Source organism: Corvus cornix, chromosome 10 (assembly GCF_000738735.6).
Source record: "Corvus cornix cornix isolate S_Up_H32 chromosome 10, ASM73873v5, whole genome shotgun sequence".
Classification (NCBI taxonomy): Eukaryota; Metazoa; Chordata; class Aves; order Passeriformes; family Corvidae; genus Corvus; species Corvus cornix.
In genome coordinates, this window is record NC_046340.1 from 20,023,300 (window position 1) to 20,161,883 (window position 138,584).

At 54.1% G+C, this 138,584-nt stretch overlaps 4 protein-coding genes across 6 annotated transcripts; 2 read left to right on the forward strand and 2 right to left on the reverse strand.

Annotated features, from left to right (window-relative positions):
- Nucleotides 1-1,678: 1,678 nt before the first annotated feature.
- PCLAF (PCNA clamp associated factor) lies at nucleotides 1,679-4,030 on the reverse strand. The gene is made up of 4 exons (XM_039557981.1): nucleotides 3,940-4,030; nucleotides 3,636-3,713; nucleotides 3,184-3,325; nucleotides 1,679-2,097 (listed from the first exon to the last, which is right to left on the reverse strand). The coding sequence occupies exons 1-4, from the start codon at nucleotides 3,983-3,985 to the stop codon at nucleotides 2,040-2,042; spliced, it is 324 nt and encodes a 107-aa protein (XP_039413915.1). The 5' UTR covers nucleotides 3,986-4,030; the 3' UTR covers nucleotides 1,679-2,039.
- Nucleotides 4,031-4,135: 105 nt separating this feature from the next.
- Nucleotides 4,136-31,971, forward strand: TRIP4 (thyroid hormone receptor interactor 4). Of its 3 annotated transcripts, none has more exons than XM_039557978.1 (13): nucleotides 4,136-4,519; nucleotides 4,924-5,090; nucleotides 5,293-5,420; nucleotides 7,444-7,677; nucleotides 8,474-8,552; nucleotides 10,533-10,662; nucleotides 10,963-11,178; nucleotides 11,532-11,658; nucleotides 12,350-12,537; nucleotides 13,511-13,635; nucleotides 13,939-14,030; nucleotides 27,863-27,965; nucleotides 28,150-31,692. In XM_039557978.1, the coding sequence occupies exons 1-13, from the start codon at nucleotides 4,434-4,436 to the stop codon at nucleotides 28,338-28,340; spliced, it is 1,866 nt and encodes a 621-aa protein (XP_039413912.1). In that variant the 5' UTR covers nucleotides 4,136-4,433; the 3' UTR covers nucleotides 28,341-31,692. The 3 variants fall into 3 exon arrangements, with proteins under 3 accessions (XP_039413912.1, XP_039413913.1, XP_039413914.1); XM_039557979.1 differs by lacking the exon at nucleotides 28,150-31,692 and adding an exon at nucleotides 31,730-31,971 and having other exon boundaries at nucleotides 4,138-4,519; XM_039557980.1 differs by lacking the exons at nucleotides 4,136-4,519; nucleotides 4,924-5,090; nucleotides 5,293-5,420; nucleotides 28,150-31,692 and adding exons at nucleotides 6,844-6,943; nucleotides 31,730-31,971.
- Nucleotides 31,972-35,329: 3,358 nt separating this feature from the next.
- On the forward strand, nucleotides 35,330-98,148 carry ZNF609 (zinc finger protein 609). The gene is given in 11 exon segments (XM_039557976.1): nucleotides 35,330-35,417; nucleotides 49,065-49,931; nucleotides 85,171-85,396; nucleotides 93,039-93,126; nucleotides 93,486-95,841; nucleotides 96,292-96,658; nucleotides 96,818-96,993; nucleotides 97,490-97,658; nucleotides 97,661-97,705; nucleotides 97,828-97,906; nucleotides 98,057-98,148. Coding segments are annotated over 9 exon segments (4,248 nt in total). The 5' UTR covers nucleotides 35,330-35,417; nucleotides 49,065-49,184; the 3' UTR covers nucleotides 97,902-97,906; nucleotides 98,057-98,148.
- A 3,629-nt stretch (nucleotides 98,149-101,777) lies between these two features.
- On the reverse strand, nucleotides 101,778-114,576 carry OAZ2 (ornithine decarboxylase antizyme 2). The gene is given in 6 exon segments (XM_039557825.1): nucleotides 101,778-102,528; nucleotides 104,318-104,403; nucleotides 106,231-106,406; nucleotides 111,081-111,161; nucleotides 111,163-111,238; nucleotides 114,437-114,576. Coding segments are annotated over 6 exon segments (573 nt in total). The 5' UTR covers nucleotides 114,457-114,576; the 3' UTR covers nucleotides 101,778-102,394.
- Between the last annotated feature and the right edge of the window lie 24,008 nt (nucleotides 114,577-138,584).

Sequence of the window (138,584 nt, forward strand, 5' to 3'; positions counted from 1 at the left end):
TGCAGTTCCTGATGTAAACATTTGGATTTAATCTGTGCAGAGGGAGCACATTTATTTGTTTATTAGAGGCAAAAGCAGTTTAGTTGCTCCTGAATACCAAGTGCTGCTCTTTCCTGAGGCTGCCGGCAGGGTGGGCGTGTACCACAGAGGCACATATTTGATCCCAAGCTCCTTCGGTGCACCTCACATCCCTCCGCAGCCTCCTGTGTTCCTGCTCCATCCGATTTTATCTGTTTAACGATGTGTGAGAGCAATCCAGCACAGGAAGGACAGGGAGCTGTTGGAGCGAGTCCAGAGGATGCACCAAGATGTTCAGAGGATGGAGCAGCTCTGCTGGCAGGAAAGGCTGGGAAAATTGGGATTGTTCAACCTGGAGAAGAGAAGCTTCAGGGTGACCTGATTGTGGCCTTCCAGTGCCTGAAGGAGCCGGCAAGAAACATGGAGAGAGACTATTTACAAGGGCCTGGAGTGCCAGGACAAGGGGGAATGGCTTCCCACTGCCAGAGGGCAGGGATAGATGAGTTACTGGGAAGAAGTTCCTCCCTGTGAGGGTGGGGAGGCCCTGGCACAGGGTGCCCAGAGCAGCTGTGGCTGCCCCTGGATCCCTGGCAGTGCCCAAGGCCAGGTTAGATGGGGCTTGAAGCACTCTGGGATAGTGGAAGGTGTCCCTGCCCATGGCAGGGGGTGGAATGGGATGAGCTTTGAGGTCCCTTCCAACCCAAACCCTTCTGGGATCTGTGCTCCAGGTCTCCACGAGCCATTGCTCTTTGATGAGCAGCCTGGATTTCACTGTCACGAGCAGCTCCTCATCCTCCCCCCTTCCCACCTGGCAGCTGCACAGCCCTCATGGAGCAGCTGAGCATGGATAACAGCTGAGGGGATGCAGGTGATGAGCAGATCTGATCAGAGCCCAGAGGTTTTTGCTGTCTCCCAGGCATTTTTAGAGGAGAAATGGAACTGAGGATACGCTGGTTTGGCAGGTCAAAGGGAGAGGAAAGAGCTGCCAGTAGTGCCACTGTGGGAGCTGTCACTGTGATGTTGTGTGGTGTCAGGGCAAGGAAGTTGGTGGCTTGTTCAGATTTTCCCCCTTAATTGATTTCTCCTTAACAGAATTTTTTTAAAGATTATGTAAATTGCTACTTCTCCTTCAAACTTGAACTGCTTTTCTGTAACAACTCTCCTTTTTAGCTATAGACTTTTTGGGAGGAGGTTTTTACAGCACTCACCGCTTTCCCCACCAGGCTGCCTACAAGAGCTGGAGAGCTAAACTCTCCTCATGTGCTAAATTTAAATTTTAATCTCCTCCTAAATTCCCCTTTTCATCTGCTCAACAGCACCCTGATCTTTCAGGGAGCTCCTGAGCAGAAGCAGAATCTCTGATATTAAGACCCATCACAAGGCCCCACTTGCTTTTTTACTTATGAATTACCCCAAAAGTTATGTGATAACATTGTAACAGCCACTATAACGAGTTTTATTTCATTTTAACCGTTTATTGCTCCCCCAGCTTTCAGGGTTCTGATTCTTCAGAAGAACCAGTTTGTTTTAATCAAGCTTCACCTCTAATCAGAGGAAGTTGCCCACCCACCTCTCCAGTGTCTTTCCAAATCCAGTTTCCCATCTTTGGACAAAGAAATCTTCATTTACAGCTTTTACTACCATAAAGACACAACACAGGTTTGTGGTCAGAAGGCCTCAGTTTATTAAAAAAAAAGAGGATCTGCTTCTGAGAAACAGAACAACTGCGATCATGCAAATCTTGGATGAGCACAAGGCAGTCAGAAGATGAAAGACAAAAGCTGCCCAACATGCAGAAAGAACTCAAGCAAACATTAAACCAGTGCTTTACACTGAACATTAAGTGCCAAATAGTAAAAGGTAATTAATTTCTCCAGTGTTCATGCTGTCTCTCAGACTTTTAGTCTTGTACAAAAGCTGAAAGAAAGCCATAAAAAAATTGTAAAAAAACTATAGAAATGTACAAAACCCAGGTCCAGCAGGAAAAGCATTTTAACATGAAAATTGAAGTCAGATCACATCTACTCTTCCTCCAAGCACTCTCCATCTTCAGCAGGATCCAGTGGCAGGGGCCGAGCTCTGTAAGGAGAATTATTTCAGAAGCATTAGCAGAACCCAGCTCTGGTTTGAAAGGCTAACCAAGACCTCTTCCCAAAGCCCATGTGACCCAAATGACTTTAATTAGCCTCATCCAGCACCTTGAGGCATCAGGACTGACAGGGGCTACTTTATCCCACGTGCTCGGAGCCCAGATGCAGCTGCAGAGACACTTCCTCCAAACAATCCCACAGCAAGACATCCCTGGATGGTCCCTGCATGTCCTGGACCCCAAGGGCCACACACAGGTTCCACACCTTTCTTTGGAAGCTGTGTAACTCCATCTCACCCCCGAGTTTCCACCCGACTAACTTATGGAACAAAAAGCTTGTGCAGTTCCTGCTGCTTCCAGAACACACTGGGAAGCTGCAAATTGTTTTGGATGGGGACACCCTGCATCCTCTTCTCACTACCTGGTTCTTACTCAGCCCAACAAACTCCAAATTAAAGGGATGAAGGTTTTTCTGTGCTACAGCAAACGCTTTCTGTTTCACCAACAGGTGGGATGCACTCAAAAGCCTTTGTCTGCTTGTCCTGCAGGACAGTTTGGGGCTGATTCTTATGGGCTCCCTCTGGCAGTTTAGGAATATCTGTATTTGGTGGAGAAATGGAGGTTCAACCCAGAATTCTCTATGGAAAACAGAGTGTCTGTAAGACAGTATTTTACACTGCTGCCTTTTTAGTCAGTAGTGCAGCCCACAGGTTAATCTCTGAGGTTTCAGCTTGGAAAAGCCGTCCAATTTCTGGCACGTGGAAGTTGTTAGTGGTCTCCTAAGCTTTTCCAAAACTTTGCTCTGCTGGCAAAGTTATGTCTGAGTACTGAGAACTTGCCTCAACTACTAGTTACTCCACCCATTTTCAGGAACCTCCACGAGATCCCTGGAAACTTTGCCAGACTTTGCTGAGAAACATCATTTCCATGAGGATACACAGGTCAGGAGACACACTGCCAACTTTTCAGCAGTCGCTTGCTCCTTCAAAGACAAACTGGAGTTTCACAGAGCCACGGAGGAGAAATAATCACAACTTGCTTCCCCAACTTGTGCCTCCCCTTGCCCCAGTACCCACTCCAGGCCACTGGTGCCGGGTGTGTCTCCGTCGGGTGCCCCGTTGTCCTTGGGTGGGAGCTTCAGGAAGTCGCTGATGCCCCTTTGCCAGGTGGGCACCGGCCTCACACAGACCCGGTTCAGCCCCACAGGGCGCCTGTCACCTGCGGGGGTGAGATGTCAGTGCTGGGGAGGGAGGGGGGAAGGAAGGAGGTGAAGAAGAAAGGAGGGAGGAAAAGAGGGGGAAAGAGAGGGGTGTAATGAGGGAGGGGGGAAGGAAGGAAGGAGGGAAGGAAGGAAGGAAGGAAGGAGAGAGGGGGAAGTAAAGAAAGGAAGGATATAGTGAGGGAGGGAAGGAGGGAGGGAAAGAAGGGAGGAGGAAGGAAAGAGAGAGAGGGAAGTAAAGAAGAAAGGAAGGATATAGCGAGGGAGGGAAGGAAGGGAGGAGGAAGGGCCGAGCCCCGCCGCACTCACCTCTCCTGCTGGGCAGCGGCGGCCCCGCGCTGATGCTGCTGGAGCCCAGCGCCTTCCGGGGAGCGCGGGCGACCAACACTGCGGACACAGGGGCACAGCGCGGGGTCAGCGCGGCACTCGGACCCGGCTCGGCCCTGCCCGCCGCCCATCCCATCCCATCCCCATTCCCATTCCCATTCCCATTCCCATCCCATCCCATCCCCTTTCCCTTTCCCCTTCCCATTCCCATTCCCATTCCCATTCCCATTCCCATTCCATCCCATCCCATCCCATCCCACTCCATCCCACCCCCGCGGCCCCGCACCCTTGCGAAAGACGCGGCCGCCCTGCGCCGCCTTGGTCCGCGCCATCCCGGCCTGGCCCGGCCCGGCCCCGCCCCGGCAGTGCCATTGGCCTCAGCCCGCCAATGCAGCGCGGGCCCGCCCCCGTCCCGCTCCCGTTCCCGCTCCCGTTCCCGCTCCCTTGTGCCCAGGCGGGATATTGGGAAGGAATTCCCTGTGAGGGTGGGGAGGCCCTGGCACAGGGTGCCCAGAGCAGCTGTGGCTGCCCCTGGATGATCCCTGGAAGTGTTCCAGGCCAGGCTGAACGGGGCTTGGGTAACCTGGGCTGGCGGGAGGTGTCCCTGCCTGTGCCGGGGGTTGGAGTGGATGGGATTTACGGCCCCTTCCTTCCCAAACTATTCCCGGACTCTGTGAGCCGCTTACGGAACGGTCGCTCCGCGGCCGCGTTCCCGGGGGGAAGGGAAGGGAAGCGGAGGGTGTCGGGCGGTGCGGCGCCGTTTCCCGTCCCCCGCGGAAGATGGCGGCGCCCAGCGCGCTGCTGGCCTGGTGCGTCCAACACCTGCGCGGCGACTTCGGGCTGGACGTGGGCGAGGAGGTGGTGAGGTGAGCGGCGTCGGGGCCGGGCGGGGCCCTTCTGCCCTCTGGCAGGGGCTCGTCGGTCCAGCACGGAGGAAACGGGGTGTGTCAGAGCAGCTGTCGGGAGTCTGTGCCCGGGGTTGTCGCTCGGGTGAAGATTTGGGGAGGGGAAGTGGCGGGGCGGGGATGTGGGGTCACAGAATCACAGATTGCTCTTAGTTGGGAGGGACCTTAAAGCTGACACCGTTCCACCCCCTGCCACGGTCTTACCACGGTCTCCACAGAAACCTGATCCGAAAACGAGAGATAAATGACATACTGTGGATAAATGACACACTGTGGATAAATGACACACCTGTGCGATGAGACCACTGGACTAGACCTCGGGACATCCGCCCCTCACCCCTTTTTATCCACCCGGCCCCCCGTAGGTACATCTTGTCGATCACAAACGAGGATGAGATCCGGGAGTACGTTGTTGACCTCGTTCAGGGCACTGAAGGGAAGAAGAGCTGGTTTGTGGAAGAGCTGCTGGCCAGGTGGAGGAAATCTGCCCAGCTGCCCTCCGAGCCTTTCCCCGTGTATCGGAAAAAGGACGGTGAGTGGTGCAGGGTGGAAAGCTCTCCGATCAACCTGGTTATTGTGGTTAAAACCATGCCGTGCATCCCTCTTTGGACACTGCTCCCATTCCTGATTGTCGGGACAGTTTAAAGCCCCTTTTCAGTCACCAAGTGGAGTCCAGGGACATCTTTCTCTTGCTGGCACTGAGCCATCCTCTCTGTGCTTGCTCACACTTCCAGAAGTGCTGCGGGCTGGGGACCAAGGGAAGAAGGGGAAGCGCAAAGGGAGGAACAAGCAGGAGACGCCGGCGTACACCGAGCCCAGTGTTCACGGGGAGGAGGTGAAAACCCCTCTGGACCTGGCCAAAGTGAGTGTGGGGGTGTACCAGGGAGGCTGGGGGTCACTGGAAAGGCTTGGAACCTGGGGCCTGGGTAAAGGGGATGTCAGAGACTGGTAAAGATGTGACTGGAAAGTGGGAATGAGTGTCCAGGACATGTCAGACTGGGATGTGCTGGTGGGCACTGGTGAGGCCACACCTCAAATCCTGGGGTCAGTTTTGGGCCCCTCACAAGAAAGACAGCGATGTGCTGGGGCAGGTCCAGAGAAGGGAACGGGGCTGGGGAAGGGTCTGGAGCCCCAGGAGCAGCTGAGGGAGCTGGGAAAGGGGCTCAGCCTGGAGAACAGGAGGCACAGGGGGGACCTTGTGGCTCTGCACAACTCCCTGACAGGAGGGGACAGCTGGGGGGGTCAGGCTCTGCTCCCAGGAAACAAGGGACAGGATGAGAGGAAATGGCCTCAAGTTGTGCCAGGGGATGTTTAGGTTGGATATTGGGGAAAAAAATTTTCCTGGAAATGGTGGTCAAATACTGTAATGGGCTGTCTAGGACAGTGGTGGAGTCACCATCCCTGGAAGTGTTCAAAAAACCTGTGGATGGGGCACTTGGGGAGGGAGGAAGGGAGGAGGAAGGAAAGAAGGGAAGGAGGAAGAGGGAAAAGGAGGAAGGGAGAGAGAGAGGAAAGGAGAGAGAGTTAATGATGGGTCTCTGTGACCTTGGTGGGCCTTTCCAACCTAACCATTTCCATGTTTCTATGATATCCAGGCTGGGGTGAAAGGTTGTGTTTGTTTGTGTCTATAACTGGGAGTAAAATAATCATCAGGTAGCAAATATGCCAGCATAGATTTTTCTTCTCCCAGAAAGCCTGAAGGGAGAGAGCAGGTGAAGAAGTCGAGGCTGTACTTAGGAATAAAAGGTATTTCTTTAAGTCAGATATGAGGGTGGGGAATTGAAGCCACCAAGTGGTTAGAGCATCCTTTCCTGCTGTATTTAAACATTCCCAGTCATGCTGATTAAAGCATCACTTGGCAAGTGAAATACTTCAGAAAGAAACTGTGGAATGAGAGCATAGAAACACTGAACCCCGAGAAATGCTGCTATTCCTGAGTAAGGAGTGGAACTTGAATCCGTGTTTTTGAATGGAACTTTTTGGAGCAGGGAGGCTGCAGAGGCTGAAAGTGTTTGTAAAAGTGTTTATAGGATAAAATGCCACATTTTTGAACTGGAGGGTTAAAAACGGACAGTGATGTTCCATTTCCTTGTAGTTACCTTCTAACTTAATTAAAATTTAAAAAAACAAGTGAGAAGGATCTGCCAAAGTCCCTTTATCTCGTTTTGGGTTTCTTTCATAGTGGCAGTGTTTGGATCTGGCAGTGGCACTAAGACTGGGGGGACTGGAAATGCTGCATCTGCTTGTCACTAAACCAGACTGAAACTCAGAGGTGGATCATGAAATCACTGAGGCCAGATCATAGAAGGAGGAGCAGAATTTATTTTACAGCTCAGTACTTGAACCTTCCTGCGTGGGAAACCTCTGCTGAGGTGGCTGTGCCAGGTGGGGAAGCTGCTGGGAGGTGACATGGCTGTGAATGCAGCAGCCCTGGTGCCACCACCAGCTGTGTCTGGGGACAGGCACATACAGGGTGCACAGCTACAAACAAGGAGTCTAAATAATCCTTGGAAATGAGCCTTGGGAGTGGCTGAGCTGCTGTTTGGAGCTGTTAAGGAGGTGTGTGAGGCTCTCCTGCAGGTGTGGAGCGTGGACAGCAGCGCTGGCTGCCCAAATCCCAGCAGCTCCAGCTGGCACGGGTGGCAAACTTTGAGTGCATCCTGGTGTCCTTGCTTTGTTTGGATTCCTTGGGGCTTTTCTGGCAGGCCTGAGCTTGTCTTTCCGCTCGGTCTGGGGTCTGGTCCAAGTTTCATTCCAGTGAGGCAGCAGAACACTTGTCTGAGCCTCCCGGCCTGCCCAGGGGTCAGCACTCGCTCTCTGCTGCCAGTGCTGCACTGGGAGCACAGTTTGTTTGTTTGTTTGTTTGTTTGTTTTTCCCTCCCCAGGCCCAGGAGAGCAGCAGTGGAGTCGGCAGCAGTAGCATTTCCTCCAAGAAGAAGCCCAAGTTCGTCAGCCTGTACACGAGGGAGGGGCAGGACAGGCTGGCCGTGCTCATCCCGGGCCGCCACGCCTGCGAGTGCCTGGGCCAGAAGCACAGGCTCATCAACAACTGCCTGGAGTGCGGGCGCATCGTCTGCGAGCAGGAGGGCTCGGGGCCCTGCCTGTTCTGCGGGGCCCTGGTGAGTAACCAGGCACTCACTGCCCCGCTTGGACCTGCAGAAGGTGGCTGAAGCAGCCCTTGAGGTGGAAGTTCCTCTTGCAGAGCTCTGAAGTAGGGGAGGAAAGAACCTCTTGGGAGGTTTCCCTCGTAATTTACATGGCTTTGGAGCTTGTCTGGTTTCTGGCAGTCTGCTGTGGGTCACACCAGTGTCCAAAATCTCTGCAAGGCTTCAGCCCCATCCCGGGCACAGCCCTGCTCGCCCTGTCAGGAGCAGTGTCCTGCCTTTCCTTCAACTCTTGTGCAGTGTGGATCCTTTGGGATACCTGTTAACACCCAGATTCAGTTCAAAGGGCACCTTCTGAAGAAAGAGGGCAAGTTACTGATGGCAGGTGAGAGGAAATTCCTCTTCATGAGAGAGGAAAATACTGGTTGGGTAGAACAAAATGTTTTAGAGCAGGTTGGTTGCTATTTTGAACGATCAGTTTAACTGCCAGTGGCCAAGAAGGAGAGAAAACCTCCAAGTTAAGGATTGTGGTTCTGCCTGGGATGGTTCTGAGCTCATCTCTTGTCCTTTGAGCTCAGTCAGCAACGTGTCCACCCACAGAACAGGGAGAAACCAAACTCTGCACTTCTCTTTTAGTAAACAACGAGTTTCCAGGGTTCTCCCCGTGTCAGTGGGGAAGAAAAGGAGGTGTGGATTGTCACTGCCACTTTAAACAGCCTGAACTGTTGTCCAGGGCTCTGAAACTGGTCAAGCTGTGACATCCTTCCCATGTGATGTCCTTCCCAAGCCTTCATTTCCTTCTTTTCCTCAGGTGTGCACTAAAGAAGAGCAGGACATTCTTCAGCGGGACTCCAGCAAGAGCCAGAAGCTGCTGAAGAAGCTCATGGCAGGTCAGTAGCAATTCCATACCTGGAACAGAATGAATCTGAATGGTTTGTGTGCATTATTTCCTTCAGGCTTCACTGAGCCTCTTGCCTCATTGCTGCCCTGTGTCTGTGGTAGGCGTTGAAGGGATGGATTGAAGCTGCCTCCTTGGATTCTCCTGCAAGCCCTCGGCAGCATTCCCGGGCTTCAGCAGAGGTGGCAGTGGCGAGTGTCAAATGGCAGCGTGTGCTGTCCTTTCCCTGAGGCCCCAAGGCTGCTCCTTCAGCATTCCAGAATCAATCACATGAACCGGATCGTTGTAGCAGTCCTTGAAAATTAGGATAAGTCTCCTCTGGAATGTGTGCTGTGGAAGATGAAGTGCTGCTGTCTGATTTGCTGGGCTTAGAGAGGTGGTGGTTAATATTTCCTAATGGCTCTTCTTGTCTCACGCTTATCTTGGGAGCTAAAAATAGGAACAGAGCCAAGGAAAGCAAGAGGAAATACTACCCGGTGTCCCAGCGAAGACCTGTGCATTGTGGGGATGTTTGTCTGAGTTTAGCTGAACTACAGCCAAGGTCATGGTGTTCCTGGTTGGAAAATACACTTTGCTGAAGAACTGGGAGGTAGTTACTCCAGGTGTGGGGGGGAAATATTTACTCCAGGTCTGGGCTTTTCCTTAGAGCTGTGGAGATAGCATGAGGATGGAAGTCCTTGAGAGCACCAGCCAGGCTGTTCTGTCCTTCCCATACACATGCTGGTGTACTTCAGGATGCCTTTTCTTACTTGTTTTATCTCTCTTCCCTCCTGCCCCTGCCAGCTCTTGCTTTGTTATCTGTGTAAAAATGCTGGAATGTGGTTTGCTGTTTGTCTTGGGAATAACAATTACGGATCAGCGACCAAAGGGAAATACAGGCAATTGTTTCCCTGAAACAAAGGCATTTCCCAGTATGGTGAAATACACTGGTTTGTTCCATCATGGCTCTGGTTCAAACCTTTTGTGGGTTTTTCTGGTTGTTCCCTGTTGTTTGTTTGGTTGGGTTTGGGCCCCTTGCCAGGAGGGGTAAGAAGGAAGAGCGTATGCTGGGAATAGATTTCTCCATCTCTGGAAACAGCTGGTTTGGGGAACCTGGTGTGGTGTGTCAGGATAGAATATTGTTTGTGGGGACCACAAACAGCAGCAGAAGGCTCTGGGTCTCTCTGGAATCTGTCCTGGGCAAGAGGCTCTTTCTGGGGGTAACAACATGTGGGGAGGGTTTGGCTTTTAGGAGGGGACTCCTAAAAAAGCAGGGGTTGTTGCTGAAGAAGAAAAGCCTCCAGACCTTAGAGCCCCTCCCAGTGCCTAGAGGGGCTTATGAAAAGGAGGGAGAGGGACTATTTAAATGGGCAGATAGTGATAGGACAAGAAGGAATGTTTTTAAACTAAAAGATGAGAAATTTAATTAGATATTGGGAAGAAATCCCTCTTTGTGAGGGTGGTGAGGCCCGGGCACAGGGTGCCCAGAGCAGCTGTGGCTGCCCCGTCCCTGGAAGTGTTCCAGGCCAGGTTGGACAGGGCTTGGAGCACTCTGGACACCTGGGCTAGTGGCAGGTGTCCCTGCCCATGGCAAGGGGTGGAACTGGATGAGCTTTAAGGTGCCTTTCAACCCAAACCATTCCATGATTCTGTGACCCGAGGCCTGTGGTTGGCGATGGGAGGAATTTTGACCGCCCGAATTGTTAGGGAAGGGTGAAAGAGAACCAAAGAGCAAGAGCTTCTCCCTAAACTCTACCCAGACTTTGTCACTGTGTTATTCAAGTGATTCCTCCTCTTTGGAGGAAGGAGTCTGTGAAATGGGCTTGAGGGAAAATTGTGGCTTCAACCTCCCTGGAAAGATGCTGATCTTGCTACGAAGCTGTACTTTTAGCTCCTGGGATGGCATTTGGTTTAGGGGGCATTTCTGCAGCCTGGCCCACCCAAATGGCTTTAACCCACTGGCTGCTTAGCTGTGGTTTGTTTTGTGTCTCAGGTGCTGAAAATTCAGGGAATTTGGATGCCATAAGCAAAGGCTTGCTGCCTCGCCAGGAAGCGAGACTCAAATCAGGCCTGGAGATGGCTGTGAAGCACAAAGACAAGTTATTGGAATTTGACAGAACAAGGTAGGATACCAGGTGGGAGAGTGTCATGAATAGCATAAGTGACCTGGCAGGTGAGGTGCCTTTAGCCAAAATATTGGGAATTCCTTCTAAAGCCCAGACTGCAGCCACAGACACCTGAACTATGGCATTTGGTGGGACAAGAGCGAGTCTCTGGAATGGATCCTGTTTGGGTGTCCTTGCTTTTTGTCCCGACAGTCCCGCTCTCCAGAGAGATGGGAAAGGAGCAGATTGGAGGGTGGGTTTGGGGCTCTGCCATGCTCCCACTGTGCTCATCTTCTCCTGTGGGGGTTGTTCTCCCAGCGTGCGTCGCACCCAGGTCATTGATGACGAGTCGGATTACTTTGCCACGGACTCCAACCAGTGGCTCTCCAAGCAGGAAAGGGAAGCGCTCCAGAAGAGGGAGCAGGAGCTGCGGGAGCTGCGCCACGCCTCTCGGCTTGCCAAGAAAATCACCATCGACTTCGCTGGCAGGCAGATCCTGGAGGAGGACAACAACATGGCTGAGTACCACAGCAAGTGCGTGAGGGCTGGCAGCGTGCCCGAGAGCAAGGAGGTGCAAATCCTTCTGGAGAGGGGTCTGATATGCCTGTTAAAGCTGCCTGGGAAACAGGTGTTGCAGTAGGCCTGTCTCAACAGAACCAATTCAGCTCAAATGCACACCAAGCTGAGTTTCTGCAGTAGAGAGCTCAAATGACTTGAGCTCAAATGACTCGAGCAGTTGACTTCTCAAACTGGAAATCAGACCGAGCAAGGAAATCATTTAGCTGGGGGGAATGGGGCAAAAAATGCTTTGGGTCAGAGTGTGTGGGGAGAAGGGAGATGTTCCAGGGGAAGCAGGGAATGTTCACTCCTCTCATTTGTGCTTGCAGACTGGATGAGACCATCGAGGCCATGAGCTGTGGTGCACTGAGCGAGCCAGCCGGGAGCCCCAGGGCAGAGATGACACCAAACTCTGGGGTTTTGGTGAATCCCCGTCTCCTCCAGCCTGCTCCTTTGGTCAGTGGGGCTTCAGGGGTTTATTCCAGAGTAGTGACTAATTTTGGGAGAGTTGAGCTGAAGAATTGTCACTTCCAGCACGTCTGTAGTGCCCCAAAGGATCACAGGATGGTTTGAGCTGGAAGGGGCTTTAAAGACCATCTCATTCCATCCCGTATCATGGGCAGGGACCCCTTCAACTAGACCAGGTTTCTCCAAGCCCTGTCCAGCCTGGCCAAGAACACTTTCAGAGATGGGGTGATTTCCCTAGACAACCTGTTTCAGCATCTCACAACTCCCACAGTAAAGAATTTCTTCCTAATATCCAATCTAACCCTGCCCTCTGCCAGTGGGAAGCCATTCCCCCTGCTTCCCCTTGTTTTTCACTCCCTCTTTCCTCCCCTGTGTCCCTCACTGACCATCCCACTTTGGGATAGAGAAGGTTTGCCAATGCCCTGCTCCTGGTGGGTTGGTTTATTGGAGTTTTAGCCTCCCACCTGCTTTTCAGGAAAGCAGAAGAGTTTCTGAGAGTCAGCCTAAGGCTGTGTCACCCTTTCGGCTCTATTTTATGAGGCCTTTTCTGCCAGATTCCCGTTTTCGAAAGGGCATAAAGGTCATAAATGAAGGAAAACTTCAAATAGGATTTGCACTTGATACACATTATTCCTGGAGAGGTGCTAACCTTTTCCCTGTTTTCTTTTGAACACTCAAGTGGGTGGACCAAACTGGTTTGCTCCCACAAAGGAAAACCATTCATTCCATGGAGGCTGGAAGTGAGTCTGGCTTGGAGCGGAGCAGGCTGCGGATTCAGGACCGAGAGCTGCAGGAGATCTCGGATGATGGTTGGTGCCTCAGCCTGCACCAGCCTTGGGCTTCCTTGCTTGTGAGAGGAATCAAAAGGTGAAGGTATCCCAGGCAGCTCCTGCTCCACAGGGAAGGTGGGAAGTTGTGTTCCTCAGAGGGTCTCTCTGGACCCACTGGTTCTGTGCAACAGCTGATACCTGTGATAGCTCCAGGTGTGCAAGCTGTGCTTCCTCTTCCAGTGCAATGATGGCTTGAGGAGCTGGAGAACCTCTTTTTTTTTTTGGGATAGTACCTAACCTGTAAGGGACAAGTTTCTTCACAGTGGGTGAATGTAGAGAGAGGCTGAGATTTCACTGCTATAGTTGGGGCATTCCTGTGTGGAATTTGAAAAGCAAATAAGGTAATCACTTGAAATATGTTCTGGCTTTTTGTTCAGGATAAAGAAAGCAACAGTGGCACCAGGCTTTGTTTAAAAGAAAGCCAGCCCTTGCCACTACCTTCCCCCTCTGGGCTGGGAATTGGGTTACAAAAAGAAGCTCCTACTGTTAATAGTGAACAAAAAATCTTCTTCAGCCTTTTTTTCCCTTCACCACATTTCTTATTTTGGAGAGTGGAGCTTTTTCACTTCCCAAGCTAAAGATGCTGTAAATCTTAGTGTGCCCCGATCCTGCATCCAGGTGTTCTGGGGATGCTCCAGCCACTCTGGTACAGCTGCAGAATCCCAGGATCTCTGCTCCATGCAGAGACCTAGTGCCTTATTGCTCCTTTGATTGTTCTGTGTGACTTTGGGAGCTTGTAAGGGACTTTTGTGAGACATTGTCCTGCATATGTGTTCTGCTGGCCCTGCTGGGGATTGATGTCCTCTAAAGCCCTGAGGACACGCTCTGCTTTATTTGTGACATTATTTTTTGCCTATCTCGGCTTTTCTTTGTGGTCCTGACACGTTGCTTGAGTTGGGATAATCAGGGCAAAGCTTAGCAGCAGGAATTGACTATGTTTGAGTGAAAAATCTGTCCATGTGGGCGATTTCTGCTGGAATTTTAGTCCTAAATTTTCCTCTGTTCTTTAGGGTGGAGGGCAGGACCTGGTACACCTCTCATCGAGGGAGGTTATGGATTGCAGCTACTGCTAAAAGACCTTCCCCTCAGGAAATCTGTGAACTGGAGGCCACCTACAGAATGCTGCTCCGGAAAGGTGAACTCCTCTCCCTGGTTCTTGGAATGCTTTGGTACACTGAGCTACGTAATGAGAGTGTCAGAAATCCCTCTCTGCTGAGCAGGGAAAGCTAGATATAAAATTAAATTTCCCAGCCTTAGTCCTTCATGGGGAAGATCCTGACCCGGAAAAGGCACACAAAAGTGTTGAAATTGCTGTATGTGTTCTTGTGCCTCAGAAAGTAGAGGTGCCTGGAGGAGAGGGAAGGGCACCTGGGGATTGGAAGATCCCAGCTGTGTGTGGGAATATGGGCTCCCTGAAGAGATGTTTCTTTTGCTGCAGATGTGGAATTTCCAAGTGATTATCCCTCAGGATGCCTCCTGGGCTGTGTGGACGTGACTGATTGTTTATCACAAGAGCAATTTCAGGAGCAGGTGAGTGCAGAAATGAACCTTTCCAGGCTTGCATTACCAGCGGGTTTTTAAAGTGGTGGAACTCACCTCTGGAGAAGACACTGAGTGGAAATTTTAGATGGTGTTGAGAAGACACAAGTTGTTGCAGGGATTTGTGTGGCAGAGGACATGAAGGGACCTGGCAACTCAGGACAGCATGGAAAACTGCAGCAGTGGTGGTGCTGTGCCATGGGACCTTGTCCCTGCCCTGTGGTGCCGGCAGCACTGACTGCCCTGCTATAGGAGAGGGGGCTTGGCCCCTGCAGAGGGATCGTGGTCTGTAGCTGCTGGATCTGCCTGGTGCTTCTTCCAGGAGCTGGAGGTCACAGTGGCCTCGCTGGTGGTGTCACACTGGCCTAGCTGGTGAGTGTTGTGCCCTGGTTGGGGCACTGAGTGACCTGGAGGAGGAGCTGTGGGAGGAGGTAAACTCTTTCCCAGCAGGGAGGATGGACAGGAGAGCCACAGGACTAGCTGTAGAGAAGCAAGGCTAGAAGCAGGAGTCTTTTGAGAAATCTCAACCCATGCAAGTCCATGGGTGATGATGGTGTGTGTCCAGATGTGCTGAGAGCATTGGCAAGTGGCCTTGTGAGGCCACTCTTGCCTTGGGAAGGTTATGGAAACCAGGAGAGGACCCTTGGTAACTGTTGCACCTGTGGTTAGAAAGAGAAGGAAGGATGATCTGGACACTTCAGGCCAGTCAGCTTCACCTTGGTCTCTGGGAACCTCGTAGAGAGATTACTCTGGGAAGCCAGTTTTGGGCACGTGGAGGAGGAGGACATTAGGAATAGCCAGTGTGGATTTTCCTAAGGATAAACTTATGCTTGACTAACCTGATGACCTTGGATCCAAAAGTTAGAGTGGAGAGTATCTGTTAACCTGCTGTCCTGGAGCAGGCACGAATCCCAGAGGAGTCGTAGCCAGTAGAAGTGATTATTCCTCTTTGCATTGGTTAAACCACATCTGCAATACTTGGGTCACCACAAAATTGTTGCTAAACTGGAGCGAATCCCATGGAGACTCCAAGGGTGGTTAGGGGCTGGAGCCCTGTGGGGAGAGGCAGGAGACAGAGAGATCTTCACTTCCTGCAAGGAGATTATTGGGAGACAGAGCCGGGCTGCGTGCTGACATACACGGTGGGAGGGTCATAAATTGATAGGGGAGGGTTCAGTGTGGCTTAAGAACACAAATTACCATGAGGATGGCCCAGCAGTGGGGCAGGCATTGCCCAAGGGGTTGGACAGTCTTCACCTGGGAAGATTTTCAAGACCCAAGAAGACAAAGTCGTGGGCAGCCTCACCTGAATTCAGTGTTGGCCCTGCTTTGGTTGGGAGACCTCCTGAGGCCTGAGTCTGATGCTGTGACTGACTCCATGCCCAAAATCTGGAGCAGGAGCTTTCCTCAGGGTGTGGTTCATGGACTTAAAAACCTGCACTTAGCACCAAGCACAGCACAGCTGCTCCTGATCCCATTTCATCCTTGTTCACTCCACTGCCCCTTGTGTATGTCAGGTTTGGTCTGGTGGGAATCACCAAACCATGTAGGGCTTGATAGTGGACCATGACCATCTTGTGAGGTGGAATAGACGGATTCTTTGGGAAGGAATCCACCAGGATGATCTTGCTGTGATGAGCTGGAGAGGCAGCAGGAGTGCTCCTCTGGCTTTCCCAGACCCTGTGAGGTTTTTAGCAGGGAGAGATGCCTGGAAAGACAGAGACTGTATTTCTGGTGAGGTTGTGTCTGTTAGTCACAGGAGGAAGGCAGAGAGGTTGGAGTATGAGCAGCAGAGGGAGCTTTGGGACTGGAATACCATGAAACCTACAGGAGTATTTGGCATTGTATGGGAACAAGCCGTGGGAGAGAGAGAGGAAGGGACACTGAGGCCACTGTAGGGATTTTCTTTTGTAGCATCCACTGATTTGCAGTTTGGGCTTCAGTGGAGATTCCTGTCCGTCTTCTGCTGTCTGCAACAGTGGTGGAAAAATAGATCCTGGTCTCTTACAAGCACTGTTCTGTCTGTCACAATCCCTCCTCTTCCTTTGTGGATGTGTTCTTCAGGCACTGGTAGAATGGCTGTGACAGCATCTCTGATCTGGGAATTGTGCTGTAGGTAGCTAGCTTTAATCTTCCCATGGAGGACCCTCACAATTAGCCACGTTCTCTGGAAATCCCTCCCAGTTTGCTGGCACTGCTTGGCTGCAGAGGCACTGGAGACAGAGCAGTGTATTCCAGGAGCACCATTATCCAACCTGTTAATCACAGATTTCCCTTTCTCCTCAATGCTCTGGCACTTCCTGGGTTGCATTTCTCTGGCTTTTTGCTGTTTCTGTATTGCAAACTACTTGTAATTCCTAATTTCCTGCCTTTTTACGGTGGTTTTGTCCGTTTTTCCCAGGATTCCTTTAAGCAGCGTTAATTTCCCTCGCTTGTGAGCTTAAATCCAGAGATCTGAGCCTTTCTGAGGAAATGTCTGGTTTTGTGGGTTCTCAGGAGCAGCAAGTGCATCTGAAGGAAGCTGAGCTGAGTTTAATTGCAAATGTCAGCAAGATGACAAAGTGTGCAGCACCAGCTCAGAAATCCAAGTTGGGTCTCGCTGGGAATAAGAAATTCCTGTTGCTCACGTGGGTGTTTCAGCCCGGGTTCATCAGCAGCGTCAGCACTGTGATCCAGCCATTTCCCAGTGTGCAAAGACTCCCTGTAGCTCAGGGACAGAGGCAAGGAAACATGATGCTTTTTCACCACTTAGGGCGTGCAGAAACATTGGATATTTTCAAGGAATGTGTGAGCAGGCGAGGGGAGGTGATGCAGAGCAGAGACCTCTCGGGGACTGAGCCACTGTGGAGCTTTTCCAGGCGCTGTGCTTTGACTCACACCTCTCCTCCTCACCACCTCCTGTTTGAGGCTCCTGCATGTTCCAGAAGAAATCATTTCACAAGTGCAGGGCGAGCCTTGCTTGCAGGTTATACCAACCTCCCGAGGATGAAATAGTTCCTGGCTTGCTCATGGTGTTTTGGTGGTGATCCAGTGTTTTTTGGCAGCCACAGGAGCTTGGTTTGACTCTTGTGACTATTTGTTCCCATAGGCAAGGGAGACTCTTCCTGGTCTTGGACCTGTTTTTCTTCGTCCTGGGGGTGCTCACCTGGAGAAGAGAAGGCTCTGAGGAGGCCTCAGAGCCCCTTGCAGGGCCTAAAGAGGCTCCAGGAGAGCTGGAGAGGGACTGGGGACAAGGAGTGCCAGGACATGGGGGAATGGCTTCCCACTGCCAGAGGGCAGGGTTAGATGGGATATTGGGAAGGAATTCTTCTCTGTAAGGGTGGTGAGGCCCTGGCACAGGGTGCCCAGAGCAGCTGTGGCTGCCCCTGGATCCCTGGCAGTGCCCAAGGCTGGGCTGGAGCAGCCTGGGACAGTGGAAGGTGTCCCTGCCCATGGCAGGGGGTGGAATGGGATGAGCTTTAAGGTTGTTGCAACCCAATCCAATCTGTGATTCCATGGTTTTGTGGTCTGTCCCCACTGTGACTCTTCCATTATCTCTCAGCCCTTTCACTGCTGTCACCCACTCCCTGTTTAGCACTGTCTGCAGATTTAATTTCCCTGCTGTTTGCATCCTCTCTCGGGTTGCTAATGAAGATGTTGCAGCACCCTGCTGGTATTTTTCTATCATTACCCTCATTTAATTTAATTTTTTTTTACACTTGTGCTCAAAAAACCAAAATTAAGCAATGCTGCCCCAGCAGAGTCAGGCCCATTCCCTGCCAGAGCTCTTGCATTATGACCAGGGAGGGGTTTTTTATCCACATTTTTACTGCGCATGTAAGCCTGGCCTTTCATCATCGCTCAGAGGGGGCAGCCCTACCTTCCTCTGACCTACCTGCGGCATTTGAGGCCCAAATGACGTTGTTGAGATGGTTTGCAGATCCTGAGGACGTGTGGGAAGTGATGATGGAACAGGATCTGGAGTGCTGGAGGTGGCAGGGAGCAGAGGAAGAGTAGAGATGTCCTTGGGGTTAGGATCAGTGGCACGTCAGGTACCCTAATCTCAGCTGTGCTGCCTATTGCATGAACTAGTTAAATCTGCTCCTCTGGGCCTCTTTCCCACATGGAAAATAAAGCAGTTCTTCCAGTCAGAGGTTATTTACACCACATTTTACTGCTCAGAGCTGTGATCTTTGGCTTGAAGCTGCTCTGGCAGCAGAAGTTGTGTTCAGGTAGGAGGGTCCAGCCCAGGTGTCCAGTGTCACCTGCTTTGTTTGCAGAGAAGCGAAGCAGGAGCTGCTTCCTGAACTCGGCCCTGCTTGCCGGGTGCCTGGAGATCCCTCTGAAATCTCAGGATTTCCAGTTGAGCTTTGCACATCTTGCCTCTCCTCAGAGTACATTCTGGGCTCATTTCCTTCTCTCCCTGGCAGCAGCCCAAAAAGCCCTGCTCAAGACCAGAATGATCCCTTTGTTACACTTTTCAGCTAGAGGTGACCTGGAAACTTTTTTTCCCCCTTGGAGATCCAAGCGTTCGCTACGGCTTTTCCCTGCTCCGGGGCTGACGTCACCGACACCTTGGGCAGAGCAAGGAGCTGCCCTTGTTTTCCTGCACGAGGTGTCAGTGACTTCAGCAGCGCCCACTTGGGATCTGTGGGATGGGGCAGGCAGGGCTTGGCACAGGACTAAAGCCAGCAGGGAAGTGTTTACACTGATGCCATTTCCATGTGCTCTGAAGTCCATGTTCATTTTGCTAATGACTTTGATCTGAGAGACTATTTAACTGAAAAAAGAGCGTTTCCTGCTGCTGTTTTGGTGGTTGATAGGTGTGTTTGGCTTATTTTGAGTGCAGACACACACTCATGCCAATATCTGGATGGAGCTATTATGCTGGGCTGAAATATTGGCTAATTATGTTTGATGGGAGTTAAGTGTTTATTTTTCATTTCTAGGTGATCACTTAGTGTCCTAAATCTGCACAGGGAAACACGTAGAAGTTATTTTTGTGCCATGAGATTGCAACTATTATTTAAATAGGCTCCAGCTTTCTCACTCAGGAAATTTGGGTTTAAACTCTTGGCCTCCTCTTCCCTCCCTGGTGAAAAGAGCAACAAAAAAAATGAGACTCAGGTGCCCAGTGTACAGGACTCACTTTAGATTCTCAAACAGGAGTGAAGAAGGGTAGAGGCTTTCTATATTTAGACTCCAGAAGGTGCTTGTTTAGATTATCTCCAAATAAAGGAACAATAGCCCTCTGGGAATATTCTCCTAAGGAGTTAATGAGAGGGCGAAACACAAACACAGACATTGATGTGTACTTCTAAGAACAGTATAAATGCATAGAGACTTTTTATGAGGACCCAGTCCCTGAAGGAAAGGTTTCCTAGCGCAGGCTCCGAGTGAGACAAATGCCTGTTTGTGTGGTGCTGTGGCTGTCCTGGCACCTTCCTCGCCTCCACCACCGGGATGTTTGCCTTCTCATTCCTGAGGCACCTCTCCCAGTGAAGGATTTTTAGCTAGGTCAGATATCCTTCCTTCTGCAGCAGTCTACGTGGCCGTTAATGATTGCAATCCATGAAAGGCCTTTGAACTTCACAGGTCCCTGCGTTCTCCTGAGCTGAATTTGTCTTTTCTGTGTAGCCAGATGCCAGATCCAGTGGTGTCAGGCATTAAGCTGGCTCACAGGGTGATGCATCTCTTTAATTCAGGTTCTCACCCCACAAAATCCCCTGATTCGTGGTTCTGGGAGCAGAGCAGGAATGCAGCTGGTTTGGATTAGAGACGGTAAGAGATGGGGGAGTTTTTCCATATGGGAAGTGCTTTGGTTTTCATCAGAGGCTCTTCTGAGGCTCCAGCTGCCTTGCATAAGCCAGCAGGTTTGCTCAGGCCACTGCTCAGGCTGTTAAGATGAAGGAGAGATTGTCACTTGATGATGATTAATTTAGGAATGCATTAGCATGCCAAAGAAATCGAATGATAGAGGCCTGCTTGCCCTCTCCTCTGGTTTCCTAGACCCAAGGGAGAAAGCGAAGCCAAGGCTGAAGCATATGACTTAATTAATGATGACTGTGGACTTCGCCTCTGCTACCATTTCAGCAAACTACTCACGAGCTGGCAGGGCCTTTTCCCTCTCTCAGATGTGGTCACTGATAGTTGCTGTCTTCTCAGTGTTTGGGTTTTATTTAGTCCTGAAACTGAGGGTTAGATTAAACTGACCTGGAGCCCCAGGTCAGGTGCCCCACTGCCTCCCAGTCCAGGTTGAGCCGTGACCACCCTTTCCATGGTGACCCCAAATGATGTGTCAGCTGCAAAATACAACCTCCACAGTACATGTAGAGTGCCCAAGGACTCTGCTTGCTTAAGCTTTTGTTGGTGTGTCATTGATTTCCTAACCCTGAACAGACCGGTTGCTCCGATGCGTTTCCTGGTCCTGTGAGAAATCCCATCCCGTTTGAGGGGTTGAATCAATCCTGGGAGCAGCTGCTGGCATCGCACCTCCTTTGGGAGCAGCAGCAAGGGTCAGCACGAGGAGAGGCAGCTGCCCTCGGGAACCAGGGCAGGGACACAGGTGTGCAGGGCCTGTTCCCAAAGTTTGGGTTCTCCAGCTTGGTTGCGTGTCCTACCCCTGTGCTTCCCAGCTCTGGTTATGAAAGGACTTTGTGAAGCTGCTTGAAGTCTGACTGTCTCTCGCCAGGCGCAGATCCACGAGGTGCCCTGGTTCCCCTTGTCTCCTCCTCCCCATCGCTTTTCCCTTCTCTTTGCCGGCTCTGTCCGATGGTGCGGGCGGCGGGGCCGCGTTGGAGCTGAGCTTAGCCCTGCCCCTGCTGTCCCTTGGCACGGGGGGATGAAAACAGCTCTTTCAGCTAGTACCTTCCCAAATATTTTTCCAAGTCCACCCAGTTTCTCCTGAACCGGTCGTCAGGCGCTCTATAAACATGTCCAGCCCTTCCAGGGTTTACCATGGGCGGGTGTTGTCCTGGGCTGGGATTTAGGAGGGTGTTGGTGGCTGTAGGTCCTGCGACGCCGGTTCAGGGAGAGCTGGGGGATGCAGCGGCTGTTGCTGGCACCGCTGGGCCCTCTGGGTCTCCTGGAGCCCTGGCAGACTGCTCCGAGTGCACCAGCGCAAGTTTGAATTTTAAATCTACATTTCAAAGTCCTGTTATTAGTTAGTGTGTTTTAATTGCTTCCCCTGCCCTTCAAATCAAAGTACAGCCTGTGGTGTAGGAACACCACGATGAGAGCCGGGCTCTGGGCTGGGGGTGGAGAACACCCACCGGATGGATCCGCCCGGCCGGGGAAGGATCCCGCGGCGATCCCAGCCTGCTGTGCCTGGATCTGGTTGCGTACCAGCCAGGCGTGCGAGGGGCAGAGCAGCCGAGGGCTGCCAGGCATTGTGGTGGGAAGAAGGGGAAAGGAAGGCAGGCTCGCAAAATTCCTTGTGCATCCTGGTGCAGGGAGCATGTGCCAGCACACGAGCTGCCAGCAGCAGCTGTAAGCGCTCAGGAACAGCAGGGAGGATGTTGACTGCAACAATGCATCAAGGCTGCGGTTTGTAACCTCAATAGTCAGGCAGTTAACTTTTTTTCTCTTTTTTTTAACAAAGACATTTTGATTGCCAAATCCATAACCATTAGCAGCTGTGGTTTCGAGCTGTTCCTTCCTCACACGTTGCAGTCTAGACCTGACAGGCTTTCAAACAAAAGTTTGGCTGACGGCTTTTGTTTGGATTTCTTTGTGATCCTGCTTTTTTTCCTTCTTTTCGCGTTCCGTTGATCTGGATTGTGTATCCCTTTGCTAACGCAGCCTCTGTGTGGAGCAGCTCTGCTGCATCCCCGAGCTCTTCCATGGCCAAGGACAGCTTGTAGTGTTCCTTGGGTGCGTGTTCTGGATGTTTCTGCCTCAAGCTAGAAAATTTGGCATTTCTAGAAACTTGGATCTGCTTTCGGGTTTCTGTTTAGGAAAATGTTACATTTCTCATGGGCCAAAGGCTGGTTGGCCTATGACCTTAGAAGATGGTACTTGAGAACGTGCTTAGAGTTGGAAGTGTGATGCAAGACTGTGTCATGAGGGGGATCAAAGCTCGGAGCGAAGCTTTGAGGTGCTCTGCAAGTGCTTTCCAGGACTGGAGGGCTGAGTCAGGAGGTGACACAGTAGTGGTAAGCCTGGATCTGCTGTTCGCAGTTGGGCGTCACCTTTGGGTGAATGTGCCCTGGAGCACTCGGGGTGAAGGCTGTGTTGGGAAAATTGGCTGGATAATTCCCCAAAGGGAATGTCCTTGTAAAGAGATGATGGAGACTGCTGCTGTCAGAACAACCGACAGGGAACTGATGCTCCTAAACGCCTCTCCTTGGAAAAGTGACAAGCCAGACGTGGCTTGGGCACAGTGGCACCCACATCCAGTTAAGCATCGTCTCTCATTTTTGATGGCTTCTTTTCTCCTGGATCCATGTGTTCATGGTGCAGGAATTGCTGCAAGTGCCCCTGTTTGGCCGCAGCACCCCCGTCACTCCCAAAAAGCTGCCCGTTTTCTTTTTGCTCTTGCAAACCACTGAAGAAATATTTTCTAGCTGGATGGTGAGCAATTTCCCTCCGGAGAGAACGAGAAAATGGCTGTTTAGTAGTTAATTACCTGTTACGTTGCTCTGACAGCAGTGGAGCTTATGAGGCATGAAAGAAGAGCGGATCCGCCTGTCCCACAAATCACCAAGAAAACGGGGTGAAGGAAGTTGGGCTCCCAGGGGATCCCTTGCATCCCACTCCTCTTTTTGCATGTGGCCAAGGGGTGTCTCCAACACCCAGGAAGAGCCCAGTGTGTGTTTCTGCCTGCTGGGAGGAGCCGATTTATTGCCACTGCTGGCTCCAGCAGCCCCGCTCTTTTGGAGGGGATGCTGCCTCCACCAGGATGATTTTTTCCCCTTTGAATGCATTTTATGGTGAACTCTGTTGCCAACACATGGGCTCTGCTTGCTTTTATTCTTTCCAGACAGCATTGCTTTCCAGTGCTGCCTCTTTTATTCTGAAGCTCTTGGAAAGCAGCAGGGAAATGAAGGCTGGAGCGGGTGTCCTGGCCCGGCGCTGCCTGGCAGAGCGAGCCGTGTTTTCCCTGTTGTTCACTGAGGAGCCACGCCAGGAAAATGATTCACCCCTTTCCATTATGAACCTTGCAAGCATCTCCTCGCTGCTGGTGCCCCCGGCAGCTGTAAGATGGAGAGGGTGGCAGTGACCAGGGGAAGGACCACAGGTTCCAGCGTGCAATTCTCCGCCACACTCCAGCTAACCGGGATGTGCGCTCCGAGGCAATGAAAGCAGAGAGCTCAGGCTGCATTTCGGGGCTCCGTAGGCTGCTGTGTGTGAAACTGGGGCTATTCCCACCCCTTTGTGTCCCGAGGCCTTAATGAGAGCAAGAATGCTCCTGGAGGGTCGCTAAAGAAGCTGCCGGGAGCGCTCGGGCTTTGTGCTGCGCAGAGCTGCTGCTCCGTGCACGCGGTGCCTTTGTTCCTGCCTCGGATGCACCAGAGCAGAGCTCATCTCGTTAGTGACGGTTTGGCTTCCCCCCAGGACGTTTTCCTTCTGCTCTTTCCATTCCTCTGCCTTTGGGTCACGGCAGTTGGGTTCAAGCCAGCGCAGCTTATTGGGGAGGGGTGCAGCAGTGGAGGGGTTTGGGATGGTCCTTCTCCATGTTTTTTTCTCCTGTGGAGATGGAATCAGGATGAGCAAAGGGTCCCAAATGCTGCGTTGGTACCAGTGATGCTGGGTGAGCCTGCATGGCCCTGGCATCCTGCTGCAGGCTTTACCTAAATTGGGGAAAAAAAAAAATTAACAGATTGGTGTGTGGGGGGGGGAATATAGCAGGAATTTTTTTTCTCAGATGTCAGAGAAGGTGGGTTCGTGTCTCTGCTGGCTCTGAGCTGGCTCGTCCCCTCCTTTGCTCTTTTGCTGTGGGCTGTGGAGCGGGAGGCTGGCAGCCCTGCTGCTATTCCTGGTGGTGACAAGCTGGTGATGGGAGACGAGGGATGGCGAAAACAAAGTGTAGGGAACATTCATTAGCAATTATCCCTGCTTGCAGATTGAGCTGGGTGGCTATTGGGGACATCTGATAGCCACTTAATACACGTTCAAAGCGCTGGCTCTGGTGTGAGGGTGAGTCTGGTGGCCGGTTTTCGGAGGAGCCCTGTGCTCAGCTCCCTTTTCCAGCTTCATTTAACCTCGAGCTCTTCCTGCGGGTGTTAAGCTGCCTTGAGCTCTGCTTTTCTCTTCCCTCCCACCTAATCTCCTCACAGCCGGGATCTTCCAAACCTGTTAGCAGCAAGCTGAAGCCCAGCTGGAGAGGTGGGACGAGCAGGGGGGGCAGTGGTTGCGTGGAGGCCGTGTGTGGAGCGCGTCTGTGGGGTATTGGTGCGAAGCAGTGGGAGGAGCAGCTCTTGGTGAGCCATGTCGGCTGCTTGCAGCCCACAGAGCCCACTGGCCTCCCACCTGCCTTGTCACCAGCCGGCTACAAGATGGCAGAAGGTCTGAAAGGAGGCTGAATCATTTTTTTCACACTGTAGTTGCATTGCATAACCCCTCTCTTTCGAGCTTCCCTGCTCATCTGCAGGATTGGAGGAGGGTGGGTTTGCTCCTTCTTGAGGGATAATCTGGCCTCTGCACTGTGTCTGTTGTATCCACCTTCCCCTAAATGCCAAGTTGCTTCCAGGTAGAGGCAGTGTAAAGCCTGGAGTACCAGCACCTGTCTTAGGAACACTCCAAGATGAGAACGATGCGTGCTGTTGAATTCAAGAAGGGACATCCCCCATCAGACTCCTGGCTGGGTTTGATTCTTGGTCTCTGGAAGAGAGGGAGCATGGTTTCCCTCTGAATTCACCTCTTAATTGAAAAACTGCTCTTGAAGATCGTCTTTACTGGGGATCACAGAATCCCAGACTGGTTTGGGTTGGGAGCGACCTTTAAGTTCATCTCATTTCACCCCCTGCCATAGGGTGAAACACACCTGCCACTAGACCAGGTTGCTCCAAGCCCCGTCCAACCTGACCAGTATGACAGGATATGCTCTGTCTTCTCACTCTGCCTCACCAGCTGTGGGGTTTGGGCTTTTATTCCAAGCTCAGATTTGCTGAAGTGATGATGGGCTGCCTGTGGGGTGGAGTAGTTGGGAATAAATTTGTTCTCCGTCTCCTACACTTCCTGCGTTGCAGACACAGTAGAGTGACTTGACTGACCTTTCGCAGCAGAAACAGTGAGAAATGAAGTTTTGGTACATAAACTTGGGCAGCTTTGGAAAATGTGACGGAGGCAGACCTGTTTGGTGTCTTGGTGGCATCGTCTCCGCTGAGAGTGGAGCTTCCTAAATTCTGTGGGATGAATGAATGGAATGTCCTCATGGAAGGGACTGGGGGAAGAAGGGAGCCTTAAATGTAGTGGCTGGACGAGGGGCTCCTCCCCTACCTCCTGGGAGTGAGATGCCAGAGGGAAGGACCAAAGCTTTTTAAAATGTGGGACATGAAGGGGTTTGGCTCACAGACAGAAAGGCACCCTGGGAGCAAAGATGAAAGGCTGTGGTGTGGCAGCGGGAATCCAAGTCACAGCTGTGGCATCCACCTTGGCCTTGGGATCAGACTGAGCTGGAACAGTTGGAGCTGGAGGCTTGATCCTGGTTTTGGATGAAAGCTGTCTGTGGAGAAACCGACCTGGCTATTGCTTTCACTGCTGATGCCTGTCTGGGAGATGTTCCCTGGATGAGGGTGTGAGGGGGACATGGTGGTGTCCAGGTCCACCTGGGAGGTGGTGGCTGAGGGGATTTGGGAAGCAGCTGTATTCCAGCAGCAGGACCTCTGCAACACACCCGTCCTGGCTGCCCCACCTGGCTGAAGAAGCCATGGGCTGAACCAGGTGCAGGGGAGCAGGGATGGATCACCTCTGCAGCCAGGTTTGGGTGGCCTTTGGAGGCCGTGCTTGTCCTCAGGTCCTCCAGCCATGGAGGTGCCACCAGTCACCCGTGTGATGCCGAGAGCGACAAAGCGGTGCCAGCATTTCACACTCTGCAGGTGTTGGCCGGGGATATTCACATTGGCTCTTCCTAACCTTCCAAGATCCTCCTTCCCTGCAGATGGGAAATGAAAATCCTTGGCATGGGCATGCAGCAGTGGAAGCAAGTCAAGTGAGGTGACTCAGCCAAAAAAAAAACGGAGAGGAAGAAGCCTGTCCAAGCCCGGGTCGGTGCAGTGGGGCATCGGCGCGCGATGCGGATCGGCGCGGCTCCTCCTCCCCGGCACGGAGCTGCGTGGAGCAGCTGAGTGCTTGTACATCTCTGTTACTCAGTGCACAGCTCTTACATGCTGTTGTGAAATGAGAGGGCTTGGAAATGCTGATTGATCCAATCCCATCGTTGGGCTTCTGTAAGTCTCCCTGAACTGCTGGCAGTGCTGCCAAACCCTGCTGCAGTGTGGGGAGAGCGGGTTGCTCCCTGCTTCCCTCGCTGTGCCCAGCTGTTCCAGGGCAAATCCAAACTCATCTTGGCAGGTTGGTGAGAGCTTTTCAAACACTCGGCCTAGGAGTCATTTGTTAGTAACAAATGGGGGATTTGCCAGGACACGCAGCTCCATCTGGTCTGGCATCCTGTCCCCTCCAGCAGCCTTGATGGATCTGCTCGAGGAAGGCAGGGGAGCAGGAAAAAAAAGAAGGCAGTTTTCCCATGGAAGGAAAACCACTTCCGCAGTCTGTTTGAGCAGGGTTTCCTGGGCTGGAGCACTCTCGTGGCATGTGCTGGCCTCAGCGCCTGTCAGCACCAGCTCTGCAGCTCATGGACAATCTGAGGTGAGAGCTGAGATATACATTTTTTATGACTGTTTTGCATTTCACCTCTGAATGCCAGAGAGGCTGAGCTGCAGCCAGCCAGGATCTTGGTGTGCTTCCCACATGGAGTGGGTTTTTTCTCCTTTTTCCCCACATGGTTAATGAGAGAAAAAATTTTAGAGGTCTTTTTCCAACCTAAATGCTTCTGTGATTCTGTAATCTGTTTATTCTCTTTCTATAAAATTCCCCCATGTCTTCAATGTGGTAAAATCCCTCCATTGACCGGCCCTGAGCTGGCCTCTCTGAGCCATCGCCTGGGTGTGTAGCAGGTGTGTTGCTCACCCTTTAGATGCGAGTGAATGTCAAAGGATGTGTGTCCCACAGCAGGACAGAGGACACGCTCTCCAAATCTCAAATCCTTGTGTTCGGGATTGAGCTTTGTGGGGAACATTTGGGGAAGTGTCCGTAGCTGGGACAGCTGATGGTGGCCACCCTTCTGGTGGTCATTTCAGGCTGGGTTTGGCAGGTTGTTCTGGTTGAGGTGCTGGTGTGCTGTCCATGACTAGTTAGGGATTGGTGGGAAGACCCACATTTCTGGTCAGCTGAGTCTTGGATGCATCAGGCTGAAAATCTGTCCCTTGCTTGTCCCAGTGAACAGGTGGGCTGGTGATGGCAGGGCCCCGACCGCCTCCCTGTCAACACCCCAGGGTTCTGATCATCCTAAATCAAGTGTGAAACCACAGGGGTAACACAGGTCGGTGCTAAAGGGGGCTGAGGGGGTTTTGGGAACACCCAGGGTGAGCGGATCCAAAGAGGCAGCAAGCACCAGCAGAGGTGCGGTGGGAAGAGGCTGAGCAAGGGGCTTGCAGAGTAAGACCCAAACCTGAAGTTGTTTGGGTTTTTTCATTGAAAGTTCTTGAAGTGGTTTAGTCTGAGCTGGTACAGCCTCCATATAACCCATGTTTTGGCTAAGATCCCTCTGTTCTTGCCCACTGAGCTCTTTCTGTACCCACACAGCTGCTCTGACTCTGCTCTCTGTGTCTCTCCGTGTTTCACAGTATCCGGACCTGAGCCAGGAGTCTGGGTCTCCATTTGTCTTTATCTGCACTAATCCCCAGGAGATGGTTCTGAAGTTTCCCATCAAAGGAAAACACAAAATCTGTAAGTAGTAAAGTTTCCCCAGATGCCCCCCTGGCCCTCAGAGCCGGCTCCCCTCGCCACCCCAGCTTGCCGTTGCCAGATGAGTTCCCAACCTTTGCCCTCTGCTCTTTGATCTGGAGGTGTTTGTTTAATGGCTCGAATACATCTGTAATATTTTTTTTGTCTTCGGTTCCCCTTTCCCCAGATGTTGCTTCCTTCCAAATGCGTGCCTCTTCCTGCCTCTGCAGACACTGGGGGAGTCAAAGAGCATTCGTGTCGGTGGCCGATCCGCTGCCGGCATCGGCCTGGATCAGGATAGGAGTCGGTGCAGCGATGCCCAGGCAGATCCTGGCAACCTCCGTGTCCTGTAGTTCCAAATCACCCTCTTGCTCCTGAGGACAGTGAGGGTTTGAACAGCAAGAGCTGCAGGGCCAGATGGATGTTCCCCATCCGCAGGCCGGTGGGATGGGATGCCCTGGCAGAGCGCACGGGGAAGCGCCGCAGCATCTGTCCGCGCTCCACTTGCCAGCGTCGTTAGTCCCTTTTACGAGCCACCAGCCCCTCCGCAGGCTGCCAGTTATTCCTGCCCGCTGCTATAAAAAGGATGGAGGAGGGATGCGGCAGCTGGGGAGCCCGCAGTCAGCTCCGTCCTTATTAGCAGCCTCCCCACCACACAGCCCGGGGAAGGCACCGCACGCGCTTGCAGGGGATGTGAAAAATTAATTTGACGGGCTAAAAGCAGCAGAAGCAGGAAGAGTCTTGGCTGTTTATTCAGCAGAACTGACAACTGGGCGATCTCCCTCCTTTGCACATGGATCCTTGGGACTAGTACCTGGGGCTCAGGAGTGTTGGGATTTCTCAGGACTGGTTAATAAGGGCTTTGTGAAGCACAGCAGAGGGCTATTTTTGTTGGCTTTGAGGCTGCTCAAGAAGCACCTTTCTCCCACAGTTGGGTGTTAGGGTGTTTCCTGCAAAACCATTTGGTTTCTTCCTTGCCTTTTTGAGCAGCACCTGGGAGGTGCATTCAGCCAGTGGAGACCAGCGCTTGGAGAGCTGCAAGTGCTCAGATCCTGCTTGTGGCACAGTCCTCCCCATGGATGGGTTATTCCCAGTGCCAGTGAGCAGGCAGGAGTTATTGAGAATGCAAACGTCTTGGCTGTGGGAGAACAGCCTTGTGGCCGTTGCGTGCTGGTGCAGCCACTGCATCCTTTTTTTCCCTTGTTTTAACCTCTCCTTTGCTCTCGCCAGGCTCACTCGTGCCCCTTCACTCCCGCCTCTGCCTCTGTCCAGCCGTGGGTGGGAGAGGGCGAAGCTGCCATGCGGCTCCTGCGCGTCTGCCTCGCCGGGTGCAGGTGCTGCCGGTCCCCTCCCCATCTGTCACTTCATCTCCTTTGTGTTGTGACACTTTCCTGCTTGGAGAAGGATCAGTCTAACAGCCTGGAAGGAAGCTGGCTGTGCTGGCGGCTGCCTGTGCTCCCACTCCCACTGCTGGCCCTGCCTTCCCTGCCCTCCATCCCGATAGGAGCTGTCACAGGAGCAGCGCGGGGGGGCTGTGGAGCTGCACGTTCACCTCCCGGAAGGGACATGGTCCGTCTGGGTGATATTTGTGACAGCCTAGGGAAGGAGCAGGGAAGCCTTTGACCTTTCATCGGCGCAAGGCGCTGTGTTAATAGAAGCTGGCATTGCATCTCAGGCAGTGAGAAGCTTAATTCTCCCAGCTGGAAGCAGAGCAGAGGGAAGGTGCCGGCTCACATCCCCACCTGGCCTTGCTGGCTGCCCTGGTCTCCTTGAAACCTGGCTCAAACCATGACAAAATGCCAGTTTGTCCTGTTGGGAAACCAAGCCAGAGCAGTTTTCCTTGCCAGATAACAGCATGGACCTCGCCACAATGACATCCGGATGCTTCTCTGTTGCAAATTAGTTGTTTCTAGCAGCCTGGGGATGGGAAAAAAACCCTAACGTGGCTCGATTTTTGCTGCCAGGGTCATTGTTTGTGTGGAAGGGATGGGCACAGTGTTGCATCTGGGAGCACAGCTCTCCCCAAACACGTCCCCACGTAGTTTTAGTGAGGACAAAGCTCCGTGGCCTTTCTCCTGGGAGATTTCCTTGAATCCAGGCAAAGCTTCCCTGAAGCATCACTTAAAACCCGGCCTCCAACAGCCAGCGGCTGGAAGAGTGCAGAGGAGCAGAGGACATGGTGTGAGATGAGAGGCCTTGAATCATTGATCAGAAGAGCAAGGGACCCTGGGGCTTTGCCCTATTTTTAGCCTTTTCTTAAAGGTTACCTGTGTGCTGTGTGCTGTTTGCCAGCTGGAAGAGCAGAGGAGCCTCGCAGTGTTTTTGGGGTCCAGGAGAAGCAGGCAGGCACTTGAAATGTAACAGCCCTGGTGACAGTAGCAGTGGTGGGGGACCAGAGCATGGAGAGAGCGTGAACTTGCTCCCTTTCTCCTGCCAAAACCACCCCTGGCATGGGGACAGGGTAGTCTCACATACTGCTGCTGGGTGGGCTGGCTCAGCCTCCTTGGGTGCCAATGACTGGAAATAGCCATTACAAGGAGGGGGCTTCTTCCCCATCCTTAGGCGGTGGGGGGAGTCTTCTCTGAGGTGGCCGAGGGGATGGAGGATTTCCCAGACTGTCTTCCAAGCCGTGTTTCAGTTTGTGGATCTGTGGCATGGTGACCTGCAAACCCTCTTTGTTGAGCTAGCAGAGAAGTTTTGGTTTCAGAAGGTGATGGTCACTGGCTGGTTAGGAGCCTTTTCTCTGGAGAAGCACCTGCTTCTTATAGCACACGGGCATTTACCAGCAGATTCCAGCGCAGTGGCCAAAGTAGAACTTTGGAACCTGGTGTATCTTGCCCTGTCTCTGTTCCCAGCTCTGGAGACAGAACGATGCTGGCATTTAGAGGATGGGAAGATGCAGGGGAGCAGCAGGAAGGCAAGTCCTGGAGAGATGTGGCATACAGGAGCTGGCTGCTGGCAGAGTCTCTCTGGGAGCTGGGAGAGCTGGAGCATCCTTGCGTTTTTACGGGCAGGAAGAAGAGGACAGGGACGCTCCTCTGAGGCAGCACATCACCATGCCTGGCTTCTGTCTTCTTCAGCAGGAGTTTCCCAAAATCCCATGTTCTGGTGTCCTGCTCCTGTCCCAGGTGGGAAAGCGGAGCTGGCAGTGAAGCCACCAAGGGCTGTGAAGGACAAGGGGAGGCAGTGTTTTCTCCAGGTCCCACTGGAGCTGCTGGCTGAGGTTTTCCCTGGTGGCAAAGGCAGCAGGTGGCCTTGGAGACCACCAACCTGGCACTTGGCCACGTGGAGCAGGTGTCCCCATCACACTGGGTGCCCATTGCACCATCATCCCAAGCTGAGGGTTTGTTGTCCCCAGTCCTGGCTTCTCCTCGCACCCTGGAGAAACGTGTCCCCGACACGTTGTTCCCTCGGAACGTGTCGACGTGCATCCCGCGGGCAGGCGCAGGGATCGGTTTCCCCCCTGGTAGTGGCAGGCGAGTGCTGGATGTTAATTTACTCTCCTCCTCGCTGAGTTTCCCCCTCTCCAGTGTCTCTTGGCCGCATCGGACACGCTTGCCCCTGGCTCCCCGGTGTCGCGCCTGCGGAGGGGAGGCCGTGGCGGCTGGAAACGCCTGGCTCCTCAAGCAGGATAATTGGATGTGACAGGAACACACTAACTAGGAGACCTTGCTGCCTCCAGCTCATTTGCATTGCAAATAGCATTTAAAAATAAAGAGTGATGAGGGTTTGTTGTGGGTTTTTTTTCTTTAATCCCCTCTTTACAGGGAAGCTGGATGCGAAGATCCATCAGGGAGCAAAGAAGGGGTTAATGAAGCAGAAAGCTGTGGGGTGAGCGCCGGGGAGCAGCACTGGTTCCCATGAAGCACCCAACTGCCTCTGAAGGGTGCCAGGATGGTCCTCAGCTCTGGAAAGCTGGTGCAAGATGGATCCCTGATCTCAGATTGTTTTTAGGTATTGCTTTATCTCTTGTATTCCAAAAGTATTAAAAGAGACATGTTTCCACCAAGACTGGCCCCACAGCCCTGTGCTTCCGGGGAGGTCCCGCACTGCAGACAAGGGTGGGTGGGAGATGGAGCTTGACAGGATGGGGTTCAACAATCACTGGTCCCCCCAGGAGCAGCGGGTCCCAGAACGAGCATGGGGAGCTCACCGGCAGTGGCCAGCCCAGCTCCGTCCTGGCTTTGGCAGGATCTCCCTTTCCAAAGAGTGCCTTGAGGCATTTTTGGCTGGATGGGGTCAGGCACACGGTGAAGAAGGGCAAGAAGCTGAGAGGATGAGGGGAATGGCTCCCAACAGCCAGAGATCCTGAGCCCTGCCATGTGGGGATGGGAGGTTTGGGGTTAGAGGTGGGCTCTGTGCCTGCTCACAGGTGCTCTTCCAGCCCTTTGGGATCACTGCTGAGTGCCCAACCCTACATCCTTCTACTGATGTGTACCAAGGCAGCAGCCACCCCCCAAGACCTGGCCCCCAGCAGCTGTGTAGAACACCTTTGGAATAAGCTGAATTTTGCCTTTTTCTCTACTCCCTCACACTGAGCCTTTCCACATGTTGCCATGTCCGTGCTCATCATGCACTGGGCTGTGATCCCTTTGTGCCGCGGGGCTCCAGGCCTTGCCATGGTCTAAGAGTTCCTCCTCATTACCCTGAGCCCACCCTGCTCTGGGGGGGGATGGAGTGACCCCCCAGCACTCCCAGCATCCCTTCTCCTCCTCTTTCCCAGGAATGTGGTGGGAGCTGCCAGCTCGACTGCTTGCCACAGTCCCTGGGTGTCGGTTGTCCCAGCCCTCTGCCCCATGGGAGAGGAGGAGGAGGGTGCGAAGCCTTCGTGCTGCAGCACTGGAAATCATCCCATGCCATTTGCCCTGGGAGTTGTCTTCTGGCTCCATTTGCTGCCTGTGGGATCTCTGAGGTGCTGAAAAGGGTGGGGCTGGATCCAAGCCCACCCACATTATTCCTCGGTGGGAAAATTCTCGCGGGTGTTTCAGCCCTGAGCTGCCCGCGATCAGCACAGAGTTTATGGTGGGGGAGCTGCTGTTCAGTGTGGCCAAGGGCAATGGGATTCTCCTGCTTCCTTCCTCCTCTGGCTCCATCCCCCCATCCGCTCTGTCCCTTGTGTCCCACCACTATGGTCCAGTCAGCTGTGCTGGGATTCCTGGAGACTTCCCTGCACTCTTGTTACATGGAGATCCTACTGTCTTGGTGGATGTCCCTTGAGAGTGATGGGGAATATCTAGAGTGCCAATAGGAGCAGAGCTGGAAAGGGATGGGGGGCTTGGGGAGTCATCCTGGGGTCCTGGTGCCTTGGGGAGAAGGAGGCAGGAGAGGCCTTCCTTGTGGGCTGTGTGGGAGAGGCAGGACACAGAGGGTTGCAAGTCTGAGCACCCAGGGAGGAGGTGCCAGGCTGGTTCCAGGTGGTGCAGCTGCAGCTCCTGCTTCTGTCCCAGGAATGCAGCACCATCAGACAAGACCATGGCAAAGTGGGATCTTGTACCAACTCTGTCATCCCATAAAATCCCACCTGCCCATCACGCCTAGTGCTTGTTAAAATCCCTATCCCGAGGTGCTGCTTCCCCAGATGGGTCACCCATCCCATGCCTGAGCCAGGCTTTAATATGAGCCCATGATTTGGCTCCATATTAAGCCAGATCCATCTCCTGCATCCACCTCCTAGAGTGGCAGCTGCCTTGTCACCTCCCTGTCCTTTGTCACTTACAGCTCATATCTACCTGGTGCCTGTGGGTTTCAATCCCTAAGGGTTTCACATCCACCGTTGTCTGTAGGATTCCGTGGGATCCCTGCTGGATCACAGGCCCTGCTCGTGTCACTGCAGCAAAGCCGAGATCATTCCCAATGGAACTGCCTTGCCTGGCAAGGGTTTTATTTTCCTCCTGTGTTAGTGGCATCACAGTTTTGCCAGGAAAGATGCACTGACCCATCCCTGGTTTGTCCTGCGTTCCTGTCTGATGCTGGTTTTTCCACCCTTGGAAGCACCATTCCTGGTCTGAGATTTGCTGAACATCAACACCAAATGCCCAGAAAACCTTTTACCCAATCCTTGAAAATACTTCAGTAAAAACGGACCTGGTTTTATTAATACAAGTTGTCTTGGAGCCTGTCAGCATTGACTCTCTGGTGTGCGAGAACAGTTTTTCCTCTTCATCAGGATAAGGAAGCATTTCTCGTCTTTCTCTCTTTTGGGCTGTAAGAATTCTCTTCTCATCCCTCTTCTCCTGTTGCTTTAAACATCTGCTGGCTCCCTCCCACCTGCCCCAGCCCCAAAAGCCAGAGAGACACCCAAACCTCTGGCCTTCTCAGCATCACCTCCTTTGCCAGGGATTTGGGTCTTGTGTTGCCCTTGTTTGGGACAAAAAGCATCAGAAAAAATCGGCATCTCCTTCAGTGCCTTCCTGAAACCACACTGATGGTGGCACACTCAAGAAATGGTGTCACCTCTCCGGGCTGGAATACCCACAGCAGCCCCTGAGTGGGCGGATGGAGTTGGTGCTCCCCTCTCCATCTGCAGGACTCGGAGAATTCCTGCATGTTCCTGCTCCAGGCACTGACATATCCAGCTTGGATCCTGCATCCCATCTCCCATTGGCACAGCTCGCCGCACCAGTTCACCTTCCTGCTTTTGGGGTGTCCTGGAGACAGGACTGGGGCATCCCCACTGAGGTGAACCGAAATTTCCTCACCGAACTGGGGGGCTGATGCTGAGGCTTTGGGAGGTTTTGGGGTGTCCAGGCGCCAGGGTTGAGATGAGCTGGAATTTTCTCCCTGGTCAGCAGGGCCAGGGTTGAGATGAGCTGGAATTTTCTCCCTGGAAAGCAGGGCCAGTGCTGAGACTTTGGGTGGGAAGCAGAGGGTTTAGGGGACATGTCACCTCCAGGGCATGAAAACGGCTGGGGACCCAGGTGCTCTTTCCAGGAGAGTGTTTGAAAGGGGAAAGTGGCAGCGTGGGGCACGATGTGGTGGGTTTGGGGTAGGTGTGGATGCCCCGGGGTGGTGATGACCCCTGCCCCCCGCCCTTCTGTGCTGGCTCAGGGAGCTAAAAGCATGGCCTTGGGGGGACTGTGCCGGGCTGAGGTCTCACAAGACACCGCTCAGAGCGTGAAACACCCCCAAAAGATTCCCCCCCCCCCATTTCCGAGGTGGCACCACGGGGGCTCCGCCTCCTAGGGCAGGGAATGCGCCGCTCCGGGCTTTGTCTCGCTCCGGCTCCCGATCCTCCGGGCGGTAAATCCGCTCCGTGTTTTCCCCGCCGCCCGGGGACGCCGCTCCGCGTTCCGCCCTCCGCGTTTTGCGCCGCGCCCGCCCCGCCCCGCCCGGCGGACCCGGCGCGGCCTGCGCGGCGCGGCCTCAGCGCGTGGCGGCCCCGGCCGGCCCGGCCCGGCCCCGGCCCCGGCCCCGGCCCGCATGGAGCGCACCTAGGGCGGACACCCCAGCGACCGGGTGAGTGCGCGCCGGGCCGGCCCCGCGCCACGCCGCCCAGCCTCGGGGAGGTGGGGGTGAGGGGGGCGGCAGTTGGGGCTCGCCTCGGGCACCCCCCCCCCCCCCCCCCGCCCCTTCCGCACGGGCTGGGCCCGGGCCGCCGCCGTGAGCCCTGACCGCCGGGACGGCGATATGTGCCCTCCCCCCTTCTTCCCTGTGACCCCCGGGAACGCGGCTGTGCCCCCCCCCCCCCGTGACCCTTGGGGACGGGGCTCTGGGTACCCGTTCTCCGGGACCATTGGGAACGGGGGTTTCAGTGCCCCCCCTCCGCCCCCCCCCCCCCGCCCCCGTGACCCCTGGGAATGGGGCTGTGCCCCCCCCCGGGACCCTTGGGACGGGGGTCTGTGTGCCCCCCCCACCCCTGCGACCATTGGGGACGGGGATGTGTGCCTCCCCCTCCCTCACCTCTGGCCGTGGGGATGGAGCTCCGGGTGCCTCCCCCCGGGACCACGGGGGCGGTTGCGGGTCCCTCCCGTGCCCGTTGGGAAGGAGCCCCCGCGGGTGTCGTGGCCGTTGGGGGTCGGGTCCCCCCGAGAGATGCGGGGCCCGGCTTTGGCATCGCGAGGGTCGCGCTCAGGGTCCCGGGGTCCCCACGGCTGCAGGGAGGGGGTGTCCCCTGCGTGGGGTCACCGCCGTGCCAGCTTTTGCGGGGAGGATCGGGGTTGGGGGGGTGATGCAGGCGGGGAGGGGGGTCCCGAGGGGATAGCGGTGTTCCTGGGCGGAGGGGGGGTCACCTCTCTTGACCCCCGTCTCTGTGCAGGGAGGGTTTGGGGGGTACAGGAGCAGAGGGACCGCGGGAGCGGAGGTTCCCTGGACCCCAGCTCTTTTGTAGTGCCGGCAGGGGCTTCTCGGCACAAATCCCGGGAAGATTAAATGTTCCCCAATGCGTTTAGCGAGTTCCTGTGAGTTTGTGGGGGGGTCAGACCCCGAGAGCGGAGCCCCTCCGGGCATCACCCCTGGGGCCGGGCCGTGTGCCGGCGGCCCGGTGCCGCAGGACGAGCCGCCCTCTTTCAAGTCCTTCGAGCCCCCGTTGGCCAGCGGGGCCGATCCGGAGGTGACCCCGCCGGTGACAACGTGGCCGGGTGTCCCGCGAGGGCTGGGGCGGCCGGCGGGGCAAGCACTCCTGCCGTGCGCTCTCCCGCCCGTTGTGTACACGGGGAAGGTCACAGGTTCAGGTCTGGTCTGCGAGATTTGGCTCCCCTCCATCTCCCAGCAGCCTTCCTTTTGCCTTTCCTTTTTCCCTCCTTTCTGGGAAGGCCCTTTCCCTTGGAGGAGGCGTTAGACACTCATTTTCCAAAGCGTGCACCGAAAAGCCCCGTGGGCTCTTTCCCCCTCCTTCAGAATATCCATGGATGCTGGTGTCGGGGGTGGCTTTTGGGCTCTATCGTGCGCAGGCAGTTCCTCGCCTGGACATCCTCAGGAAAACCTATTTCCATGCTTTGTGCAGTGACTCCAGCATCGGATTATGCTGCACATTTCTAGCTCTTTGTTGGCAGTACGCGACCGCACATGCATGGCAGTCAGAAAATCCAGGCAGCTGATTTTATTGATTAACTCTTGACCAGAAATAATTTATAATTTATTATTTTGAAGCTGTTTCAGTCGCAAAACACAAATCCTTGCCCTTTTATGCCCTCATTCATCCAGTGAGGTTTTCTCCTCTCCTGTGAGGAGGAGAAGGGAGACGTGTGCAGCACCGAGAGCGTGGCGTCTCTGTGGTGGAAAAGGACAAGGATTTAATGTTTCACCTGGGCTGGCCTGGTGTGCAGGGCAAGGGCTGCCTCTCGTTAGAGCCACTGGAGGAAATTAATTATCAAGCAAGTTGTAATGACCTGTAATTGAGTATGGCCAGAGCACGGGGAGGGGGTTTTATTCCTTTCTCCAAGCCAGGCACTCGGTCTGTGTGTTTGGTGAGTCGCCATTAGGCTGCTTGTTAGCCTCAGGGGCCGGTGTGTGTGTGCATGGAGGTATCTCTTAACACACTTGTTATCTCTGTGCCTGCTGAAAGCGGCCTGAGTTTTTGGGGGGATCCATCTGTCCGTCTGTAGCCCTGTGCTGGGTGGTAGCCCCAAATAATCCCTCCCTTGCCTCAGTTGCAAAGTCCCCTCACGCTTCCTTGCACCCGGTTTGTCGGATGTCGGTGGTGACGGCATTGCTTCTGCTGCCTCAAAAGCTTTTTCCCTGTAAATTGAGCTGAAAAGGTGCATTTCTGGGAAGAAAGGGCTCGCAGAGGCGGTTGAGGTGTTCTCACATGGTATTGGAGCTACCCAACAGCTTGTGTGTCTTTATTTTGAATTAACAAGAAGGATGGACCAGAGTTCGCTCCGTCTGGTTTATTCTCTTGGAGAACAGGGCTGCCTTGAATCAAAAATTGCCTCCAGGTTATTATTTACAGTGTATTCTTAATTGTGATTGCATACATTAAAAAAAAACCAGGACCTGCCTGTCTTTGTAGCACTTCCATGTGGGCTTCATTCCCCAGACAAAGTCGTTGTCTGTGTGTTGTGTCCAGGCCACGACAGGGTGGAGACCCACATCTGGGATCCCACTCCTGGGCTCAGCTTATGGTGGTTGAGGACCAAAGTCACGTGTCGTGCCTGATTTAATTGGCATTTCCATGGTGTAGGGATCTTTCTCTGCATTCTTGTGGTGGGAAGAGGAAAAGTCTTGAGCTCGACCTTGGCCGGGCTGGGAGTGGGGATGCACCTCGGCACTGTCCCGAGGCCACTGCACGGCATGGCTCCGACTGGGATTAGGGCCTGTGGGTGCTGATGCAATACTAGTCCCAGATGTAATGCAATAAGCCTCTTTGTCCCCTTTATCCAGAGCATTATATAAATAAGATGGTATTTATGGTCCCAGGTATGTTGTTCCGGGGCTGTGTGACATCCTGCGTGCGCAGCGATGCCCTTTGAGTGTTGGCTCTGTTGCTGGTGTTCCTGGCCAGAGACAGGGACCCTCTGGGGGCAGATGCTCCTGGGGAGTGCGTCAGATGCTGGCTCCCTGCGGAGAGGAGGTGAGGCTGCAGATGACCTTGCCAGGAGCTGGTGACAGTTTAACCCTGCTTGGTTGCTTGTATGCGGTGAAGGCAGCAAGTGGATCAGTGCTGGAGTCCGTGGGGTGGTTGCCCACTGAGGTCATGGAGAAGTCCATGGTTATCCTAGCAGGCTTCCTGCAGCATACAGACTGCTGGTTCCCCAGCCTTGGGTTTGGGAGAGTCACGTGTCTGTTCCCAAACCTGTATTCCATTGCAACTGATGGTGGTTTGTGGAGATATTTTTTGGGAAGTACCAAAGTCTCTGAAGCACCTGGAGATGGCCCAGGCTGTCTGCAGTTCTCCCGTGATGCCTCTTCTGGTGCTTCATGGGCTCTCTGGACATGGGGAGAGCTTGTCCTTTTCCCTTGGGTCTTTGCTTGCTTACTTGGGAACATCCTAATTTGGGTGCTTGTGGCAGTGGGTGGAGGAATGAGGATGCCATTGCATGGGGTTGCCTGACTCCATCAGGGTTTGGGGTTGGGGTGGGTGTGTGTTGAGGAGCCTGTGTGGGCGTGAAGGACCTTTTCTAAGATCAGGGGTAGGTAGATGAACTGGCTTAGAGCATGCAACTGTCCTGGGAGCTCATTGGTGGCCACATGTGGCTCCTGAACCAGAGCTTTGGCCACCCTGGCAGCAACTGGTCTGCTCTGTGTTCCCATGCTGGGTTGACTTGGATGAGGAAGGGTGTTGCTTTGTGTTGGGAAAGGGCAGGAAAAGAGATCCCGCTGGGATATGGCTTATTTTGCCATGCAGATGCACTTTCCTGCTACCGAGGGTCGGTGCCTTGAGGTATGACGTGATGTCAGAGGAAGGAGTGAGGCTGAGCTTGAACAATCTTACAGTAAGAAAATAGGGAATGGCTGCCTGACCAGGAAACTTGCTCTGGGACTCAAGTTGCTCTTGTGATTGATTTTTTTTCTTCAAAGGAAACCAATTCCCATCTGCATTTGGGTGAAAAATCAGTTTTTGAGACGAGCCCAAGAGGTTGTTTTGTTTGCTCCGCAGCTGAGTGTCCTTCACATTCACAAAACCCACTGACGTAGCTGCTGAGCGTCAGCTCAGATGTGGTGTGAGGGGTATGAAAGGATGCAAGTGCAATTTTTTGTGGATGAATAAGGATAATTTCAGGACGACCTTGATATTTTGTATTGAAACATTAAATGCCCAACTTCTACAATTCATTGCCTTGTTCATGGCGTAAGAAAAGGAAGGATGACGTTGCTTTATGCTGCTCTTTCCCCAAGCACAGAAAGGTTTTGTGGCATTGGATTTCCCCTCTAAGCTGTTCTTGGGCCGCTCATTCTTCCAGTGGCTGGAATGATGAGATCTCTACAGTGCTTCATCATGTGCAATGGGGCTATGCTGATTTATTGATAACAAAATTGATTTTAATGAATTTGCTGAGCCCATTTGTGGTTTGGATTAAACAGAGCATTGTTGGTTCAAGTGGGTCCAAAGATTTGACTTGGAGTTTTCCTGGTGCTCCTCCAAGGGGATGAAGGGCGGATCAGGAGGAGTGTGCTGTGCAGCTTTAAAGGAGTGAAAATGAGGTGTGTAATGACTTCACTAACAGAAACCACCGTGAATCCAATAGGAGAGGACGAATCTTGCTCATCTCTTGGAGAATTACTTCTCCTTCCCCGAAGGCTTAGTAGCCTTGTTGAAATTTCTTCTTGTCCTGAGGATTTCTTGTTTATTTTTGAGGGGGTTTCACATCTAATCTGCACCTTCCCTCTGCATCCATTGCCACAAGTAATTCCAAGTACACTAGGACTCCCCAAATAAGCCCAGCCCGCTTTGATGCATGGTTTTCGTTGGGTTTTATTGTATTCCTGTGCGCTGGCTAATTCACAAAATTCAGCAATTTGCAATGGGTCATTAGCACGAATTAGCAACTTTCTGATAGATATCAGAGCTCCACAAATGCGCTGTATTAATCTAGGAGATACACCTATTTATTATCCCTCCCAGGGAAAAAAAAAAGGGATTTCTCGGCATGGTACTTGCTCTGCTTGCATTTGTCCCTGTCTGCATCTGCCTTCCCTCCTCCTTTACTTCACAGTCTGGTTGTTTTTTTCCCAAAGTGTTCCCAGGCTGATGATGTGACAGGAAGAGGGATTACAGCCGTGCGCACTGGCCTTGCTACAAACGGAGCCTCAGCTTTGGGAGCCAAGGTGCCCTAATTGGTTATCGAATGAAGGGAATTAAAGGCATTAATAGGTGAAGTGGCAGCTCCTTTGGTTTTGGAGCGGTGGAGAGATGTTCATCCTCTTCAGAAGGCTGGGAAACAGCCAAGGCTGGCTGCATGCTCTGCTCCTAAAAGGAAAGATAAAGGAAATAAAGCCCAGAAGCTCTCCCTTCCCTGGGAGCAAGCAAGCCAGCAGCTATCGGTCCTCTCCAACCAGTGCTGCTGTGCCCCTCTCCTGTTGAGGGACACTGCTCAGCTGGGATCACTGCAGTGCTCTTCCTTTGGATGAAGAAGATGGGAAAGAGATGTTGACTTTGCTGCAGAGTGGCAGCACAGCCAGTGGTTTGCTGTTCCTGCTGTACCTCTGTGAAGGGTGATCCTTGTTGGATACCTGCATCTCTTGTGACCATGAGAACCCAGTTTGGGTTCATGATGGGGCTGGGGGCCAGCAGGGAGACCAGGAGCAAGGTGAGGAGCCAGGCTGCCTCCGGAGCCTTGTAGGGAAAGGGAGCTGGTGACTGGTTCAGTAGCGCCCACCCTGCTCCCACCAACACCCTGAGCTCGGGATGCTGCCGGCACCCGGCTGCCTTTCTGCATCCCTGCTGACACCATTGGGTGAGCAGGGGAAAAGGGCAAGCTCCCTTTTCTGGCACTTACTCCAGTGGTTATTTATGCCTGTTGGTTGTCTTTGGTCTTCGCCAGGTCTTCTTTCTTCCCATCTCCGTGACTAATGCTTTGAGGATCTTTCCTGGTCACATCCATCTTGCTGCTTCCTCTTGCTGCTGGCGATCTTCCAGCCTGCATGGAGTGTTGAAGTTTGGGAACCTCTTGGGTTATTTTTATGTGCCCTCTACCTGCTTCTAGGCTGCGTGAAAGGACAGGCCACCAGTTCAGATACCTTTGAGCCTCTCATAAATCAGTTCACTTCTGTGTTGGGGTTAGCAAGAATGTAACTGCACTGGTTTTAAATCCACACAGCTCTTCCACTTTCCCAGTGGAAACCAGCTCTCTGTTCAAGGGACAGCCATTCCCCAGGTTTATCCCTATGGGAAGCATTGCAGTGCCAAGCAGATTGGCTCAGATATCTCGTTTTGAGTGTTTAATGTTATTTTTGGCACCAGCCAGCAGTGACACGGCTGGCTGGGCTCAACAAGAATGATTCGCCTTTGTGGTGTTAAAGGAACACCAGGGCCGTGTCAGGTGCTGCCAGAATGCACTGGCTTGTCTGGGTTAGACTCACCCAAAGGGCTTCCAGGTTAGTCCTGGCTGGTTATTGCTCATGGTGTTGCTCTGCTTTTGCCACCGGGTAGCTGCCAATGGCCCGTGTGTCAGCCTTCGACAGCTGGACCCTGTGGCGCTGCTGCTCTACTCCTGTGGCGCTGCCAGTGCCTGCTGGGCACCTGCTGGGTGCCAGTGATGCTATGACACCAATGGGCAGCACATGAGGATCACGGGGAGAGCAGGGGATGCAGATTTTGGGTGAAGATGGAGCTGTGTTTCTGGTTATTGATAAACCATTGTGTGCAGGTCTGGGCATGGCAGTTCCACATGGGTATCTTCCAGCATGCAGACTCAACAGTGAGGGGTAAATCCTTGTCGGGCAGCCCTGATGCAGGGTAGATCTGAGAGTTGAGCTTGCAGGAGGGAAGCTGCTCTGTCATTTTACCTATTGAATACTTTTTCTCCCACACATGTGGGTTTTTCAATTCCTCTTTCCCTATACAGCCGGAAGTTTAGATACCGGGCACCCGTTTGTGCTTGTGAATGTGTGTGCTGAGAATGATCTCAGCCATATTCAGCTGCCTGAGATTTTAGAGTGTGCAAGGTCATGCTTGCTGGAAGATGTCTATCGTGGCATTTTTGATGAGCAGGCTGTGATCCAGAGCCTGAGCCTTGCTACTCCCTGCTCATCTCCATGGCAGAGGCTTGGGAAGGGGACACGGCTCACGCAGGACAGTGCTGTCAGAGCTGTAACAAAGCGCTGGCATGACTCTTGCCCCTACTCGTGCTGTGCTTGATGCCCCTCGAGTCTGTACCACTGTGTTATCCTAGCACTGCGGCCTTTCCTGCAAACCTGACTCCTGCCTGGCAGGAGGTCTGTCAGCTCTCTGCAGGGGTGCTGTGTGTGCAGAACATTGCTGGACTTAAGGGCAGCTACAAAGGTGAGCCATATGGAGAAGTCGAGGGGCAGCAGATAAAAATTGTACTGGGAGAGGTTTCATCTCAACATAAGAAAGAAATTTTTTACAGCCATTCCTGAAACAGCTCCCTCTGGGACACAGTAAGAGTCCATGCCAGTGGAGGTTGTCAAGATGTGACTGGACAGGGTGGTGGATAATCTCACCTGATCTCCCTTTTCCACAAAAGGTTGGAGCAGGTGACTTTTCAAGGTCCCTTCCAACTGCTCTGCTCTACGGCTCTATGACCCAAGTCATGTAGACATGTACGTTTCAGGCTTGTGTGTAACGATGGTGCTTGCTCAGCTTCCCACCGGAGAAGTGACTCCAGCAGTGCAATTTGGCAGAGAGTGAGCAGATGTTCCAGAAAGGTGCTGTTTGCCAGCCGTCCTTCACAGGAATGGAATTGAGGGTTTGGTGCCTTCACGTGGGTCTGTAGGTATCAGTATGCCTCCTGCTTGACCTGAGGACCATGTGCTGAGGACCACGTGATGGTTCTCTTGCTGGTAGTTTTCTTGAAATATGAAGCTCTTGGACTTTGTTATGAGTTGGTGGAGGAAATGTGAACTGTGTTTTATTCAGTACAGAAGTAGTACCTTGAAAAGAATGCATAAGTTGAGAGACATCAAAAATCAAATAACTAAATCTGAAGAACTGCAGGCTCTCGAAGCATGAATAGACAAAAAGTTTGGACTTTGGTGATGACACTTGCAAGACTGATGGGAGGATTAAAGAGGTCCTTGTTTCAGTTTTCCCCGTTTCACGATACAAAGGAAAGCCTGAAACTCTTGGTCCTCTTTGTGTTCTCCTTTTCTGTGTGCCTTGTGTATCAGGGCAGCGTGTAGCCTGTTGGGAGTTGAGGAAAGTGGGGGGTTCTCACAACGTTGGCTTTGCTAGTCAGACATATTCAAGAACCCTGGGTTTTTCAGCCCTAGATCAAGTTGATCCTCGTGGTGTTCGGATTATAGAAGTGTCAAGAAGAAGCAAACGCTAGGTTTTAGCTATTCTGGTATTTTCTTCAAACACACAGGCACCGTGTGCCTGTCTTTTGTATTGACAGCTTTGCTGGACATTGTCATGTGCTGCAGTTGTGTGGAGTGTTGCTATAAAAGTAATGTTTTAAAGTAATGAGTGAATGGGAGTAGGTGTGAGGTTGAATTTTGATCCCAGGAGCATCTTTTGCCTGATGATGAATGTGAAGTTGAGGTCTGAGTGTGTATTTGGGAGCAGATGGGTGTTGTGGCTAAGTCTCTGGAGCTTTGCTTCAGGTAGGGTGATTGCCTGGCTGCCCTGCACCAAAGTGGTCTCTGCTCACCTCTCCACTTTCCTCCATCTCCAGCCTCTTCCAGTGACCTTGTCTGTCCTGCTTTTGTCATGCCTGGACTGAAGTATTTCAAGCTTTTCTCAAGAATGCCAACAAATGACTCATCGCTCGAGTGCTGCCCTGTCTCAGGTTCATCTCCAGTGTCAAGGCTCAGCCTTCGGAAACTTGGGAGTCCTGGCCTAAGTTTGTCGGTGTCTCTCTGGGCGCTCTGGCTGCAGTGCATGCTGGAAGATGTAGTCTTGATGGGGTGCACCTCCATGTTAAAAAAAGAAGGGTGGCTCCATTTTATTCAAATTGGGTTCAGCCTTCCTCCCTCCTGGCAGCTTGCTGGTGCCGTCCCGCTCAGCCTTGAGAGCCACTGAAGTTCTCCCGGCACCTTGTGTGAGCGCAGAGGCGGGAGCACAACTCCTCCATTCAAAATCTTGCTTAATTCCACATTGAACAGCTTGTTTTGAAGCCCTGCGCCTTGGCGTGTTTTGCAACAGCTCGGACTCCCGCGGGGTGCAGGCGGTGGAGGGATCCTGCCCCTGTTGGGTGGCAGTTCTGGAGGGTGTCATGGCAAATCTCCTTTGTCTGCTACGGCCTGACTGATGTCTGGGGGAGAGCGAACTCTCCTCCCCTGCGTGATTTCTTGAGCTGAAAGCAGCAAGTGAGTGAGGAAGCTCCTTTGTGCAGATTTCTCCGTCTCCTCTTGTTCGTGCCAGCTGGCTCGCGTTCAACATTTCTCTTTTTTTCTCTCTTTTTTTTCCTCTTCTCTTCTCTTCTCTCTCCCCCAGCTCTAGAGAGAGGGGGTGGGGAGAAAGGGAACATCTTAAAAAGAAATCTGCAGAAAAGACATGGGAGTTACTTAACAAAAATCCAACCCAAACAAGCCCAGCTGGGGGATTACAGGCACGGCGGTAGGAGCTGAGTGGGGAGTGAGCGCGGCAGCGCGGGTTAGGCAGTGTGTTCCCCCCCACTGCCCTGAGTTTCTTTAGTCGTAAAAGGAAACAAAAAGGGATCTTGTGCAGAGGCAGCGGATGGGGAGAGCAGCCGGCTGGCTGCCAGCGGCTGGAGGAATGGCCTCGGCACTGCAGCCCCTAGTGCTGCTGCTGCCTCAGCTGGGGGCTTGTGGGGAGCCCTTTGGGGGTTTGGCAAGCTGGGAGGGCAGCATCCCTTCCATGCCGCTGCCTTTGGCTCTTTCGGGAGGGAGCGGAGGGCTCTGCTCTCCAGGGTTGCTGCTGGCTGGAGCAACCATCTCACCAAACCCTCGGCTCCCTGCCTTGTGCCCGCCGGAGGAAATGCTGCGTCCTGCAGATTTCCCCCCCACCTTCCCTGTCCTCTTTGCCGCTCCTTCTTGCAGGCATTCCTGAGAGTTAATCAGGGTGAAAATTGCAGTCGGTCATGTCTGGAAGCCACCAGAGGCTGATCCTGGAGCGCTGCAGGCTGGAGCACATGGCTATGAGACAGTCTCCCTATGTGTGGGCTGGCTGCTGCCAGAAGAGCTTTCTCCTACGTCTCACCACCCTTGGGCAGTCAATCCTTCCCAGCTTTGGTCTCCTGGCCTCCGGAAACTGGCAGAGAAGGCCGGAGTGGCATGGGCTTGGTGGGTTCTGAGCATCCTGCGCCGGTTTTAGCACATAGAGCCAGGGGCTGGTGCAGTTTCCTTGCTACCTTTTGGAAGTGGAGCTGTTCTGGTGGAAGAACTGTCTCTAGGTGTGTGTGCAGCCCTGAAAGTGAACTTTCAGGTTTGTCTCCGAATACGGTTTGGCTCAGTCCCAGCCCGTAGATGTGGATTATAGAGGTCTCAGCACCTAATGGAGCTGAATTATTCATGTCTGGTGCTGTGTGTGTGCAGCATTCCCAAGCAGAAAGCTGTCTCCTTGTAGGATCTGCGCTCCAGGACTGCTCTTAAAACGCTTTGTTGGCAGGTCTCCAGGCCAACAAGTGAGCACATGCCTTTCATGTTGTGCGGGGATCAATCCTGCGATGGCAGGAGGTAAGGGGAAGGACACGTTTACAGCTGAATCAATCTCCTCGCTCTGTTTTCTGAGATGCTGTGATTTGTGGCAGCATTACTCCCCCGGCAGGAGAGTGGGGAGGATCTGGATACCACCCGGTGCTTCTCCAGCTTGGGCAAAGCAGGCGGTGGGAAAGGCACTTCTTTCTCTGGGCCGTGGGATGCGGTGGCCAGGGGTTCCTATGCACCCAAAATAACAATGGTGTGGCAGGTTGGGGTCCCTGGGGCTTTGACTTGGGAGAGGGACCCCAAATGCTCCTCTGGCTGCAGAGGCTGAGCCCGTGATAGTGGAGTATAGAAGTGGGGAACTGGGATGGGAGTTCTGGGGAGGGAAAAAGCTGTGGAAAAATGCTTTGGAGCCACATGCAATGGAGAATGTTCAGGAGATCCCCCCCAGATCGCATTCCAGGGTCCCAGCCTTCAGCTCTGGTCTGGAAAGGGCCGATCCCTGCCCCAGTCCCTCTTCCTGTGGTGGCATGTCTGGAGTTCCCTGCCCCACTCTCGTTAGGACGTGCCTTTCCCCTGCTCTTGCCAATCCAGCATGTTCCTGTCCGTCCTGTTTGTGGTTCCCTTCCGTCTGCGTTAGCAGAGCCTGTGCTCCCTCGGCGCCTCCTCCGTAGGGTGAGGGTTTTTGCTCCTCTTGTTTTCTAACCCTTTGATTGTTCCTGTCTCTCTAATTGCCGGGGACCCAGCGGACTTCTGGGCTCCTTCTTCCTTTTGTTGTGGTAGGAGTTGGCAAAAGCTGCTGCTGTTTGCAGAGTTTCAGACCCAAGTCCCACTCATCTGCTCTCCTTATTGCACATGTATAAATAATATTTACAGAGATGTGTGTGCCTGTGTATGTGCACGTTTGGAGCAGCAAGGTGAATTCCCTGGTGGGAGTGGAGAGCTGGCGAAGCTGGCGTCGTGCAGGTGTTGATGGAGCAGGTGATAATATGCGTGTTGCAGTACAACCCTGCAGATTGTCTGTCTTTTTCCTGCCACTGCAAGGTCAGATCCTTGTCTGTTTTTCCCTCTGACCCGAGCCTGCCATGGCTCTTTGCGTGCTCCGACTTTGGGTTGGCACCTCTTGGATTTGGAGATTGAACTTCATCTTCTGCTGTCAGCTCCTGTGGGTTGTTCCTGCGCATCAGTGGTCATCAGTGGTCCGCCACTTCATTGGGATTGTTCCTGAATTCCATGCCTCACCTTAGGGCTGGGAAGGGACTGGTACCAGCCAAAAATCTGGTTCATCCAGCTCGTTACCGTCTTTGCCCACCCGCACAAAGGAATTGCTGTGGATCCGTGACACAAAGAGTGTTGCGCAGGGGTGAGGTGCTCGCTGCCAATCGCCGGCCCCATCGGTGATTTGGAGAGAGGCTCTGGAGAGGCAGGTTGATGGGGTTGGTTTGGACACAGCAGCTTGGAACTGGGGAGCAGGTGCTGGGGCAGGAGTAGGAAGGGGAGGAGGAGGCGGCCATAGAAACACGCAGGGCAGCTTTGGGAAGCCGTTAGCGACTCCGGTGCACAAAGTGATCTCCTGATTCGGCATTTTCCCTGCTGCTGAAATGAGAGGTCAGTGCTTTTCATTTCTAGCTTGCATGCAAGCCCCCCAGTTCCTGGGGTTAAAAATCTCCGTAATGACCTGTCAGAGAGTGGATTATTAGCTGTACAGAGCCGAGGATGCTGTGGGGAGCAGATGGAAAATGGTCTGGCTGCGGCAGCCTGGCTGATGAAAGAATCCCTGGCATTTTTACAGTGTTTGCATCTCTGGAAATGCACCATGAAGCTGCTTTCCAGGCTCCTGCCTGCTGGGGTTTGAAGAAATTTGTGTGTGTGTGGTGTGTTTTTTTGTTGTTTTTTTTTTTTTTTACCTCTCATTTCTCTTTAAGTCACCTGTTTTTGAAGTGTCACTTGTAAATAGTACCAGGAGCAGGCAGGCCTGCAGCTTGGCAGGGAAGGGGATGACAGTGCTGCTCGAGAGCAGCCTCATCCAAATGGGTGGTCAAGGATTTCTTAAGGATTCTGGAGAGCAGGCGGCCTGGCTGGGCGGTGCTGGGAAGAAGCTGTTACATGTGTTAATTATGTCTCGTCAGGGTAATTGCCAAGACTCGGGTGCTGTGTCAGGTTGTGCGTGGGTGTCTTTCTTGTTTCTCTCCCTGGGAGAGAGGCTGGGAAGCAGGGAGGAGATATTTTGTGCTCTCCGGGGTCAGCTGTGGTGTGGGCAGGTAGGGCTGAACGCCTGCTTCCCAGTTAAGACTGGGTACTTCTACAATTGCGTCTCTGCTTCCCACTGGAAGCTTATCATGGCCAGAGGCGATGGTGGTAAACACCCCAAATCAGGGTGCTGTGTTGCTCTGCCCAGAGGTGCAGATGGGATGGGAACTCTCATGCTTCCCGTTGCGATTTGGCCTTTGGTGACTGCTCTGACGCGTCCCAAGTGTCACAGGCACTCTGAAGCCTGGGATTTATTTCCCACCAAGGCACTTGACTTCCCTGGCGAGCAGCTCTTGTCCCTTGCAGCAAGGCTGGTGTGGAGAGGAGCCCTCCCTCCGGGTGGCATTGGCAGGAGAGGAATCAATCCTCCCTCCCAGGGGCAGCACTCGATAATTCAGAGGGAAATGGCGAGCAGGGAAATGTGTGAGTAATGTCTTGTTGGAGCCGAGAGCCGTGACCTGCCAGGGCTGGTATTGATCGAGGACTGGTGCCAGATGGCCGCTGCTGCGGGGGCGGCTGTGGAGCAGCCCCAGCCCAGGGGGTGGCAGAAGGATGCTGCGAGGGAGATTTGGGAGGTTGGGGGTTTCACCCTGCCCAGATCTCTCCTGCCTGCAGGTGTGGCTGTCAATGATCTGCCTGCCCATGGTTCTTTGTGTGTAACCCTGTTCTCTTTGCTCTCCCTTCCAGCAGCGATGCCGTCACCTGGGCAGACCCTGACCACTGGAAGCCCCCCAAGGACGTAGGTGACCCCCAGGGCATAGAGGCAGAGGGAAGAGCCTTGAACCGTGAGGGGCCGTTAACTCTAAGATGTCCTTGAGCAGCGGAGCTTCCGGAGGGAAAGGAATTGATGCGAACCCGGTTGAAACGTATGACAGCGGGGATGAGTGGGACATTGGTGTAGGGAATCTCATCATTGACCTGGACGCTGATTTGGAGAAGGATCAGCAGAAATTGGAAATGTCGGGCTCCAAGGAGGTGGGGCTCCCGGCACCCAACGCAGTGGCGACACTACCAGATAACATCAAGTTTGTGAGCCCAGTGCCGGGCCCGCAGGGCAAGGAGGGCAAATCCAAGTCGAAAAGGAGCAAGACTGGCAAGGACAGTGGGAAGCCGACCTCAGGGTCATCCCTGTTCACTCCCAGTGAGGGAGCTGGTGGCAAGAAGGAGGCTCAAGGACGCTCTGGGGATGGTGCGAACTCGGGCGGTTTGGTGCCCGCCGTCACCCCGAAGGGCTCGGAGAAGTCGGCCAAGGCGTCTCGCAGTGTGGCTGGCTCCAAGAAGGAGAAGGAGGGCAGCTCATCCAAAAGCAAGAAGGAAAGGATTGAGGGTGCGGGGGCTGCGGCAGAGAAGGAGCCCAGCGTGCTGCAGCCCCTGGCCCTGGCAGTGAGGGTGGGACAGTATGATGGGGGGCAGGGGACAGAGCCTGCTACTACTGAGCAGCTTGGGAGTATAGCTATTGACACGGGAGCTGCGCTCAATCCTTTGGGAGTAAAGTCGGAGCTGGAGGATGGAGAAAGTGAGTGCCGGCAGCTGAAAAAGGTGAAGTCAGAGAAGGTAAGAAAGGTGTTGGGGCATGGGTGCTGTTGCTGCTGCTCACATGGCGTTGCTGGGACATGGCATTGTGGGTGACAAGGGAGCAGGACCGTGTGTCATGTACTGCTGGGGCCAGCACTGATGTGTGGCCATTGCCTCCTGGTTTTGGCATGAAGGTGGTTTGGCCGTGTGATGTGCTGGTGTCTGGACATGGCGATGGAGTGACACCGGTCAAGCCTGGCTGCTGGGAACCATGTGTGAGCAAATCACCTGCAGACACTGTGCTCCAGGTACCATGCTGCTGTACCCTCTGAGATTTGATTTTTCTCGGCACTGTGGCTGTGCTGAGTGAGTCCTCTCTGGCCTCTGTCACTCTGAAGTCAAGGTGATGTCCTGGTGCTTTGCCTGCTCCATCTCCCAAGGGGACGCAGAGTCTGTGCTGTGCTCTGCATCCCACTGGCTTCACCTTGTGTGTCAAGGCTCCCTGCAGCTCCTGAAGGAATTTATTTCTCGCCGGTTGCATCATGTGCAGAGAAGGATCCCTTAACGTGTTAGTGGATGTGGGATCTGCATGGGCATGCAGGTGAGCACAAGGAGCAGGGCTGGCAGGAGTCAGCGCCTCATTCCTGGGTCTGCCCATGGTACATGGGCTCTGTCCCACTTGTGGTGGTGATCTAGGGCTGTTGGGTGGCTATGGGTGATGTTTGACGTGTCACTCCTCTACTAACACGTGGCAGTGATGCTGAGCTGGCCAAGCTGCTCTTCCAGGTCACCAGGGGCACGAAAAGCCCTGCCAGTGGCAGACGGCCAACAGGATGAACGGCCTCCTGTCCATCTGGGCACTGCTGGGCTCTGGACTTCATGGCTGTGTCTGCATGTGGCCGTTTTTCAGGACTCTCTGCTGGTTTCTAAGCAGTCACAGTGGCTGATGCAATTTCTGGTTCAGGTGGGGAAGACTTTGAGCACATGGAGGTCTATGCTTTCCTCTGTGCCAGCTGCACACGAGGTGTCACTGGCATGTGGGCACGTGCCTGTGAAGCCCTGTGTTTGTCACGCACAGGGTGAGCCCCACAAGCACGTGCGTTCGGGTCGGCTTGGCCCTGTAGCCGTCGGCATGTGCTGGTGTGTCAGGAGAGTGGCTGGGGAGTATGAGAAGCAGTGTCACCATGTTTGCAGCCACAGGTTCCCTTGGGAGGATTTCTGCTTCGGTGTGGGGATCACAATGGGGGCACTGGAGTGGGTGGGGAGGGCACAGTGGCATTGGGAGAGGTGCTGAGACCAGAGGTTTGTTGGGGAGCATATACGGAGAAAAGGGTGGTGGGGATGGTCAGCCGTGGGATGGCTCTGGGACAAGGGCTGCTAAATAGATTGGTGTTTCCTCCACTTGAGAGGAAGACTCCTGGGGCAGATGATTGAAGCCTGTAAAATTCAGGTGTGGAGACATGTTCCTTTGTTCTGGCAGTGGAACCAAAGTGAATGAAACCAGGAAGAGCAGCAGATGCTCTTTTGCATGATGGACTGGAATGCTGCTTCTAAAAGCGGTGGATGCTGGAAGTCCACCTATGATTTGGGGCACCTGGGTGGGCTTGTGGAGGAGAAACTCATTGGGGGGCTGTACAGAGCAATGTGTTTTGGCTTGGGAAAAGCCTGAAGAGGACAGAAACCTGGGAATTGGTTTGGGAAATACCTCAACATGCTTGGCTGTTATGTTCCCTCATAGCCATCTGTGCTGGCTGCTGTGACAGCCAGCACTGGAGCTGCAGGACCTTGGGTCGTACCCTGCATGGCTTTGCTGTGCTGTTACTATTAAAGATTTATTTTTTTCACTGATACAGCTGCAGAAACTCTTTGCAGTTGGAGAGACCAACGTGAGGTGTGGTGTTGGTGGACGAGAAGCTCCGCACACCCTGGTCATGTGTGTTGGCACCTGGAAATCCCTCCGTGTCCTGGGCTCGTCACCCAGCATGGGCAGCAGGGGAGGGGGGGATTCTGCGCCTCTGCCCCACTCAGGTGAGACCCCACCTGCAGAGCTGCCTCCAGCCACGGGGTCCTGACATCAGAAGAACATGGAGCTGCTGGAGAGAGTCCAGAGGAAGCCATGGAGATGCTCTGAGGACTGGAGCCCCTCTGCTCTGGAGCCAGGCTGGGAGAGCTGGGGGTGCTCACCTGGAGAGGAGAAGGCTCCAGGGAGAGCTCAGAGCCCCTTGCAGGGCCTAAAGGGGCTCCAGGAGAGCTGGAGAGGGACTTGGGATGAAGAGTGCCAGGACAAGGGGGAATGGCTTCCTACTTGTAGAAGAGAGGGTTAGATGGGATATTGGGAAGAAATTCTTCCCTGTGAGGGTGGGGAGGCCCTGGCACAGGTTTCCCAGGGAAGCTGTGGCTGCCCCTGGATCCCTGGAAGTGTTCAGGCCAGGTTGGACGGGGCTTGAAGCAATCTGGTCTAGTGGAAGGAAGGTGTCCCTGCCCATGGCAGGAGGTGGAAAAACATGGACATTAAGGTCCCTTTCTAACCCAAATGATTCTATCTTCTTTGTGCTGACACCTGGTGAGGACAGTTCTGCCATTTTACTTGTCCAGGTTCAGGCACAACCCCCTCGGTGAAGGCTCAGGCTGGAGGGCTCATCCCTGTCTTGAGAAGGGATTTGATGTCTGGATCTGCAGGAACATGTGTCACTTAGGAGGAAGCATTGTCTGTGTTTCGTCAGCCTCCTGGGGGCAGCTGGATGGCTTCCTTTGGGTCGGGAAAGCCGTGGGCGAGAAGAAAGGTGTCTGCATGGTAAGGGGTGGGAAAGCAGTTCTGTGTCTCGAGGAAGAGCCTGAGGCTGGGCGGATGCCTGGGGCAGGGTGGAGGACCAGTGGGATGCAATGGGGGATGTGGCGTTGGGCCCGTCCTGTCTCCTGAAAGCTGCAGCAATGGCCCAAAAACTGCATGTGGAGTCCAAAGGACAAGCCAAGCGCAGAGGTAAATGCTGGCTGTGGGAGGGAAGGCAACTCCTCCAGGCAGTGCATTGAGAGGATTAAGGCAGCAGGTTCACTCTGGCCTGGGGACAAACCCCGCCTGGGAAGAGAAACTTGCTCAGACTGAAACAGGAACGGCCACAACGTGACTCAGCCCAACCTTTGGTCTCCCTTAGCTTGTCCTTTGCTTAACCCTGTGCTGCTCCCGCTTCCGTTTCGGGCAGGGAAGCTGGTCTCCATCTGCGGATGAAGAAAGGGAGACTGTCTGTCCCTCCGCTGCCTTCAGCCTGGGGTAGGCGACCTCCCCGTAGGAGATGTGTGCTGAGCCGGCAGCCGCCAGCCAGGAGGCTCTGTTGTATCTCCATGGCTGGAATAACGAGCACTTTAGCAGGGAGTATTTTTCCTTGATGAGGTGCTTCAATGCCGCAGCCAGCTCTTGCCCCAGCCAGCTCACCCCACTTGCCTCTACTTCTGCTTTTGTGTTCTTCCAATATCTTGCTGTAGGGTTTGGCAGCCGTCGAGTCCTTGTTGGGTGTAGGAAGGAGTTTTGCTTTGGGTTTTGCCAGACACTTTTCCGTGTCAGCCGGTGCTCCATGGCTCTGTGTCCATGGGCGAGTTCAACCTCTCTCCATGTCTGACACAGCAGTGATGGAGCCTGTGGACATGGCCCTTGGGCTCTATGGGATGTGTTTTGCCAGAGTGGCCCCATGGCTCTGGTTGCTGCTTTCTGGGGTGAAGCCTTCGGAACTGAATATCCCAAATATCCTTTTTTTTTGTGGATCTTGGCCGTGTCCTGGCTTGTTATGCGCTCTCCTCGAACCCAATGCCATCAGTGTGTTGGGACACAGGTGATAACTTCTCCAGGGATGGGGCTGATCTGAAACCCACTGGTGATAACCCTGCTGAGACCTTCCAAGGTCTCTGGGATGGGCTGAGCACCTCGAGAAGGCTTGCCTTTGGCTGTGGTCAGTGCCTGAGCGGCTCCCTGGAGCCCCAAAACATATGTGGAGGGGCAGCAGTGGGAGCTTAAAATACTTGCAGCAGGGAGAGAAAAGAGCTTGTGCTGGTGGACCCACGAGCATGGCGACCAGTGGCTGGGTCAGTCCCTGGGTCACTGGGGGTGGCTGGAGCCGAGTTGGCGTTTGGTTTGGTTTGGTTTGGGGGACACTGGTGCTGGGAGGGAATGGCAGCTCTCGGCAAGCAGCCGAGCTCAGCAAAATGGCCGTGCACAGAGGAGCAGCGCTGGTTTTGCCCCACCGGCCGCCGTCACGTGGCTGAGCTGGCCCTGGGGCTGGTGGTCGAGCTGGCCCCTTCCTCACCAGCCCTGCACCCACCACACTGCCCACACTGGGCCCCTGCACCCGCTCCTGGCACTCCGGGGCGTGCTGGCCTGGCCGGGGGATGTTGAGCATTAAACAAAAGAGCCTCCCAGCTCTTGGCTGCCGCTCCGGCTTTGTTTTGATTGAGAGGTTGTTCAGCAGGAGGAGGGAGGGGTTTTTTTTTTTTTCCTTCTCTTCTGACGAGCGTCCAGATGCGACGCTGCTGCAGACAAGGGAAAGGCAAACAGAAGCCGCTGGAGACTCGGCTCTTCTGAAAAGCCTCTCTGGGTCACGTGTGCTGCGGTTTTGGGCAGCCAGGAGGGTGGATTCATCCGTGTCCCTCTGTGGGAGAGGGGGTGGAAGCCACCGGTGCATTTTTTTTCCTGAACTTCTCCCAAGACACAGTGTAGTGATGCCCTGTGCATGCTCAGAGCAGACATCCCTGCTGTGGGTGACCTGATAGAGAGGGGCTCTTGTAAGATGGGGGACACTGCAGTGTGTTCACACCAAAACTGGTGGTTCCGTGGGAGGACAGCGTGGCAGCAGAGAGAGTGCTCGGCATCAGGTGGCCATGGAGGCAGTGGGGTGGTGACCCCACACCAGTGGCAGCTGCCGAAAAAGAAATACACCCAAACAATGCTGTGCACTATCCCTGCTGCTGCTGGCTTACTCAGCAGTTTGCAGGGTGGCTTTGGTGTCAGCTTTGCGGACCTTCATGCCCTAATCCAGGGGTGCAGACCTGCGTGGTGTCTCCAGTGCTGGTCCTACAGCCTCAGTGGGATGTGGGATGGACCCCCAGGTGCCAGATGTCCTGCAGCATTAATCCTTTACCTGGAGTGAAAGCGTGGTTGCCTTTTTTTAGCCATTTTTCTATTTTTGGGGGGAGGGATGAAGCTTGGTTGTGGGTGCAGCAGCAAGGATTGGGGTGAGGGATTTCTGTGAGACTCCAGCTTGAAGAGGTGAGATCTCCCAGTCCCTCTGCTGGGTCCAAGCCCAACAGGAGATGGCCATAGACTGTCTTGGGAACATTTCTTGATGTGGGGGAGAACCAGGATGAGATGCGGGCTGGTCCCAGCCTTGTGCTTTGACAATGTGCTTGGGATTTTGACTGGTGTGGGGTTCCTTGTCTTGGGGCCAGAATTTGGGTGGAGCAACTCCCAGTAGAGCTGTTTTGGTGAAAACAATTGTTGCTTTACAGACCCTCCAAAGCTGGCTTTGGAGCTGGTGTTCACCCTGTGCTTCATTTTCCCCGGGGATCTTTAGGGCGTGTGGGAAGCCCAGTGCTTGGGTAGGGACCTGCTCATGCCCGAAACCCTGGGGAGAAGTTGTTTCCCAGCCCTTGCTCTGCAGGGCTTGTCTCTTTCCGGGGAATTGGCAGCTCAGGGAGGTGGCAGGGGCGTGCAGGCAGCTACCGGCTCCTGCCTGATCTGCTCGCTGTGGTTCTTTTTCTCCAGCCATGCTGGAATCGGCCGCCTCCAGAGCTGCTGACAGGGCTGTGTTGGGAGTCCTTGGGAATGACACCACTCGTTTCCTTATCGTCCCCAGCCCCGCCGCCCGGAGCCTTCTGCTCTAGGAACAAGGCAAGAAGGGGGCATGCAGCCAACATGTGTCAAGAGCTACAAAGGAGGAAATTGGCCTCGTTCACTTCAAACCATGGGGTTAGTGCTGGAGTTTTGGCTCCTGCTGAGAGGTTATTTATATGTGGGCTTTTTTTTATAACCACTGGATGTAGCAGGCTGGGAGTTCCAGCTGATCCCACCTCTGAAGGCTTTACAAAGGGAAAATTGCATCTCTCCCTGGTTGCTTTCCCAGATGGCAGTATTAGGAAGGACTAAAGGGCTGAGTTAGCTTTGATGCCCGACCCATCAGCATTGCTGTATCCCAGTGAGCTGCCTGTCATGCTGAAACATGGCCTGATCTCTGCCAGAACGGGCAGCAGGACATGTGGCTCCCTGTCAAGGACATGGTGGTAGGAAATGGAGCAGCGCTGGGAAAGAAGAGGAAAAACCTCGCCACTCCTGAAGTGTGAGAGTGGAATGACACCGTGGTAACGAGGGGGCTGATAGAGGGGGGACAGAGGAGGAACAGCCCCTTCTCCGCTTCCTTGGTGCAAGCGACCTGCGAATCGGCTCCCCCAGTGCTTTGATGAGAGATTTTGATGGGAAGGCTGACGGGTGATTGATCCTGCTGATTCATGGGCCTGATTCCTCCCCTGAGAGCAACGGGAACTGCTGGAGATGGGTCAGATTTTGAGGCTAACGGGCTCTGGTAGACTCTGTGGTGTTTTTTGCTTTGCTTCCAGGCTGGCTGTAGCTGCTCATTAGCCTAATGACCCCAGTTACCCAGCACCATTTATCTGCCGAGGGAGATTTCTTTAAAGGAAGATTTTTGCCTCTGGAGTGCTGTGCGACCCTGAAAGCTTCAAAACTCTGCGAGCTGCTCCTGAAGCCCTGCCGGGGAGCTGATGCAGGGGGAGTGTGCCAGGAATAACCCGCTAATGAGCAAAGCTGCTCCTCCACCCGGCAGCCAGGGAGGCCACGGGAAAGGGCTGCAGAGCACAGGCTGCCTGCTTTTCCCCTCCTATGCTTTTAAAGGCTGCTTGGTTGGGGATTCACTGCCTTTTCCCTGTTTTCTGCAGGCACGACATCCTCTGTGCCACTGCTTTCACAGTGCTGCATTGCTCTGCTGCTACTCTCGAGGCTGCTTTGGTCTGGAGCTGTGAAATCCATCTTCCCTGTGAATCCTCGTGTGCAGGCAACCCTGGAGATGTGTTGGGCAAGAGGGCACTTAAATCCCCAGAGCTGAAGGTGGGCAGGAGAAAAAGCAGTGGTGATTGCTGTGGACTTTCTGGGGTGGTTTTGTGACGTTCCTACCTCGTGGTGATCAGTGCCTGGAGCTCAAGCACTCAGTGGGTGCAAGAGGAGCCACCCCAGGGCTCAGAGCTGTTGAGCAGCAGCTGGGAGAGCAGCCCAGGGCTGGGAAGCAACTGCCGGGCTCCGGAATGATTTAAAGCCACCAGCAGCCTGACGATATGTTGTATTTGGTGACAACATCTGCTCGAGATATTCCTGTCCCTGTTACTCATTCCTGCCCACGGACCAGATCAGGGAGCTGATCTGATGTAAATAAACGTGCTCAGGGTTTTCTGGGGTGAGCTCAGGCTGTGGGCTGGCAGGGACGGGTGAGCTGGGATGGATGGGGCATGGACAGCCATGATGGCACTGGGGCTGGAGATGGGGGCATGGCAGTGATGGTGGCACCTGGGGTGGGGGTGGGGGCACAGCAGTTGTAGTGGCACCTGGGGCTGGAGATGGGGGCTTTGCTGGGACCATGCTGTGGTATAAAGGTTTTAGGGTCTCACTGGCCTCTCACAGGGCTCACAGTGGTTTTGATGAGCTCTGCTCAATCCAGGAGAGCACATGGTGCCTGTGCTCCCATCCTTCCTCCTCCTGTGCTCCCAGCCTTGCCAGCTGAATGGTGCTGGCTCCATCCCAGTGTTCTGTGGGCAGGATAAATCCCTGTGCAGGAAGATGCTACCACAGAGCTTTTGTACGGTGTGGTGATGGCATGTACTCATATCTGCTGACTTTTCCTGTCCTTGACACTGAAGTGGCTTTAAAACTTGGTATCTAGATTTATTTTAAGATACTGTCTGGCCCTCATTCTCTTGGGGTGTCTTGGAATGTGTTGTGATGAATAGTGTGGAGAGCATGCCTGCTCTGCAGCCTGAGCTGGAATTCTGGTTGGGATGTGGAGGTCACCATGTTTTATGTCTTGTTGAGGGGATGAGGTGTGATAAAGCTCAAAAGTGGATTTTGTCTGGTGCTGAGGGAGTAAGAGCACCCCCTGGGCTGCCCTCCCTTAATGCAGATGCAGGAGCCTGCGTGTCTCAATTTCCCCTGTCCATTGCAGGGATTGGTTTCTCCTCTTAGGCTTGAGCATGGGGTTTGCCGGGGGAGCACGAGGGTGCTCTGGGTAGAGAAGGCATCGGTGAAGCTACAGATCCTGTGGTTGTGGTGCTGTGTTCTTGGTTTTTTTCCCAAGCCAGAAAGTAGTTTCATTCCAGGAAGCTTGCTCACTCCCCCAATTAGCCATGGAAATGCAGCGTTGTGATATTTTCCCCAGGTATTATGCAAATGAACGCTGTTCCCAGACTTCCCCCTGCTCGCTCCCCCACCCCTCCCTCCACTCGTCGGGGTGCAGGTACGCTGCCTCCCGTGCTGGGAATGGCCTTCTCATCTGTTCAACAGATGGCTGTGCCATGTTCAGAGTGAACTGCGTGCCGTGTGGCTGGTGGTCGCCATCCTAGGATCAGCCCTCAGAAAAGGGACCCTGGAGCTGGGTCTTGGTCCTGTGTTCGAGCTAGGCTGGAGGAGGGAGAGCTGCACCCATCCAGTGGGTCCTATGTGGGTAGTGGCAAGTAGAGTCTTGGGGTGTATTGTCTGAAAGGGGAGGCCATCCCAAAAATCATCGGTACCACTGCAGCTGGGATGCTCCATCACCATTGTGGTGCAGCAGAGAGGCTGCTGTGTCCGTGTGGTCCCACACCAGACACGGTGCACGCCGAGAGCCATGGCTACTGTGACTGCACCAGCTCCAAGCAAGTATTTCCAGCTGGTGCTGCCCTGCCAGCTTGGGATGCTGACCTGCCTTCCCCACAGGACACCAAGCCCCAGGTCTGCACTTCTGTGTCCCTCTGACCCACCGTGGTGTAAAGAATGGATGCCCCTTTGCGAGGAGAAGGGAACAAAGAAAGGGTTCACTGAAAGGGTGGCAAGGCATTGGAACAGGCTGCCCAAGGAAGTGGTGGAATCACCATCCCTGGAAGTGTTTGAAAAGTGTGTGGATGTGGCACTTGGAGTATGGTGGTGACCGTGGTGGTGCTGGGTTAATGGCTGGACTAGAGGTCCAGCCATTGGAGGTCTTCTTCAGCCTTTATGAGCCTATGAAAGCTGGAGCTGAGTTCCGGGAATCGAATGGCTAAGAGGGGCTTGAAAGAACAGCAGAGCGCTGGGTCTGGGCTCCATGTGCTCAGGGGCCAGGGGAAATTCCTTCCAAGGCTGAAAGGGGAGGATGGCTGGGCACCAGGCAGCTCTTTGAGGTGGTGACAAAGTCATCAAGCAGAGCTGGCCCGTGCTGGTGAAGCCTCTCCTGCCTGGGCACAGGTGGGAGCAGTGGATCTGTGGGGTACCTTGTACACAGAGCGAAGTTTCAGCATTTCCAGGGTTGTTTGCTGTTCTGTGGCTTGGAGGGGAGGAAGGTGACTGTGTCTGTATATCACGGACCTGGTTTGCTGACAGGAAGGTTTCTTTCTTTGCTCAGCATTAACATTTCAAGATGCAGGAACTCTCTGGGTATTAGTGTTTTATGGTCTCACAGGCTGGCTATTAATGCTCTGCTTTGTGGGTAGGGTGAGGGAGCTGGAGGGGCTGGGTGGTGAATGTCCCTTTGAAGGAAACCAGCCTTTTGGTCAAACCCCTACAGCCAGGAGCAGAGCTGCCCTGGCCTGGGGGAAGAGTTGAAGCCCCTTGGGAGTGGGGAGAGCAGGTGGTTCAGCTCTCGGGCTGGGTCTGGATCTTGATCTTGCATCCAAAAAGACAAAGTTGCATGTGAAGCCACGCCCAAATGTGACCAAATGTGCCGTGGCTTTGCCACATCCCTGCCAGGCTTGTGGAGGAGCCACCTTCCAGGAAAAGGCCCTGCTTTATAGGGGCTTACAGCCTGTGCTCCTCCCTGCTGCTTCCTCCAGACCTAGAAAACAGGAGCTGTTGGTGTTCCCTGTGACAGATCCCTCAATGGCAGCTTGGACCAGCGTGTGTCCTGTCCTCATGGTCTCTCAGTAGGGTCGGTGTTTCCCTGTTCCCCCAGGGGCCATGAGGAGGTTCATGGCATTAAAAACTGGAAGTGTTGGGATTTCCAGGCTGTGTACTCATCAGTAAGGCCTTGGCTCTGGCAGGAGCAGCTCCCTGTGTAGCGCCCTGCAAAGGAGGAAGACACAGCAGATAGGGCAGCAGCACATCTGGTTCTGGTTTTTCTTGTATGAACAGAGGCTGTTTTGGGGTTCCCTTGCATTACCCCTGTACAGTGCTCTTGGTGCGCTTGAGCCCCGGGACCAAATTCATGTGCCTTCCTGCAGGGAAGGGGCTCTCCTCAGCTATTCTTGGCTGGGAGGGCAGGAGCCATCTTGGTGGTGTCCCGATGGCCTCCAGCCTTCGGCCGCAGGAATGAGAGTGACTAGACTTGCAGGTGCCTGTTGTTTCTGGGCAAGAAACCAAAGGCCACCAAAGCAGCCAGAATTTTCTGGGCAAAGAGGGGATCCAGTTTGGTGCAGATCCCAAGCCGGTAGCACAAGGAGCCTGTGGTGAGAGGTTACCTTCTCTTTTGAAGCCACCATCATGAACCAGAGCATGTTGAGTGGGGGTGAGAGACTGGGGTTTTGGTAAATTGGATGTTTCTGGGCATGGAGACGTGTTACTTACAGTGCAGTGCTTTGCTCCTTCCCCACTGCTCCACTGTTGTGTGTTGTCCAAAAGCCTTTGGGAATGTTCCTCCCTGGTAGACGTGTTTCAAACATGACACTGAAGCAGGTGAGGTGCCTCGGCAGCCCCTGTCGGCTGAGCAATCCCAGCCTCCTGCCAGTGAACGTGGCCATTAAAACCCAGTCTCCGCTGGGAGCTGATGGTCTGATACGAGAGATGGGAAGAGCATTGCTTTCAATTTCCCACTGATCCGAATGAGCTGGTGTGGGAGACTCGGATGGCCTGGCTGAGTTGGGGGCTGTTAGCTCCAGCACTCAGAGCTGCTCTCAGGTCTGCATTGCTTCTCAGTTCTAGGAAATGGAATAAAGAGAAAACCACTTAGGAGGATTTTAATCAGAACTTGGCAGGAGAACTTAAGGAAACCCAAGAAATGTTCTGACAGCCGCATTCACGCAGGGATTGCCAGTGAATGGAAAGGGCAAAGGCAGGGCCTTGGCTCGGGTGGGTTGGGTTTCTTCTGGCTTGTTTAAATGGGATGCCATTAGCATTCCTGCCCTCCCTGGCTGGGAGGGGAGGGGGGGAAATAAGCCTTCTTCGATATGCTGGAGACTTGTCAGCTGGAAATGAGGCTGAGTCCCCTGGGAGTAGATGATGAAAGTCATCCCAGACCTGCTGGAGATGGCCAGCATGGCTCAGGAGGAGGAGGTTGCGTAATTTTTACTAATAGTGGCCTTGGAGTTTGGGACTGTCTTGTCGTATGGTTGGATTTCTTCAAGAGGTTGATCTTGGCAGGCCGGAGAGGTGGGTCTGTGGGAATCTCATGAAGTTCAGCAAGGTCCTTGTGCCGGGGCCATGCCTAGCACAAACACAGACTGGGTGGAGAACAGATTGAGCACAGCCCCAGGGGAAGGACCTGGGGGTGCTGGTGGCTGACAAATCGGATGTGACCTGGCAGTGTCTGCTTGCAGCCCAGAAAGCCAACCTGGGCTGCATCCAGAGGAGTGGAGCTGGCAAGTGGAGGGAGGGGACTCTGCCCCACTCAGGTGCAGAGCTGCCTCCAGTCTGAGGGTCCAACATCAGAAGCTGCTGGAGAGAGTCCAGAGAATACCATGGAGATGCTATGAGACTTGGAGTGCCTCTGCTCTGGAGCCAGGCTGGGAGAGCTGGAGGTGTGCACCTGGACTAGAGAAGGCTCCAGGGAGGCCTCAGAGCCCCTTCCAGTGCCTAAAGGGGCTCCAGGAGAGCTGGAGAGGGACTGGGGACAAGGGCCTGGAGTACGAGGACAGGGGGAAATGCCTTCCCACTGCCAGAGGGCAGGGATAGGTGGGATATTGGGAAGGAATTGTTTCCTGTGAGGATGGTGAGGCCCCGGCACAGGTTGCCCAGAGAAGCTGTGGCTGCATCGTCCCTGGAAGTGTTCCAGGCCAGGTTGTATGGGGATTGGAGGAACTTGGTGTAGTGGGAGGTGTCCCAGTCCATGGCAGGGGACTGGAATGAGATGAGTTTGAAGATCCCTTCCAACCCAAAGTGTTCACTGGTTCAGTGGTGCTGAGTTGTTGTTGGTGAGTACTGTTGGGAGTGAGAAATGCTGCCCTGAGTTTCAAAGCCCTTGTAGATGATGTCTGGTTTCAAACTAAGACGTGTGAGGAGTGGACAAACCTGTTGCTGTGATGGGAGATTTCATCAGCTTTCCACATCCTCACTTAGAGCTGATGGCGAGTTTCTCATAACATCTTCTTAGCTCAAGTTTCTTGGCTCGGCTGTAACTCCTTTTGTAAATTGTTATTTTGGAAAATTTGATTAAAAATCCATGGAGTGGTATGAGGAGCTTGACCATTTAGGGGTAGGAGAGCTGCAAGAGCAGTTCTTGCGTGTGTGTCCTGCAGCTGGGTAACCCAAACCAGCTTTTGTTTTCCGATTCCTGGGGAGGGGAGCATGTAGTTCTGGTTTATGAGTGCAGGCCTGGCATTGCTGAGCAGAAACCCCCCCAAGTTGTGTTTATTTGTAAAGGGCTCTTCAAGACTGCGTTGTACCACAGCTTTTTGTTTTATTGATATTCCAACATCTGGACGGTTTCCTAAACGTGCTTTCATCCAAGGAGAGATTAAGGGAGTGGGAACTGTTCTGATAAAGCTGCCAAAAATAATCTTTGCTTGAGACTAAGTACCGCTCTCGGGACTTTGTCTTGTAAAACAATTTGTGGGTGAGCATGAAGAACCATCCTAGGAAGCCCCAAATGCTCCAGATGGTCGTTCCTGCTGGGGGATTGGAGGACTATAAATTCTCCAGAAGAGTGTTTGAATTTGTCGCGTGCTGCCTGAGGTGATCTAATAGCAGTCAGGGAAGTTTCAGGAGTTTGTGGCTGAGGTGACTGAATCCCTGAGAGGAGGGATCTGCATGCAACATGGTTGGATTGACGGGTGCACTGCTGATGCACATCCATCTTCCTCACACCCCACAGTGGATTGCTCATGGATGGGTTGTCGTCTCCTGTGACGAGCTGATGTAATGAGGGTGATAGCTGGTGTAGTGTTACAGTGCAGTAAAAAGCTGTAAGTATACTTCCTTAGTGTAGCTTTAGGTGTTGAGGATGTGATGGTGGCAGTGGGATACAGATGATCCGTGAGGTTTTGTATGAAGATCCATCTGAAAGTAGGTTGGTGCCGCATTGGAGTTGTTTGGCTGTCAGCACCTGGGAGGTGCTGAGCTCAGCGGAGCACAGCAGCCTTAATGCTGCCCCCTTTGTCATCCTCCTTCTGGCAGTGTTTTTGCTAAAAATCACGTCCGTATGCTGTGACTTTGTTTGACAACTTGTGCAGTGACAGGGAGCTGAACTTCTTCCTTGACGAGATGTGTAGGTATACACGGCATGTGCTCTCCAAACTTGCATGGCCCTGAAGCAAAATATGGTTTGGATGCCATCTGCTTCCTGAGGGGCAGAATCAGAGCTGCTGCAGGAAGCTTAACACGCTTCTGTGGGATGTGTGTTGCCCCATGCCTCTCCCAAAGGACCTGGGATTGGCTACTCTGGGTCAGTTCAGTTAATTCACAATTAACGAGGTGCTATTTAAAGCACGCATGCTCATAGGAGGACTTTCTCTGAGGCTCTTGGCTAGTGGCTCGTGTATCCCACCTGGGAATCACACCATGGCCCTGTGAGCAGAGGATTGAAATTAAAACCCATTGAGTATCCTGAGTCGGAAGGGACCCACAAGGATCATCAAGTCCAACTCCTGGTAGGTTTGACTCCATAAACAGTTATGATAATAACTTGGAGGAGGTTGTGTTGGTAGGACAGAGTCTTCCTACTCAGGGGTTTCTCGTGGCTCTAGAAACAGGAACTCTGGAAAGCACCATCAGAAAGCATCGCCAGAAACCACCTTGGTGGCTCTGCCTGCAGAGCTCCTCAGATTCCCAGGATGGCTGAACGCATCCGTGCTGGCTGGGAGCTGTTCTGGCTCCTGCCTGGGGTCATAGGGCAGCCTGGGGGCCTGGCTCTGGAGACTCACTGGAGAACTCCAGCTGGCTTGTGACCCAACAAGGCTGAAAGCAGCCGCTCTTCCATCTGGGCCAAGAATTAGTAGGGGTTTAATCATCCTGTCCTGGCATTAGGCTGGAATGTTCTTCCAGTGTCAGATTTACTGCTGTTGGCCCCCAGATGCCCAGTGCAGCTTCTTCAGCTGGCGTGTTCCCAGTGGGGCAAACCCTGCTTGGTTTTATGGGACCAAAGCTAACATCTCAGCGTAGTTGGACTTTTTTAGTATCATTTGAATGTCCAACAGGTGCAGGTCTTCAGCTTGTTTCTTGTGTTGAGGTGATTGTACCGTGAAGGTTTTGGTCTTCTCTCTTACTCAGATCCTCTCTGCAGAGGGGAAAGGAGTCTTTTATCTGGGTATATTTTTTGCGGCCAGGGCTCCACATTTCTTCATGAGCCGTGTGTAGCCTGGTAGTGTTTTGGTGGGAAGAAACTAATGGCTGAAGCAGCTGCCTGGGCTTCAGAGGAGATGGTTTGGGGGGAGTGGGGATGAATGGGGGGGACTGCCTTGGGCTTGTGACTAGATCTGAAGTTTCATCCCTGAATCACTGCGGGGTGTGGGACATTGGCATGTGGATGTGAGTGTGCTACCTGGGGAAGATGGAAGGTGTCCCTGCCCATGGCAGGGGTTTGGAACTGGATAAGCTTTAAGGTCCCCAACAACCCAAACTTTTTTGTGGTTCTGTAAGCTAAGTTTGGCTCTGGAAGGTGATAGTTTCAGATCAGTGATGTCCTTCTCTGCAGGTCTTTGGCCCAAAATTGCCTGCCTTCTTGTTGCTGACAGCTTCAGTGCCTCTGCCATTCCCTTCTGATATCCTGGTGGGAGAAGCAAGAAAGCTGGAGGAGCCAGGTTTGGTTCCATCTTAGTGTTTCATAGACTCAGAGGCTGGTTTGGGTTGGAAGGGACTTTCAAACTCACCTCATTCCACCCTGTTCCATGGGCTGGGACACCTTGTACTAGACCAGATTGCTCCAAGCCATGGCCAGCCTGACCTCAGATGGGGCAGACACAACTTCTCTGGGCAATCTTCACCTGGGCAAAATGTGTTTTCTTCCGTGTCCTTTGAGAGTCTGGCTCTCCTGGATGACAGGCTGGGATGTGAGGTCCTGCTGTCCAGGAGAAGATGATGGCCGTGGTCTTCCTTATTACTGGCTCCTGCTTGGAGAAGGGAGCAGAATACATGTCGATGGGAGGCAGGACTCGGGAATTGTTCTACTGTGGGATCTCTCATCTTGCCATTGTCCTGAACCACTTTCAGCCCAGCCACGTTTCAGGACCAAGCTTTCTGGACACAGCTGATGTTTGGAGATGATCTCTTGGAAGATGGGAGATCTCAGAGGAGAGCTTCCTCAGGTTTGTGTTCAGCCTAAACGTGGGCACAGGAACCTTCCTGCCTCCTTGTGCAGTCATCGGAGCTTTGCTGCTCCCCAGGAGGTGTCCTGCCTGCTCCTGGCCACCCCTTCCCACATCGACGCTCAAGGGTTTGTGCAGCCATGTGGGGAATTGGGTCAGGGACATGATCCAATTAAAAGCTGTGCTGAGCGACATCGAAAGCAGGTTTTAACCAGGCAGTTTCCCGACAGTCCACAAATGCCTGTGTTGGGAAAAGAGGGCTTTGGGCTGCAGCAGGAATAAGCAGCCAAGGATGGATTGTGGTGGGATGGTTTCTTCGGGTGGTGATGCTGGTCCATGAAGGCTTGCTGTGTTGGTAGGCAACAGTAGGGACAATGAACCCGACTCCCACTTGGATTCTGGCTGGTGAGTCTTTGTTTTCTTCCCAGAGAGCCCAATCTCGCTCCCTTGCATCTGTTTCATGGCTGCCATCGCTCATGGAGGGCCTCTCATCAGGCGTTTCTCAGGCTCCTTCTCTCCAAGGGTGCAGCCAAGGGCTGTGGTCGCAGGGGAGGACTGGAATTGCACCGCACCCATGCCCATCCTCACTGCCTGGGCGAGGGGGGGTTGCCTTCAGTAATCCTGACTAATCCTTTAATCTGTATCAACACTGATAGGTATTAAAGCAGCAGATAAGGTTCAGACCATGGCTTGGAGCTCAGCGATATCCCCACCCTCTTCCAGCTAAATCTGGGCTGATTGTGCTTTCTCTTAAGGGGACCGTGCTTGTTTGCCAAGCAGCTGCATTGCGTTGAGAGGGTGGATTAGCTGTTCCCAGCTGGAACATGCCCTTGTTGCTGGGCTCCATCTTGCCAGACAAGTCCATTGATCTGTCTGTGTGTGTTCCTGGTGACCAGCATCCCGTGCTTGCAGGAGCAAACCCCTCCAGGTTAGCGTTCCTCTGCCAGTCTGCAGCAGATCTGTAGCCTCCTGCTTTTTATCTGTGTTATTCACCTGGATATAATCCTGATTCAGCTGTAGACACTTCACAGAGTTCTTAGGCAACAACACGAAGCTTTTGGTGCGGCAACCAGTGCTGCGGATCTGCGGTTCCTTGCTACCTGCGGCTCACAGCAGGATTTCCCTCCTGCCCCACCTCCAGAGCAGGACTCCCACCACCACGTCCTTTCACTCCAGGCCTTCCACACTCTTCTTTTTGGGTGCCTTTCCTCATGGCTGAGGTCTGCAATGTTCTCCCTTGTACGGCTTCAGGGCACCTCCGGTTACCCCAATGATCCAGCACTGTGAAAGGTGGGACTCCAGAGCTGGCTGTCCCATGTTTGGTGGGCAGCAAACCAAGGTTGTTAATGCTGGGAAGAGCTGCTCCTGGTCGAGTTCACTGTGCAAAACAAACTGTCCCTGTTGTTTATGCTGTCGTAGGCTCGTCCGCCCTTTCCCTGTCCTCTTCCAGCTTCTCCCCATGCTCATGGGATTGCTCCAAGTTTGCCACTGGTTCCTTCATCAGCAAAGCCATGGTTAATCCTTCCCATAAATCCTTTAAGCTGTCAGCAAACAACCCCCTTCTTAAAATTCTAGCACGCAAGTTCGGCTGGGATGGAGCCTGGCTCACAACCCCAAGGTTTCATTTTTGTTCCCAGATTATCACCTCCTGGTCCTTCCTGGTCCCAGTTCTGGATGGCGCTGCAGGCTCCCCGCCATGGCTGTGGAGCAGTGGATGGCTCACGCTCGCATGTGGCCTTCTGTGATATATCTGAGGTGTAAAAACATTCAGGTTCTGGATTACCTAATGAGGGGTTCCAGGTGTGTCAGGTGGTTTGAAGTCACAGGTGAGAATTTGTTCCTTAGATTCCATGTGGATGAGGTCTCACCTCCCTGAAGAGCCACCTGTCCTGTGGGGACAGAGTGTGTTGGCCCTGTTTCTTGTCTACATGAGCTGGGCATGCAGCTGATGGGGCAAAAATGGGCTAAATAATGAGAGTAAAGCTTTCTTGTGGTCATGCTCGCCTGTCTGCACCTAAATTCTCACATCTTTGCTGTTTTGCTCTCAGCCATGACCGTTTGGCTCTTTCAGGCTTGCTTATTCCTGTAAGAGCACAAGGTTGGGTCACTGTTTTGGGCTGTATTTTCATTGGTGATTAGGTTAGGAGCTTCAAGTGTTGTACATCATCTTTTGGAGGATCTCTGACTATCCCTTGCTTCGAAAGTTGACATCCTCCAAGGCATTTGGCAGAATCCAAGAGAACAAAAAATTGGTTTCTCAAGGTCTCAACCCACATCTTGAGTTTCTCTCCTGTGAAATTTGGTTTCTCCCTTAAAACTCCTGATGAAATACACTTTGGAATTTATGGGATTCTCATTACAGGACTGACATACAAGAACCACAAACCTTTTTCCACTGTTGATCCCAGAGGGAGGAAAGGCTCTGAGACTCCCCAAGGAATATTGAATGGCATCTTGCTGCTGAGTGGCTGCATCTGGGGATTACTCACTAGAACAGAAGGAAGGGGAAAAAAAGGTTAATGCAGTGTTGGCAGACGGCAGCTCCAGAAGCTCGTGTCCTTCAGGCTGCCGTGATTCAGCTCGGTGACTTGAGTGCAGGTGGTTCTCAGCTTATCCCTCAGGTCTGCCAGAGGAAAAGGGATTTGGAGGAAATACCATATTAAATCTAAATTTCTGAAAAATTGATTTCTTAAAATTGATTTTTTTGAAGAAAAGTGCATTTGTCAGCAGGGGCTAATCGTAAAAGGCACGTGGCTTGTGCTCGCGGCCCTGTGAGCACCCTCTTTGCACAGGCTGTTTTCCTGCTTTCCTAGCTCTGCACCAGCGTCAGGATTCAAGGAGCAGCCAGCTCTATCCCGACGCCTGTAGCACCACGAAAACCCTAGGGCCAAATTTGGGGTGAGTCGAGGTGGGAGAACACCCACGGGCAGATGCCAGGCAGCTGCAGAGCTGCTCCCATGAGCGCTGCTCCTGCTGCCAGCTGCCATCGCACTTTCCAGGAGCTCCGGGGAGGATCAGCCTCCAGGCATTACATGCTTTCTTGCAGGCTGCTGTGCTTGCTCACCTACCACCGGCAAGCACAGGCTTGAACAAAAGCCGGTCGCCTGGATCTACAGGGTTTTATTTATTATTTTTTTTTGCAAACAAGCTGGGTGATCTGGGCTCGGCTGTTGGCGCTGCATCCTGCAGCATATGACAGATAATCGGCCTGGCTGCTGGCCCGCGGAGGAGGCGAGGCTCCCATCGATGTGTGACCTGGGAAGTCACGTCAGCTCCATAAATCACTGCCTGCTGCTGCTGCCGGTGCCTCGCGCCGCTCTTCAGCTTCTTGGCAAATTCGATATCCGCAGCGAGGCTCCGGATGGCTCCTCGCCGCTGGGCGAGCGTGCCATCAGCGCCTGTGCGGGGCGAGGAGACAGGGCAGGCTTCTGTCCAGTTCCCTTGCCCCTTTTATTGTCATTCCTCAGCCAGAGAAAGTAACTTGGATAAACTGCTGTCTTGCCCTTCTAGCCTTGTGCTGGGGAGCACAGCTCCTTATGGACATCAGGACTCCTGCCTAATCCTACTGATGATAGCCTGAGTCTTTAAAAGCCAAGGTTTGGTGATAAAGGGTGGGTTTTCTGGGTTTTAAGTAGTTATCTGGCGCTCAGTCATGGCGTGGATCAGGATTCTACTTCATGATGGTTAAACTTACCCAGGTCTCCACTGTTCTGCTGTGCTCATTCCCAGACTGTCCTGGGAGCAGCCACGTGTGGGGAACAGAGTCTGCACTGCTGAGCCTTTTTCTGGAAGCAGTGAAATCACCCTTTGGGGGTGCCAAACGGGCCATTCCTGGAGGTATCCTCAGAGAGAAGTCACTGCTGCCAGCACCCTGCTCCAGCCGGCAGCTTTCTGGCATGGAGCGCCTCATGCCTCTCCTCTAAGCACACGTGAATTCACGAGTCCAGCTCCTTGGACTTTGGAGGTTTACTCCTGAGCAGGAGGAGGACTTGGGATCTGGCCAAGGGCTTTGTTGGATCCATGCTTGGGATTATCACTACTGAGTTTTGGGGTGCTTGAGATTGTAGGGAGCAGGGGGGATGAATCCCCTAATCTCAGCATAGACTTGTTAATGATCCAAAAGCTATTTTCCATTGTGGGTGAAGTGCCCAGAGTGTGCTCGGAGGGAGCACAGCCAGGCCCTGAGCCTTTTGAGCGCTGGTCGTCCTGGCACTTGCTAAACAGAGCAAAAACTTCCTGTAGTGTGTTACTCCAACAGCGGGAGCAGAGGCGAGCAGAGCTGCCAGGGGAGGCTGCCTCTGCTGGGTTTTGCCATCCCAGAGCGGGCTGGGTTGCCAGCGGGACAAAGAGTAGGGTTAGGTGAGACTGCTGCAAGCCATTGGTGGACTATTCCCATGCATGCTTTCCTCATTTGTCTGCCTTCCTTTCAGAGCCAAGTTTTCCAGCTGGGGATCAGGCCAGCATCTCCTTGATTTCCCCTTCCGGGAAGGTTTTTTATCCACCTTTTGGTGCTCCTGTGTTCAGGCTTTTTCTTAAGCTCTGCTTCCCATGCCTAAAGATGCGGCAAAGGTGGTCATGGATCCTGGCGCTTGGTTTACTGCTTTTTGACAGCAATGCTTTCCTGGCATCCCAGCGCCTCCCCTTTCCAGGTTGTGTTTGGGGAGCTGCGATCTCCGGGATTAAGCGTGGAGGCTTTGCAGGGTGACAGCTCCCAGGAACGAGTGTCTCTCTCCTGCTGCAGTTGTTGGGACAGGCAGGGGCAGTGATGGGGCCTGGGCTGTGCTTTGGGTGGGAGCGGCAGTGCTGTTGCAGACCAGAGCTCCAGGGTGGTGGTGCAAGGCTCTGTCTCCAGTCCCTATTTGCCCTCGGCATGGGCGCTTGCCTGGCTTGTGGCTCTTGGGAAGCATGTGGAAGGGTTTGTGGGTCTGGAGGGGTTGGAGATCTCTGTTTGGGGCTGAGCTGACTGGTTAAGGGACTTCAGGGCTTAAAGCACAAAACAAGGCATGGTAGTGATCTGGGTACAGCACAAGAGATGCTCCAGGAGTGGGATGCAGCCAGTGAGGCCGCTGCAGCTGTAAATGGTGCCCCTCTGCTTAGGGAAGGAGTAAATGGTTTCCTTTGCTTGCTGCACCCCTTTCTCTCTCCCAGTGCCTCGTTCCTCCTCCTCTTCCTCCCTGCCATTAATTGCTTAGGGTTTGCTGATGCAATTAAAACAAGATGTGTCTGCAGCCACGGCGCTTGCCTCTGTTCTCCAAGGTATTCCTCTGCCTGCGTGCGAGGAGGTGGGAGCTGCTGGCTCAGGAAAGGGCAGGTCTCCACGTTGGCTGGCTCATGCCCATAGCGATGGTCCCCAGAGAGGGGAAGTGGCTGAGCCAGGGCTGTCACAGGGCTGTATCTCCCAGCCTGAGGAGGTGGCTGGCTGACTCCTGGCGCTCCCAAGGTTGCGAACAGGCTGGAGCAGGGGCCGTCTGGCTTCCTGCAGCTGATGTGTAGCAGCGATAGCTGCCAGGCTGAGTTGGCGATGACTGATGGGCAGGACATCTTGCTGGGCTGGGGGTCATTTGCACAGCAACTAAAGCCAGCTGAGCGATGAATTATGGTCTCTGGACTTTCAAGGGAATAGAATGACAGTCATGGACCACGGGAGATGCTCAGCTACAGGAGCAGGACCCTGGCTCAGCAATCTTCGAGGATGGCAGCTGGGGAGGCTGCCAGCGCAGAGGGCGGAGAGGGCACTTGCTCCTCTCTGGGTGGGAAGGGAAGTTGCTGATGTGATTTCTCCCTCTGCCAAGCTGCCTCCCACGTCTCTCCCTGGCTGCACAGCACTGCCCAAGGCAGCGTCCCCGGCGTGACTCCAGCTGTGTGCCAGCTCTGTCTTTGGTCTCTTCACTTGCTCCTCCGGGTTGTCAGTACTCCACCATCACTTACCCTTGGCTTTGGTGTGTCCCCTTGGCTGGTCCCATGCTTATTTGTTACTTATTTGCCTGGCTTGTGTTACTGTATCCAGGAATGTTCTTCAGGTCCCCTTCTTCATCCTGGCTGTCGGTGTTCCTCCATGTGAAGGGAGTGATTTTCAGGCTTTTTGCCAAGTTTTAACTCTTTAGTCCTGTTGAGCCCCTCCCAGCCCCAGGTCCTTTCCTAGTGCCCATGCAGCTTTTCTCAGGCTTTCATCCCTGCCGCCATCAACTTCCTTCTCTGAGGCACTGCCCTTCAAATGCCAGTCAGTGTTTGGTTCTTAGTCTCCATGGCCAAGAAGCATCTCTGGGATCTTCCATATCAGCTGTGCCCCTCTCCTTTCCCAGCAGCCTCTTGGAGGCCCTTGGGAAGCTCTTTGGTTGTCCCCACATGAGCTATGTATGTATATGAGATATGTATGTTTAGGGACGTTGCCATGGTCTCTGCTGTAGAGAAGACCTGGGTGGTGTTCAGACAGGCACCAGTCACCTGCTTTGGCTTGGTAAAAGCCGCCATCAGGTCAGATGTTGGCAGAAATCCCAAATTATGGGAACGGTGAGCAAGGAGGGCTTTTGCTTCCCACACCACTCTAAGCACAGGGGTTACACAAATATCCATCCATCCATCCATCCATCCATCCATCCATCCATCCATCCATCCAATCTTGTCTTCATATGCAGTTTCCTGCCTGCTCCTGGGTGTTGTAGAGCTCCACAAAGCCCTGGTGCTCCCTGGCCAGTGCCTGCTTTCCTAGCCCCAACCTGCAGTCCTGCAGCTCATTAGCACGTCCTGGCCATCCTGGAGCTGCTGGTTGGCACCATGGGAACCTTCCCCCTCTGTCCAAACAATGTCTGGTGTGATTATTATCAATAAAAAGCTGTTGCTCCTTTCCCTCAGGTATGAGCAGGAGTAGATGATGTGTATGGACATGCTGCCTCTGTGTTTTCAGGAGAGATGGTGTGATTAAAGGTCAGATGGGTTTGTTACAGACAGAAGTGCATTTTGGCTGCTTCAAGCTGGAGCAGAGGTATCAAAAGCTGTTGGACAAGCATTGCCGGGGTCCTGGAACTTCCAGAGTAGGCTCTGGAAGACTGTCCCACTGATAATGAGGAATCATCTCTTACAGGGTTCCATTAGATCATGACACTGATCTAGTGGCATTCCTGGGAGGGACTCTGGTATCCTGCTTGTCCTACTTGCCTTGACTAAGTATTTTTGTCGTTCTTTTTTTCTTCTAACTCTCCAGGATCCTAGACTATAAAAAAGAGATACATCACGAACTAAGAATTAAATCCTAAGAAACACTGAGGGACCGTCTTCCCAAAGAACCTGGAAATGTGGAGCTGTGGAGTGGTGGCTTCCCCTGTGCTAAGGACATCCTATTTATGGATGTGACCCCAAACCCTCAGCATTTCTTGGTCAAAATGACTCTTCTGTTGTCCCTTGAAGCCAACTGTTGGGTATGGAAAGCCCGGGCGAGGAGATGTGGAGCTCTCTGATCCCTTCCCACCTCTCGCCAAGGCAGGAGGTGAGGTGGAGGAGGTGGAAACATGCAGCCAGCTGTTGAGCCCAGTGCTGGCTCCTTGTTGACTTTTCTTGCCTTGGAAGAGCTGTCTGCAGCTGGGACCCTCCGCATGCAGGCATGGGGGTGTTTAATGACAACCCTAGGCTAATCCATTGCTGAGCTCATGGCTGCTTTCCCAGGCCAGCTGGGATGCCCAGGATGCAGCATTGGCACTCCCCATTCCTGCCAAGGGCACCCTTTATTTATGCCCCCCTTGCTGGGCATAAAAGCCCTCCAGGCTCTGACTTACAACTCTGTTGTGTCTTTCCAAACAGGACTTGTGTTATCCTCCATGGGCTGCCTGTCTGAGCTGAGACCACCATGGTCCCTCTGGCCCCCAGAGGAAGAGTTGAATTGTAATGGTGTGTGGCCAGGTTCAGGTGTGCGGTGGCCAGCAAACCCCAATACTCGAGCGTGGCATCCTTGGAGATAAAACTCCCTTATTTATTATTATTCCACTCTTCCTCATGCCATTAGGATTTCTCTGCCATAGCTGGCTGGTAATTTGAAGAATCAAAGACATTTCAGCAGGTCAAGAAATTAAATTTATGAACATCTGGGCTTGTTTATGATGGGCCTAACTCCGACAGTATCTTTGCTTTATTTTTGGGATGCCAGCTAAAAATCCAGTGTTGATTGAATATAAACTTGGCCCTGCTTCTCCCCTGATCTGTGTGCCCACCAGCCCCTGGCATCTCATTCTTACATGTCTGTGTGCTGTCTGAGGTGCTGCTGGGTGGAAGGAGGCATAGCGACTGCTGGCATCAGATGGTGTTTTTTCAGTGGTGACTGTTTTCTGTCTCATTTTGCTTTGTTTTGTGGCAAAGGGGAATGATTTCTCATTAGCTGGAATTCAGTGACCCGTGGGTATCCCTGCATGTAGCCTGAGAATCGCAAGGTTAGAGGCTAAAAACCTTCCTGGAGCTTAATTGGGCTAGCAGAAGGCTTCAGCTGTGGGTGGTGTCAGCATCCATCCCTGTCTGGTGGGGGCTGATTTGGATTTCAGATCCAAGCTCTTCCCCTTGCTATGGTCCAGAGGAGCTGATGAAGCAGCTACTTGAAGCTATTTTTCTATTTTTACATGGAGTGCTCTCAAGGAGGAGCATGGCTGCGGGCGGCACAGTCCTGTGATGCGAATAATGAAGCTCCCTCCGCTCCCGGAGGTGTGCTGAAAGCCCCAGTGTGGCTCCACTGCTCCCTGGCTGTAGGTGGCCTGCAGGTGATGAGTTATGGTCTGGCTTGGTTCTGGCTCAGCTCTCTTCTCCCTGGCTGCTCAGCTTCCCTGCAGGGTGCGATCGATCCTCCCCAGCCTTGCTGCTCGACCGCTGGCGGCTGCTGGTCGTCAGCACAAAACCTGCCAGGTGAGACCTTCAGGTATCACAGCCCTGCTGTGTCCAGCAGCCAGACATTGGCTCCCACAGGAGCATCGGCTCTGCCTCCTCCTGGCAAATGTCCCTGCCCACAGTGGGGGCTTGGATCTAGATGAGCTTTAAGATCCCTTTCAACCCAAACCAGTCCGTGATTGTGTGATCAGAGCAGAGGCACCAAGAGGCATTTGAGCCAAAGACAGAAAAACTGCTTTTCAACACTGAGGAATTAAAGTCTGGAGTGAGGGTAGGTGACGGGAGCCTGTGGGTTCATGTGGAAAGCTTGTTCCTCCTTCTCTTGCAGCTCATCTAGAGATTTCACGGCAATATGAGCACGTGTTGTGCTGCTTTGGGGTTAGTGCCCGGGCACTGTTCTGCTCAGGGATAGTGAGGCAGCAGCAGCTTGATTTCAATAATTAATAAAACCTTGGGAATTTGCTTGAAAAACTTCCTATGGCAATTGCTGTGTGTCCTGCAGGCACTGATTCCTGCGTGTTCCCAAGGGGAGCTGATGGACACGGGTGCAAACTTGTTGCTTGAAGGATTGGGGTGAGCCCAGCGTTTATCAGCCAGAATGGGAATACTGGCTTGTGCGATTTTAAAAATAGCATGATTGAAAGAATTTGCTGGAAAACTGGGGTTTGTGGAGTGGGGAGTGATGTAGTCATGGGACGCAGCACATTTGTCATTTCCATGTTAGCATGAGGTTTCCATCTTGTGTGCTGGGACACAGAGGCACATTCCAGACACGAGTCCCCTCTCTGTGGCCACTGGTGTGAGACACATGTGGTGACACCGTCACCCACATCCTCATGCATCATGTGACTGGGCTCATTTCTTGCTCTCTCTTCTCCTGTAACCTCCCCATCAGGCTGTGGAACAGAGCTGGCTTTGTGTCTGGAAAGCACCAGGATCTCTCCTGGCAACTGGAGCAAAACCTACAAAGAAGAGGAGATGAGAGCCAAGTGGGCGGCTTCCTAAACGTGCAGCCTGCGGGGGCTGGGACGTGCACATCATACCAAAGCAGGTTTTTAATATTAAATAGATGGAAGGAAGATGTCTCCTTTTGCCTGAGGGATAAATAGATCTGAAACTCCTCCTAGACTTTGCTGCTTGTTGCATCCGAAATATGTGTGTCTCGCCCTGGAATTGAGCCTCTCCAAGAGCTGCCAATACCTGGCTACAACCCATGTGTAAAAATGCTCCGGTGTTCGTCGTGTATGTGGGATGTGATGGAAAGTCTCTGGGAGAAGCATCCAATGAATGGATTTGCCTCTTTTTCCCCCAGTCCATAGCTACGTGCACCCCATGGTCTGGACGTGACGCTTCTCACAGTGCCACCAAGGCAAGTGTCACAGCTGTGGTCCTCTGGTGCCCTCCCAGTGCTAGACCTCCTCCAGGAGCTGTGTGGGTGCCTCAGGAGGTGCACCCTGCTTTTCAGGGATGGAGCGTTGCCTCCTTCCCTCCCACCCCTTCCCCAAACAAATTTTGCAGGTGTGAGCCCTGAGCACATGGCTTGGCTTCTTGTCCACAATCCACAAGACCTTCAGGATCAAATACTGTTTGTAACTGTGGGCAGATGGCTTCTTGTGCAGGAGAACTGCTTAAAAAACTCTCCATCTTGCCGCTGCCATTTGTTGGGAGATGGATGGGAGAAGAGAAGGATTTTTTTTTCTTATCTGCTTGGCCATGGATCTCATGGTCCAGCCATGGAGGAGCACCATAGAGCTGGAGCTGCTCTCTCATCAGAGATGCTTGTTATCATGGCTGCAGTGTGGAAGAACATCAAGAAAAGATAACCCTGCCAAAATTTAAGTAAAACCCTGCCAAAACCTGGCAAATCTAATCTGAACTTGGGCAGTTCCAAAACTGCTGGATGTTGGCTCTCTCAAAGGAGAAGGACTGCTGCCATGTGTTGGGAAAACCTTGATTGTGGCTTGTTGGCAATTCAGAGCCTGGCATGGGGTGGATCTGGGGTGTCAGCAGCACTTAGGGGGTGCTGTGGGGAGTGATGTATGTTGTATGGTATTAATGGAGTGTTGTAGGAAAAAAAGAGGAAAGGAGCAGAGCAATGGAAGGGTGAAGGATTTTCTCACTTGGAAAATACTGGTGTGCTTAGGAACAATTTCCCTGCCAGAAAGCTGTGGCCAATGTCTGTCTTAAACGTTCCTATCCTTGATTCATCCCATTTTCTCCTTGCTCCTCTGTATCATCCTCTGAGTAATTCCTCTCTCTCCTTTGATGTTTTCATCCCCCATGTGTTTGTAGATTATGGCTGTGTCCCCACATAGCTGTCACTGAACCAAGCTATCCATATTTAGCTCTTCTAATCTCCTCTTCCAAACCAATCCCCTCAGCCTTGTTATTTTTGTGCCTCTTCTCTGAACTTCCTTCGGTTTGTCTTTTGTGTCCTTTTCTGTCATGAATGGACTAGTGAAAGGTGTCTGTGCCCATGGCAGGGGGGTGGAATGAGATAAGCTTTAAGGTCCCTTCCAATCCAAACCATTCTGGGATGTTAAGATGGCAGCTTGGAGATGGTCCCCTCTAGGTCACTGAAAGGATCACCTGGGGTGGTGCTTGTTTTATGTATGTCTGTTAGTCCGTATTCTCCCAGGTTTCTTGCACAGTGACTCTGAATGTGAGCGACGCTTTTGGCCCCATTTGAGGCCTTTCAGGCACAACCCAATGCCACAGCTTTGGCTGTTATGGAAGGTCCAGCTGTCCCCACACCACATTCACAGCTTGGTTGATCAAAACCCCCCCAAACGAAACCCATCTTTAACCCCCACTCTATCTCTTCTTTCTCAGTTCTGCTCTGAAAACACCAGGGCCTTTACCACACCATCTCTTGTGCTTTACGAGTGTAAAAGTTGGTTTCTTGGTGGTGTCATGAAACCACATCCATGCACGTGGCTGTGTTGTCCACTGTGGGTCCACAATGACAGAGTGGTTGTGGTGGCTTTGTCCATTCTCACCTGGAAGTGGGCACTGGATGTTGGGATGGATGTGGACAAAGCTGGTCCCTGCACTGTGCACCAAGCAAGCAGAGGAACCCATCCTAGACGAGACAGGTCTGAGCCTAGCTCATTTTTACTTCGAGGCTGGGATCCATCTTCTCCCTTCTACATTTACAAGAATCCAATTTTGTACTGAAATGGTTTGTAAATCCCAAGCTGTCTCCCCTCTGATTGACTCCTATGTACTGCGGCTTTCCAAAGGTAAGGACTTCATGCCTAGAAAAGCATTAATTAAAAGTGATTGAATTATTAATGCTCTGAGTTTCCGTTGGGGGGGGAGTGTGCGTGCGGCCGTGCCCTGGCATGAATTGCTGGAGGCCCAGCAGCTACAGTGTCCATGTTTTGAAGGTTTAGAGGTTTCGATTTGTGAGACTGAGGTAGAGGGAAAAAATGAAGGAAAAAAAAAGAAAAATTGAAGGAAAGGTTGAGGCAGGTGGAGCTGTGCCATTCCCTAACAGAGAGCTGAGCTGCTGTGCCAGCTTCTCGTACTCAGCGCTGACCTACCAAGTGTCAGCTTTGGCTTGCAGTCCTTGGTTGGTGATCCTGGCCAAGGTTTGTTGGTAACTTTTGTGTTCTTGCTGTCTCCAGGAGCCTGTTTTTCCACCTCTTTCAGGCTGATCTCTTGATCTGTTGAAATGGAGATGCCAAGCTCTGCAATATGTTCTTCATCCCTCCTTGGGTGGTAGGGCCTGTGCTTGGTGCTCAGGATCCCGGCCAGGGTGCTGTGTAGCACAAGGCAGACCCTGTAGGCAGATTAAAGCCACTTGCCACAAAAATGCTGCTTTTTCCTGTGATTTCTCTTGCCTGCCTTGCAGATTCAGCTTTTAGGGATGTCTCTAGCTTGGCCGTTTTAACCTCAGAGTCATTTGGCCAGGTTTGTGGAGCTGGTGGTTATCAGACGGCTTTTAACAGTGGCTGGAGCTGCCAGTGGCTTGTGAAAGGTCTCATGGATTTATGTCCTCCTTCTGGGAGATTGATGCGCTGAGGCGCTCGTGAAACCTTTTATGTTCTCCTTTGCTTGCTTGAATGTGCTGGTCAGCGAGTGCTGGTGTTAATGGCAGCAGCTGAGCACTGCTCAGATCCTTGGGTGCAGCTTCCTGGTTGTTTTGGTGGAAAGAAAAGAAGTAAAAGCAAGGCTTTCCCTCACAGTGGCTCTTCCACGTAGAAACGTGGCTTACAGGACACGTGGCTGGTGTCAGCAGTGCAGGGGATGCTGGAGGATGGAGACGCAGGAAGCAGCAAAGTGAGATGCCAGCCACACATCTGCAATGGTGTTGGCACAAGGGTGGGTGCAGGTTGTGGGGCTTAATGGGAGACCTGGGTTCCCAGTGGGAAGTCACTTGCTGTCATCAGAGCTTTCCTGCTCAGGCAGCGCTGCCAGGGGTGAGGGTGACTGGTGACCATGGCAGCAGTGGTGCTGAAGACGGGGCCGGAGGCTGGGTTGGTCATTGTGAAGGCTGCTTGTAGCCGTCCGTGGTCAGGCTCTGTGTTTCCAACCATCTCTGCTCTCCCATGACCCAGATGCATCTCCAGTGCTTTTCCACGTGGGATCTTCCCCCTTTTCCCCACCAACTGAGCTGCTTTGCATTTTAATTCAGTAAATGAGGAGACCCACTGCCAATCTGTGGGATATCAGTGGTTGATGGTGGCTGAGCAGAGACCCAATGACATGTCGTGGGACCGATTCACAGAGGTCCCAGCCTGGATTTCTTTCCCATGTCTCTCACTCATGTCACCTGTCCCCTTTCAACACTGCTCTTCACTACCTCTCTCCTGCTGGAGACACCTTTTTTTCCCTTCCAAGAGCAGATCTGATAGTCTTGTAAGTGGTTGGAGCAGGTGACTTGGTGCCAGCACGTCTGCCTTGGATACTATTCCTGGCTTTATTGAAGACACGGTAATATGCAAGGCTGCCTCTGCGGTGTCTGCCTCCTCTTGATCTCAAAACGCTGCAAGCACTGAGATAAGACCGGCTGTGTTCAAGCAGGGATTTTATTCCCCTCTCCTCTGCAGAGAGAAAGCAGCTCGTCGTAGGTCATGCTGGGTTGTATTTGCATTTCTCCAGCAGCATGGCTGAGGTTGATAGCATCCGGCTGTCTGCATCACCTGGGTGTTTGGATCAGTCCCCCATCACTGGCACGGTGAGAGGTTGTACCTCCAGCATCACTGGGTGGGATGTCTCATCCCGATATTCCCGTTAACTGTGGCCAGGTCTGGTTTTGGTGGTGCTGGTGGTGGGGTTGTGAGCTTTATGCAGAAATCCTCTTCCAGGCTTTGATTCCTGTGGCCCACTCACCTGCGGCCAGAACAGACTTCCTCAGCCAGGTCCACCCCAAGTGCCCAGATAAAGATGAATCTGAGTTGGGAATGTGCTGCCAACCCCAGCTTTGTGCCATTGCTGCATTGTGCCATTCTTTTGGCCACCATCTCCTCTGGCCATTCTGCAGGGACTTGCTGGCCAGGGAAGGTGTTTGCATGGATGGAGGCAAACCCCCTCCTGGATCTCAGAGCTGGAGCACAGGTGCTTGGCATGGGCAGGAGAGGTCACCGAGGCACCTTTTGTTGGTAGAGCATTCCCATTACACCTTGGCATCGACAGCCCCGCAACCGGGAGATGCCGTGAATCCCAAATCTGAGGGGTGGGAGCAGAGGGTGAGGAGCACTGGGAACAAGTTGTGAAGGAGAGTGGTGGGGAATTGGCCTCTCCTGGCTTGTTTTTAGGAGGATGCTAATAGCCCTGGAGCTGGGAATTTGGGACCTCTGCTCCTTAAGAATCCTTATGTCCCATCACTCTGTGGAGTGAACTCTAGGAGTGCGATGCCAAGCCCACTCCATTCTGCACATGTGGAAGCACATGGAAGCATTAATCCTTCCTTGTGGTGTTTACTGCTTCTTGGTAGGGGGGGCTGTCGCAAATGTCAATCCTTTTTTCTTGGAGCAGCTGCCCTGTTGCCCTGTGGGCTCAGATTTGCCAACTAAGGAACCCAATATATTCCCCAAGCGTTCCCGTGGTCTGTAGAAATAACTGGCTTTGTTTATTTGAGCTTGTGTTTATCCAGGGAAGGAAGACTTTCATCTAGAACAGAATCCTTTTTTCACGGCTTGATGTCAGCAACCTCAACCTCCTGCTATAGCAAGAGGGAAGAGCAGTGGGCAGCAGCAATGGGATCAGTGCCCCAGACCACACTCCTGGCTCCATCCTTGGGCCTGACGCTTGTGCCACCATTATTTCCCTGCATGTGGGTGTTTGTTGGAAACTCTTGTTGGCTGCTTTGTTGCTGGAGAAATCCAGCCAGCAAACAGTCAGTGTTGAGTGGCACCTGCACTGTTTGGGGAGGGGGTCTTCTGTAGCCTGCTGCACATGGCCTGACGTTGAGTACCTCCAGTGTGTTGGGATGATGTTGCTGGGGGATGTGTCTGGGAGCTCTGCTTTCGGGTGGATTTATGATGGAATTGTAGGCATTGTGGGCACCAGAGCCATCAAAGGGATTTTTGTCTTCAGGCTCTGCATACCCAGCTTTGGGGGTCAGGTTGGAGAAGACTCTGAAATCCCTGCTGACGTCAGCGGAGGGGAAGAGACACTGTGGGTGCTGCAGTTTTGGGGTCTAGAGATGCCCACCAAGGGTGCTTGTCAGCTGGATGGAGCTACTCCCTGGGGATCTCTCTCTGAGGAGCTGCAAGCTAATGTTCCCAGCTCCTACTCTGAAAAAGCAAAGCTGTGGGGGATGTGGTGGCAGACCAGGACAGGAGTGAGAACATCAAAGCTCCCAAAGGTTGGGCTGAGCTGGTTGGTGACGTGGGACGTGTTCACTGCAGCCTCGAGCAACGCTCCTGTAATAGAGCAGTTTTGGTCCACTTTCTGTCTCCTGACACACACAGTCATGAGTTTGTGACCAGTAGCGAGGCTCCCTCTTGGCTTTTCTTGTCTCTGTGTCTGCAGGAGTGGAAGGACCTTGTAGGTGAGAAAAGCAGTCGACGTGCTGCATAGCTTCTTCATATGGGGGTACACTGGAGCCTAGAACCATCTCGGATGCTTCGGTGGTCTCACCCTGAGCCCTGCAGACAGATGGGGTGCAGCTCCTGGGGGTGCCCTACACCTTCACACCGTCTCTGCCCTTGGAGATGCACCACAGACACCTTTGCTGGTTGCTCTTCTCAGGGGTTTTGGCATTGCTTTTGGCTTTTATCGCTCCAAAATGTGCTTTTCTTGCCTGACTTAGATTATTTGGGACAAACCAAAATTCTCATAAATACAGATGGGTGGTCTGAATGGTCCACAGAGTGGCATTAAAATCAGTGGGGTGTTTTTATTTCTGGTTTGCCCTCTTCTCATTCTCTCACTAATAGCTGCTGCTGTGATGTCCCCTTGAGGGCGGTTGATGCTAAGGAACCAGTGCTGCTAAGATGGCAGGAGCTCCTTTGTGTGCGTCTCCCCACGGCAGCACCGACTGCTGTGCTTCCCTTCATGTGGGACCCCATCCCACCTTCCAGGGGGGCTACAAGGAGGGGGTAGGTTTTAATTATCCCCTGGAGCCTGGCATCCCCCGGCGCCATTGGCATCACCCTGGACTCTCAGTGGATTTGCTTTTCCCCCATCGAGCAGAGCTTGTGCTGGCCGCTGCTGCCCAGGCTTGGCTCCGTTCCACTTCTGTCCTCGGCGGTGGTGAGAGCACGTTCCTCGTGATGGGAAAGCCTCCGCCAGAAACACAAAGGGCTTTCATTAGGGGAGGCAGTGGCGGGCGGACACGGACGGCCAGCGCCGGCACGGGGAAGCTTCACCCCATGTAACTCCCACAGGGGTGGCTGGAGACACACCAGGTTCCTCCAGCAGTGTAGCTGGTATTTAATCTTAGAGCCTACCCAGCATGGAAAGAGAAATAAATTTTATTTCTGCAAAGGGGATTTGGGGCCCAAAAGTGGTATGGGGGGTGGCCAGAAGGTGCAGGGCTCGCTTTTGGAGCTGGGGATCTCAGCTAGCACAGCCCCGAAGGCTATGAGAAACCCACTGCTGGGGGGTGTGAGTGCTGCCCACCATCCCCAGGCCAGCATCAGCCTGGGCTCCCTTTCTCCCTCTGAGGGGAAGAGTGGCCAGCAGAGCTGCCCCATGGTATGTAGGGCTCTCCCAGCCATCCTGCATCTCCTGACCTTGCTCAGAAAGCAGGAGGGTGAGAAGATCATGGCACCGGGAGATAAGGCACACGTAGAGGGGGAGGTGAATTTCAGGGATTGATCCATATGTCTTTTCCTCCAGCATGGCTTTCAGCTTTTTTTGGTTTTGTCCCAGTGGGGAACCTCTGTTCCTGCCCTCACCCCTGAAGAAGCATCCTGGGCCTTTTTATTTTGTTCTGGAGCTTTGGGCAAGGGAGCAGGAGAGCCGCCTTGTCTCCCCACGGCTGCTGAAAGAGGCTGTTTGTTCCAGAGCAGGGTGAGATATGAAATCCCATCAAGCCGCCTTGCTTATTAGAGAGATCTCAGCGAGCTGCTTATTATGCACTGTGGCATAATGCAGATTACGAATGTGACCGGGCGATAATTAGCAGAGCTGGAACTGTAATTAAACGCTCCTGTGCTGCGCTGTGGTTTCTGTTGCAGAGTGGAAGGAAGCTGAACGGTCTCAGAACCCGCAGGTCCCCAACGTGCACAGGCAGCCACCAGTCCCCAGGCAATGGGGGCGAGTGATCCCTGCCACCCCCTGAGCTGTTCTGCTGCCCACCCAAGCCAGGCAGCCCTGCCCTGCCTGTTTCCTCCCTGGCTCTTCCTTTGCTGGACACTGACTTGTGGTTTGCAGAATGTGGCATTGAGGAGCCCCTTCAAAGGAGCCTCACGCTTCCTTGGAGCATCTTGCCTTGGATCTGCTGATGAGGTTGCTGTGTTCTGGGGGGGTGATTTTCCTGTGGGAGTCTTATGGAAGCTCCTCTGGCAGCCTTCTGGGGTGATTTTATGCCCAAACCACCCGTCTTGAAACCCATGGGGTGCAGTTGGGCCACTGGCCATGGGGCAGCCTCGGAGGTGGGTGGTCTGGAGATGGGCTCCTGGGGGAGAGCTGGTCCTGTTGCTGGGAGATTGGAGGTAGTTGTGGATCACAAGCTGTGCTGCTGGAGGGAGGACTGTGGGGTCCAGCCACTGTTGTTCAAGACCTCCAGGCCATCTTTAGTGCCGAGTGGTCTGCATGTTGCTCTGATGAGCTGTCTAGAGAGAGGATGGATGCAGGGCAAGGAGAGGACTGCAGACAGAAAGAGCTTTGTGTTCTGCTGAAGAGCAAATCCACCTGCCCTATCAGAGCCAGGATGTGATACCCTCCTCTCTGCTCCTCTGCCTAGAGATTTGTGTCACCAGGGATGTGGAGAGGATCTGTGGGTCAGGAGGTGGTGGGGAGGTGGGGTTCTCCAGGCACTTGCTGTGGTTGTGGGCACCCTACTGGGTGGGGCCAGGGAAGTTGGACATGCAAGGTTCTGCTGGAGTTGTTTCCCTTGCTTTAAGGATGGAGATGTGTGAGCAAGAGAGGGAGCAGGTGAATTTGGCAGCTGGTCAGGACCAGGATGGGAGTCAGCAGCAAGGCTGGAAGTGATCATGGGCAGGTGCCCATGTCCACACTTGGTAACCACAAACTTGGGCTCTCCAGATCTATCATGTTTTCCCTCAGCAGAGATTTAGGGGGTCTGGGAGTAGCACTGGATGGATGCTCTAGAGGAATCTTCGCCTGCTTGAAACTGGAACCCAGGTCAGCACTTGCTGCTGATGTGATGAGTTTCCTCAGTCTGCTTCTCTTCTGTGGTAGCCCAGTGTCTAAAGATCCCAAAAGGTGAAGAGGGGACGTCTGAGCTGAAGGAGGAGCGGCTTGCTCCAGAGCTGCTGCAGGTCCTCGCAAGCCAAGGCGCGGGGGTGGCTGGCTGTGGCTGGCTTGGCTGATGAACCCCGAAGGACGGGAAGGTCTCCACCCTGCCCTTGCCTTGGACAGCCGCAGAATCAGCCTGTCAGCCATCCTCCTCCTGACACTGCTGTAATCTGCTTGCGTGGCAGAGCGGCCAAAGACCTTGGCTTCTCAGCAGCAGGGTGGCTTGGCCGGGCTTCCACTTGGCAAATTGGCTTGTTGGCTTTCCAAGCCCGGCTCTGGCTGTGGGATCTGGTTTCCATGTGCAAAGAGAGCACAATGCCTGGATCAGGCTCTGAAGCAGATACTTGCATAGGGAAGAGGGATATGATCCAGGTGCCTGTGTCTTCAGGTGGTCATAGGGTAGATCTGGAAGGAGAAGGTTTTCATGGGTGCTGGAGGGAGTCTGCTACTCATTTGTCCTGTCCTGCCGGTTGAGCTGAAGCTCTTCTAGTGAGCCATCGGGTTCAAAGTCATTGACTGCATTAACATCTGAGCCATAGCCAAGAGGCATCCTCACCAGGGATGATTACAGAAGCCGTCAGGGAAGGAACTTGGCACAGGCTCTTTCAAGCAGGAGCACAGATATCTTCTGCACTAGGACTTCTGGGTGTGATCTCTGTGACTGCAGAGCTCCCTGGGGTTACATGGGCACAGGAATGCCAGCGTGGGGGAGCCCTGCAAGATCCTTGTCCTCTGCTGAGGTGTGGGATGTGAACTGAAGGTGGCAGCCCTGAGCTTGAGGTTCTCCAGGAACGTAAATGTCTGTTGATACTTGTTCTCCCTTCTGTGTTCCTGACAGTATTCCTGACCCTGACCACATGTCTCTTCTTCCCCACAGATGGAATCTCCCGTCTCTACGCCTGCAGTGTTGCCCTTGCACCTCCTTGTCCCCGTCGTCAACAACGACATCTCGTCGCCGTGCGAGCAGATCATGGTACGCACCCGCTCCGTGGGGGTGAACACCTGCGATGTGGCCCTGGCCACCGAGCCCGAGTGCCTGGGCCCCTGCGAGCCTGGGACCAGCGTGAACCTGGAGGGCATCGTCTGGCAGGAGACAGAGGACGGTGAGTGTCACAGAGCTTCTCGCTCTCTGACAGCATCACAAGGGAGTTATGGCAGTCCCTTCCTTCCCATGTCCCTGCTGTGTCGTTCTTTGGCACATCGTGGGCTTTCCTGCCACCAGCTGGGTGGTCAGGACAGAGGAGCCGTGTGGGAGCAGCCCGTAATCCGTCCAGCAAAGGGAGTAACGGGCCAATACTTGTGTCAGCCCCACGTGTTGCGTTCCCCCTTTGCCCAGACAGCGGGCGAAAATCTAAGCTGCCGTTTCTCTGCCCTTCGACAAGAGCTGACTTGTTCTGGAGGTGCCAGGGGAAAGGCCGTGCCAGCCGGCATGGGAATTCGACAGAGTTGACTTCATTTTTGCTTGGCAACCCGCAGGTCTGTCACAAAAACGCTCAAACCCTGGGAGGCAGCAGAAATCTCCTGCTGGATTAAAAAACCCCAGCAGAGCTCTCAAAATCGACTCGGCGGGAGATCAGCTTCTCGGCTCTCTTGCCAAGCCAATCCAATCTTTCTTTTCCGCTGGAGCTCATCTCATCCGTGCACAGCTTGGTTTGCTTTCCCAGGTCCTTTGATGGGTTTTCGTTGCTCTTGGGGCTCTGCCAAGGAACGCAGGGATGAATAGGTGGCTCAGCGGCCCATGGCGAGCGCTGGAACTTGGCCTTCCCTCTAGCCTCAGTAGGATGCTGGAGGTTTCTGCCTTGGGAGACACGGGGTGAGCTCCTTGTATTTGTGTCTGGAAGCAGAAACAGTCCAGAAGCACAAAGGTGAGAGAGAGCAGCGGCGGTGGAGGCTGGTTGGTGGGTCATCTCAGCTAGGTATCCACGTGCTCCTCTTGGACATCTGCTCCCACTCTTCTGTTGCTGTTCCCTGCGGAGAATGAAGCTGTTGGCCTTTATCCCAACCACTCCTCACTGAGACTCTTTATTATCTACGATGGAAGCTGAGCTGAAATCTCCATTCCCATGAGCTGCTTCCAGTGAGGTTCTCTTCTTGTCCCATGCTTTGGGAAGGTGGGGGTGGGCCCAGTTTGCCTTTTCTCTCTTCCTGCTGGGAAACTGGTTTTGAAACCATGGTTGGCACAGGACCGACCAAGTGCTGCAGTGGCCCCTGATGTGAGCCCTGAAGTTGTTCCCCTTGGAAAGAGCATATTGAGAAACAGCACCTGAGATGTTTGGGAAGAGAGCAGTGGATGGACCATGCTGGGGAAGACTGGGATGTCTAGCTTGGGATGGGACCTCCACACTCCTCTGCCCTCTGCTTTACTGTCCATTCCATATGGAAAAAATTCACCCTGATTGAGGCATCTGGGAGCTGTAAGTGTGTTTTCTCTGCTGCTCCAAGGCAGAAGGATGTCACACGTTGTAAAATCTGTGAGAAGGAAACACAAAGCAGGAGCTTTGCGTTCAGGAGCTCTGCTATGCGCATCCCAGGGCCAGGGGATCTGCAGGGTGGATCTGCTCCAAAGAAACCTGTGGAAGGTCTGCACTGATCTACCACCTCCCCAGCACTGCATGATTGGTGTCTCCAAGAGCCTGGTCACTTTATAGGATATAACACCTTCAGCTGGGGAAACTGGGGCACAGCTGGGCTGGGGTTTGGGACACATAGCAGTACAGAGGAGTACTGGCACCCTCCGCTTGTGGGGCTGCCCCATCTCCCCAGCCCTATCAGCCTGCTCTCCTGGTGTGACTTCCCTCAACCCAAAAGCCCTGGAGCTGCAGAGTTCCCTGAAAATCCCCACAGGCAGTGGCAAAGCTGATGAGAGCTTGGACCTTGTATGCTGGTTTTGGGTGGAAATCAGGAGAGGGTCACAGTGGCCATGCCAGGATGGATGAACTGATCATCCCTGAGGCAGGGAGCACAAAAACATCCCTTCCTGCCAGTTCCTGGTTGAGAGGCCTTGCCGTGGGAGCGGTTGCTGTTCTCCCTTCCCTTTTCTCCTGCTCCTCACCCCACCGTGGGGCTCCATGCCCGTCTGCCTGTCTGTCCGCATTACCCCTCGCTTCCGCAGCCACCATTTCGGAGTGTGCCTTGGAAGCGTCCTGTGACTTCCCACAGCCCGGATATTTTTAGTCTGTGGTAATTCAGTGAACTCGTGCAGAGATCCTTCTCTGCCAGCTGCTGATGGTTGCCACCGTTGGGAGCAAGGATTTCACATCCAGCCCTGCACAAGGCGAGCCCTGATGTTGCCTTTGGTCACTTCTGGTCTGCTGCGTGCCTTGGCTCCAGTCACACGCCATCTCTCGTCCTTGAGTGAAAAGGCAGAGGGGAACCATCCCTGTTTTTTGCCTGGCATCTCTCCCCTGCCTTCCCATTGTCAAAGATGGAGTCAAGGGCAGTGCTGGATCTGGCTGTTGGAAGCTGGAGCTTGTGAAACGTTCAGGGATGCAGTGAGCATCACCCCTTGCCCAAAGGATGCAGAGGAGAAAGCTACACCAAGGGCATGTTTGCAAAGCCAGATGAGGTGCTTCCAGCATCTGGAGACATTCCTCAAGATCTCCAGAGGGATCTCAGCACCTCACCCAGAGTGATCCATCTCTCCCCTTGCTCCTTGGGATGTAGCAGCCTCATTGGACTGTTTGGAAGGACCCCAGGGCAGCAGAGCAGCTCTTGGCCTGCAAGTTTAGAATCACAGAACTGAGGAGTGGTTTGGTTTGGAAGGGACCTTAAATCCCAATTCATTTCACCCCCTGACATGGGTGGGGACACCTTCCACTAGGTCAGGTTGCTCCAAGTCCCATCCAACCTAGCCCTGAACACTTCTAGGGATGGGGCATCCAGAGCTTCTCTGGGAAACTTGTGCCAGGGCCTCATTACCCAGACAGGGAGGAATTTTTTTCCTAATATCCAATCTAAATCTCCCCTCTTTCAGCTTAAAGGCATTACCCTTTGGTTTGTCAATTCTTGGCCTTGCAAAAAGTCCCTCTTCAGCCTTCCTTTAGCTCCGCTTTAGGCACTGGAAAAGACTCTAAGGTCTCCGTGAAGCCAGCCTCCTCCACTCCGTGTGGGGCTGCAAAATCATGGAGAAAAGCTTCTAAAGCCAAAGCCTGGCAATGCTTGGAAGGATAAGTTGGACAAGGACAAGTCCATCTGAGATGGGAGCATGAAGCTCCAAGGAACCTGATGATGTCCTTCCTGCCCTAAACACCAACTTTGTCCTCATCCCCCACTAGAAAACCTGCCATGAGTCCATGATCCCTGCCAAAGGCATCCCAGAGGGTTCCCACTACCAACCGTCTGGCTCAGGGCTTTTGGTCCACTTTCTCCTCCACCATTTCAGGTCAGTGTTGGCCCAAGGTCTGCTCTCGCCGGTGGTGGACGCTGTTCATGCTCTCCTGTGGCTGTGCTGGTGACACCGTCCCTTTGCTGAGCCTGGCTTGCACAGGGATGTGTTTTATCAGGACACTTCTGGTGGGGAGCAGCTCTGTCGTGGCAGCTCCCCTAGTGTGGCTATCTGTGATTCTGGTCTACAGGAACTATTAACTGATCTGATCACACCAGGAAGCATTGCTCTCTTTGCTGCCTCATGAGCTGACAGGTCTCCTCCATCCCCCTTGGTGAAGCTGGTGTCACCTGGCTTGGACCATGTCACCTTCTCACCTCCCCATGATGCCACACCAGTGCTGATCGCAGCAAAAGAAACACAAACCCTCTGAGCAACGAGGATCATGGTGTGGCAGCACCTGGAAAACATCAGCACACTGCACATCCCTTCCTCCAGCTCCTTGCTGGGACGTTAGTGGCAGGTTACCCGTGGCTCAGATTTCTGTACTCCAGACATTTGGATTGTCCTTTTGCAAACTTCTCGTGAGGGTATGATGGAGCACGAGCATGCCCAGGGTTGGCAGATGCCAGCATGGACATGTCCTTGCTTGGAGCAGGAGGGAAATGGAATAGATGGGGACGGAATGGAGAAGATGGGAGGGTGAGAGCAAAGACTTCTCAAATATAATGGATAGTGGCATAGAGACTTCCTCTGCCAGTTCCCGTGGGACCCGTGAATGCATCTCATCAGGTCTCATGGACTTACGCACCTTGAAGTTCTCCTGCAGGTGGTTCTTCCTTCTCCCAGTCCCTGTCTTTGCCTCCTGCATCTCAGGTGGTGTGGCTGGAGCACTTGCTGATGAAGATCAAGGCAAACAAGTCATTGAGCCCCTCAGCTGTGGGCTACCCCGACTGCAGGCTTCCTTTGTGTGTTTGAGTTTCTCCAGGAGTTCATTGTTAATCCATCAGGCTTCCTGGCATTTCTGCCTGACTTCTCTTTGTTGGCATGCATTGCTCCTGAATTCAGAGATGATCCTTGAACATCAGCCGGCTTCCTTGGGTCCCATTGCCCTCCAGGGCTCTATCCCATGGCACCCTGTCAAAACAGGTCTCTGAAGAGGCCAAAGTTTTCTCTCCTGGAGTCCAGGGCAGTGATCCCTCTGTGTGCTGCAGTCCCTGGGTAGCAGCTGGATGGCCGGGGACAGTCATGCACCATCTGAGCATGCATTCCTGCATGGGATGATGGGATGATCCTGTCTCCCTCTGGCCCTGCTGGGCAAACTGTGTTCATGTTGCCTGGCAGGGTTTGATAGAGGGGACTTCTCTGTGAAGAGACACCAGCAACTTCCCCCATGTTGGACCAGGTCAGCCAAGGCTGAGCCTATCAGCAATGAGGGCAGCACCTCTGGGATAATGTATTTAGGAAGGGGAGAAAAAGCAGCCCCTGTTCCCCATCCCCCTGTGCTGTTTGGGGGCAGAGATGAAGTTGAGTGAAGTTGAGCCTGGGAAGAAGCCAGAGGAAAGTGTTTTAAGATCTGGTTTTATTTCTCATTACCCTACTCTGATTTGATTTGCAATAAATTAAATTAATTTTCCCAGGGTGAGTGATTTCTCCTCACTGGGTGAGGTGACAATTGTGCTGGCCATCCCCAGCCCCATGGTGTCCCCTGTCTCCTGGCAGGAGCATGGTGGCCATGAACAGCTTTGGGTGTTGTGTCCCAAAGCCTGGGCACTACAGGTCAGGCAGGATCTCTGCATGTGGGCAGGGTTTATGGAAAAGCTGGAGCATCCTGAAAGTGATGCAGCTGGAGGGGAAATGACAGAGGTCATCTCAAAGATGATGCAGCTGGGGAAGAAATTATTGGAAGAAGGGACATCCCAAAGTCAGGGCGGCCTGGAAGTGATGCAGGTGGAGGAGGAATTCATGGAGATGTTCTTGGTTGGGCTTGGGGGATTCATCTTTGAAAAGGGGGGACGTGCCCCAATACAACGGCTCCTGGCGCCCACAGCAGTGTTGTCCTCCATCCCACATAGTCCCAGGATTTTCTCAAACATTGCCTTCCTGAGTGGCAACTTGGCACCATCACCAGTCCTTAATTTTTCCAGCCAGGCTATGACTCTGATGTGAGCACTTGGTGACCAGGATGCTGAGTGGTTTGCACCCAGATTTGGGTGGTATTGATTCCTTAAGAGCTTCAAAGATGTCACCTTCCCATGAAACCAGGTGGGATGGGAGTTACCCAAGTGGGATTCCTTCTGTTCAAGAGCATCTCCGTTCTTGGAGATGCAAGGGCATTGCCTCCTCCCTGCCGCCCTTGTCATGCCTGTGCCTGCTCATCATCCTGCCGTGGGAGGGGGACGCAGCGGGTGAAAAAAGCTGCTTAGGATCTATCCCGGGGTTTAAATCGTCCTGGGTTATTGTTGGAGGATTAGGAGGGGATTTGGTATGATTGGTTGCAGCGGGTTAAATATAGGCTGGTGTGTGTTGGAGGGCTGACGTTCCAACAGGGAAGGAGGGATGGTGCCGGCTCGCTTTTGCCCCTTCCTCTTTCATCTCTCTTGTGACTGTGGTGGTAGGGAGGAAAAATGCCAGCACCTCCTTTCTAATATCACACGCTGGCCCCAGGATGCACAAGAGACTCCAGTGGTTTGTCGTGCAATTAACTTCCAGCAGCACACGTGGTCTTCCCTGGCTTCAAAGGTGGGGAGAGCAGAGGGACTGGGAGGGGTGGGGGCTGGGTTAGTGCTGCTTGTCTCTCAGTGGCTCCCAGGTCCTTGGGCAGCTCCTGGGAGCATCCCACAGCAGCTCCCCAGAGGTGTCCTGGGAATGGTGGGGCTGGGTTGGGGTGCAGGATGCAGCCAGGAGCTTCCTTGGGTTTTAAGGAAAGGGGGACAGGCTCCTGCCTGCCAACAACTGCTGCATTAGGAAGAACAGAAGGCCGCACTCCATGTGCCCTCTTTGGGATGCCGGGAACCAGCATCCCCCTGTTCCCATCGATCTTTCCATGTGTGAGGCTGTGGGCTCCCAGCAGTTGGTTTCTCCCTCAGGTTGTCTCTATCATCACATCCTGGTCATGTCTTTGTTAAGGCAGGTCCCCATCACCTTTCTCTGAAGGCAGAACCCAGCGTCTCTTGCTCACTGGGATGAGCTGGTTGTGGCTCTTGGCCGTGTGCTGGCACCATGTCTTCCCATGACCTGCTCCTGACATTTTCCAGGAGGAAAAGGAGAAAGAGAAGATCTGCATTTCATTTCTCTTTCTGAAGGAGCCCCACGTGTCGGGCCTCGGCTCCACGTATTATCCATGCCGAAGCCTGCAGCTGGCTGCTGGCACAGCACAACGGGGGATGGGGGCTGAGATTTATAAACATGCTTCAGGCACAGCTGCTCCAGGCTCCCTTGGCTCCATCCATCTCCAGGGGCCGTATATCTCACTGCGCTCATCAACCCCTGCAAATGCGTTTCTTATTTCCTGAGTTTTACCTTGCTGGGATAAATGTGCCTGGCACAGCAGACTCTGCTCCAGTTGTGTGGAAATTAGAGGCAGGGAGGAGACACCACAATGCTGTGGAAGACCCCTCTGCCTCCCAAAAGAGGTGCTGAGAGTCCTTGGCCTTGGCATGGGTGTGAGCCAGGAAGTTCCTCTTCTGAGTTAGTGTGGAAAAGCTGAAACTCCAAGGTTTTCTGAATACCCAGTGGCTTTGCTCCATGATGGGAGGATGTGGCCCCATGGATGGTTCTCCAGATGGAAATACAGGACAGAGGGATGTCCCTGGAGGTGCTGGAGCAAAGTGGCGCAGGGCAACGAGGGTTATTCCACCAGGATTGGGTTTTCCTGCCAGGGACAGTCGCCTGAACAGGAATGCTGGGCTCAGCTTGCCATCTAGTGGCAATAGCAGCCTTCTCCAGAGGGTCATGAGGTTCATGGCCATGCTGGTTCATAGCCCTGCTGGGGGGTGTGCAGCTCTGCTTTGGGTTCCACAGCCTTGCTGGGGGCTTTCTGCATTTCCCCCAGGGGCTTCCCAGCTCTTCCTCCCTGGAGACCACCTTCCCTACCCTACCTAAGCACACATGGAGCCAATGTGGATCTTCAGGTCCCCCCTGCCCTTTGGGTGTCACTGGGTTTTAACATCCCATGAAAATAGGGAAGAGGAGGAGGGGGCAGGTGAGACATGCCAAGGAAAGGGATGAGCTGGGAGTTTCCAGCTCCCATCTTGGTGCCCCTCCAGCCCTGAGCCTCATGTCTCACCTTTTCTGAGAGCCCAAGACCCCTTGTCCACCCTCCTTCAGCCCTAGAGCTAAGCTCTTCCTCCTGCCTGTCTCGAGGGGCAGGTTCCTGGCACCGTGGGATCACACCTGGCCCTTTTCCCCTTGCCTTGCAGGGATGCTGGTGGTCAACGTCACCTGGAGGAACAAGACGTACGTGGGGACGCTGCTGGACTGCACGCAGCATGACTGGGCACCTCCCCGGTAAGCGGGCGGGGGCCTCTGGTGGGCTCCCAGCACGAGGGCAAATCCAGCCCTGTACGGCCCCCACGGCACCCAGGACTCTCTGCCATGTGCCCACGGGGCTGCCACAGGGGTTGGAATCTCCTCCTTGCCCGACCCAACTGCTCCTGTCACTCTCTGCCCCTGCAGTCACACGTCCCTTGTCCTGGGGGCTGGAGATGGTTTAGCACATCCCGGGGACCGCTCTGGTTCCTCTTTATTGGTCAGTGGGGGGAGAAGTCTATGGGATCGGTAGTGAGGGGAGTAAGGGGATCCTCACTGTGCCTTGGGGACAGCACAGCCATCTCTCTGTTGAGACCTCCGTGTCCTCCTCCCTGCAGGTTCTGTGACTCTCCCACCAGTGACCTGGAGATGCGCAATGGCCGGGGCAGGGGCAAGCGCATGCGCCCCAACAGCAACACGCCGGTGAACGAGACGGCCGCTGCCTCGGACAGCAAGGGGACCAGCAACAGCAGCAAGACCCGGGCGGGAGCCAACAGCAAGGGGCGCCGGGGCAGCCAGAACTCCTCGGACCACCGCACCCCGCCTGGTGGCACCGCCGAGGACGTGAAGGCCAGTCCCTCCTCCGTCACCAAGCGGAAGAGCAAACCCCTCTCTGACATGGAGCTGAACTCCAGCTCGGAGGACTCCAAGGGCAGTAAACGCATCCGCACAAACTCAATGGGCTCGGCCACGGTGCCGCCTGCCGCGGTCAAGGTGGAGCCGGCTGTCCTGGAGCGCAACTGCCCTTCTCCCATCCTCATCGACTGTCCCCACCCCAACTGTAACAAGAAGTACAAGCATATCAATGGGCTGAAGTACCACCAGGCCCACGCACACACGGATGATGACAGCAAGCTGGAGGCAGATGTGGACAGTGAGTATGGCGAGGAGCCCTCCCTGCATGCTGACGTTGGGAGCTGCAACGGTGCCGCCGGGACACAGAAGGGCTCCCTCTCACCCGCTCGCTCGGCCACCCCCAAGGTGCGTTTGATGGAGCCCCACAGCCCCTCCCCATCCAGCAAGTTCAGCACCAAGGTCCCCTGCAAGAAGAAGGTGGGTGGGGAAGGGGACACAGACCCAGGTGCTCTGTCCAATGATGGCTCTGAGGATGGTCCCTCGGTGGCCGATGAGACGAGTAACGATGACTTTGATTCTCTGGAGAAGCGATGCATTGATAAGGACAAGTCAAAGAAGGCCTCTGGTGCTAAACAGGAGAAGATCCCTTCCAAAAGCTTGAAGTCCGCTAGACCCATTGCACCGGCCATTCCCCCTCAGCCGATTTACACCTTCCAGACTGCCACGCTCACCACAGCCAGCCCCGGCTCCTCCGCTGGCCTCACCACAACCGTGGTCCAGACCATGCCCAACAGCCCCCAGCTCAAACCCATCCAGCCTAAGCCAACGGTGATGGGAGAGCCCTTCGCCGTCAACCCTGCCCTCACCCCTTCCAAGGAGAAGAAGAAGAAAGACAAGAAGAAGAAAGAGCCCAAAGAGGTGGAAAACCCTTTGACTCCCGGCAAAGCCTGCAGAGCAGAGGAAGGTAAGAGCCCTTTCCGGGGGGAATCCAGCGAGCTGGGAATGAAAGGCGAGGGGCTGCTGAACGGTTCATCCGACCCCCACCAGAGCCGGCTCGCCAGCATCAAGGCCGAGGCGGATAAAATTTACAGCTTCACCGACAACGCACCCAGTCCTTCCATCGGCGGGGCCAGCAGGTTGGAGAGCACCAACCCAGCCCAGCCCCTGACCCCGCTGCACGTTGTCACCCAGAACGGGGCAGAGGCCAGCTCGGTGAAAACCAACAGCCCGGCTTACTCGGACATCTCCGACGCTGGGGAGGATGGGGAGGGCAAGCTGGAGAGCGTGAAGGCAAAGGATCCGGAGCAGCTGGTCAAGGAAGGCGCCAAAAAAGCTCTTTTCCCACCACAACCGCAGAGCAAAGAGTCTCCCTACTACCAAGGCTTTGAAACCTACTATTCCCCTGGCTACCCCCAGGCCAGCCCAGGACCCCTGAACCCTGGCGGGCAGTCTGCAGCCGAGACACAGGCCTTGAAGCTGAAGAAGGACGAGGAGCAGGAGAACCCGGAGGTGAAGGTGAAGAGTGAAGGCTGTGAAGAGAAGAAGGCAGAGCTCGGCAGTGGCTCCAGCCAGCAGCCCTCAGTCATCCAGCAGCGCCCCAACATGTACATGCAGTCCCTCTACTACAACCAGTACGCCTACGTGCCACCCTATGGCTACAACGAGCAGGGCTACCATGCTCACCTGCTGAGCACCAACCCTGCCTACCGCCAGCAGTACGAGGAACAGCAGAAGCAGCGGCAGAGCCTGGAGCAGCAGCAGCAGCGAGGGCTGGAGAAGAAGGTGGAGCTGGGCTTGAAAGAGAGGGAGGCGGCTCTCAAAGAGGAATGGAAGCAGAAGCCACCCATGCCCCCAACGCTGACCAAAGCCCCGAGCCTCACGGACCTCGTCAAGTCGGGGCTGAGCAAGCCCAAGGAGCAGGGAGGTCCTGATATGGCCAAATCCGTCATCATCCCCAAGCTGGAAGACTCGTCCAAGCTGTCCAGCAGCCAGGTCGCCGAGGGGCTCAAGGTGAAGCTGAGTGAGGCTGGTCACCTCGGGAAGGAGACGGCTGAGATGAAGCCTGGCTCCGAGTGTGGCCGGCAAGCGGAGGTGGACCCTGTTCTCTGGTACAGACAGGTAATGCCCTGCCCTGTCTGCCAGCCCAGCCACGGGTTTGCTCCTGCAGGAAGCTGCTCACCGGGCTTTGCTGGCGCCATCACCTCGGAGAACACGTGTTGTCCTCTGCTTGTGGTGGCACTCCATGGGATTCCCTTGGGACCAGAAAAAGGGTGGGGCTGTGAGGCCATGGATGAGCTAGGGAAGAGTCCAGGGTAGGGGGGTGGTGTTTGCTGGTCTCCTCCAAACCCAGCTTGGGACAGATGGGGCTGTGGGGAGGCATCTGCTCTGGTGGTTGGCTGTTCTTGCAGGAAGTGGAGGCCACAGATGGGCTGAGGAAACAAAACCCATGGATGGGCCAAGGAGAGCCCTGGGGAGTGGGGTTCACCAATCTCCTCCAAACGCAGGCTGGTTTTGGAACAGGCAGGGCCAGGGCGAGGCAGCTGTTCTGATGGTTGGCTGTTCTTGCAGGAAGCTGAGCCGCGGATGTGGACCTACGTGTACCCGGCAAAGTACTCAGACATCAAGACGGAGGATGAGCGGTGGAAAGAGGAGAGGGACCGAAAGTTGAAGGAAGAAAGAAGTCGAAGCAAAGAAGCCTCGTCCAAGGAGGACGGGAAGGAGAGCACCAGCTCCGAGTGCAAGCTGACCCCCACTGAGGAGGCTCGCATGGTGGGGAAGGACCCCAGGCCCAGTGTCCACGTCCCCGTGTCCTCACCCCTCACGCAGCATCAGTCCTACATCCCCTACATGCACGGCTACTCCTACAGCCAGTCGTACGACCCCAACCACCCCAGCTACCGCGCCATGCCCACCGTCATGATGCAGAATTACCCAGGTAGGGAGCCAGGCCCTTCAAGGGGTGTCTGTTCCCGGCTGTCCCTGCTCCCAGGGTGGGGGATGGCTGTGGGACATCCTCTCACAGACATACAGAGCCCCATGCTCCCACTGTGCTGCCCGAACACTCCTGGTGCCCTGACTGCTCTTCTCCCCCCAGGGTCATACCTACCCTCCAGCTATTCCTTCTCTCCGTACGGGAGCAAGGCGTCCGGCAGCGATGACAGCGACAAGTCCCGAGCCAGCCCCAGTGTGAGCTGTAAATCCAGCTCGGAGTCCAAGGCCCTGGACATCCTGCAGCAGCACGCCAGCCACTACAAGAGCAAATCACCCACGGTGAGGATCAGAGGGTGCTGGCTTTGCCCAGCTCTGTGGGATAGTCCCTGCATCCTGTAATGAGGTGGGAGCAGCTCCGCTTGCCGTGTGGTTTTGCTATTTCTGCTGCTGTGGGGGACCTGCAGCTGTGGAGTAGCCCAACATTACAAAGCCTTTGGGATGGACCAGCCAAACCTGTGCCCCAGCACTGGGGCTTCTCCAGGCCCTGCAGCAACCAGGTGACACTTGTCCTCAGCCCTGGAGCTGGCAGGTGGGATGTGGGGGCTGTCTCCATCCCATGGCTCCTCCTGGGCTGAGCTGGGAGACAGAGCTTGGACACAGTGAGGAAAGAGTTGTCCTCAAACAGGCCCTGTGTTCTCCACAGGCTCTTGGCTGTCCCACCACTTCCCATCAGTATCATGGGAGCTTTTTGGGCAAAGGCAGAGGGAATATCCTGGCGTGTGCCCCGGGGTAGCTGGTCATGTCCCTCAGCATGTGTCTGCTTTCCCCTCTCCAGATAAGCGAGAAGACGTCTCAGGAGCGGGACCGCGGCGGCTGTGGGGTGGTGGGGGGCAGCGGGAGCTGCAGCAGCGTCGGGGGAGCCGGCGCGGGGGAGAGGAGCGGCGACCGGCCCCGCACGTCGCCCTCCCAGCGCCTGCTCTCCACGCATCACCACCACCACCACCTCGGTACTCGCTGCTGCCAGCACAGTACAACCTGCCCTATGCAACAGGTGAGAGCGGGGCTGGGCTGGGGGGGAGCTGCACCTGCCCTTGGGCTGTGGGACCCTCACACTGTCCCCGGCGAGGTGCCCGGCCCTGTCTGCCAGCTCCTGACACCTCTTCTCCCCCCCAGGTCTCTCCTCCACAGCCATCGTTGCCAGCCAGCAAGGCTCCACTCCCTCCCTATACCCACCTCCCCGGAGGTGAGAACGGTAAGGCTCTGCTCCCGCTGCACCTCCGCGTGGGCGGCTGGGCTGGGCCGAAGGTGGCTGGGCCGGGTGCTCACGGGTGCCCTCGAGGGTTTAGGGTTTGCCCGTGGCCTCGGGGCTCGCGGGAGCTGACTTGCCCTTGGGTCATGGCAGGATGTGACACGCCAGGATTCCTGGGCTGTACAAGACGTGTGACTGGCTCACATGGGGAAGCGCTGGAGACTCCTTTAGACATCAGTTGAATGGTGTTAATTTGTACTGCTTGACGTTCCTGCCGTGATCCGAGGCAGACTCTGTCTTCTCCCCCGTCGGACACACACTGACTCCCCACCACACCCCTCTCTGGTGAGTGGATGAGCTGGTACCTGCGGATATATTTATTCTACTGGGCACCAGCGCTCAGGTTGGAGGCGACTCACCTGCCTGGTGCATATGAAGAGGAAACAGAAGCACTGAGGTTTCTCGATGAATTTGGGACCCTGCCGTGTCTCTGCGAGCTGCTGCTTCACGACAGGACTGGGGGCAGGCGGGGACTTGGAACACGGGGCTGAGCCTGCCGTGTGGCCACAGTCTCAGGAAAGGAAGCAAGGACTGGCTCACGGAGCCTCGGCAGGTGTCGGGGGGCTGGTGCAAGCTGGGCGGGCGGGTAGCAGCCTGGCTGGAGGCAGCTGTGGGGCTCTCCCAGTCCCTCATCTGGTCCTGCACCCCACAGCACCCACAACTCTGTGCCTGATCTGCCAACACATGGTCGATGGTCAGAGTGGGGGTGGGGAAGCTCTTGGCTCTGGCAAAGCAGCCTCTGCCCATGGGGGCTGGGGCTCTGTGGGGCTGGGGGCAGCAGGGCACAGGCTGCCAGGGCCCCCCAGGCCGTGCATGGTCCAGACCTGCCCGTGGCTTTTGCTTTGGTTTCTGAGCTGCAACTCTGCAAATCCCAGCCTCTCCTCTGCCCCACTACCATGGCAAGTGCCCCCCAAACCCTGGGGCAACACATCCTGCTGTGGGGGGCTGTGGCTCCCCTTTTCATCCACCTTTTGCTTTTAGGGCGGCTTCCCCAGGCCGCAGGCAGGGCGCAGTGAGGAACAAGCACACTTAGGTTCTGCCAGAGGCATGTGGGGCCATGCTGGTCCCCGCTCCAGCCTCGTGCCAGGGCTGGGGGCACCAGGTCCTGGAGGAAGATGGTCCCCACTCCTGGCTGCTCCCCAGCTCCGAGGACAGGGGCTTTCTGGTCCTCTGCCCCCGCCCCAGAGCGGCTCTCTCTCCCCAGGCCGACACTCTACCTCGGCCCCGCAGCGGCCGGGCCGCCCCTGCTGCCCCCGCCTCTCCCGCTGCCCAGCCGGGGGACATGGGGGCCATCGGTCTCGGTTGTGTGTGTCCGTGTCGCACCCGGCCCCGAGGGCCGCTGTACGGGGATGCTCTGCCCGCTGGGCTCTGTACATACTGTAAAAAGCAATTGTTTGAAAGCTGTTGTTTTGGGTTTTGTTTTCTTTCCCCGTTTCTTCCCCTATCCCACTGTACCCAGTTGGAAAGGAGGCACTGGCTGCTCTCAGCCCCAGTTCAGGTGCTGGCAGCATGGTGGCCCCGGCCTGCTCTTGTTGTTTGACTCACTTTTCTGCCACTCTTCGTTGTCTTTGGAAGGAGATGGGGCCGCGTGGCCCGGCACACTCCGTAGGGACAGGGTGGGTGACGGACCCACCCCGCACCCGTCACAGAGCCACGTGCAGCCACGGGGCTGGGGACTGGCAGGGCCGGAGTGCTTTGGAGAGCCCCACATCCCAGCCGTGGAGGAGCGTCCCCCTGGCTGCTCCTACCTCCAGCCTCGGCCGGCCCGGCACAGCCTGGCTCCCAGCACGGCCGGGGCCCACAGCGGCTCCAGCGGCGCAGAGGAAGTGCCTGCGGGTGTTGGGGGGTGCCACAGGCTTTGCTGGCAGTCGGAGGGGGTCGGGGGGCTGCTCCCCACCTTCCCAGTTGGGTCTCAGTTGAGTCTCCCTTTAGGTGTTAAATGAAACAACAGTTGATGCAGAATAGGTTTGAGGTTTGACATTTCCTGGGTTCTCTGGGCCACTTGTTGCCCACGGGGCCACCCCCAGCCCCGGTGTCAGACCGTTGGTGTTTATAGCTCGTTTCCATTGGCGTTGCTGTGTTGGGTTTCATTTCAGTCTTCCTGACTCTGCCCTTCTGTAAAGTGTACATTATTACCAAGTTCCTTGTTTTTTTATATATATATATATAAATATATATATATACAAACTGTACTCTTCTTGCCTTTGTACATTTGGGCAAGGAGGGAGAATAAATCTTTTTAAGAGACAATCACAAACCTGTGAGGGTGGCTTTTTCTTCCTGTTCCCCCAAGTCTGGTCCTTTATCCCCAAAAACTGTGGCCAGTGACTTTTGGGGGTGGGAGGGGGGGTTCCCCCATCTTGGGCATCTGAGAAGGCTCCTGGTGCTCACTGATCCAAGGCTTTTGCCCTGCGCCCCTGGGTCCAGCTCTGCCCCAGCACTTAGGGCTCTGGCGGGGCCTGCAGCTGAACTCAGACCTGGCAGAACCCCCCAGGCTTGAACCCCTGGGCACCAAGGCCCTGCCCTACACCACGGCCCCAGGGCAGAGGAGGTACTGGGCGCACAGGGCGGTCACAGGGCAGGGCTTGGTTCCTCCAGCTTTGCCACGGAGGTGATCCGTGTGGGAGGCAGCACCCAGGGACGTCAGAGGCACCTTCCAGATTTTCCAGAGGGTGTTTCGGAATGCATTTGGTGATCTGAGAAATCCACATTTGCCCACCTTTACTTGAGGCAGGGCAGGAGAGGATTTGGGACTGTCAGAGAAGCAGATGCAGTGGCACAGCCCCGCATCTCCAGCACAATAAAGAGCTCGGATCAGCCTCACCCCAGCTCCTGTGACCAGAATCCTGCACTTTTCCAGTCAATTTTACCAGTGAGAAGGAGCAAAGTGGTTCCCATCCCCTCATGTGCGATGTGCCAGCCTGGAGCACCATGGGGTGGCAGCAGGCTGCCGGCACATGCAGAGATGCCCAGGAGGCACTGGCCAGCCCTGGGCCAGAGCCGGGGCAGCTCCAGCTACAAGAAGGGATGAAACTGCGCCCTTCTCAAGCCAGAAGCAGCACTCAGCAGTTTTAGCCAGGGAACACCCATTCCCGAGGGCTCCTCTTTCAGGGGACAGCCCACTTGATTTTAAACTGATGGAGGGTCTAATACCCTGCTGGAGGGAGCAGAGCTCCTTTCGGCCCCTTGGTTTCATGGAGGGGAAGGAGGGCAAAAGAGACCCAAATTTTAAGATGATTTATTCACACACATTCATATCCCAGCCCCACCTCTCCCAAACCAAACACTGACCATGGTGGATATGGAATGACTCGGGTCCAGCTTCCAACAGAATCCTCGTCGAAGGGCGAGAGCACAACAGGAGCAATCCCACAACAAGGAGCCAGGCCAGGAAGAGCCGCGGGCACGGCCCTGGGGCACATCCCCCTTCCCTGGAGCCTGTCAGAGCCAGCCAGGATACAGTGCCACAGCACAGGGACAGGGCACCTCCTTCTCCGGCATGGGACAGGGCTGGGCTGAGCCACGACCGACTGCTGGCACCATGGCCCCTTCCCAGAAAAGCTCCTGGATGGGGAGAGCATCCCAGCACCTGCCCCCACACAGCCCTTTGGATACAGCCACTGGTGGCATCTTGAGCCTCGAGCTCATCCCTGTGGGAAGGTGAACAAGAGCAGAGGTGAGGGCTTGGGGTTGCTCCGGCCCCATCCCGGGTCGGAGGGTAAAGGCAGGAGCTTTTCTTGGCTCTTTGGACCACTGCAACCATCACCGTGCAGCTCAGGAAACTGCTCCTCCCAAATAAGCAGCCCCAGGTGTGTGAAGTTCATCTGAATGCCCCTTTTATTGAATGCCGTGATAGTGCAGTGGGAACATGGAACAGGGTTAAGACTGCGTAAAACAAAAGCTGGAAGAGCAAGAAGTTTTCAAAAAAGGGAAAAATAAAGGTTAGACCAGTTAAACCAGCATCGGAGTGGAGACGCATGGGGGGTTTAATGTAGTGTTAAAGGATAGACTCGAGCGTCTCCTGCACGTGCCCCACACCAAGCCAGGCCGTTTTTAAGGTCTTGAGTGGGAAATGAACAGGTGTCCCAGCTGAGCCCACGCCGGGCGGGCAGGAGGCACCGACGCAGGTCGGGAGGAGTCCCGAAGGTGGTACCGACCCCAGGGCTCCCACACCACGCAGCTGCATGGGAAGAGCTCCTATGCCAGTTCATGAACATCTTCCTTTTCCTAGTGATGATTACATGTGTGATAGATAGTTCTCTAGGCAACACGCTTCAATGAGAGTCAACTCTGGGGATACACAGCCCAATCTAACAATGAGAAATGCGCTTGCAGTCCAACAGAAGCTTGGCTTCCCTTTCCTCAGGAAAGGAGGTGGTCCCCTCTCCCCTCCACAGCAAATTGGGGTCCTGCTGGAGTCCCCCTCTGCAGCTATTCTTCATCGGAGGAAGAGCTCTGATCCAGGGGGTACACCATGAACATCACGTCCGGCCGTGACGGGACAGCGGGATGGCCAGGCCGCACGATCTCAAAGCCCAAGAAGCTGAATGTCTTCAGGAGTGGAGCTACCAAAGAGAAGGAAATCTGTTACCACCAGGAATAATCCTCTTTACCTCTCCCTTGAGCCATGAATATCCATCCAAGTGCATGGGACACCCTCTATGAGTGCATCCAGAGCCTCCAATGCAGAGAAGCACAGCCCTCTCCAGCAGGGGTTTTTGTCTCCTCCTGTGCTCATCGCAGCTGCTCCTAAGTGTGAAGGGATTTCAGCTGTGCAGCTGAGCAGCTTTGTCCATATTTCTCCTGCAATGTTTCTTTTATCCCCCGTGAGAAACAGCAGTGGTTGGTGGTCTGCCTGCACCAGGTGCACATCCCCGCTTTCCCAGGACGCATGTGGCCATCCCACACGTTTTGTCCTGCCCCAGCATCCCCAGAGTGCCGAGAGAGGACAGAGAGCAGCAAAGAGGGATCTGCTTAGGGACGAGGCATTTGCTGTCTCCATAAGGAGGTCCTGGAGCTCAGTGGAAACTCCAGACAGCTCTGCACAGCCCGGGGTGGGACCTCAGGAAAGCCACTTTGGGTTATATGTGGGGATTCAGAGCAGGGCCAGCCCAGAAGCCCCCAGACCTCGGGGCTGTCAGATACGGTTCTGTGATGCTGTGCCTGTGTCACTGGAGCAATGGCTTCCCGTGACCTGTGGCACTCACCCTGGTGCAGTGTCCCACTCCTGCGGCACCCTCGGGCGAGCCGCTCCAGGACACTGAATGACCATGTAGAGGAGCTCCTGAAGGTATTTTCTGGCAGCACTGAATTTCAGCTGCATAGACAAGGACCCAGGATCTGGAGCCCTCCAGAATTCCTACAACAACCCCTGGCATTGGCTGTCCCCTGTCCCCAGCCTCTGCGGGGGCCACCTACGCAAACCAGTGCTGGTGGTGACATAACAGCCAGGACTTGATTTGGAAATTATTCCTGGCATGGTAATATGGGATGATGACATCTTCCTAGGCTCAGCTCAGCTTAGCTCTGCTAAGGGCCTTCATTTCAGAGAAGCCGGGGCAGCTCATGAAGCTGCAGAGTAAAATTAGAACTGGGGTTGGAGTTACTCGCTAGGATACAGCCCGAGTCTGGTGGGATTTAGAGTGACATGTCCCCAGCCCCCCCCGGCTGTAATCCCTCACCCAACACGTCTATCTTTAGATCCTAATGCAGCCCCCAAAGCCATAAGCATCTCGAGCCAGGGCCAGGATTACCTGTAAGCCTGGAAAGGACAGAAGTGCCAGGAGATCTTTAAAAAGCTGATGAATTTCAGGGCAACAGGGTCTAAGTGCTTATTTTCCATCTAGTAACTCCTCCCTGGTTTCACCTTCCAGGTCAGAGCAGCCTGGTGCCAAACAGAGACTTCGCTGCTCACCAAAAGGGGAATATTAACTGACTTTGGATGAGAAAACCCCCCAAATCATTCAGGAGCAGCTTTTTGCACCAGAGTATTTAATGGCAGGGCACCAAACCAGGTCTTATCATGGAATCCCAGATTGGTTTGGGCTGGAAGGGACTTAAAGCTCATGGAGTTCCACCCCACTGCCATGGGCAGGGACAACTTCCACTAGACCAGGTGCTCCAAGCCCTACCCAGCAGACCTGCTGGAGAAACCACAACACTCCCTTCACCCTTACCCTCCAAAAAGGGCTTATTTCCTCCACAGGAAACTATTCCTCTAAGAATTAGGCACATAACAACCCCTGCACTAGGAGGGTCCTGTGGGTCTTGCCCTGGGATTACCAAGTTTCTTTACAGGTTCAGCAGCACCGTGTGGGATGTCAGGAGCAAACCTGAGCGCGGGCCAGCCCTCACCTCGATCTTCTCTGCTTTTTCTGAAGCAGATGAAGACATAGTTGACTTTCATTTTTTCTTCAGCAAACTCCAGCAGTGCTGACAACCTGCCAAGGAGGGGGAAGACAAAAGGACATCAGCTCTGGGAAGTCCTGTCCTGAGGAAGCCTCTGAGCATTATCGAATTATCAACTGTTTGGATGTTTTCAGACACAAAGATTGTTTACAGCCCCCTTCCAGCGAACAATGGGTGCTGAAACAATGGGCTTCCTGCCCTGCAGATTCAAGAGCTGTCCTTGCTCCGAGTCACGACAAGTCCCTGTCCTCACAGCCACAAACACCCTCCCCACCCGTGGTGCTTTGGGACTGAAGCCTTCGTAGGCAGGAAGCGGAATATCGCAGCTGCTCCCAGGCCAGGCTGCATTCCCTGACAATGCACAGGGGGGATCTGGGAGTTCTGTGCTTTCTGGGAAGGAAAACCGCCCAGAACCGAGCTCATGGCAGGCAGAAAAGGAGAGCCAACCATCCCCAGAGAATGTGTGCGCAGGCAAAGCCATTTCCTGAGCGCATCGGCTGCCTGGCACAGCTGCTGCCCCCTGAATCCTCGCTTCCTGCCTTTCCAGCTGGATTATTTCTGCCACCTCTTGATGGAAGCGGTGCTGCAGTAACCCCTCTGCGAGCCTCCGGGGTGGCACACGGAGCAACTGCTGTCACTTGTAACCACTGGCGCTGCCAGAGCAGTGACAAACAGGCCTTCACTCCACATCTCATTAACCAGCCGTCAGCACAGCAGCGCAGGAGATTAAATTTGCAAGGGTTCTGTTAATATGTTAATGAACTACTTTAATTATGGCCTCTCCTCGGCTGTTTCACCCAGCTAAAAATAACCTGACAAAATTGTGCTTTAAGTCACAATGACACTGGCAAATAAATCCCCTCCCAGAAGGACCCATTCCCGGGAGAGCCCAGAGATTTACGGGCCAACCGCAGAAATTACACAAACATTTATCTGGACTCAGAGTCAAATGAGACAAGTGCGAGACAGCAGCAACACTGCCACTTCCTGAAGGTGCACACCAGTGGGTTTTTCCTTAATTAGCTCGTATCACCGAGGGCTGAAGCCTGCTTGGAGATTTAGGCGGAGCGGATTGCTCCACAGAGGAATCCAGCAAAGCCACATCTACGCTGCAGCGGAGACCTCTGGCACAGCACTTGGCAGGAGGAGCTGCTCTGGAAGCTGCGTTTACCCAAACTTCCCAGAGCAGAGCTGTCTGGACAGAACACGAGCGGATTCTGCCAAGAGAAAAATCAGAGCTGCTGGCAGAGCCCGGCGCCAGCGCGGCAGCGCTCCAAGAGCAGATCCACCTACTGACGAGGAGAGCATCAATAGGATGGAGGGGTTTTTTCTTCCCTGGAAGAGAGGAAAACCAGCCAAGATAGGCTTGCCAAGTGGCCAGCGGAAAAATAAAATGAAAAAATAATAAAATATCAGAGAGAATCTTGTTGGCTTTCTGTAGCAGAGTATACAAAGATTCACTCTGCTCATTTATTGCTTGTTTTTCATTAGTGTTGGGACTCAAAAAATGGCAACTCATCTGGAATTACCACTGGGGGGAAAATGTTCCCATGGGGGACTCTGCAGACAAGGGAGCAGAATGTGCACAAACCATGAACAGAGCTGCCATTGCACAGCCCATTCTCCCTGCACACAGCTTGGAATCCCAGGACGGTTTGGGTTGGAAGGGACCTTAAAACTCATCTCGTTCCAACCCCTGCTATGGGCAGGGACACCTTCCACTAGACCATACTGCTCCAAGCCCCATCCAGCCTAGCCTGGAACACTTCCAGGGATGGGGTGTCTGTCCACCATCACCCATGTAAGCGAAGTCCTGCCCCACAGGAGCCACAGCTGCACCTTTGGGATCTAGAACTTACCCTTCTTTGCTTCCATCAGCTAATAATCCATCAGGGATTTCCACAAAGAGGCTCTGGTTTGAGAGCACTGCATCCCAGGAGGAGGTCTTCACCTCTGTGACCTTGTACTGGAAGTGGACAATGTGAGGCTTCCCTTCGTGCACTGGGACATCTTGGCTAACAGTGATCTTCTCATCCTGGGAAAATAAAAAATGTAAAGTCCTGCACAGCCAGGGGACAACTGGAGACAGCAAATGCAAAGGAAGGGTCTTAGGGTTTTACTGAGAAGAGGATTATGATTTTCCCTTCCCTTTTTGCTGGCTCAGGGACACACCACACAGTTCTCAGCCCTCAGAGTGATTTATAGCTGTGTTCTCCTGTTAAGGGAATGTAGTGTTACATATTGACATAATATTAAATTTCAGAGTAGAAGACTCCACTCCCTCACTGCCTCCCCAGCCACATCTGGTGGTGCTTCATGAACTGCCCTTCCAGGAACACAACTGGACCCAACACACTGGCAGAGCTTCTGCTGCCGCAGCCCAACCAGTTTTGGTGCCTCCCCATTCCCCACCACAGCCTTTCTGTTCCAGGAGTGACCACAAATTGCTTTCCCAGATTTTATAACCAATGGTTTGCCTCCTGGTGTAAGGGAGGGAAACACAGAGCGCAGGGAGATTCCAGAGCCGATGTGAAGCTTGTAAGGAGGTCTTCTCCAGAGACCACAAACACACACGTCCCTCCCCAGCTCTGCCCCATGAGAATGCCAAGCATGCAGATCACTTGGGATCAGCTCAGCAGTTCCTAGAAAACAATTCCGTGGTTAAAGCTCTATTCCTTCAGACAATTCCTGCAGGCACTTGGCTTGCCCAGTAATGATTTCCATGTTCCAGTGCAAAGAGCCCCAGCAAAAGCAGCAGAGCCCTGAGTTAATGCTGTAACTGCAGTGAAGCTGAACCGTCCCCTGTGCCTGGTGACAGCTCGTGTGTCCCTGTCCCTCACATTCACAGGCATCTGCACAGCTTTGAAGGGCAGAAGTAAAGCAGATACTCGAGGTCATGAGAGCACCTGCAGGGCCCTGTGTCCCTCCCTCCTCAGCAGGTGGGTGGGCAGTGGTTCACTCCACTGGGTCACTGGGTGAGCAACTGCCCAGCCTCCAAGTATTTTATTTTAACAGGATGATTAATTCAGCAGCTCCTTACAAGCCTTTCCAGGCTCCTCCAGCCACTGTCCCAGTGCTTTAATTCCTATTACCTCGTGTCTTAAAATAGATGCCCCTTGGTTTGACTATTGTATGACAGAGAAGCCGCCGAGGACATTCACACTGGTGACAAAGTTACACCATGTGCAAAGTGGGAGCTGCCTGGCCTCGGAAAGCAGAGCAGAGGAAGCTGCCATTCATTGAAAGCCCACAAAGCTGAGCTGAAAAACAAGTTTACATTTCATCAGAATAAATATCCTGTAGGAAATAAGTTTATTCACAGAGTTTGAAGGAAGTCTGAGTGGCTGAATGCACCAGAAATGCACTGAGAGCTGCTCCAGTGAGGTCAGGCTGTGGCTGTGATGAAGCCAGCAGAGAGAGGCAGGGCTGAGTACAGAGGTACTTAAAAAAAACCAAATCCAAGGGACTTATGTACATATCCTTCAGCAGTGACTTCACAGGAGCCTTTATAGCTGTTGTTTTAGTGTAGAAGGTGTTTCTGTTCCAGGAAACATCCTTCTCTCCAGAAAAGCTCACAGATCGTGCTTTTCCCATGCTCACAAGACTGAAACCGGGTGAGGAAGGTAAGGAAAGCAGGCTGGGATTGACATGGGAGGTGTGCCTTTGGGTGGGAAGACTGGCACTGCCACAGGAAGGGAAAAGCATTCTGAGCCATTTGGTTCAGAACCTCCTTGTCACCAGAAATTATGTCCAGTGCTCTAAACCCAGTGAGGTTGTTCCACTGAAACCCCCCTGTGACAGCCTAGGAGCCAAAGACAGCACGACCACAGGGATTAACAGAACCAGTTCCCCCGGTTCAGTGGGAATTACATTTACACAGCCTGGCTGGGGCAGCTGACACTTTATTTCTAGGCATCCAAACAAGAGATGCCGGGGAAGAGAAGGGCTCTGTGGGCTGCTCCTGTGAAGCAGCAGCAGCAGCCCAGAATTCTTTGGAAGCTGCTCAAAGCAAAATCCTGTTTACACAAGCACTCGGTTTTAGTTCACCCTGGAAAAATCCCCACACAGAATCCCCCTGCCATGTTCCTGTGGACAAAATCCCCTGCCACCAGACTGAATTTTACCCAGCTGCCCAAACCCTGGCTCCCCAGCCCTCCGGCTCCGTTTCAGCAACACAAAGTCACGAGGACCAACTTCCACTTGTTTCCAATTCACTGAGCCCAAGATTCTCCAGCTCTGCTCTGCTCCTCAGATGTCCCAGGAAGGACAAGAGGAGGCCCTGGCGTGTTGGCAGGGTCAGAAGGAAGGATGTTATGATCCACCCTGGCCAAGTGGCTGGAGAAAGGCGTGGAAGCACCGGCTGCTGGCATGTGCTACACCTGCAGCCTCCTGCCAAGTCTGCCAGCCAGGGCATGTCTCGGCTGCTCACTGGGCACTGTGGCATTCCCAGCTCCAGCAGAGCTCCCCGGATGGAGGGCTGAGCTTTAAGTCTCTTAACACAAAAATGCCAGCACTTACAGGGAGCCCCGATTTATAGCAGCGATGTACCCGAGTGCTGCATGCGCCGGCAGAGGCAGGCGTGCTCGGAAAGGTCATCCCTGGGACTGGAACAGCTGATACAGCTGGAAAAAGGACTTAAGCTTCTGGATCCAGATGCCTTTCCAGGTCATGCTGGTGGCTGCTGGCTGGAAAGCTCAGGCTGCTGTAACTACAGCACTGCCAGACTGAGTGGGTGACCGAGGGGGCAGACAGAGCCCTGTAACCCCTCTGAGGTCTGACACACCTCAAATCCTGGGGTCAGTTCTGTGCCCCTCATTCCAAGACAGACGTTGAGGGGCTGGAGCATGTCCAGAGAAGGGAACAGAGTTGGGGAAGGGTCTGGAGCACAAGTCTGATGAGGAGCAGCAGGGGGGGGGCTCAGCCTGGAGAAAAGAAGGTTCATGGGGGACATTCTTGCTCTCTACAACTCCCTGACAGGAGGGTGCAGCCAGGTGGGAGTTGTGCTCTGTTCCCAGGGAACAAGGGATGGGATGAGAGGAAATGACCTCAACCATTTCCAGGCCAGGGGAGGTTGCATCTTAGGGAGAATGTTTTCTCCAAAAGAACTGTCCAGCCCTGGCACAGGCTGCCCAGAGAAATGCTGGAGTCACCATCCCTGGAGGGATTTAAAAGCCCTGTGGATTCGGCACCTGGGGACATGGGTTAGTGGTGAACATGGCAGTGCTGGTGGAACAGTTGGACTCAATGACCTTAGAGGGTTTTTCCAACCCAAACAATTCCGTGATCCTTTGTTACAGAAGGGGCTGATGTTCTGATAGATTCTGCTAGTTTTGTCAAGCAATAAATCCAGGAAGAATTCCATCCATATTTCTGAGATGCAGTTATCTGGAAGACATGCCCCTTGCCTACATACCACTGCCAAAATCTGTGCAAGTTCACGGCTGTACTGGAATCAAAGACTCCAAAGTCACCAAACCATGATTCCTCCCACCGTCCTCCTCCATGCTGAGCCCATTTTCTGCCTCTGGGCCTTGCCTGGTGCTCACATGAGGCTTGGCAAAGCTGGCTGGCAGGAGTTCCCATTTCCCACCCAGAGGGGAATTAACTACTCGTCCTGAGCCCTCTTGAAGCTATTTTTGTACCTTCTTTCTGTGACAGGAAGCCCACTGTGCTGCTTCTCTGGAGTCTGTACCCCTCTGTACCCCCCAAACATCTGTGACAGTTCACCTCGAGCATTAAACTGATGGGATCTTGTCACCGGAGGCTCAGAGGTTGACATTTTGCAAGGGAAGTGGGTGAGAAAAGTGCTGAAAATTCACCAAAGGTAACTCTGAAAGCAACCATGAGGTCTGTGATTCTCTCAGAAACTCCAAGAGGAGACTCTGGAGCTGTGGCCCAAAAGAGTCTGTATCTTTTCATCATGTAACATCTGTGTGCCACCCACGGGTTAATTAAAAATCAGGTCTAACGCCTGTGACAACACCCCTGGCTCAACAGCCAAATTTGCAAGATGAGCATAAATTCAGGCTGCCTCATCTAAATGGAAGAGCAGCCCTTGTCCCAGAAAGGAGACAGATGTGAGCCAAGTCACACAAGTGCCAATTACTCTACAGGAAGGAGCAGCCAGGTCTCCTCATTCGAAAGGAAAGGTCCCGTGGAATGAAGAGGAACACAAAATGAGAGAGCTGCAAGCCTGCAGACACAAAGCCTTCCTGATCTTGCCCTGGCTGTGCTCATGTTCTAGAGGCACCCCTGCCTGGGAGCTGCATGGCTGCCTCTCCCATCTGCACCTCGGTTCAGGCAGCTCCCAGGCCCCGACAGCTTCACCTTCCGGACCAGGGCGCAGGAAGGCGCTTATCAGCCCTACCCTTGCTGTGTTTCACCTTTCTGCTTCCCGCTTCCTCTCGCTGCCAGACATTTCAGAAGCCCTTTCATGTTATGATAATGCGGGCTCTGTGTACAATAGCTGCAGCAGGGCCCAGGGGACAGGCTGGTGAATGATCTGCTGCACAATGGTCTCTCATTTCTTAATAAACAGGTGATATTTAAGCAGGAGAGACCTGCTTGCAGCTCAGTCCCTGAAAAATTACCTATTCTCCCACTTATTATCTTGGAGTTCTTTGCATTTACTCCCATCAGACTCCGAAAGAAACTGAGCACAGTTGTAACACAGGTACAAGTCAATGTACAGATGTTAAATCTTTCTCACCTTATATATCAGAGCTGAAAGAGAAGGATCCCTGCCACCCCCTCGCCCACCGGGGATCTTCGACAGTGGGTGAGGGGCATCAGGAGCACCACAGAGGCCCTGGAACGATGTGCCTGCAGCACTGCAGCTGGGGACAGTTACTCAAAGGTAAAATACTACTGCAAGAAAAAGAGAGAGCACCAGGTTACATTAGCAGGGATCACATTTCAGAGGCTCCAGCTTCTCAAAGCCCCAAATCATTTGTATCCCTGCTCCTCCACAGCACCCAGATGGCAACATCGAAACCACCCCCTGCCCCAGTGGCACTAGAACCCAGCGTGTTTTGTTAGGAATGGAGGAGGGGCTGGAGCCAGGAACCCAGAGAGAGTGCTGAGCAACCTCATGCTAATAAGGGAGGCCTGGAAGGCTGCCAGGAGCAGATGGCTGGGAACACATGACCAGATGAGCACACATTTTCTAGAGACAAATATCTACAAATAGATCAACAGGGCCCAGGAGGAGAAGGTTTAAGTTTCACATTTTCAGACCCAGGAGGAGTGAAAGGATCGGTTCTTCAAATGCCTTCAACACGCTCCACAATGTCCACAGCGATGTTTTCACACACACACGAAATGTCATGCAAGCATCCTCCACCCCAACCCTAAAAAATACAAGTTCACCCCACAGAGCTACTTTGAACAGCAAGAAAACACATTTCCCTTGCAGTTTCCAAGTTTGTTTGGAAGTCCTACACACGGTCTTCCAGGATCGCTTTGGACACAGGCTTTAATACCTGCTCCAGCTTTTAGGAAGCTCATCAAAGCAAATTATTTTACTTCTGGAGCCTTGGTTCCTCTCTCAGCACCACAAGAGCTCTGTGCTGAGGCTCAGCAATGTTCCTCTAGCACAGCCTGCAAAAGCCATGCAAGGAAACCAGTCCTTCCCCAGTGCTCCCGTTATGAAACACACCGGCACAAAGCTATGGAAGCACCACCAAAACAACGGGGTGAGGGAGGGTTTTCATGAGCACGGAGTGAGGAATGAGGCTAAAGTGGATAAATTCTGCAGCTGTACTGACAACTCACTGTCTGCCCTGAAACTTCTCACTCGAGCTGTTCTCAATGCAGTGTTTTTCCACTCTAATCCCTCTCCACGAGGCAGACAGGCTTAAGTATCCAAACACCAAGTAAAGATCTGCACTGTCAGAACCACCTGAGATGCCTAAAAACACGGAATCAAACTGGTTTGGGCTGGAGGGACCTTAAAGCCCATCCAGTTCCACCCCCTGCCACGGGCAGGGACATCTTCCACTACACCAGGTTGCTCCAAGCCCCATCCACCGGCCTTGCAGCTTGCCTGTGCCAGCTGCAAACAAACTACTAAAATTTGGCATTTCTGAGTGCCAAAAACCTAACTCACGAATGCTCAAGGCAGAATTCGCCACGGATCTCTGCTCACCACCTACCACCAAAACCATCTTTCTACAGGAAACACTAATACTCTTCCTCCACATACTCCCTCCCCCAGGTTCGCTAGACGGGGCTCTGGGGCAGCATTCCCATGTGCTAGAGCAGGGACCTCTTGAAGAAAAGGCAGTTTAAATATACCAGGAGACGTCTGGGGGCAAAGCCCGGTGTTCTGTGCTGCCTGGTGTGCCTCGGGCTATCAATGGGCCAGTGTGTGTTCAGTAGTAGTGGATGTCGAGAGGATGACAAAGCACTTTGTGCCGTCCCCACCCCCAGAAAGCTGTTGGCAGCTTTGTTATTCCCTTCCCTCCTCCCTCTACCCTCCAGCCAACAATGTACTATTGATAGCTCTTTCCAACTTGCGGCCAAGGCATCGAGAAGCTGGATAATGAAGTGGAGTTGTGGGAAAAAAAAAAAATTAAACAGAGAGGCAGTTTTCATGCAAAGCAGCCCAAGACACTTCCCAGTTTCACTTCCTCTGGCACATGCAGAAGTCAAAACACCAGCCCCCTTCAGCTGCTGCCTGCACGTCCTGGCCCAAATCCACACACCTCCACTCTCCCCCTCCAAAATCAGGGTCCCTGCATGCCACCACTATCCCCTCCAGGATAAGGGCTCTGAGAGCAGCACCCTCAGGGGAGAGAGTTCGTGTGGGGCACAGATTAAAAGGGCTTTTGCTTTCTCCAGCTGTGCTTCAGCTCCCTGGGAAGAAATTCATGCAAACACCCGGCAGCGTCTGATCCCTTCATGCATCCTTGTGCAAACGGCAACTCTCCCTGCGGCCTGCTTATTGCTTGCAAGTTAGGTTTGTGCTCCCTTCTGATGTCTCTCCTCCTCGGAGAAGCTGCTTTCCTGCAGCTTGGTTGAAATTAAGATGCATTTAGATCACCAAGGCCTTTCCCTGGAGAGACTCCTCAGTAAAAGCTGCTCGGCTGAGCCCTGCCCGAAAGGGGAGCTGGAGGCCGGTGTTACACTCTCATCCCGCGGGTGTAATTTTAACTCCCTAAACTCCCAGCGATCCCAACCCCGTGCCCTGTCCCTGGGAAGTGCAAAGGGCAGCTCGGCAACTTCAAAACCCCATCACAGCTGTTCCTAGGCAGCCCCGGCACCCGGAGCCAGGCTGGGATTACCACCAGCACATCGGGGGTCAAAATCGGCACATTTCCTTGTGTTTTGGGGATTTTATTTGTTTTGAACACTTAGACCAGATGGAAGAATCGACAGGGCTCCCCTGACGTTGGAGAAATGACTGTTTTGTTTGTTTTCCTTTCTGCCCCTTCCCAAAACAGGCACTGGAGATGCAGCTGCATAACAATAATAATAATAATAATAATAATAATGCTAGACACATATCCAGGAGCCCGATTTGAGGAGTAAATTGTAAACAACCATCTGATGAACACAGCACAGCTCAAGCATCTCCCACACAGACAGCGGCCAAGAACCAAGGCTGCTTCATACGCATCCTCTGGGCTCTTATCGGCGACAGAGGCGCAGGAAATGACACTCTGGGGACTCTAAACAAGGAACAGACACACGACATAAATCGGTCAGCTGAGAAAAATACAGAGATCCCGCAAGTTCGTGCCTGCTGGCACCCAACCTGCCCGGAAAAGCCACCCTTCTGCAGGCAGAGAGAGGTGCGGGGGGTGCGGGGAGGGAGCGCTCGGACCCCGCCGCGGCGAGGGCTGCTCTGAGAGAGGTGCTCAGGCCCCGGCGAGCCCAGACCCACCCACGGGAGGTTCCTCAATGGGGAAGCGACGCCTCGATGAGGATTTTAAACGGAGAAAGGCGGAGCGGCCTCCCCACGTCCCGCGGCCTCCCCGCCGCCTCAGCGCCCGCCCGCGCCCCCGGGCCCGCCCGCCGCCGCCGCGCTGAGGAGCGAGGGAGAGCAGGGGGCGCGCCGCGCACCTGTCCTGGGTGTTTATCATCCTGGGCTCGCTCCGGTGCGGCTGCGGTCGCTGCTGGCGCTGGTGCCCGGCTATGCCCCGGCTGTGCCCCCGCTCCGCTCCGCTCGGCGCCGCGCTCCGACTGACCCCGCGGGCCCGCGCGCGGACACGCCCCCCCGCCGCGCGCGCCCGGCCCCGCCCCCGGCCCCGCCCCCGGCCCCGGCCCCGCCCCGCGGCGCGCGGGCAACCCGGGCACGCGCCGCCCCAAACAAAAGCGCGCGCCCGGCCACGCCCCCGCCTCGCACCGCCCCCCGCGTGTGTGACGTCACCGAGCCGCGCGGGCGCGCGCGCCCCCTGCGGCCCTGGAGGGGGTGAGGGGAGCGCGCCTGAGGCTCCCGGTGGTCCCCGGGCTCCCGGTTACCCACAGGGTCCCGGTCATCCCCTCAGGCTCCCGGTGGTCCCCGGGCTCCCGGTTACCCACAGGGTCCCGGTCATCCCCTCAGGCTCCCGGTGGTCCCCGGGCTCCCGGTTACCCACAGGGTCCCGGTCATCCCCTCAGGCTCCCGGTGGTCCCCGGGCTCCCGGTTACCCACAGGGTCCCGGTCATCCCCTCAGGCTCCCGGTGGTCCCCGGGCTCCCGGTTACCCACAGGGTCCCGGTCATCCCCTCAGGCTCCCGGCTCTCCTCGGGCTCCCGGTTATCTCCAGGGTCCCGGTTCTCCCCACGGGCTCCCGGTCTTCCCCTCAGGCTCCCAATTCTTCTCGGGTTCCCCGTTTTCCCCCCACACCCCTGTGGGGCAGGTCTCAGGTAGCCCCAGGCCGGTGGCCTGGGCTGTGGGAAGTGACAAGGCCCAGGCAGGAACACGGGAGGAGGTGGTGGGAGACGAGGTTTGGGAATAGGGCCGAGGAATGAGCAGCCGAGCACTGGTGGAGCCACACAGAAGAAGCCACTGGTGCAGAGAGGTAAGAGATTGGGAAGAGATTCCTCCCTGTGAGGGTGGGCAGGCCCTGGCACAGGATGCCCAAAGCAGCTGTGGCTGCCCCTGGATCCCTGGCAGTGTCCAAGCCCAGGTTGGACGGGGCTTGGAGCAGCCTGAGATAGCGGAAGGTGTCCCTGCCCATGGCAGAGGGGTTGCAGCTAGATGGGGTTTAAGGTCCCTTCCAACCCAAACCGTTCCCTGACACAATGATTCTGTATCCTGCTTGAAGTATGTTGCTGGTGCATAAAATGTGGCCTGGGATGCAACAGGCTTATAACCCAGATAAGTAGGAGCCGGAGTATGGAATGAACACAAGGATAACAGAATGTGGAGCTGCCCATGCCAGGGTTCTGCAGGGGCTTTTGGTGAGCAGTGTATCCATAAGAGAAAAACAGTCACACAGCCAAAGATGAGACTCCTGGAGAACCAGGCAGATTGAAGAACTTGTGGGGTTCAGTTCTGCAGGGAGCTTGGTGGGTGCTGAGCCTTCACATGGGGTCAGGGACTGAGCAGCCTTCTGGAAGAGAAGCTCTGGAGTCCCTGTGGATGCCAGCCCCCAGGGTTGGAGCCCTGCATAATCTCACGCTGACCCACCTGGTCTCACACCTGGCATGGCAGAGGCAGCTTCTGAATGACAGTGCAGGCTCCTGGGTGACACATGGGCAGCCTGAGGTACGATGCCCCCGTAGCCTCCGGGGCTCTGGGTTCTGACAAGCAGCCCTGGGCTGGGGCTTCCCAGTTCCCAATGCAGCGGCACTGCCCCTTGCTCGGCAGGAAGGGACCAGCTGTTCTGCAGAAAGCTGGACATCAGCCAGGGCCCGAGTTCAAACAGAGCCCATTAAATGGCCTTTTCCCCCTTCCTCCACATTTCCAGCCCTGCTTGTAGCCCTGATTCTATTTATAATGCCTAGGAAAAGCGAACTGAGACTTTCCCACAGTGCCGGCTTCTCAAGCAATTGTTGTTTGGGAAGTTGGAATGTACATAGTATTATTTTTGCATCCCCCTGGGAAGGTTTTTTTTTTTATTGCGTGTCCCCATCTGTGCTGAGGAGGAGAGTGTGTGAAGCACAAGGTGTCTGGTGCTGCTTACAGCTCTCCAACACTTTGCCACTGCTGGTTTGGGGGTCTGTTCCCATGAGCCCCTTTCCAGAAGGGTGCTGGGTGCTCTTAGAGGTGTCCTGACAAGCCATGGGGATGGAGTCCAAAGAGGGGGCCGGCCTGGAGATGCAGCCCCTGTCTCAGTGCCAAACCCTAGGAGCACCCGTCATGTCGCTTGCTCTGTGCCTCAGTGTCCCCTGAGAGCGGAGCAGGGAACACCAAGAACCCTGCTGGGAGCAATGGGCTCATCATTCCTGCTCTGCCTGGGCTTTGGCATCGAGACATGCCCTTGCGCCACAGTTTTGGGGTGGCAGAGCTGCCACGTGAGGCTGGGCCTGACAGCCAGGCCGTGGGGTCACTGTTTGTGTGGAGCCGGTGCCAGCAGAGCCCGGCGGGTTCTTTACTTGCCATTCTTGGCCATGTGAGGCTGTTCCCTGCATGGAGCTGCTGTGGGATATTCTGGGCACAGCCGGGCTGTGGCAGCTCTGTGCTGCCCCTGAGCTCCCAGGCAGGTATTTCACAGAGCAAAACCACCTTGCTTGGACTCAGGTCCTGCCTGTCCTTTCCCTTGTCGCTGTCACCTGGCCGCACTGCCTGCAGTGCTCCTGGCTCTCTCTTTCCCTGCCCCACAAGGTCCTGCATCACTCCAATCCCTCTGTGCCACCAGGCCTTCCTTCGGTCCCTGGGTTTTATCGCCCTGCCCAGGATTTCGGCAGTGAAAAATGCTGTTGCATCATATTTTTGGACAGTTTCTTTTTGCCACAGCCAGTCTGATGAAGGCTGGGCACTTCCAAATAGCTTTACTCTGTCACATTGGGCTCTGGGGTTGGCTATCCCAAATTTTTGATGTAAAACAGATGCAATCTGCAACCTTTCTGTTTTAGAAGCTTGCAAACACTACTTGAGCATCTCCTTAATTATCGTGATTAAATATATGGACTGTGTAGCTCTTAAAAATACTTTCCATGAGGACAAACTATGGAAAGAAGTGATCAGTTTTTCCCCAGCTAGGGAATACAGACTCAGAGCCCCTCTGTGCCTGGAGCTGGTGACACTCGTGGGCTGGGGCTGGGCAGGTGGCTCCAGCCTCTCGGAGCTGCCTGACGCCGGGACAGAAGCTCCTGGACGGGAGAGAGGCGAGGCCAAGGCGAGATCGCTCGGTCGCAGCCGCCTTGTGCACAGGGCTGACAGCAGAGACACTGCCCAGATGTTCGGGGCCACGGAGGCAAGTGGGGTTGCTGCAGGACAGGCTGTCCCTCCAACATTCGCTCTGGGCTCTTCCTTGGCCACAGTCCGGGCTCTGCCTGTGTGTGAGAAAGCGCCAGGAGTGAGTTCACCGGCTCGGCGGCTCTGTGACCGCACAGTCACAGCGGCTCTTGCCGACCTCGCGGTGACGCGGCCACTCAGATAAGGGAAAGAGCCCTGCTGCAGAGGGGATTGTACCAGGGGAGCAGTGGGGTGCAGCCTTTCCCTGTGTCTGTTCCCCCAGGGAGCACTGCACATGTGTCCCTCCGCAGTGTCCTGCCCGTGCAGCGGAGTGCGGGCGGCGTTGGGGTGTGCCATGGGCATCACATCAGACAGTTCCTCAGTACCTGCAGGAGCGCTGCATAGCTGGCTGTGCTTGAAAGTGTTGCCTCATGGAAAAACACTTCCAAAGGTTTCCAGACAGAGCGAAAAGGGTTGGTAGCTTTAAGTGTAATTAATACCCTGTAGTTATTTAAAAACATCGTTAGAAATGTGTCATTCAGAACTTTCTAGGGCTGGACATGTATCTGGGGGTGTAATTAAGTTTTCAACAGCGCCTTTTCATCCCCCTTCTGCTTTTTTTTTTTTTTCTTCTTTACGTGAGGATCTTGTTTTCCTAACGAAAAGACAAAAGTGAACACTGCCAGGGAATTTTGTTTTCATACCTCAGTCCCAGCCCTTCTGCCAGCTCGGTCTCCCTGTGCTGACATGTCTGTGTCTGTTACAACCACAACAGCACCAGGAGCATTCCTGGGATTTTGGCTCCCTGTGTTTTGAGGTGAGCTGTGCATAAATTCCCTGAAGCTGGCCCATCTGTGCGTCTGGAACTGTGTCTTGAGTGCCCATCTGCAAGGTGGGTTTTAATAGTTTGAATGGTCATATTGGTTGGTGTCACTCACCTGTGTCTTCGATCTGCTTCACATCTGTAACAACAAATGAGGTTCCTTCCAAACCACGCTGATAGTTTTCTGCTCTCCCTTTATATTTCCAGCAGGATGACTTGACTCCTTGGCAGACCTGCCTAGAGCTGAGGGTCAGATTTAAGGCACGTTGCTGACATCAGTGGCTTTCTTTTTTAATGAGCTTTGTCAGAATTCGTTCTTTAGCCATTAAGCGGTGCCAGCGCGGAGTTCATGCATGAGCTGAGCTGAAGCCTGCTCGGTGTGAATTAGTGATGAGGGAAAAGGAGGTCAAGGAACGTCTTGTTTCAGAGAATGGCGATAACTGGTGTGTCCCAGGCCTGGAACCAGGGAACAGGCAGAAGATAACTTAGAAATCATGATGAGGGATGAATTCCCACCGCTGTGCTCTGAGGAGGCCTTGTCCCTCCTCATGCCAGTGGGATGTGCATCAGCACCAAGCAAAGGTGTTCCTGTGCAGCCCGAATTTGGGTGGTATTGGGGTGGGCTGAGGAGCTGGATGGTGTCAGGGGGATGAGCTGGTGATGTGACATGGTGGCCCACCATGAGAGGGGTCTGTCACAAACTTGTGTCATTGATGAGCCCTGTGCTCCAGGAGGATGCTGTGGGCCAGCGTCAGTGCCTTTGGAGAGGGCTCTGCTGGGATGATGAGATGGCTGTGCAGAAGACATGCCAGAGCAAGTCCCTGACTGTCCCTCCAAGCACTGAGTGTCGGGATGGGTTGCCCTGAAGAGGCAGAGGGGTTTTACTGGCAAACACTGGGAAGAAAAGGCAATTCCTCCACCTGTGGTGATCTGGCGCAACAGAAGCTGGGAATGGGGTGTGATGGAGAAAGTAATCCATGGAGTACAGAGCCTCCAGCAAGCCAGGAACATGTAGATGCGAGGTTCAGGCATGCAGCTCCCGGCTCTGGACTGTGTCAGCCGAGCTGGCAGTGAGGAGTATCTGTGGGAGCCGGGGTTCACTCCGGAGGTCACTTCTTCCTTGGCCAAAATAAATACTTCTGTGATTCCCTGGCCCTGTTTCCACAGCCTCTAGCTTCTCTGCATCATCCCTGCTGCTCTGTGCCTGAAGCTCTTTTCCTTGGCTGCTTGTGGAGTAGGACACACTCCAGGATACTCAGTGCAGGGTCTGGTGGGTGGCACAAAGAGACAAAAACGGGATAAAATCAAGGACAAATTGATAAAAAGGAGCATACAGGAAAGCCCTTGGGTGATGGGGAGGTGCCTTGCTGCTGGCATTTGCACTTCTGAATCCAGCCAGGGCTTTGTATTGATTCCTTTAAAAGCTCTTTCAATTATTTTTACAATGAGCTCATCTTTCCTGGCACATCCTTGCTCCCTGTTCATTCCATACTGGCATGGCAGGCATTGTTCACCTCTCTGTAGTCATCCACATGTAAGCTGGGAACAGCAGCTCTGCTGCTTGTCCCTGGAGAAAAAGAGGCCTTGTCTTGGCTCCTTGTAGGCGCTGCGTGAAGGTGGGATGGATGGAGCTGGAGGTGTTTCTGATGGAGCTGCCTGAACTTAGCCAAAGCGGGGCCTGTGTGCTGCCCCTGTGCAGTGGGACTTGCACAAAAGCTGGTTTTCTGTGGTCAGTACTTGGGGAAACGTTCCCTAAGTTCCCGTGAACAGAGACGGAGTTGTGGAAAGGACTGAGTGGTGTGTTGGTACGTGGTGATGAGCCACTGCTATTCCAGCCAAAAATCCAAAAGGCCTCTTGGAGTTGCACTTTTAAGACCACCAGCTGACTGCACACTGCGAGGACAGTAAAAAAAATTAAAGCCTTGTGTCTGCCTATGGCATTCACAGTACCTGAGTGAGGCTTCTTAGAAATTTCACATGGCAAGAACTCAGAACTGTGTCTTGAGGGAGCTTGTTTTGTATCATTCATCTTAACCTATGGCTGTACCATAAAATAGGAAATCTTGGAAATCCCAAATCTGGAAATCTGGAGTCCCTGCAGATGTGGAATCCTTAAAGTGCTGCCCCAAAGCTCCCTGAGCAGAGGGTGCTCCCTGGTGAAGTGACAGCAGCAGCACCCTAAGCCTCGCTCTCCCCACGTGTTTGATTGAGCCAAGGAGTGGATCCCATGGATCCGACACCAGGGTTGGTCCCATCCTCCAGAGGGACTTGTGTCAAGTCTTGGGGATGCTGCAAGGCAGTGCCAGTGGTTCAGGGCCGAGGATTCAGCCCTGGCTGTAGAGCTCCTGTCTGCTGACACCTCCTGTGCTGGCAGTGAAGCTGTTGGAAACAAAGAGCCAAGAAGCTTGAGGACCTGTCCAGGCAAAACACCTCCTTTTGCTTTAATAATTTTGTTTTTCTCAATTCTACACCCCCATAATAATGTGTCCAGGCCTGTTTCACTGCACTGGATCACTCAGAGGATTCATTCTGAGATCCAGATATTTCTAGAACATGGTCATGACTCCGTCCCATCCTCTGGAAAAAAGGTAGTGTTGTTTCTCTCTTTCCATGTCACACATGCAAACATGGATTTTGCCAGCTGGGTTTGGGGATGCACTCCCTGCAAAGCACCCAAATCTGTGTGGATTCTTCTCTTCCGTGGCTCTGTGTGTGTGAGACGTCTGCTGGGCACGTTTCTGTTCCGGTGCAGTCGGATTCATAAAGCTCCTGTTTTTGCGGCCCCACAGGAATTTGCAGGCTCAGTGAAATCGCTGGGGGCTCCCTGCAGAGGCTGGCTGGGTGTTAGCCCTCTGCATCATTTGCAAGCAGAGGCAAGGGGCTGATGGAAGAAAACTTTTCTGCAAAGCTGCCTGCCCTGCTCTGGCTTTTGGCTCCTGTCAGCAGCTGCAGTGTGTTAACCACAAGCCAGGGTGCTGCTGTTCCTCAGGTTGCTCATTTTCTGGAGATGAGCTCCTTTATAATATCCAAATACTGTTAAAATTATCTTCTGGGTAGTTTTATTATGAATGTCTGTGTATGTAGGTACTTGTCTCCTTGAATTTTGTGCTTTATGGTCTAATGGATATTTTTCCAAGTGATGCAGGCCACTAATTTGTTCACAATATGCTTAATTCCTTCATCTGATATAAACTTAGGATCTTTTCCTGTTTCAAACCCACCAAATATTCCTTTCCCTTGTGATTCAAAGTTACTGTGTTTTTGGGGGTTTTAAGATGCAATTAATTCACTCTTATAAAATTACATTCTTTATTTGAATCTCTCCAAGAAATCACTGCTCGGGCACACAGAGGGAGAGAAAAAGCTCGGGTTCTGGAGCAGCTGAAAGTTTAATTTGGGAAGGGCAGTTTGGGAGAAGAATGCGAAAAATGCCATGAGCTCTTTGTAAAAGATCTACACTACCATCATAGAAGACTCAAGAGCTCAAAACTCCCATCACCTGGAACTCTCGGGGCAGACTGATAAAAAGAAAGTAAAATCAGGGTCCCTCATGCGGTTTCCTGCTACAATGGATGATGAATGATTCGGTTTTTACCTTGCAAAAATGACTGCAGACCTTTTGGGGGTTGTTGGCACATATCCACAGCAAGCTGAGTGGGTGTGTGTCTGCCTGGGAGCGGGGAACACACCTGGGAAGGTTTTGTGCCACCATGGGGTGGGAGAGGGCGAGTGTTTGTGGGTGCCTGCAGTGACATTCTGTGCTCCTCTGTCTGCTGGGCAGCCCTGGGGGCTCGTGGCAGGGGTGTGTTCTGAGTGTAGTTTTCCAGTATTGTTATAACTGCAGTGGAAAACAGGGTGAGGGTTTGTGAGCTCTGAACATGGCCAGGTGCCAAACCTTTTCATCCCAATTACCTTGCAGTTCTCCTTGTTCCACGGAAGTGTTATTTGAACACAGCTTTGCTCAAAGAATGGAGAGGAAAGAAACAAGAGGGAGACAGGAAAAGGGCCTCCTGGGCTCTGCATGGCTTTGCCTGTGATTTGGGACAGGAACACCTTTGAGTTGCAGGTGACTCCAGCTGGATTCATCCTGGTGAGTTGACCATCAGGAGGAGTCCCTGAGAAACCAAATGCCTTTGTCTTCGGGAGCCCACAGCTTAAGAGATTTCCAGAGACCTCTCTCTGTTCAGGAGACCCAAACCAGGTGCAGGCTGGGCTGTGGTTGTTGTCACCGTGTGCAGGGACAGCCTGCTGTCCTGGAGCTCCAGTTCCAACCTCCAAGTGATCCTAAGCTCCAGAAAAGTCTAAGTGTTTTGCAAGAAGAAACTTGGGAACAGCCCATCAAACATGAGCTGCCATCTGTAGTGCTCTGGAACACTGATAAAAAGCTGCCCAAGACACATACGTGGAGGGCATTCCCAAATTCAGTTTTTGGATAGCTTTGCCCTGCCATGTGTGTGATGGGTAGGTGTGGAATGTACCTAAGATAGATGCCTCTGTGAGCTTTGGTGCCCAGCCTGAGCAGGGAAGCACTGCTACTCCCTGCCTCCTCCTGCACATCTCTGGAAGAAGGGATGGGAACCACTGCAAGGCCAGGAGCACCGACACCTGTCTCCCGGAGTGCCCCCTTTCAGCCCGTCCGGAGCAAGGGGAAGTGATTTTGGGCTGGAGCCAACCCTGGGCATTTTCCAAACTCATGTAATGGCTCTGCTCAGGGTGCAGCTTTCTGCTGGACATGGAGCAGAAATCACTTGGGACCAAGTTTCCCAAGACCTGCTCTCCCAGGGCATCCACAGACCCGCTGGAGGCAGGCAGAGCGGTTCCTGGCCGCCAGCGGATCCCAGCCCGGGTGTCACGGCCGTGGGGAACACCACATGGAGGCTGTTCCCAGGCTGAGGCCAGCTCTCGGCCTCTCCTTCCCCCCGAACTGCCAGCGCTTCCGCCACCACGTCCCAGAGCCCTCCAGCAGCCGCCAGCCACAGGAAGTGCAGCAGGTCGTGGGAACTGGCCCGAGGAGCGGAGGCTGAGCCGCCCCAGGAGCCAAGAGCAGCGCCCGGCACGCTGCCTCCGCTCTCCTGGGCGAGGAGGCGCGGAACGCCGCAGGGAGCTGGGCAGCACAGGGCACACACACCTCCAGCTCAGGAACCGCCCGGCCTCGTGTTCCCACCATCGCACCCCACGTGCTCCTCACCAAAGGATGGGTGCCCAGCACCCCCTTCACCCTGTTCCCTCCTCAGCCATCACTCCCCTGCTGTACACCTGTCTGAGTGGGCGCCGGGTGCTGCGTGAAGCTGGGCACGTTGTTGTGGGCCAGATGAAATGCCTCGTGTGCCTTTTAGTGTTTTCCTTCTTTTTATTAAGTGAGGAGCCTCCTCTGAACACCAAAACCTCTGAGTGCTTGGGAATCATTAAAGTGTCACTTTTAGCCCTGACAGCATTTCTGTTAAAGCATTTTTGTTAAAGCATTTAAAAAACTATTTGCCAAGTTTTCCTTTCAATTGATCAAAAAGGGCTGTTTTTTGGAGTTCCTTGTCCTCCAGATCTCTCCCAGGACTTGCTGGGGCCATTATCCTGCAGGAAGAGCCCTGGAAACATGAGTGCAGCAGTGCCCTGTCCTTGTTCCCGAGCGCAGCCTTGCTAGGCCTGCTTGCCCTGTGGGGCTTTTATGGGATATTCACCTCAGCCACCATCTTCCAGCTGTTTTCTCCATGCATTTCCAGGGCACTCTCTTGCAACAGGGATGGATGCATGTGAAGAAGGTGTTTTATTCGGGACAGGAATATGGGATTGCTTGGAAGTCAAAAGGGAGCAACAACAGAGTGGGGAAGCAATGGCAAGATGCAGACAGTTTTTCCTGTAGAAATTTCTATTTGTGTCGGTGAAAAAATTCCAGCCCAAAGTTGTGATTGCCCTTTTCATTGGTCCCTGGGACACGGGACAATGATCACAGCCTCTGGGAGGTGTGGGATGGATTTCCAGGCAGTTGGTGGGTTATGTTCTGCAGTGTTCCCAAGCTGGTCCGTGTTTCCCTGGCTGGTGTCAGTTGTTGAGGGTGTCCTGGGATGTGATGGAGTGAATCCAGGTGTGAGAGTGATGCTGTGGGGGCTGTACCCCATCTGCTCTGCAGCTGGAGGGGAGCACTGTGGGGTGACGGGTCCTTGAGACCAAACCCAGGCTTCATCTTCACCCCACAGCCACCCTGTTCCTGCTGCGCCACATCTCCAGGCAGCCCCTGCCAGTGTCACTTGTCGCCTCATCCATTACCTGGTCTTTTTTCCCTCCCTTGGTCCTCTGTCCCCTACATTCCCACTAGTGACTGTATTCTCCTCCGTTTTGGGGTTCATATCAACTCCTGTGGCTCGGTAGGGGCACAGGTGGCCGGTGTGGGCCAGGAGGGTTCCCGGTCCCAGGAAGCTGACACCAGGAACAGTGCTGTGTCTCAGTGCTGCTGGCAGTGAAAATGGAGAGCTCAGTGCATTTAAATCCCAGCTGAACTTTTGGGACTCAAATACATTTTCCAATGTTTTAATGCCAAACCAGGTTCTCACCAGCCTGCTTTACTCCGCCGGCAGCAAACTCCTGCTGGAGAAGTCCCCTGCGAGAGCCTGTAACTTCTGTCCCTGTCTTGTGTCTCCCCGCAGTGGTTTCACGCTTTGCCCTGGAGATGTCGGCTCTCGCTGTCTGGCATCGCACGGCTGAGCGGCAGCAGAGGTTCCCAGCTGCGCTTTCCAGCAGAGGTTTCCTTCCACCGCGTCAGTTGGGGTCACTCTTTCACAGCGAGTGTTTTCCTCCTGAGCTGCAGTTGCGCTTTCCAATAGGACGAGCTCCGAGCATTGCATCCTGTGCTGGCTGGGATTTCACGCTCCCGGGACTCTTCACTGGACAAACGCAGGGTCAGCAATAGCTCTGATTTTAGTACTGCAGCCATGCAGGAATAAACTTTTTCTGTGGTCTTGGAAGCTTGATAAATTAGCGTTCAAGCTCCCTGGGCTTCTCTGGGTGTGGATCCAGCAAGGGAGCTGGGGTCTGCTCTTCCTCTGGCCATTCCCAGCTGTCACTCGTGGGGAGGGAGTGATGTGGCTTAAGCTCACGGTGTCATCCCCAGGTCTGGCATGTGAACACACACCATGGCATTCGTTGCAGCTGCCTTAGCACCCCAAACCCTCCATGCTTCCATGATGGGGAGTGTGAGGTGATGTCAGGGCCCTGCTAGGCTTCCTGTGGGGAGGTCTTATCCCATGTTTGGTTTTCCCCTCTTCTTGGTGTGAGCAGGGCACCGACTCACCGAAGCCATGCCTGGTCTGCCAGCACACACCCTGCGGCACCCTGCCCAGCCAGGGAGAGGAGCTGATGCTGTGGTGGTGCATGGGGCTGGCTTGTGGGGGGCACAGCAAGGTCCCCCCGGTGCTGGGCTGAAGCCTGCGGGCTCTTCCCTGGTGGTCAGGCTGGAGCATCCTCAGGAGGTCCAGCCCCACTGCTGTCCCGTGTGAACACGGCTGCTCCCAGCCCAGCCAGCTCATGCGCGACCACGTGGGAACGTCCTGTCCTGGGGGAGGGAGGTGGGGCGGTCGGTGGGGAACTGCGGGGGTGGGAGCGAAGCATCACCCGGTGATGGGAACTGATTGTACCGGGGAGGGGGTCTTCAGGGATAAATTTAGTGGTGGTGAAAGAGCCCAGCTGACTCTGCCTGATGTGTGATGAGCCAAGTGTGCCAGGAGTGTCTGTGGTTCCTGCTGTCATTGGGTGGCAAAGCCCTGGACACCCGATGAGGACAGGAAGACAGGGTCGGAAGGGGGTAGCAGTGACCCAAAGCAGCAATCCCAGCCAGCCCCTTTGCCGATCCTCCCTGGTGGCTCTGTTGTCACTTAAGGAAGAGGAGCGTGGAGAAGACATGCCAGGGCTGACTTGGGAAGCAGGTCACCCAAGTGCAGGGTACTTTGCAATGCCAGGATAGTGGCTTTGTGGTGTCACGCCAGGGCCTGGCCATGCTGGTCCTTGAAGGATGTGCCCAGTGCTGGGAGCCAGCCCCAGCCTGGCACACCAAGGGGGGCTGAGGAGATCATTTGCTGTGTTAACAGCGAGGGTGGGGATCCCATCTGCTAAGCATGGGGACCAGCCAGGTCTGGTGACACCCTGCTGCCACCTCACAGGGGACATGGTGACAGCAATGTCCCAGGCCTCGATGAGTGGCCAATCATCTGTTGTGTGGCAGGGAGGTGTAAAGGGCCATATTTGCATGGGCAAAAGTGTTTCCTTCTCTGGGCTTGATCCAAGGTCAGGCTGGATGGAGTTTGGAGCGACCTGGTCCAGTGTAAAGTGTCTCAGCCAATGGCACAGGGGTGGAATGAGATGATCTTGAAGGTCCCTTCCAAGCTAAACTGTGATTCTATGATTGTCACACAGGACCAGCCCTACATGGTGCTCCCTTGGGAAATGGTGCTGGCAGGGAGCTTTTCTAGCTCCTTTTATGTTTCCCTTTGCTCCCTCTTGTGTCAATCCTGGAAATCCCATTCCCTGGCTTTTCCTTTGGCACTTACCTCCCTGGCCCACATTAGGTGATGTCTCACATGCTGCTGCAGTGTTTATCCCATCTCTTTTCCCACTATCCTGTCCTTATGTCTCGCTTCCTGTGAAGATGTTCAAAAGGACACCCAAACATCTTCCAGAGAGGCAGCCAGGCTCAGATGTCAAGCCATGCCACCTTCTCACACCCATCCCTGGAAGTGTCCAAGGCCAGGCTGGACAGGGCTCTGAGCAACCTGGTCTAGTGGAAGGTGTCCCTGCCCATGGCAGGGGGTTGGAATGAGGTGGGCTTTAAGGTCCCTCCCAACCCAAACCAGTCTATGGTTCTCCTTGTACCCAGCATGTTGGATTGGCTGTGGCAAACCAGCCTTTTCCAGCAGAGCTGGGCATCTCTCCTTCCCACTGCCTGGGGTTTTCACAGGTGACTTTCCACCAGCCCCTTTGTACCAGGCAGAATCATTTTGTGCTTCTTTGCTGCGTCAGGCAACAGTCGCCATGTTATTAATTAACCTGGTTACTCACATAACTGTAGTGCCGGACTCACTATTGTTTAAACTGGTGAACCTGAGCCTCAATTCACTCCCTTCTCTCTGGTCCGAGGTACTGCAGCTCCAAGGAGGGGGAAGTTTGCACTGTCAGCTGCCCTGCGGAGAGCTGAAATGCAGAAGGCAGCGAGGCATTTGCAGGAGGGGCAGGAACCCTTGCCTGGTGCAAGCTCTCCGGGGCTGCAGGGCTCTGGGTGCTCCTGAAGCCTGGGCTTGGTTTGGGTCTGAACGCGGTCGGCTGTGGGGCCGTGCCTCTGCTGCTGCACGTGCCAGCAATGCCGCTGTTCCTTCCGCCTCGCCGAACAGCAGCCAGCCCAAGCAGGGCCTGTTTAATTCAGCAAGTCATAAATTCATAATGCTTATTTACCACACAGTGCCATCAATATTTGATAGCGGCCACCGGCCCGCTGCAGCGTGGCCTGCAGAGGAAGGGGATGGGGCTGGCACGGGGCTGTGGGGGGCTGACAATGGGGTTGGCATGCAGTGGGGCTGCTCAGGTCAGTGTGGTGGTGCCGAGATGGGGCTGGAGAGATGTGGGCTCCTCCTCCACCCCGCAAACCTGCCAGTGGTGGGCTGAAGCTGTGAGGGCTCTGCAAAGGGATGCGTGGGGGCCGGGCCGGCAGCTGGAGGCTGTCAGGTCGAGGGAGGAATGAAGCAGGGAGCCGGGTGCAGGGAGGGGACCTGGCAGTCGGTGGTGAGGAGGGGAATTTGCAGACCTCGGGGGGACACACACAAATTGGTTGTCCCCAGAGTGTCCCAGGACGACCATGGGGGCTGCCCTGTATGTGCCGCTTGGTGCTGGCTTTGCTCGGCAGCGCTTCGGAGATAAGTGCCGTGAACTCGGGAAGCCCCTTGACCCCCGACCCCAGCTCACTAATTGACTGTGGGGAGGAACCCTGCCCTTCGCGGAGGGGTGAGCAGGAAGGAACCTTCTCCCCGAGAGCTGCCGAGGCCTCAAGGAGAAGGCGCAAGCGGGGGAGTTGAGCTGTGCAAAGACAATATTTTGCAGTTCACTCCAAAAGAGCCTCTTCCTGCTTATGGATCTTGAGTGTTTTGCTCATCGTAAGCAATAGTTGCTGCAGCCGGTGGCTTCCCCGCCAGCTCCTGCTGGATATGCTCTGCACTGTGAGTGCTAAGGGTCTCATCTCTTACTCCTTTGGAGGGGGCTGCTCTCTCCTGCCTTCCCTTTGTCTGAGCTCCCTCTCCCTTGCGTGCAGAGGGTGATGGAGGGAACCAAGCATGGCTGTACCCCTGGAAACCCTGGGCTCACCCCAGGAGGCCATCCCCAAGCTTCCACCTGAACCAGCATGCAGTGGCACGGGGACCGGTGGCGCGGATCAGGGTGGCCGAGGCGCAGCTTGATGGGCTGGCCCGATGTCTCCAGCCGCACATCAGGCTGCAGGCTGCCATCACAGGGGCGGAGCTGAGGCTGCTCAGAGGTGCCTGGTGAGCTGGTGCCCTCCCTGGCATCACTCAGCAATCCCTGGGCGCCCGGGCTGTGGCATGCAGCCGATAAGGTGGCCCTCAGGCCCTGGAGCTGCAGTGCACCCGCTCGCTGAGTGGTGCTCCACTCTCCCCGCTGTGCTGAGACAAGCCAGGCCAGCCTGAGTGACAGGTCTCCCCTTTTACGGTAGCTTTTATCTGTCTCTGGGGAATGCGGCCCCAGTGCTGGCTGAGTCTGTGGCGGCAGTGCCGACAGCCATGCTGCCTTCCCTCCTGCTATCCCAAAGTTTCCCATTAGCCAGCCATGTCCCTGCTCTGCTGGCTCCTGGACGTGCTGCTGCCATTCCCGGGGGATGTAGCAGGAGTTAAACCCCCTTCCCAGCACACTGGAGTCCTGCCCTGCACTGACTCCACTGGGAGCAAAGAGGGCATGTGTCCGATGGTGGCTTGCAGCTCCGTGCCAGATAGGGGACAGCAGGGTGCCAGCACATCCTTTGGCAGTGCATCCCAAACCCCGCAGCCTTTACCCCAGAGGCTTTCCTGGCTCGGACCTGAACTTCTCACCCAGGATGTGACTCCCCACGCTCCCCTGATCATTGCAAAACCAGCGCCAGTGGGGCTGCTCTCAGGACTGTGGCTTAGGGAATTTGTGAGAGTGGCAGATATGGGCAGCTCTGCTTTAATTTACAGTGGCAAGTGTTTATGGGCCTTATGTAGTGCCCACATTTCAGTGTCCATGTAGTCAGATCCCTCCTCATACCACCTGGAAAGGACCAGATTGTGTGGACTGGGATGAGGAGAGGGATTTCCCATGATGGAATGAATGTCCTCTGTACCCACTGCTGTTACCTTCCCCCTACAGCGAGCCCAGCATGTGGGGTGACAGTGTGGGAGCACAGTGACCACGCTGCTTGGAGGGGATGAGCGAGATGGGGGGAGCTGGGAGGAACTGGGAAGATGGGGTCTGCCTTGGTGCTTGCCAGGAAGCCACTCTACAGTGACATGGGATACCTAATGGATGGCTGTCATGGGTATGTGCATGGGAACAAGCCCTCACTGCTGGTGCATCCCTGGGGGCAGAGCAGAAGACATGGGACACCTCCAGAAGAGGTGTCCTCCCTGGCCAACAGGCTGCTTTGAGTCGATCCCCAGCAGCATCCCTGCCAGACCACACTGTGGCCACTGTGGTGACTGGGTGGCTGTTTGCTGGGATGCTCAGCTGGCTCCCAGCCCTCCTTTGGATGCCCATTCCTCTGAAATATTCATCAGTGCTCCATGGGAGACACTGAATTGTTTTAAACCTCTCTGAATATCTCATCCCCCACCCTGCAAATGGTTCTGCTGGGGCTGCTGATGTCCTGGCCTCAGTTCCATCTGAGACAAGCTCCAAAAAAAGTCAGGTTAGTGTCCCACAAGCCTGCCTGTTAGCTGGGGCCATGACACCAGCCTGCCCCACCACACAGCTCCTTGTCCTCCTTGTCACCATCTTCATGGCACCTCCCAAACGCAATGTTTTTCACTCATGCTGATCCCACAAGCCACTGCTGGCATTCAAGGATCTGGCAGGTGGATCCAATGGGTACCCTGGGAGCAGACATCACAGCTCCTTGAGGTGCAGGGATCAGAGAGGTTCAGGGATGGGCAAGGTTGCCAGGGTTAGGGACTAGCAGATGCTGATGTGGGTGCTAACATTAGCATGTGCTAACAGTGGGTGCGGAACTTTGGGGTGCAGGATGGGCAGGAGGAACAGGAATTTTGTGGGATACAAGCATTTGCAGCGATGCAGGGAAAGGCCTAGCAAAGGGTGCCAGGCTTGGCTCAACAGTTCAGCCTTTCAGCAGTCAACCCTTGCTGCTGAGTGTGTTGAGGCACCCGAGTTACTCATTATTCTGCTTAATTCATCAGCAGTTTTGACCAAGTAAGTCAAGAAAGTGGAAAAATATCTGAAGAGCTTCTTACCCCTTGCCGTCCTGCCTGGGGTGGGGCTGGGAGCTCTCTCTGTGGTGCCAAGGCCAGTTGCTGGCCCCTCAGCTGGTTTTACTGGTCGTGGGGATGTTACTGAGGTTACCCACCCTGGGGACACAGTGAAACATGTCTGGCCTCATCCCACTGCCTCACCCCACTCCTTGGAGGGCTCTTTCTCCACGCCCCTGCTCTAGGAGTTAAAACCTTCCCTCCAGTGTGGCGTTGCTCATGGAAAGTTTATATATAGCCTTTTGTTTTTGCCAGCATCCCCCTTGAGTTTAAATAGCTCTTCCCCGTCCCTGGTGTTGACCCCGGATGTATTTATAGAGAGCAATCAGATCTGTGCTCAGCACCAAGCAGACCGAGCTCATGTCAGTCCCCCGAGGGAGGCCCTTCCAGCAGCATGGCCTCACACTGTGCCTTGCCCTGAGGAGGAGGCCTCGACAGCTGGCAGGAGCTGCCCAGAGGGTTCGGAGCTGGGGCTGTGCCAGGCTGTGCATGGCTTCCTTTGGGATGACTGTGCCAATTCTGGCTGTGGAGCAGCTTTTCGGATTGCCATCGCTAGGGTTCAGAGTGTTGTGAGACCAGTGCCGTTTCTCCTCTGAGACTGTTTCACGTAGTGGAGGTGAACCATGTCCCTGGTGCCATAGGCCACGCAAAGTCAGGGCTGCGAGGATGCTTTAAGTGCCCAGGGTTAAACGCGAGGCTTCTGCCACCTCTCCTGCAGCCAGCCAGCTCCCCCCGCGGGTGCCAGCTCCGCTCCCATCCCGGAGGTCCGTGCTGCTGGGCGGCCTCCCCTCCAACTTCAGCTCTTGACTATTTAAGGCAAATCTCCTCGCCGGACTTTTAAACAAAACCCGGGCTCCTCTCGCTCTCCTCGTTTTAAATAACTTGCCTGGCGTAAACAGAACGAGGCATAACACTATAAATCAGGCATTCCCGGGATCTGCCTGGCAGGCTGCATGCAGGGGCTCACCAGGCCCCTGAGCTTCCCCGGGAGCTCTTTTCGGGGCCTGGGGGGAGCGATAAGAGGGGCTCTGGTGGGGCAGGCGTTCCCAAGGAGACTAATGCGATTACAGGCTGCCAGCCTTTGGGGTAAAATAATTAAGGTTGCAAAATAGTTTCCATCACAGCCCCTTGCTTGTTGTTCCCCACCGAGGCTGGAATTTTCCAAGCTGTATTCCTTGCATGAAAACGGATTTTTCCAGGGAAGTTTGCACTGGTGATGGTCAGTGATGCAACAGGTGTTTCATAGGGATCTGGGGTAAATGCCTAGACTGCAGGTGAGAGTCCAGCATGTTCCTTGCAGCAACACAGGCACTTTGCACCCCAGCTTGTCCCATCAGCCGAAGGGATCAGCTCTGGAAAATCGGCCCTTGTGCCGTCAGTCCATGGTGTTTACACACTGTGGTCGAAGCAGGACAGAAATAATTACAGCTCCTCTCAGGGACCAGTGCTTCCCATGATAAAACTCTCTGTTTTCCCTGGTTTTAGGGCTTTGCCAAATTTTCATCATGAGCTGAATCTTTCAGGCTGGATGTCCAACATACACCAAGTCATCTAAATAACCCAGTTTAAACAAGTCTGGTCTTGCTGGGATTGAAAACTGGGAAGATGTACTGTGTTGGTTTGCTGCCAAGGCTGGAAACTCCAAGGGGTGAGACTTGGGGTGGCCTGAGGATGGAAATGGGCCACTAACTGTGCCCGTTGGGAACTCTGGGCTGTGTCCAAGCTGAGGAGTCTGTGAAAACCCCGCAGGTGGTGCAGGAGCCTTGGCTGTGGTGCATCCCCCATGTGGGAACAGCACTGGGAAGGGTGTTGCTGTGGCACATTGGCTTTCATTGTACCCCCAGCTCCAGGAGGGCAGGAGGGACAGTGGAGCCATGCTGGCATCCCTGGCCTGCCCCAGTGCTGCCCTCCACCTTCCCTTCTCTGCCCAAAGAAGAGCAGGATGGATGGAGCAGCCTCTTGCAAGGCAACGCTTTAGCTCTCATCATCCCCTGACTTGCTAATCCCTCTTGTTATTCACATGACTGAGGAGCAGCCTTCAGAGTTCTGGCAGCAGCTTTTGCACAGCAGGTTGCACCCTTGGATGGGCGGTGTCATCTCCAGGAGGAGAGCATGGGTCCTGCTTGGCCAGAGGAGATGGGAGGCTGCAGTCAGCAGGAAGTCTCCTCTGTGCCACATCCATGCTGGGATCTCCCCCATGCTGGGCACTGTCACACAGGGTGTCTGACAATGGAGGTGTCCCAGGCTGTCCTCCGCAGTGCTCAGCACCTGGAGAACAGCAGGGAGGAGGAAGGAAGCTGCAAGGAGACTTCTTCCCTACCCCCGAGGGCACCCATGGACACATACCCCGGGGTGGATGTGCAGAGGGCTGCCTGAGGGGAACCCATGAGAGCTGGGAGTGTCCTGGGGAAGGACATGATAAATGAGCTGATAAAGGGCTTTTCCAAGCTTGCAGCTGCCACAGAGAAAGTGCCACATCCAGGCTGGAGCGATGCTCATCCCACACGCCCCCTCTTGCTCTCTGGCTTGCTCCAGGAGGCTTTGGGACTCGCAGCGGCGGCAGGGGAGCTGAGCCGTGCCGTATGTGGCAGGATCGCTTGCTTGGGTTTTTGACAATCTGTTTTCCAAGTCGGAAGGTCATGTGTATGTTGGTCGTGTTGCCAAGGATTCCTCCACAACAAGTCCTTTTGTTTTGTTTGACAAGGTCTCCAGTGTGCAGAGGGGCTGGACATTAATAACCGTGGTGAAAATGGGATGCCTTTCTCTCGGGGAGTTCGGGTTGGTGCGTTCTGCTGTGACCAGAGGTTGTATCCCATGGCACGGCTCAAAGCTGCCCACCTCCTCCCTTACAGAGGTGGCCCTCTTTGGCTGTCCAGATACTTAATGGCAGACTTTGGGAGCATTTCTCCCCTCCATATGATCCATAATGTCTGTTCATTAGGGATGAAGATGATGTAGCAGAGGATGAGGCCTGCAGAGCCCTGTTGATGGTCAGAGGTGGCTCTGGAGAGCAGGATGGGACATGGTCCTCTACTTGGTAGCACCTGGCTGAGGGATCCAAAGCTGGATCTGCTGACACCCTGAGGGGCCTGGGCCAGATCCTGGGGGTAGGACCACACATGAGGGCTCAGGACACCAATAACACTGATTGTCTCTTGGTAGTCTGGGTCAAGCCACGTCCCATCCCTGCTGCTCCACATCCCTGTTGGCACTGAAGCCGATGCTCTCACTGAGCACCCGGTCAAAACCTCACTCAAACGACTGCAGAGTAGGGAAGGGGCAGGATCTTGGCAGGACTTGCCAGAGGTGCTGTGCCTCCTCCCTGCTGCTGGGACAGGTCTGGAGACCCACTGGTGCCACTTTGTTAATGCTGAGTGCCAGGTGCCGGAGCAGAGCTGTGCCTGCTGCTGGTGGTGGTGACAGCGGGGCTGGGGAGCCTTGAGCCTGTCCCTCTGCCAGCGGGGCAGCTCCTGACATGGCTCCAGTGAGGAGGGACAGATCCAACTGCAGAAATCCCTCCATTACAGCTGGCATGGGACCACGGCAAGCTGGGCAGCTCCCAGCTCCTCTGCGGATGAGGCGATGGAATGATCCTGTCGTTGGTGAGGTCCAGCTGCACTATGAGAGTTTTGGCCCACAAGAGCACCATGGTGGTGGCTTCAGCTGCTCTCATGGCTGAACGATGGTGGAAGGAGCTGCAGGGGATGGACACAGAGGGAGAGCCCTGATGCTCCAACATGTCCGCCAGGTCTGGGCACATCTTCTGGACCTGGAGCTGAGACAGCCTGCACCCCACACTTCAAAAAGTCCTCGTTAATGATCAGCCATGGATGCACCTTGGGCAGCAGTTTAGTGCAGGCTAGAGCCAGGTGCAGGCTAGAGCCAGGTGTGTGGCCATCCCATGCACAGGGCTGAGCTGGCTTTGGGGCCTTTAATTAACACATTCTCTGTAAAGGATTCCCCCTGGTTCATCCCCTCATATTTGATATGCCTGGCAGTGCAAATGACACATTAATTATGAAACTAAAGAGATAACAGTGCACTGTTTCAGTGCTGCACAAGCAAGGAGGAGCATTGCCCTCTTTCTTCTCTGTATTTCATCTTCTAGGCAAAAAAAGTATGAGTTTTGGGGCAGACTAAAGTCCTGTCTTCATTTCCTAGGTGACTAAGTGACAGATCCTGCCATGCAGCCATGCTTTTTCCACCAGATCACCGGCAATGCTGCATCTGCAACCCATCAGAGAAAGTGTTTGGGTTTATTGTTCCTGCTCCTGGCTCCAAGCAGGCTTTTCTGTTTGGCGCTATCTTTTTATTCAAATTGTGTAAACAGAAGCTCTCCTCACCCGTTTTTGGTCGGAAGCCCACTTGGTGGGTTCACGTCATGGGGCACCGCAGCGTCCGCGGAACTCAGCTTGTGCGGCGCTGCCAGGAGCTGCTCCGAAATGCCCATAAAAGCAGCTTTGCAGCGATCCAACGCATCTGAGCAAACATTTGCGCACACCTCCGAGCCCTTGTCTCTCTCAGTTAGCTTCAGCTTGTCCTCCTGGGGGAAGGCGGAGCTGGAGGAGACAAGCGGTGACGTACGGAAAGGAATTAAAGTTTGAAAGTGCTCGCTGCCGTCCTCAAAGCAGCTACTCCAGGCATGTGATGCTGGATGAGCCCTGCAATTCCACTGCTGCTTGTCTCTGCCCTGCACCCACTGGGCCACTCAAAGTCCTGCACAGCTCCCAGGATGGGGCTAACTGCATCCTGTGATTCAGTACCCAAATATCAGGGGTCCCTGGTACGAATTTTCCTCCCACACCTTTTATCCTCTGCCCTTTGTGGTGCTTAGCGCTGTTGTAGTGACATGGCGTTTGGTGCAGTGGAAGGACCAAATCCATGGAAGGGGTTGGGAGCTCCTCTTCAGCTTGGCCTTGAACAAGTGCCATCCCTGCTGTTTTGAGACAGATAGACCAAAGGAGGCTGCAGGGTGGGAGGAATGGCTGGGTAGGCTCTGTGTCAGGCAGAGATGCAGACTGGGAGAGGGGGAAGCACAGAAGGTGCTGGTGAGGGGTCAGCAAGGAACTGGGCTGGATTAGTCTGGCCAAAAGAGGTTGAACAGGGGTCTACCTGCAGCGTACACCTCCCTAGGGGGTAGTTATGAAGATGGTGGAGTTACACTTTCCTTGATAGTGGCAGCAGATGATGTTACGTGGGGCAGCAGCCACACATGGTGGCTTGAGAGGGTCAGGATAGGTGTTAGGGAAGACTTCTTCCCTGCTGGATGGTGCAGCCTTGGGATGGACACCTGGAGAGGTGGGGTTGGTCCATCCTTAGGGGTTTTCAAGGCAGGACCAACCTGAGCCAGTGCTAGTGACAGTCCTGCTGGATATTGGATGGGAGAGTTCTGAGGTCCCTTCCCACCTTTGCTATAACAAGTCTCCAGATGTTTGGATGCTGATCCTTACCAAAAGCAGCCCCAAAGCCTTCGCCTGCCTGTGGCCAGAAAGTTCTCTGAGAACTCATCTGAGGCCCTGTAAAGAGTCTTTGGTGACACCAGCACTCGCCTTGGACGTGCCCGTCACTGGTCTGAGCAGTGACAGAGTGTTGTCTGGTCTCACTGCTTGTTTGAAATCAGGGTTCCTCCATGTCTCGTGGTTGGTGGCCTCTTTCCAGTCAGCATAGCAAAATGCCAGTCCAGAATAATTAACCAGAAAGACTAAGAGCATGAGTCAAGAGCTGGAATGGGCGGAGGATGGAGGAGAGCAGCAGAGCAGTCTGGGGAGATGTGGGACCTCCTAGACAAGGACAGGAGGAGGAGGAGAAATTGGTGCCAGTGGCAAGCAGAGGAAATCCTCCCTTCACCGTACCTCAGAAATGTTGGAAGTGGCATGGGAGCATCCCCTCTGCCCTGGGACAAGGGCCAAGGCTCAGTTGTTGTCCCAGATAAGCACTGAGAAACAGCAAAAACAATCGAGCACCTCAGCCAGTGTGGCACTGCCTGTGATGGGCTTGGCAGGAACAGGGGCCTAAAGTACTCCCTATGACAACCACCATGATGCCCAAAATAACATTCATCGCCTCTCTACAGGTGGGTGAAGGAGGTCTGGGGTCCCAGAATGAGTGGGCAGGATGCAGGAGCCCAGCTGGAGAGAGACATCCCTCGTTACCACCTTAACCAGCGTCCTGAGCTGGTCACCTGCTTGTTCAAGAGTGAGAATTGGATAATGCAAAGCTGGGTGAAAACACAAGATTGTCCACAGCTGGCTGTCATTCCAAGTCCCACCTTGATGTCTCAGCTGATTCCAACCTGTTTCTATCTCAAGTACTTTGTTAACCCCCTTTCTAGGACCTGCTTGTTGGCTGTGAACACCTCACAGCTTTTACTCCTTTTCCCTGGTGAGGCTCTGTAGTTCCTATTGTTTGCAGGGCAGCATGGTTGGAGCTGCTTGTGGGGGACATGGTCACAGGGTTCACTGTCAGCTTGTCCACCCTGATGAGGAATTGATGTGGGAGAGGTAAGAGGATGCTGGATGGCTCACAGCATCACCTCTGCTCTTCTAACCATCACATCTTGGTGGACATGGTATGGCAAGGACAAGGCTCTGGTGCAGCCCTTGGCCAGACTGCAGAGCCAGATGCTGTTGAGTGGAAGATACTTTAGGAGGAAAAGTGTTGGTGTAAAAATACAGCACTGCAAGACATGGGTAAGCAAGGTCCAAACTGAAGTGTTGCCTGGTCCTGCACTGGTTCAGCACACTTAAAGCTGAGCATCTCCACGTGGAAGTGGAACCCTCAGCCAAAATCTCTGCAGAGCCATCACCGTTTTCTGGTGGACCGGCTCACCTACACAAGCTGGTAGCAGTGATGGCTTCATTTGTCCCACCTTCTGTCCATCCCTTTAAGTTCCTGGGGGGAGAAAACATCCCCTCTGTGCACAGCTGGTTGGACCATCAAGGGCTCCATGTGTTGAAGCACATGCTGCAGTGCTTTGGGAGGGGAGAGGCTGCCTGGGTGTGATGTTTATGAAGATATCAAAGGCACTATGAGCCACAAGATACTGGGATGTAGGGATGCTGCCACCACATACAGCTCTGAGGGGTGGGTGTGCAAGGAGGATACTTATCTCCAGCCCAATGCCATGGATTTGCCTACAAAATAAACCCCAGGTTGTGGCCATCAGTGTGGCAGTGATGTGGTAGACCCACTGATATTGCCCCAGAGTGATGGATACAGAAACTCTTCTGATTGTGGCCAGGGTTTTCCTGCTCTGGAAGAGGCAGAATGTCTCCTCTGCATGTGTGTGCAGCATGGCTTCCTTGGGGGTCTGATGAAAACCTGCTGCTGCTGTGACTTCCACCCTTTCATGCCCTCCTCCACTTGCCTCAGGCTCCTCACTCCAAGTCTGTAGAAAGTGAAGCACCAAACCAAAGCACAGAGAAAGCGCTGTGAGCTTACGCTGGTTTTTGCTCCATTGGCACAGGAAGCAAATATTCCTGGACTTTGTCACGATGGGCTTGCTTCGAGTCTTTGAGGAATGGCAGGCAACACTGTTCCTGGGAGTTATGCCTGCACAGCCTTATGGGGCTGTCACCCAGCC

Excerpts from the sequence above, each read along its gene's own strand:
- TRIP4 (XM_039557978.1), top strand. The coding sequence starts at position 4,434 with ATGGCGGCGCCCAGCGCGCTGCTGGCCTGGTGCGTCCAACACCTGCGC. Across the intron at positions 8,553-10,532 it reads GCTGAAGAAGCTCATGGCAG|GTGCTGAAAATTCAGGGAAT; the intron begins GTCAGTAGCAAT and ends TTTGTGTCTCAG. Across the intron at positions 12,538-13,510 it reads CTTGTGAGAGGAATCAAAAG|GGTGGAGGGCAGGACCTGGT; the intron begins GTGAAGGTATCC and ends TCTGTTCTTTAG.
- PCLAF (XM_039557981.1), bottom strand. The coding sequence starts at position 3,985 with ATGGCGCGGACCAAGGCGGCGCAGGGCGGCCGCGTCTTTCGCAAGG. Across the intron at positions 3,326-3,635 it reads GCCGCTGCCCAGCAGGAGAG|GTGACAGGCGCCCTGTGGGG; the intron begins GTGAGTGCGGCG and ends TCACCCCCGCAG. Across the intron at positions 2,098-3,183 it reads CCCGGCACCAGTGGCCTGGA|AGCTCGGCCCCTGCCACTGG; the intron begins GTGGGTACTGGG and ends TTCTCCTTACAG.